At 47.7% G+C, this 144,179-nt stretch overlaps 1 long non-coding RNA gene across 1 annotated transcript; it reads right to left on the bottom strand.

Moving 5' to 3' along the window:
• Nucleotides 1-32,143: 32,143 nt before the first annotated feature.
• Nucleotides 32,144-84,777, bottom strand: LOC134808165 (uncharacterized). Its single transcript, XR_010150576.1, has 3 exons — nt 84,622-84,777; nt 37,461-39,292; nt 32,144-33,396 (listed from the first exon to the last, which is right to left on the bottom strand). It is a non-coding gene; the product is annotated as an uncharacterized LOC134808165 (long non-coding RNA).
• Between the last annotated feature and the right edge of the window lie 59,402 nt (nt 84,778-144,179).

The following is a 144,179-nucleotide window of genomic DNA, read 5'->3' as shown; positions in this document are numbered from 1 at the left end:
TCAGGTGGTTATGGTGACCGCGTGTGTTTACGCAGCACTTTAGAGCCCATAGGACACCCTCCGTGTGCTTTCCTGTCTGGTCCAGCCTCAGGGGCTGCAGCGCTTTTTTTTTTTCTTCTTGCAAATGAAGACATGAGGCCATTATTATTATTAGCATCTTCATATGCAGATGAAGGACATGGAGCATAAAGATGTTTAGGAGCTTATTCAAGGTCCACAGCCGGTGAGGACCACACCCCCAAGCAGGTCGACCCAGAATCTGTGCTGTTAACTGCAAAGCTATCGTTCCCTCTTCGAAGATTACCATAGGTAACACGTGCCCATCACTCGCAATGGTGCCTGCTCTTCAGGACTCAGTAGATGCCAGCTCTAAGTAGGGTGATCACATAAAAGCTCACTCTCATGTTTGGAAATGAACAATGGCACACGTATCAATTACATCACAACAACAGGTGAAAAAGCAGGGCCCTCTCAGGCAAACTGACTCACACAGTCTTCTCAGTGGTAATGATGGTCCCGGATTATCAGCTCCCAGGGAGAAGAGCACATCTTGCCACAGGCACTTTGTGTGGAGACTCATGAATATTTAGGACCAGGGCGTTTTCCTCTGGAGGGCGGATCTGGGGCAGCAGAGGGGAGAGTGAGGCTGCATCCAGGACTCTGAGGCAGGCAGGGTACCGGTCACACCGAGACCCTGGTATGAGCAAGGTTTTAAAATCCCCCAGTGGGAAACCTAATAAAGTAACTTGGATTATTTTGAATCCACCCACTTATCAGTATGCCCTTCCATGTGGGAGACCCAGATGAGCATCATTAAACCTCTGCTTCTATAAAATCCACACACTATTCATGTCATACACATGGTCAAAATACAAGTGAGATATGGGTACGTATGTTGCAAATTATGCTTATGGCTTTTAATAGTTATATGATTGCAATATGTTGGAATAAGCCTTAAATATGCAATATGTTGGAATAATCCGAAAATCTTAATTATGGTGGAAGCCACTGGGTGGGTGCGTCTGAGTGGGGTGGGAAGGACGCGCCTGAGAGTCAGAGAATCGCAAGGTCAAGGGGCAGCTGTGATGCCCACCCACTCGGGCAAATCACTTTTCACCCTCAGCATCCTCAGGTGTAAAACTGGGGCACACGCAGGCTCCCTGTTCAATATTTAAAAAAATAGAAAAGTAAAATGAAGATCCCGTTTGTCCTTTCTCACTTTTGCAGGATGATTGGGAAAATCAAATAAAATAATGCAAATATAGTTGCTCAATTATTCAACATTTATTGCACACCTCCTGTGTATCACACCTGCATGAAGCACTTGGCTTGCAGACAGGGAGAAGGACAAATAAACTGACAGCTATCCTGCAATGTGCCGAGTGTGCAGGTGAACCTGGCCCTTGGGCTAGCAGGGACAGGCACTCCCTAATTTACCCATCCTCATGGAAACTGTTCTAGAGCTCTGTGTTTTAGCCAGCAAGCCCAGGTCTGTGCTCAAAATGAACAATACTAATGTCAAAATTTATAGCAAGATATTAACATGATAAAGCCAATTTTTACACTGTCTTATAGGTGTTAAAATAGGTACTAGTGAACAACTGATTTTATCTTTGTCCCATTTGCAGAAATTTCTAACCTGGATAATCTTTAAAGTCTATAGAAATAGACCTGGTCATTTTTTTCCATTTGGAACCATCGATTTATTTCACTTAAGTTATCAAAGTGCAAATCATAGCTCCCGGTTTCTTCCAGTCTCAGCTCCTTTTGAGCTGATGTCGCACAGATGAAATTTCAGCTCCTGCCCCTTGTAATTATGCAAGCTGAGGCCTTGAAAGCTGTGACTGCATCAGAACACTTTTCTAACTGACTCTGTTTAGTCCACACCAGGCTGGGAGAGTAAACAAATGCAGTATGTGAAAGGGTAGCTTTGCCTAGGTGCTGCCCAGTTTGAAACTGCAAGAGATTGATTTTTCCATGAAAACCCCTGGATGTGTATCTGCCCTTGTCCTGACCTCTGAGCTGCCTGCCCCTCCCTTTTTGAAGCCCTCTCCTTGTCCACATTCTGTGACCTCACCTCACCCAGGAAAGCCCCGCACCTCCTATCCCCCAACTGCCCTTGGGTAATAGGGCCCACTCTTGGGTATGGCAAGGACAGGCAGGACATCCACCAAATCCATGCCTCTTCCCCACACAGGATACTACTGCACGCTAACCCCCTTGCAGCTGGGCTAGGATCTGTGACTGGGTTTTGACCCAAATGTTCCTGAACAATTCTCAAGACTTTGATGATGTTTGGCTGGAAGGCATCTAAGGAGGAGGGCAGAAGAAATGCAGCACCACGAGACAGAATATCCTGGCAGACCCTGGCCTGCGCCTGGTAAGGTTGCAGGAAGCCTGTGAGGTGCAGGCGCGGCCGGCTCGGGCCAGCATCAGCGAGGCTGCCATGGCTTCAGTACTAGCTGAGTGCCACTGGCCCAGCTCTGTGCTCTCAGCCCCCGCCTCTCTCCGGAGCTTCCACCTGCAGATCCACCACTGGACATCTCCACTTCTTAAGACAAACTCCCCTCCTCCTGCCAAACCCCATCTGCTCCTCTGCCTCTGGGGACGCTTCCATCCACAGCACTGAGGATGGGCGATGACTCCCCAACCTCCCTGTGCCTGCCATCACCTGCACCCCAAAGTCCTCCTCCCCACTCCTGGGGGTCTCTCTGCTCCAGGTCTACACCACCTGAACCCCTGGCCTGGCCATTGGAAGAGCCTCTGTGACCTGCCCTGGCCCTGGGCCTTCTTCCAGACCCACTTCCCCCTGGACGTAAAGGAACACACATTTGATTCGGATGCCATCGTGCTAACGCCACCACCCCCCTACCCCCGCCCCGCAACAGCACTTTTCCATGGGATTCCAGGACCAGTTGGGCTGAGGCCTCTGGACGTCCCTGCCAGCCTCGCCTCTCCCAGCCGCCCTCCTTCCCACTGCAGACCGCCACTGCCCTGCCTCTGCTGCCCCATCCCACAGGCAATCCTGCCTCCTGCCAGCTCTTGGCCTGGGCTCTGGGCTGCCTCATGCCCTGCCCTGCTGTCCTTTCACAGTCCGGCCTCGCCTATCAGCTTCCTGTCTCCCCTGCCCTGTGGGGATGGCTCCCGCGCTCCCCATCACATGTGCAGCCACGCGTGTAAGACGGAAGAGAGAGGGAGGGAGGAAGGAAAGATGGAAAGGAAGGAGGAAGGGAGGAGGGGACAGGGGACGGGCAGATGTAGTATTTCCAGTTCATCCCTCAAACCAACATCTTACCCCTTTTACATAATTGTACCCCTTGATCTGGCCTTGCCAGCATAGGCAGGACCCCCGCTGAATCCAGTCCAAGCTGTAGGAAGCTGGTACTGTGCAGAGCATCTGCGGGCCCCCGGGCCTGTCCCCAGCTTCGCCGCCACCCCCTCCACACAGACCCCAAGGGCAGAGCCTTGCTGCATGGAATGTGGGGACCCTGTGGGCCCCCGGGCCTGTCCCCAGCTTTGCGGCCGCCCCCTCCGCACTGACCCCTGCGGCAGAGCCTTGCTGTGTGGAGTGTCACACGCGCCACTGCATGGACGCCCTTTGAGAGTCCGCAGGGAATGCTGGCGGGAGTCATCCTGTGGTGAGCCGTGGTCCACATCTGGATCCATCTCATCTTGTAAAATGGATTTTTTAAAGGTATTAAACCTTCCTTCACCTCAAACACAGTCTTTCTGATGGGCCTACAATGGTGATAAGTTCTTATGGGCAGACGCAAAGGAGAGGAAGGCCTGGGCGGTGCAGCTGTGGGAAGCAGGCCGCTCTTCCTACAGCCTTGCCACACCATGACCTGCCAGCGAGCAGGGAGCGTCCAGACCGTGTCCCTCCCCTCCTCCCTTCCCTGCTGGGTGTCGCACCAGATAGACAAGGGCAGATGTGAACAGATACAAACTGCCTCAAGCCAGAGGCCGGCACCCAGCTGGCTCCCGATGGGTCCTCAGTTATTCATTGCTTGGTTGAAAGTGAGTTTAAGAAAGCAGCTGAGCCAGGCTCTCCTCATACAGCAAGGTCTGATGGTGATCACTAGAGGGCTGCGGCCTCCGGAGCTGGCAAGGAACCTTGGAGCTGCCTGCTGTCACCCAGGGGTCCCTGCTGTGTGCTTGCCTGTGTCTCTCTCCATCAGGGACATTGCTGGGGCCACACAGCAGGTGCTTTCAGAAAATGCTCCCCAGGCCTGTGGAAAGTCGCTGCCCATGCCACCCTGAAGTGCCTCGCACTAAAAGAACATTTGAAGACGCCCAGGTTCACCCACAATTCCACCATAGCCATGGCGGGGGGCGGGGGTGTGTGTCTCAAGCCCGTGGTGAGAGACTCAGACTGACCCTCTCCCCTGAAGCCCACGGTGTCACTGAAGGCATTTTTTAAAGACTCACATTTTACTTAAAAAGACTAATGTTTTTAAAGAACAACTAACCCTAACCCTAACTCTACCTCTAACCGTAACCCTAACTGGATGAGTATGATTCTAAGATGTGAGAAACAAACCAGAAAAAGCATTTCCTTGCTCCTTAGAAAGTATTTTCCGAGCGTTAAGCTTAAATTATTATAAACATCTTAGCGCCTGCGCCAGCACCCTTCAGCCTAGAGGAAAGTCCCGAGGGGGCAGGGGGCAGGGGGCCGGAGGAAACCAGGCGGTCCTTGTGAGCGCCTGGAAACCGCCCCACACACTGTGAGCCCACATCAGACCTTGTGAAGGTCACTGGGCCTTCTGGAGCCTCGCCAGGCCTCAGAGCAGCTCCGAAATGCTCAGGGAGGAACGGACTATTTCTTCTGAAGACATTGCGGGTGCCACTGTGACCCCGTTGGTAATCGGCTCCACCTCCAGCATTTTCCTGGAGCTGACGCGCCAGAGGAGGCTCAGTCCCACTCATCCCGCACGTCTCAGATCCCCATTCAATTTCTATCCTGCATGGGAGTTAAAAAAGAAAGACGCTGATTGGGCCTAGGAAAATAGAGGTAATTTTCTGTAATTTGGTTTTATGTAACCAAATGTATACACTTAAAATATGCTCACATTAATATCCACAGGTGGAAACAAACAGAAGTGATCTTGTTAACCACAGGGCGGCAACCAGCCCCGGAATGGTTACGTGGGAGCCTGTGCAGCGTCCAGGCAGGGCCACACGCAGACCTTTCCAGATGAGGGTGGGAAGCAGCTGCGTCTTATCTGTAGAGGAAATCCCAGGGTCCCTTCCCAGTTCTCCGGGGATGAGCGTCTTCACTGTGGGGACTTCCGCTGGCTCGTATTAGACGCTTCCCTCGACCCTCTATAGTTGGAGCCGGGGGTCCCATTCACAACCTCCCTGAGCCAATGGCCCCTTTGCATGAAAGAGGCTGTCAGTCCCCTCAAATTTGCCCAAATAGCCACAAGGTCACCGCGTTCGGTGTGCAGGGGAGGGCCTGGGCTGGAGCCCGCGGGTGTGGCCTGTGAGGCTGGGGGAGCCGCGGGCCCTGTGGGGGTCTCCGCGCCTGCACGGTGAGAGCTGAGGCACCCCCTCACAGGAAGCACAAAATCTGATGGGAAATAGCGTCCGCAGGCGCTTTACCCCTCAGCGGATGCTCGGTCAAGGGTCTGGGTGAATCTCATCAGCGAGGTGGCGTGGCCTTCCACGGAGAACCGGCCAGAGACGCCCGTCACCGAGGCCACCACCGCACCCCTCGGCCTTTGTCCTGCGCTCACGGTGCAGGCTGACCTTTGCCCTCAGCCCAGGTGGCCCAGTCCCCAGCTCCCAGGCTGATTTTCAGTTCCAGGTTAACGACAGGGGTTGTCTGCAATTCAGACTTTTAGACACCAAGGGACTTCCCAGCCCCTGTTCTCTCCCGCAAAGCTCAGCCGCTCAGAGGGAGCCTCTGAGTTCCCTGTAGATGCCACGAGTGATTGCAGCAGGGAGTGGACCTCGGCCAACGTGGAACCACCACTGCGGTCCCAAGACACGTGTGTTTTCGGTGGACTTTGTCATAAGATTATATCATCTTCATATTTTTTTGTAACGAGGAACGCACAGGATGTAATATGATGAGTGTCAGTCAAATACCAGAAAAGGAAGAGGCAGTACTGTCAAGATTTTTCAACATTTAGATTCGGGAAAACTTGTGGCACTCTTGGCTAATAAGGAAGCATCTGGTTATCAACCAATAGATCCAAAATGCCGCTGAGGGAGACAACAGCCGGCTCTGCATGGCCTCAGAGGCAGCGCATGCACTGGCAGCCAACTCACATTCGGGCCCTTTTACTTCTTATTGACAGTGAATCGAGATGTAGAAATGAACGTAAGATCCTATGAAAGAAAATATAAAAGATGTGGAAAATATAAAATAGAAATTATTTTAACCTGAGGTGGAACTAAGGCCTCAAATTCCAGCAAGACTCACAGGTGAGTGGTGAGGTCACAGCATCTCAACACGCGGCCGAGGCTCCTCGCAAGGGCGGCAAATCTTAGCAGATTTTATATTTATACTTTTCTTTCAAAAGTAAGATGAAGGTTTATTTTAAATGTATATCTTTTCAGAATTTGCTGGTAAAATGCTAACAGATTTTCCCATGAGGGAGAGGATAGCTTTTTCCATCTATAATATGCTAATATTCAGAGATTCAGAGGCAGCCCTTGCCACTGGCTTAGTGGTACATGCAGTTTTCATACATTGTTATATTATGAATGTTTATTGTTGTAGGAGATTTTCCATGTTTTCCATAAAATGAAATAAGCAACATTTAAAAAACTATATATGCATAGATACATATATATTTTTTGCTCCCCTGTGAACACCCAGGTGAGACAATATATTTTATAAATAGTAAAATTCTGAATATAAATTTTATGAAATAGCTATAATAGTGTGCTCACCAAGATTCCTTATTTAATTATTTTACAAGGTAGAGTGACAGAAAATGTCTCTTTTCTTCACTAATACAGGTAAACGATCCTTGGTTGCCAATGAGCAGTTTTTAAGTAGCAAGCTCTATTTCTCGGCAAGGCTAACGAAAAAGCGTGCTGATGTACACACGCTTTCTTTGTCACCCTGTAATAAAATTTTGAAGTTGCCCAAACTACCACTTTATGTTTATTCTAACATGCTAAAATTAGGAGACAGTGAAATGTCAGACTATGCAAATTAAGATGAGGACCAAGAAATGTCCTGTACAATTCCAAATCCCAGAATGAGAAAAGGTAGTGAGGTTTCCTGAAATGGTTCTTCTGTGGTTCTTCTCTTTGTTATAATCTCCAAGGACATCTTGATTAATAATAAAAATATTTTTATTCGCAACTATTTTTCCCTGCCAGGTCAGTTTTGTCCTGCAGCTCAGTTATTTACAACACACATGGACACACACGCACATGTACACACACACACGCACACGCACACACACGCACATGCACACGCACACACATGCACACGTACACACATGCACACACGGACATGTGCACACACATGTACACATGCACACACGTACACATGCACACACGCACATGCACACACGTACATGCACACAAACACATGCACACACGTACATGCACATGTACATATGCACACCCAATGCACACACATGCACATACACGCACATCCACACACGCACATGCACACACCTGCACACATGCACATGCACACACACACATGCAAACACACGCAGGCATATGCCTCTCCTCTCCTGCTGAACCATCACCTCCATACAGAATGCACGCTTGCATTTACTGGGAGTGAGGGGCCTCTGGGTGGGGAGACCTCGGGCACTGGCTCTGCAGCTGCTCCTGGGATGCTTTGGAGGCCAGAGCACATGGTCAGGTGGCAACCCTCGCTAACTGGCCCCTCCCAGCCATCATTCTTATTCCAGGAATGACTTTCTGATGCACATAAAGTGGATCAACGAGGATTTTCACCCTCTTAGAACAAATTCTATAAACCAAAATAGAGATGACACTTTAACATAATTTCCTTTTAATGGAAAAAGGAGGGTTTTGCTGGGACCCAGAACACTGTAGGCAGCAGCAAGTGCAGCCGCATCGCTGTTTTGTTTAAACCACCCTAAGCCCCAAGTTCAGGCTTTAGCCTGCTGTGCAGGACCCAGCTCTGCGAGCATCTGGGACCCCCTCCTCTACGAAGGACAAAGCGGGGCCACCACCTGGGTGTGCAGCAGCCGCCCTGTGCCTGTAAAGGTGTGCATGTCCCCCAGGAACTACTCAGACTCAGAATTAAAGGTCAACTATGGTGTCAGACGTGGGGGTGGGGGCCCCAGCTAGATCTGCATGAACTCTCAGGCCCGGCCGCCCCCGCCACCTGCCGGCTCACCTTTAGGCTGGGGCATCAGACACAGAAACCAGTGATCTCATGCGTGTGTGGGAAGAAGGAAAAGGCCTGTTTCACTTTTCAGATCCTGACAGGTTTGCTACCTTTCAGGTGAGCACTTGCATCAAGCAAAGTGACAACAGAAGGGTGGCCCAAGGCAGAGAGGGTGACACTCGGCATGGCCCAGCCCCTTCCCGCATGTCCGCAGAGGGGCCCAGCCCCTTCCCTCAGGTCCTCGGAGGGGCCCAGCCCCTTCGCCCAGGTCCGCAGAGGGGCCCAGCCCCTTCCCCAGCCCTGCAGAGGGGCCCAGCCCCTTCCCCAGCCCCGCAGAGGGGCCCAGCCGCTTCCCCAGACCTCAGAGAGGCCCAGCCCTGGCAGCACCAAGCTCGGCATTATGCAGGACGGCAGCCCTTCTAGGATGGCAGAGGGAAGCGTGCGGATTAATCAACTTGATATTACCCGTCCTGATTAAACAATGAGGCGTCCTGGGGTTCTGCTTCCGTCCCAGCGAGTGCTCATCATAACTAATGTGCAAACCCCAGCACAGCTCCCTCGGGAGCAAACTACCTTTTAATTTTTTCCTCTAAAGATTAATTCCATTGTTATGGAACCTGTATTATAAGAACTATAAACTAATCGTTAGTCATTTTCAAACAATCTGACCTTTTCTGCCACGAATCGTGGAGTGTTTTCTCAAGAAGTCTTTTTGGGTTCTGGGAATTTGCATCATGCAAGATCAGAAAGAGGGGTTGGAAAATAAACAGTAACGTGTGTGCTGTGAAACTTTGCAAAGAGAGGAAAATCCTGTGATGGCCTCTTTTTGTTGTGCATGACTTTTTGTGTTTTCACAGCTAAGGATGATGCTTCCACCCCAGCCCAGCACCACCTGGGCAGGAGAAGGAGCTGCTCCAGGCTAAGCGCACCCACGAGCCAGGTGCCCTACACATGGGCACACCACTGTGTGTGAAAATCCTGGCTGCTGTGGCAAAGCACCACACGCTGGGAGGTAAGCAACAGAAAGTTATTCTCTTCGTTTTGGAGCCTGGAGCCCAAACTCAAGGTGCCAGCTGGGCCATGCTATCCCCAGGGCTCTAGGGAAGCGTCTGCCCAGGCCTCTCTCCTGGCAGAGAGTGGCTCCTGGGTGTGGAGCCGCATGACTCCAGTCCTGACACTGTGCAGGCTCACAATCTCTTCTCTGTGTCCAAACTCCCTCTTTTTATAAGGACACCTGTCATATTGGGTTAGGGGCCACTGCACCCCAAGACAACATTGTCTCAACTAGGCACATATTTCCAGTTAAGGTCACACCTTGAAACACTGGGGGTAGGACTTCACTGTATGAGTTCAGGGTGCATTTTCAACCCACAGAAGTAGGATTAGCAGAGAAGGTGATTAAAGTCCAGAGAGGCCAGTCACATCCGCCAGGCCCTAGAGCCGCCAGTGCTGGAGTCCACCTCTGACACGGGCTGGGCTCAGCTGCAAGATTAGACCCTGTCCAAAACCCTCAACATCTCTAAATGCTAAACATTGTCTTGGAGATGGTCCAGAAAACATAAATGTCTGCAGCCTCCGTCTCCTCCACACTGTGGGCTCCGTCACGCAGCACTGGGGTGGGAGTGAGCTGGGTTCAGATGGAGTAGTGCTCAGCAGCAGGACAGGCACCCCCGCCATGGGCCGCAGTGCAAACAGGAGGAGGCTGAGTCCGTGAGTGCTGCCAAGGCCTTTCTGCTTTCAACCAAACATAGCTCTTCTTTTTCTGGAACCATCACATCTTACAGGACATCATACATCTGGAGGATTGAAACTGTGTGTGCACATGTGCTTTATTTAACACCCACGCTCCCTCCCCAGAAGATTATAGACGGCCCCAGAGCTTAAGATTCTCCTGCAGTCCCACATGTAGTGAAACCTAGACAACAAGACCAAGCAATGCCCTAACCCAGTGAAAATTCCCAGCAGTCAGGGTTAGGTCTTTAGTAACCAACGCTCCCGCTACTGAGAAAAGAAAAGCAAGAAATTCAGTCTCAAAGCTGATCGGTGTTTTTGAAAATTACTAAGCTAAAAAACGCCTTCCACTCCCGCAGATGAAAGAGATTAAAATTCTATTAAGAACAACAGTTTATAGGCCGCTGGCCAGTTAAACACACAGGCACACACACAGAGACACGGGCCTTTACCTCTGGCTCAGGGGAACTTTGCAATCGAGCCCTGAGCCTGGCGGGGGGCGCTCTGTGCTTCGGTCTCAACTCCCGCTCCACCCACATTTCTCTGGACCTCACACAGGGGTCTGTGTGCTCTGCCCCTGAGCACCCAGGCATCCTTCTCTTCTGCCTCTGTGCTGTTGCCTTTCTTCTGGTCGGCCCCAGTGACACCCATTAGCAAACATGTTTTCCGCATTGAGGACAAAGACTCATATTCTTTACTCATATACTAAAAACACTAGGAGACTGGGACCAAAAGTGTGAACAGACAATTCCAAGGAGAAGAGGAGGAGGAGGAGGAAGAAGGACGAGGGGAAGAGGAAGAAGACAAGGAGGAAGGAGGAGGGGAAGGGGAAGAGGAGGAGGAAGAAGCAAAGGAAGAAGAAGGAGAAGAGGAAGAAGGTGAGGAAGGAGGAGGAGGGGAAGGGGAACGGGAAGGGGAACAGGAAGAGGAAGAAGACAAGGAGGAAGGAGGAGGGGAAGGGGAACGGGAAGGGGAACAGGAAGAGGAAGAAGACAAGGAGGAAGGAGGAGGGGAAGGGGAACAGGAAGGGGAACAGGAAGAGGAAGAAGGTGAGGAAGGAGGAGGGGAAGGGGAACGGGAAGGGGAACAGGAAGAGGAAGAAGACAAGGAGGAAGGAGGAGGGGAAGGGGAACGGGAAGGGGAACAGGAAGAGGAAGAAGACAAGGAGGAAGGAGGAGGGGAAGGGGAACAGGAAGGGGAACAGGAAGAGGAAGAAGGTGAGGAAGGAGGAGGGGAAGGGGAACGGGAAGGGGAACAGGAAGAGGAAGAAGACAAGGAGGAAGGAGGAGGGGAAGGGGAACGGGAAGGGGAACAGGAAGAGGAAGAAGACAAGGAGGAAGGAGGAGGGGAAGGGGAACAGGAAGGGGAACAGGAAGAGGAAGAAGACAAGGAGGAAGGAGGAGGGGAAGGGGAACAGGAAGGGGAACAGGAAGAGGAAGAAGGTGAGGAAGGAGGAGGGGAAGGGGAACGGGAAGGGGAACAGGAAGAGGAAGAAGACAAGGAGGAAGGAGGAGGGGAAGGGGAACGGGAAGGGGAACAGGAAGAGGAAGAAGACAAGGAGGAAGGAGGAGGGGAAGGGGAAGAAGACAAGGAGGAAGGAGGAGGGGAAGGGGAACGGGAAGGGGAACAGGAAGAGGAAGAAGGCCAAACAGTGGGTAGCCCCAGACCCTGGCAGCACATCACGTAAGTACACAGGTGGTGAATTTTCTCCCATCACATTGGCAAAATATTCTTGGCAAGCACTTGGGAAGACAAACATGATAAGATCCTACTGAAGGGGCTAAGACAGTGCATTTGAGGAAGCCAACTTAATACTATGCTGGAAAAAAACCTTAAAGTACACAGTCTCACTGCTGTAATGACTCTGAGAGTTTATCCAACAGAGATAACTGAGAACGTGAAAAATGGTTAGTACCAGGGTATTCATCACAGTCCAATTATACCAGCAAAACGTGAAAACCCTGAAGACCCAAAAATAAGGAGATGTGTAAGTGTTATGTAGCTTCCTAAAAAGCAATTTTTATGCAAAAAAGTAAAAAATTGCTGTTATAAAAAAGATAGTTTTGGCATTTAGAATATTTTCAGTGTTGTGTAACTGCCACTTCTATCAAATTCCAAAACATATTCATCACCCTAAAAGAAAACCCTGCACCCATTAAGCAATCACTCCCCATACCCACACCCACCCCTGCCCCCGGCACGCACTCATCTGCCTTCTGTTTTCTGGCTTGCCTATTCTGGAGTATCCTATGAGGGGAATCATACAGCATTGGTCCTTCGGGGTCTGGCTTCCTCTGTGTAGCACAATGTCTTCAAGGCCCATCCATGTTGTGGCATGGATCAGAATGTCATTTATTTTTCATGGCTGAGTAATATTCTATTGCAGGGGCATAGCATACCTTGTCTATACCACATACCGCAAGGGCCCGTGGGCTGTTTCCCCTTCTGGCTCTTGTCAGTAATGCTGCTATGAACACAGGTTTGCGTGTATTCTGCATATGTGCTTGAGGCCTCAGTTTTGCTTATTTTGTGTATATCCCTAGGAGTGCAATTGCTGGGTCATGTAAGTCTATGTTTAGCTTTCTGAGAAACATAGTGTGTTTCTTATGTCACAGATCACTATTAAACAAAACCATCGAGTAAGATGCCCTTTTATCTGCTGGGACCATTCCTCTCAATTTCAAGCTGCTCTCCTGATGGAAAGGCAGCTTCCTTGCCTGTATCTCATTGCTTCCTATGAAGGTTTAGATAAAAGTGCTGACATCCTGTTGAAGTTTGCTCTTTAAGAATCTCCCTGACCCTGAGGCTCACTCATAGCAGATATGGAAATGGGACCCGGGTGGGGCAGGGGAGGCACGTCAGGCACCTGTCACTTCCCACTGGAGCTCCAGCTCCCCTCTGTCAACTCTCAACTCCAGGTGGATTCTTCCTCCTCCACTAAGGGGGCTTATCCCCAAGATGCACCTGTGGGAGGCAGGAGACAGGCAGTGGGCATGAGTGGGAGGTGTGGGGTGGGCATCTGCAGCATCCAGGCCCCAATGTTGTAGGAGCCGGGTGCCAGCTCCTGAAACCACTCGGGGAAACTCTAAGGGTGGCCTCACCCCCACCCCCGCGGGGTGCTTCCAGCCCAGAGCCATGTGGCCTACGAGTGCCCTGACATGGGGACACCCTGCCACCAGCTCTAGGCCACATAGAGTTACTCTTCAGACACTGCTAATTGCAGCAAATTGGCTTTGGAGAGGGTTAGTGCAGTAATTATCTCTGAGTCTAAACTGCACAAACCTCTGACCCACTCTTAGCAATTCCATCTTCCATGCACACGGGCACAAAGATAGTCATGGCAGCCTCCCATGGAGGCAGCGGTGCTATAGACAAGGGACACAGTGGAATCCACTCACAGCATAACTGTGTAATGGATGCAATAGAGACATGATAAACATGAGGTAGCCCCGAGCGGAGCCACCTCTGCGCGAGGTGGTGAGAGGATTCCACTGATGCCACCCTCAGCAGACGGCCCCCATTAGGGATGTGGGGAACTCAGGGTGGGCTGGCCTCCTCCGTATGCTGCCTCACACCAGCACTGACCTTTCCATATCTGCCCTGGCCAGGGGCACAGGCAAAAGGAGTCAGGCTGCAGGAATACAGTGCACTGGGTGCAAGTGCCGAGATGCGTGGGGATGCACCCTGCCCTCCGAGGCCAAGGCAGCAGGAGCAGGTGTCAGGGCTGCCCAGGAGTCTGGGGGCAGTGGCTACTCAGACATCGTAGGAAAACCCAGAAAGCACAGGCCAGTGCCAAGCAGGTGCGGTAGTGCCAGGTGCCCCAGACTCACCTCGGCCATGCATAAAGCAAGGTCATGTGCTCGCATGCCAGTGAGAAGCTATCTCCAAGAGATCTTATTCCACAAGGTGCAGAACAGCGTGTGAGATTTATCTTTAAAATTCCTGCATAGACACAGACATAGAGAACTGAATATATGCATCATATATGTCCAACATCACATGTATAACATAGGTACACACAAGTCTAGATTGGCAGATACACATGCTTGCAGATGTGCAGGTCATCATTGGAAAGAGATGGGGAGACAGTAGTCATAGCTTAGGGGACAAACCTACTCTTCATGCTATGCTGTTTTTGTACTGGTTTAATTTTTTTAACTACAAGCATGTACTTCTCTTTTCCAACTTTCTTTTAATTACCAAAAATAAAATAAAATAGAATGTACATTCACAAGGAAGATAAGATGTATTACTTGTTCTTTCCACCAAATGCCACATGCCTTATTAATTGATGTGGCATTTTAAAGCATGCCTGTCTTCTTCAAAGGCCTCTCTGCTCAAATCAGATGCATCAATAAGACATTATCTCATGGTAGAGGATTCACAACGCAAGAGTCCTCACCACTGGCAGCCAAAGAAATGGAAGCTTGGGGTGGTTCTGAGGCTCCACCAAAGTTGACAGGGAGTCCCAGCCTGCCCTGGCCGCATGCCCTGGGCCAGTTTCCTCTGACTGACTCTGATTATGGCAGGATATTTGTGGGCATCGCTAGTCAGGGGCATTGAACAGAGAGAGAGAGCTCTGCTATTTCCCTTTAAAAAAAAAACCCCCACTAATCGCTCCCTCATTTTCACCACAAATTGCTTCATAAATTCTTCTAATTGCTTTTTAGGGCAAAATGTTGCCCTAGATTATATGGACTGTCTCATCAGGGCCAGCTACTTGTACAAGCAGAAAAAATCAGACTGAACCTTAGTAAGAGCTCTCTGCAGATTTTTTTTTAAGAAATTAAATGCTGTTTTCTGCTCTATTAAAAATCCAACTTCCCTGCGTTGATCTCCACTTCAACTGGCTGCATGCCCCTGTCCTGCCGTGACCTCATCAGGAGGATTCTAGACAGCTCGATGATCAGATCCTTAACACAGAAAAACCAACAAGGTCATACGTTTGACATGGACTGGGTGGGACGTCAGAAGAGCCCTTTGCTGGCATGAAGACCGACTCCTTTCTGTGGAGCACACCCCTCCACTTGCATGGAGGAAATGAGAGATGGTATGCCAGGCAGAAGAGGAAAACTAGCTTCTCCACCGACATGGCACCTGCCTCAGACAGGCCAAGAGCTCTGCCCTTTATCCTAAAGTAAGCCACATCTCCTCTTAGGTAGGCTGTCTGCCAGCCAAGTTTCTTTCTTTGAGTCTGGATTCCCATTGAGCCCACTAGGCTTCCTTCTATCCCTCCTCTTCATTGGCCGCCAATCCCTGGAGTTACCAAGGCCAATCCTTGCAGCAGGTGGAAATCCCCATTGCCATTGAGTGTGATAGTTACGCATACAGATGACACCATCAGACAGGCCTGATTTCCACCTGCTTTCCAATCTGTGTGATGTTTAGCAAGACAGTGACCCTCTCTGAGACTCAGCTCCTTCATCGGTTCAGCGGAGATGCTCAGGACACTTCCCTCAGATCGTTAGGGAATGAGCTAAGAGGCGGATGCAAACGCCCACTCAGCACAGACTCCAGCCCTCAGCAAATGCCTAACAAACAGCAGCCCCAACCACCATCTGTGAGCCAGTCTCTGCTGACTTTGAATGTCACATACCTAGCATGTTTCTGCCGGTCATTGGTAGTGTTATCAATAAACGTCAGAATTAGAACCTAAGCTTCTTTTCCTTGAAATTAATTCACATTAATTGAAAGTGTGAGCTAGAAGTGAAACTCTCATGGGCAATGGACATTTCAGATGCTTTCAATTCTGGCTTTTCTGCTGGATGTACTTCTTCCTAACAGTGAGAAACGCAGAGGGAAGACATGAGAAGGAGTTGGAATCCGCATGCCCCAGTAGTATTTATTTTAGGTCACTGACGCCCCTCAGTAATGAAGGTCATGGAAGAGCCCAAATGTTAATAAGAAGGTCTTCAGGTGGCAGATTCCTGCTTCGGTTCCAGCCCCCTCCTTGCTGGAGTCAGACATCAGGAAAAGAGATACAGTCCCCAACTGGAGTGTTGACAAAGCCGGTTGGCATCCCAGTGGAGATTAGGTTGCTGATCTTGTAAGGATCAGCTACTTACTCCGGGATGTTTACACTGGCATTGATGTAGTGACATACTGATCTAATTACATGTCAATAAACCAAAGTCCTGATTCACTGAGGAGACCACAGAGGATTAGAGGGCTCCATTGGCAATTCTTAAAGAACAAGGACTCAACCTTCAGACTCAATTACAGCAAAGTTAGCCAACTGTAAAGCCGTGGCTTGGAGGGAGAGAGAGAGGGAGAGAGGTCAAGCTCCATTTCATAACCTCCCTTGGACCTGCCTTTCTTGTCGTTGTTGCTGTTAAGCTGTTTTTCTGAAGCTTGTTTTCACCCAGCTATTGGCTCTTGTTACATAATCTATATAACTGATAGATTCCAGAGACTTAGTGCAGAGCAGGAGAAAAACAATGCTCATCCGATTGCAAATCAGCACCGGCCTGCCCACACTTCCCCTGCCTGCCTCCTGCACCACGCACTGGAAACGCAGCTGCCTGCACAAAGGAAGCTGGATTCCCGGGAGACCTTAACAAAGAGGTATCAGAAGAGAGAGGCGGAATGCATTCAGCCTTCCCGGGCCTGCTGCCTGGGCCCTGTGGCCGCCGTGCCTGGAGCAAGCAGGGATCCTCAATCTTTGCTGAAATGCATCATGTTTAGGGAGAACGATTTGGAATGGGGACTGGTTTGGTTGGCCTGCTGTGCCTGTGTCTTTAATGTCAAACAGTCAACAATTGTGCAGTTTTATTTATTAATCAGAGTTTTGCTTTGTTGCATTTTGAAGTTCCCCACACTGTGGGTTGAGAGCAGATTGGAAATATTTCAGAAGTGCAGTTTCACGTCCCTAACAGAACTTAGCAGATCATATAGATGAGAGAAAGCAAGGGAAGTGCCAGGCATAACCTCTAGTGCAGGCGTCAGCAAACTTCTTCTCTGAAAAAAGAAATAATAAATAGTTTTGGCTTCTCAGGCCATACAGTCTCCATTGTGGCTACTCAGTGCTGCCAGTGCAGCTCGAAAGCAGCCCCAGATATGCAAATGCTTGGGTGTGGGGTTGTTCCAGTCAAACTTTATTTAGGAACATTGAAATTTGAATTTTATATAAATTTCATGTGTCATGAGATACCATGCTTCTTGTAATTTGTTTTCCAACCACTTAAAAATGGAGAGACCATTCTGAGATCACCGGCTGTACACAGCCAGGTGTGGGCTACCATGAATTGGCCCCTGCTCTGATGGTTAGCAGGGCTTTGACAAACTGGAGCTTCCTGGTTCTAAGGTAAGGATGCTATGCCGATGACCTGAAAGTGGTACCTGTGCTTAGAAAAAAGCTAGATGTGGGTTTTCTACTCCCCAAAACTCACCTAGCCTAATCTTTTCATGGTTGATGGAAATTGGAGCACACATCTTACAGGATGTCTGGCTTCCTGCTGGACATCATGAGACGATCTTTTCCAGTCCTCAAAGAGGCTGCTAACAAGTCCATGCAACTAGGGCAGACAGTAAAAGCAGAAATGAGAGTGAAGAGGTTGCTAGTCTTTTGTGAAGATCTGGTTGCTGGCATAAACTCTCAGTGTCTTTCGGCAATCAGCTTTCTGCTGCATGTTTGCATTCCAGGAGCCAGGAGACTCTCCAGGCGTTTTGGACAGACCACGCCTCATCTCTGATGATGCCCTCAGACTTCACAGGTGCGCTCTCATGGACATAGCAAGGCTGAGGTGTGACTGCTGGGCAGAGGTGAAACTATGAGGAAGGAGGAGGCTCAGAGGAGACACTTCAAGACAAAAAGAAGTCTTTCTTGGTGCTGCTGAGGGACAGAGGTGAGAGGAAGAGGTAAAGTGGTGATGGTGAAGTTTCTGGAGCATCCTTCCTGGGCAGGGAGTGAGGCTGCAGGTTCTACTCCTGGATGGCCGCAGTGGCTGCCAGTGGTGATGGTGACGTTTCTGGAGCCCTCTTCGTGGGCACAGGGTGAGGCTGCAGGTTCTACTCCTGGGTGGCCGCAGTGGCTACCAGTGGTGATGGTGAGATTTCTGGAGCGCCCTTCAAGGGCATGGGGTGAGGCTGCAAGTTCTACTGGGTGGCCGCGGCAGCCACGGTGGCCGCTGCACCCTTGAGTTGCTTCCTCATTGGATGAGAGGCATGGTCTTCCATATTTTTCTTCAAACTGTTGATGCAGGGCAGTGCTTTGCAACTGAAAGGTCAAGTTTGTGCTGATATACCACCTCCCTGTTTCATTTTCAAGGTGTTTTACTGTCAGCAAGAAGGAATTATAAAAGTACCTGTAGCAGAGTGCTTCAGACAAGCAGAAAGTGCACACACACACCAATCCCAAAATTTCATCAGGTCACTTTCACTGGCTGAAAAATCGTTCCTGCTCACATTTGATATTTGTATAGAAAACATAGAAGACTTAGAATAATTCTCTTGACTCCCAACCCTACAAAAGAGAGAGCGATCACAAGAGCTCCAAGCTGGGAATAAAACCTGCACAAGCTCAGCTCTGCATCGCCCCTCAGTTGGGGCTGAGCTCCCTCCTGGGAGCCTCCCGAGCACATCTCAGGAAGGTGCGGGACTGAACAGCTTCTGGGGAGAACACTGGGAATAGGAGAAGATACTGGGGACTGGGGCTTAGGACAGAAAATACTCAAATCAAGGACACTGAGTTAGTTAATTTATATTTTTTAAGTATAGGAAAAATGTTTAGAAGCACAAATGATTATGAAAGTTTTAAACTGCGATAAGAATCACCGTCATCATAACCTGCTGGTAGCCACAGCATCACCTTGTCTTGTCTCTAATAAACTTGCTCCTCGGTCTCCTACGCTATCCTCTTTCTGTTACCCTCAGGGGATATTGAGCCCCCTTCCTGCAGTGGAGCTGCTCACTTTTATGTAAACCAGACCACAGCAAATTAGGCTCTCAGGCCAACTCTGGCCCACTGCCTGTTTTGTAAATAAAGTTTTATTGGTGCACAGCTATGACCATTCATTTACATATGCCTGCAGCTCCCTTGGGGCTACATAAATAGGGTTAAGAAGCTGTTAAGAGAGATTATGAGACTAGCAAAGCTCAAAAGCATGACTACCTAGCTCTGTACAGAAAACATTTGCCACCTCTGATGCAGACCATATTCTGTGCAATGGCAAGGCCAGTGGGCAGGCGGGACAGATCCGGCTGTGAATTCTGCCGCTGTCCCTTAGCAGCTGTGCGAGGCTGGAAACTCCATTCTTTGAGACATGGTTTCCTCACTGTAAAGTCTGGACCATAATATCCACCTCATGGGCTTGTTGGGGAGGCCATGAGACTCCATATGTGAGGTACTCAGCATGGTGCCTGGTATTTAATATGTTCTCAATAAAGGGAAGCTGTGACAAAGCAGCTGTGATTTCAGCCCCGCTGCCTGTTCTGGCTCTAATGCCCTTCCTCCATCTTCACTCCCCATCTCTCCTCTCCAATCCACCTTTCCTACACCTTGCTGCTTTTCATGTCCTGGTCCTCTGAGGTTTTTGTTCTCCTTTTTTCCTCCTTTGTGTTACCCCTCTCCCCCTTTGCCTTAACCATGAGGCTCATTCACGTCTCTGAAGACCCTCATTATTGCCACCAGCATCTACACACTGGGGATCCAGTACCCTATTTTTCTGGGGAGCTGTTCCCTGCTTCTCATGCTTCCCAGTAACAGCCGCCATCATCGGAAAATGGTAAATCTAGAGGAACCGAAATCCAAACCTAGGGCTCTGTCCTGCCCCTTGAGAGGTCCTCTTCTTGCTCACAGCTGAGGGCAGCGGCCTGCACAACCCGCACCAGTCTCATCAGAAGCTGGCCCCATTGCATCAGCTCAGCACCTGGCTGCCACGCTCAGGTGCCACTGCTGACATCGCATCAGCAGCCTGCAAAGCATGGGGTCATTGGCTATCGACCCAATTCCACATATTGAGAAATGAGAGCCCTCCAGAGTTAAGTGACTCAAGGAAGCAAAGTGAAAGCATGATCACAAATATCCGGTCAAGTGGATTTGCAGGCACTCTGTCTTTTTTGGAAACTCTGGCAACCCTGCCACAGGTCTGTGTGTGGAAGAATGTAGGTGTCTCAGCATTAATACAGGGGCTGATGTACAACAGTAGATTAGAGGGAAGAGAGATGGAATGAACTAGGTGCTCCAAGGGCCCATGCCACCTGCTGCAAGTCCACACAAGAATTTTCATACAATTACCCAAGGGCAGGGATGGTGCTGCTAAGCTGCACCCACCTTTGATGAGCCCCCAGTTTACCTGAGAAGACACACACACAAGCAAAGAGAAGACACAGCTTCCTCATCCCATGCTGTCTTAGTCCAGAAGGGAGTGCAACTCCCTTTTGGGGCAAGATTATTGTTTCTGATTTAAATCCATCACCCGACTGGAGAGAAAGGGACTGAATTCATCTTCGAGTCTCTGAAGTCTTATAATTGCCTAATATTTGACTCCCTGATTGCAGTATTTATCTTCTAAAGACCTGGGTAAACAGACACAGGTGAAACTGAACCGCCGTGCACCACTTTCTTATCTCCGTCCTGTAAGAAACACTATGAAAGGGTTCCACTGAATTTAATGGAGGTGTTATGTAGCTGATAAATGTTTGTTGATCTCTTTACCCAGAGGTGGCCGTGTTCTAGGAGTGGATTAGTGGCCTCCGCGAATCAATGGTGGGTTATCTTCATTTGCTAGATTTCTAAACGCTTGGGGGTTCTGGAAGATGAAAGGTGCCTTGGAGGGGATGTGTACAGGATTTCAAAACCCAGAGTCAGAAATATGTTAATGGACAGGACGTTTAATAAACTACAAAATGCTTTTGCTTTTTCCCCATAGTCATAGGAACAGAGAAGGGTATAATTCTTAAACACCCATGCTGTGCTGAGGTCTGAAGTGCACGCTTTACATGTATTTATACACATGATTTCATTTAATCCTCATAATCCAGGTGAGGTGGCATTATCCCATTTCACAGATATGGAGCCTAAAGCTTTAAGAGATTAAATCACAGGTTACACCGTCTCAGGTTACACAGCCAGGAAGCAGTGAAGTCAGAGGGCTCCCACACAACTTATTTAATACTGTTTGCCATCGAACATGTGGCTTCTGAAGATATCAACATCTTTAGTAAAACTCATTTCACCTCCTGCCACATGTTGAACAATGCTTCCTAAAACCGAAGCCATTTCGCCAGATGAACTTTCTAACTGAGCAATTTGTAAATTAAAATAATAGATCTCCCGATATTTATGTCTTTAATTACTTTTAGTTGCAAGAGGCATTGAGCCCCTGAATTATTTTGAAATTCCTATGTTCTACTGGAATTCTCATCATCTCCTACACTATAATTGTTGCATGCTTGTAAAGGAGCTGAAGTTAATCAGGAAGGATTGGGGCCAACATTGCTCTCTGGAACATAGATATAGAGTCATGGTTTAATCTCATCCCTGTCATTTGGGACCCTGGGAGAGAACAGGGAGGGGAAACCCAGGCAGAGCTGGGAAGACGATAGACTTTGTGAGTGCTGTGCACACGGCTACAATGAGCACCTCCATCTTCCTGGATACACAGGGAACAGCAATGCCTGCAGCAGGTGCCGTTTCAGGGTCCCCGCCCAGCAGACCCAGTTCTACCCAGGCCATATCAACATCTGTCCCTCAATAGCTTCACCTGTCAGATGGGAAAATAAAATCATCATGGGATACCATAAAGGTGCCATTGCACAGTAAGGTCCTTCACCTGCCAGGCATGTGGCCACAGCTCCCAAGAGTTGACCAGCTCGTGACATGAAATACCTAGAATGTTCATTACAGCCCTCGAGGTAGGCATTTTTTACATCCATTTTGCAAATAAAGAATGTCAAGCGCAAAGACACCAAGTGAGCAGACCAAACCAAACAGTGGGTAAGTGCTGGCTCCAGACATGTTCAGAAAGCCATTGCCAATATTCAGTATGTTCTGTGGGAAATGGATGCCAATATTCAATATGTTCTGTGGGAAGTGGAATCTTTTATGTTGTTTGCGCCATGAATACACCTGCAAACAAATGGTCACCGTCACTTAATGAGCATGTACTATGTGCTGGGGTTGTCTGCATCCTCTCCAGTCCATGTGAAGTTGACACTGTTGTCCACATTTTAAAACCTAGGTAACAGACTCAAGGAGGTAAAATAGATCCCCCAGAGTACAACAGCTAGAAGCAGTAGAACTGGGGCCGAACCCTGAGGCCAGGTGGCTGAGAAGGCCATCATTTTAAACTACTAATTTTTTTTTGTTTCTTTTCTTTTGTTTTTGTTTTTTTGGGGATGGAATCTTGCTCTGTCACCCAGGCTGGAGTGCAGTGGCACGATCTCAGCTCACTGCAACCTCTGCTCCTGGGTTCAAGTGATTCTCCTGCTTCAGCCTCCCCAGTAGCTGGGATTACAGGTATGTGCCACCACCACGCCTGGCTAATTTTTGTGCATATATATATATTTTAGTAGAGACGGGGGTTTCACCATGTGGCCAGGCTGGTCTTGAACTCCTGATCTCAAGCAATGCACCTGCCTTGGCTTCCCACAGTAATGAGATTACAGGTGTGAGCCACCACACCCAGCCATTAAAACTATTAATGTTAACCCCGTAAAAAGAGAGTCTACAGTCAGCCAGCAGGTAGAACAAATGCTTAGAGCCGTGACACCACCAAAGATGGTGGTGGCCCCTTTTCCCATAGTCTTCAGTGTTGGATCTGTATTTCAGCCCCAGGTGTAACATGACCACAGGCTGCTCTGAGCTCCCAGCTCCAGCACATTCTTCCAGGTGAGGGGCTGTTAGGGCAGCATCCTGCAAGAGGCCTCAAGACCGGCCACTCAGGAAGTCATCTCCTTCCAGCTGCCCTAGAAAAGCTTGAGTATTAAGAAATTATATTAAAAAATCATCATTAATTATGCTAATGCTGCCTATGATGTTTAAGGGTGCTTATTGCTATGGAAAATCTCAAGTCATGTTTCCACTGAGGGGAGGAACTGGGCACCTGCTTTCTTCATCTCCAGAAAAATTGCAAAAGCAGATATTTCGCTTTGATAAGCTAATTTAAATAGAAAATAGCCGTGTGTGTACTAAAGCATGAGTTATTTTTGAATAGACCTTTAAATTGAAAACCACAAGTACAAAGCCATAAATCTAATTATTTCCTCCCTTCAGCCCCGTAGTTTAACACAGGAAGCGCTAACACGCAAACAATACAAAACATCAATGGAAATGACATCTAATGGGGATAGAGAATATATCAAATAAAGAAATGCCATTTAATAGGCTAATATCACACATTAAGCTTGAAAAACAGAAACCTGATCTGAAGTCTGGGCTGAACACATCCATTTGTCTAATTCTTTTGCTTTAAAAATTAAGTATTATTTAAATGTCTCTTAAGGCTGCAATTGCTCATCCCATAAGAAATAAAAAGATCACCAGCATTTCACAGATTCTGAAGGTAAAATAAATAGCAGTCCAAAGAGAAATCATCGATAAAATCTGAATTTGCTCTTACACAGAGGCTGCTTTCAGGGACACGTGATCTGCTTTAGGATGTGAGTGATTAACGCCATATCCTTCTCCCTTAACATTAAAAACACCGAGATGAGGGCATTTTATTTACTGACAATAATGCACTTCTAAATAATGGGAGGCTTTCTTGTCAGATTATTCCATATGGTGAAGCCAGCAGTGCCCGCTTTTGCCTTTGGCTCTGCAGGGTGGCTGAGGCACCCTATCAGGATCTGGACAGTCTCTTGCTCCTACAAACATCAAGCCAAGCCAGGCCACAAGTGTCCCCTGACTCTACGTTCTCCTGTGTGTGCACCCCACACCTCCACAATAACCACCCAACTTCACCGTCATGGCCAATCAAACGAGGTTCTGTGGGGTATCTGTTTCTCATGAAAAATGTAAAATACATTAGGAACATTTGCAAGGTATATTTGATAAAGAAAAATTATCTTACCATGGGTCTTGATGACATAATTTGTATCTCTCTCCGACCTAAATAAAAAAACATATTTTTGAAATAATGCACACAAAAGCCCTTTATAAACGTTACCTGGTGGCAAGTATGTTTCTAGATCCCAGAGGGAAAGGAATTGTCAAGTGCCACATACCAGTAGCCAGTGTACCAGGTACAGAGAGTATCCTCGTAGCCTTCTATTTCCCACAGATGTTTTTAAGCAGCCTTAGAAAGGAGACATTATGCTCCAGAAGCATTACACTTTCTAACTCGGGCTCCCTTGACTGACATTGCTATAGGTCATGGGGGATCTTGAGATTCATTTGCTGCCGTAACGTGGATGGTTTAAAACTTTACTTCACACAAACAGGGACGTTGCCGGGAATCGATTTTCAGCTTCCATTAGTTACTGGGGCAGATGCTTGCTTTGTGTAACAAACTCAAGCAAAGAAATCAACTTTGGAAACACTTCTAAATATAATAGAGGGAGGAAAAAAGAGAGAGAGTGGAAACTAGGTTAAAACCACAAGTATTTCTATCCTGTAAGGGTTCAAGATTTTTAAAAGAGTAAGAGAAATAAGAAATGATGGAGTTTATCCAAATAATATGAAAAATGTCTTAAGAATATAATATATAAGGAGAAAGGTGAACTTCTGCGTCAATGCTGCATTCAATAAATGGACCGTTTTGTAAGTGAGGAATGTCAGGATCATGGCAGCACTGGTCCACGTCATCTACATCTCTCATTCCTTCACCCCGCCACAAACCTGTGCTTCTTACTGAAGAAGCTCTCATAGAGTCTGCCTCTGGCATTTCAAAGATGAAAATATGTGTAGTATTATACCTTTTAAAGAACTGAATTTGTAATTTTAAAACTCTAGAAAAAGAAATGTCCATGCCCAGATGGTTTCACTGAAGGATCTTACAAAGATTTAAAGGAGAATTAAAACCAATTTTACACAATCTTCTCCAGAAAATAGAACAGGAAGGAACAACTCATTTTATGAGGCCAGTAGTACTGTGATACCCAAATCAGCCAAACATAAAACTACAAACCAATGTTTCTAATGAACTTGGATATCATATATATATATATACACACATATATATGTATTTATATATATGCCAACCAAATCCAGAATTGCACAAAAATAATAATACACCATGGCCAAGTGGGATTTATTTTAAGTATGCAAAGTATTTTTGGATATCAATATCCAAAAATAAATCAGTGTCATCCACCACATCAACAGGCTACAGAAAAATCACATGCTCATACTAATTGATGCAGAAAAAGAACTTGATAAAATTTAATACCTACTTATGATAAGAATTCTGAGCAAACAATGGATACAGAGGAACTTCATAAACTGTGTAGACAGTACCTACAAAAAAATCCACAGCTAATATTATACTTAATGGTAAAAGACTGAATGCTTTCTTTTTGAGTTTAGCAAAAGGTAAAAATGTCTGCTTTCACTGCTCTTATTCAGCCTAGTAGTAGAAGTTCTAGTCAGGACAATAAGGCAAGAAAGGAAAATGAAAGGCATATAGATTGAAAGGAAAAAAGAAAACGGTCTATATTTGCAGATGACTTTCCGTATAGAAAATTCCAGGAATCTGCAAAAACTCTTAGAACTAATAAATGAGTTCAACATGGTTTTAGGATATAATACAAAAATCAGTTGCATTTTTATAAACTAACAATAAACAAGTGGAAACCAAAAGCAGAAATTTAATACCATTTATAATTGCTCCAAAGGAAGAAAGATGTACAGAATACGTATGAAGAAATGAATTTTAAAAGACCTAAATAATTGGAGAGACATACTACGTTTACGGATTAGAAGACTTAACATAGTGAAAATGTCAAATATTTCCAAGTGGATGTATAGGTTTAATATAATTGCTATTTAAATCCTAGCACTTTTTTTTTGTAAACATAGATGAGCCTATTCTAATATATATATATATATATATATATAAAAATAGGAATGTCCTAGAATAGCCAAAAGAATTTTGAAAAAGAAGAATAAAGTAGAAGGAAAGAGTCTACCAGATTCGGAGACACACCATATCCATAGTAATCAAGCGTGGTGTTGGCAGAGGGGCAGACACATGGATCAGTGGAACAGGGCAGAGAATCCAGATATAGACACACACAAATACACCCAACAGATTTTTGATAAAAGTGTGGAAGCAACTTCATGAAGGAGGGACAGCCTTTTCAACAAATGGTGCTGGAACCATTGGACATTCATAGGCACAAAAAATGGACCTTGATCCAAACTTCACATCTTACACACAAATTAACTCAAAATAGATCACAGGCTTAAGGTAAAATATAAAACTCTAAAACTTTTAGGAAAAAATAATTACAAGAGAAAATCTTCAGGACTTAGGGCTGGTCAAAGAATGCTTAGACTTGATACCAAAAGCAAGGAAAAAATTGAAAAATTAGAACTCATCAACTTTTTTTTAAATGTCAAGAGGATGAGAAAAGACCAAGATAAAATATTTGCAAATGATATACCTGGCAAAGAGCTTGCATCTAAACTATAGAAAGAAATCTCAAAATTCCATATAATGAGCAAATGGGCAAAAGACATGAATAGATATTTCACCAGGAGGACATTCAAATAAGTACATGAATAGAAGTTCAACATTATCAGCTATTAAGAAAACGAAAATTAAAACCACAATGAGATATCACTGTATATTTATCACAGTACTGAAAACAAAAATAATAATACCAAATGTTGGTGAGGATGAGGTAAAACTGGGTCACTTATACATTAATGGCAGGAATGTAAAATGGTACAGCTACTCAGGAAAATAGTTGGATAGTTTCTTTAAAAACTGAAATCAACTTCCCATATAATCCAGCAACTGTGCTTCTAGGCGTGTATTCCAAAGAAACTTAGGTACATACAAAACCTAGACATGAATGGCCGTAGCAGCGTTAACAAGAGAAGCCCAAACTGAAAACAATCCAAGCACCTTCCAGTGGGTGAATGGTCACCAACATGTATCCACAGCATAGATTACTACTTAGCAATGCAAAGGAACAAATCATTCATACATACAAAAACTGGGTGAACCTCAAGAAGATTGTGTGACATGGTTCAACCTCAAAAAGCACATACTGCGTGATATGGGGTGATTCATCTGCCGGGGATGGTGCCATAAAATAGCTTGATTGAGGCTCACGTGAGGCAATGGCATAGAATTGTGTTCACACCAGAAATGTGTCATGCACAACTGGTGAAATTGAAATGAGGCCTTGAAGGGTGCCCTTGTCAGTGTCCTGGTTTCGATATTGTCCTACGGGCATGCAAAAGCCTCCACTGAGGAAGGCAGGGTTTGGGCATCTGCCGCCTCCCTGTACATGTCTTTGCAACTTCCTGTGAATTTATCCTTATTTCAGAATAGAATGAAAAATTACTTTAAGGCAACTTAATTACAGTACAGAACAAAGAGAAGGAAAAGGAAAAAGAGGAAGAGGAGGGGGAGGTGGACAGAGGTGGAAAGGGGTGGGGGAGGGGAGGAGAGGCAGGGGAAGATGAAGGAGAGGAGGAGTGTGCTTGAGTGTACAACTCAGAAGTGTAAAACTGAGAAAGACCCAAAGAACAGAGCCAACTGAGGCCGTTTTTTCCAAGGAGATACTGACAACTTGTCACTGGTGAGTGAATGCTCAAGTCTGAATTGGTCTTACATGTGTCATTTATAGGAGAGAGGAATCCATTCCATTTTACTTTACTACTTCCCCAAAGGCTACCAGCTTAGAACAGGGTGCGGAATAGGGCAGCGTCAGGGAAGAAGGGAAGGAGAGGCACCAGGAGGCCACCGCCCTAGGCAGGTCCTCTGGAAGGCCATGGCTGCCATGATGCATCTGTCCTGAGTCCTAACAATTGACCGCCTGGGATGCAGACTCTATCCCTCCCCGTCGCACAGTTCTCCTGCCTCAGTTTCCTCATCTGGGAGGTGCGGATGGTAAAGACTCCACATGCTGATGCGTGTTAACGGTGTGGGTTTCACAGAGCAGGGTGTAAGCCTTATCATTATAGTGAGGGACGTGTGCTGATGCAAGGGAACAAGAAATCAGAAAGTAGGGGGCCCTGGGTTCAAGTCCCAGCTCTGCCACGGCTGGGAGAAATGACACAGTGACCGTAACAGAGTGGGCCTCTGACAGAGACGCTGGCACAGTGGAAGGAACGCCCGCCGTCAGCCCCGTGGCCATCATCTCACTTAAGTCTCGGTCTTGTTCTGCGAGGGAGATTCTGATCCCGCCCCCGCTTGGCAGAAACCGGATCCTGAGCAGTGATGTGATGGGTCAGCTCAGCCTGGTGGAGTGAGAATGTGAACAGCCAGCTCACCTGGAGTCAAGGAGGTTCCAAAGGCCAGGCATTGGCGGGGTCCCACCAGCACACCCCAACCAGCCTTCTCTCACTGGACCACAACAGAGGCTCCACAGGCCTCTCTGTGGCCCCGCGCCCCGCCGGCCCCAGCCACAGGGCCAGCCTCTGCTGGGGGATTCAGGCTTTTTTCTCCCAGCTGCTGGGCAGCGTCCACCGTTTCTGTCCTCTTCAGCCCTTTCCACTTCACCTATTGCAGCCTCACCTATGGCTGTGAGCAGTCATGCTAACCGGAAGGGCCTGTGACCCGCGAAGGGGCTGGGTGGGGATCCCACGGGGCGTCCATGCCACAGGGATGACAGTGCTGCATGAAAGCACCACCAAAGGCAGTTGTTCCCACCTCTCCCCCACCCTGCCTCCTGGCCTCTCCCACTGCTCCTCCATCAATTAGGATGTGCATGGTCACCCATCAGCCCCCTGCTCAGCCTGCAGGACTCATCCCAACGTCAGAGAGTCACCACAAATGTGAGGGGAGCCCCCCAATCCCACTAGTCCTGTGCTCTTTCTAGAATATAAGCCACACCTCTCGTGTCCCAGGTTGGAGTGAAATCGCCTATACACATGGGACCCGCTGCCTGCTTTCCAGAGACCTCGATTTCATGTTCCTGGGGCTGGGCTGGAGCCACTGTGAGAACCACAAGCCTACTGAAGTGTCCCCGCCCTTCCATGCCCAGCCTGGTCCTGGAACCCTGGCAGCCCTGGCTCTGTACCTCTCTCCCAGGGTGAATGTCTGGTGAGGGCACCGTGTGCCTGAGGCCACCAGGCTCGCCCGGCTGAGAGCCAGGGCAGCCTCTATGCTGCAGGGCCCGACGCCACACCGGAGCGGCTGCCTCCCCACAAGGCCTGAGCCCACAGCCAGCCCTGTCACAGACACACGGGAGACGCTGCTGGCAGAAGGGAAAGAGCACGGCTTCCCACACTTACACTCATGTCCCGCAGGGCCCAGGAACCCACCTGCCACCACGTTCAGCTCCTCAACGTTTCTCCAGAGATCTGCGTGAGGCACACCTGAGTGGGGCATGAGAGAAGTAATTATCCTTGAAGTGAGGAGGATGGGAAGGGCAGCGAGAGAAGTGGGTGACACAGTGCTGGCCCCAGTAGGGGACGACGGCCAGCCCCTGCCAGGCGCACTCGAGGTGCTGCCTCCATGAGTGTCAAAGACACCCTGTGCTGGGCCCAGTTCCCTGGGGCGTGGATGGAGATGAGAAACAGGCCCAAAGAGGGAACCCGGCACATCAAGGATGCCAGCCAGCCTGGGGCCGCCCCTCCCGGTGCACACTTGGGAGCTAAGGGGCTCCTTTCCACCCGGCGCTGCCCCAGGCAGGAGAGAGAGGCACCTGCACAGAAAAGCAGTGCACACAGCGCTTTGAAGGCCAGCCCCGGCCATGGGGGGCTGAAACGCACAATGATGATGAGAAGAAACAGGTGGGGGACGCAAATGGATAAGCACCCACCCCCCATAGCCCAGCCCCTCCTCAGGCAGCCCAGGTTTTTTCACTACCAAAGTTTCATTGCAACATACAAAGGGAGAGGGTAGTCCAAGGCCCTGGCAGCGGGCTGGCTACAAAGTGAGGGTCAGAAAGTGTGAGCCCAGTTCATCCTCTCCCCCGATTCATCTCCGTGTGATCAGTTCTCTGGAGTGACGGAACGGAAGTGCATCTTTCCTCCCACGTCGAGGAATTCTGTTTACATGGTTTTTATCCTCAGTCGTCTGTGCTTACAATAGTATACCTTTCTTATGGTTCAATATTTACCAAAGAACTGCAAAATTAAAAGCAATCCTATGGCTGCAGAAGACAACATAATTATAAGGGTCAACTTGATAAGACATATAATCTTCAGAAACCTGCAGGTTTGCCTAATAAAATATTTATATCAGTCACGGTTGGACACCCAGAGAGAGCAACGTAAATGAGTCCTCAACCTCAACTTTCCAGCGCGTGCAGAAATGTCACATGCATGCCATATGCATGGGGAAATGCCTGCTTAACAAGAAGGGTCCTTGTTTTCTTGTAGTCTGTTGACACTAGATATTGCTAAGGAATAACGACTGCTCTATCAGGCAATTCAATTGACATTGAATTCAGTTTCTTTCATAAATTTGAAAGAAGCTAATATTTTTTAGTTATATTTCATTAAAAAGAAGCAAACTGAAGACACCTGCCTCCTCCCCTTTCCGGGGTTCCTTGGCCTGAGTTCCATTCAGGAGAATTAAACAAGGTTTATTTGGCACCATAGTTTTTATTCTCATATATTTTAATATTCTTTAATATGGCATCAATGTTTCCTTTTGAATGTAGTTATAATCAAACATTTGGAAATAATAAAATCATATTAACAAATAAAAAGGGATCATTTTATTGTTTCTCCCTGTTGAGTTTAAAATGTGAATTTCTGTCAGCCATTTATTGCAGGTCTTTCTGGCTCTGAGGTGTTTTTATGCGGATTGTCTCTGCCTGCACAGGACTTAGCACTCAGAGAGGGTGAGCTCCTTGGAAATCACCCACTGGACACTTGGCATTCCAGGATGGAGACAACCAGGGTGTTGGAAGTTGAGGAACTTGCTGGGGGGTACCCCACAAGCTTCAGAGCCCAAGGGGTCTCAAGTCCCAGCTCATCCTCCTGAGAGCCGGGGGGCCTGGAACCAACTCTTCCACCTCAGCACCTCGCTTCCTCTTCCTATCAAACGGGGCTCATCTAACAGCTTAGGAACCTATTGCAAGCGCTAGAAGTTCTTATTCTACAGTAGAGATGTAAAGAGATGGCTGCTCTCTGAGTAAAAAGTGTTCCTATGAGTAGTACTGTGTCTATAATGCTAATATCAGACAAGGGAGAAAACCGAGTGCTTTGTTCTCTCAAACCTAAAGATAAATTTGCAACAAGCAAGACAACTCTCTCCCCATCCAAAAATTAAATAAAATAGAGTCAACCACAAGAATTTTTAGAAACAAATACATTAGACGTTTTCTTCAGCTGATGATTTTATTTCATTTATGTTATTCGTCATCTTCTGGAGGCCACTTGGGCATTGGGGGGCTGGTTGTAAAGGTATCATTAACTTAGGTTTGTGAAAATATGGAAATGTTTCCATATGTGGAACTCATAAGAAGCTAACTAAAAATGAAGCTTTAAGAAAGAATTAACAATAAATATTTTTTCTCTAAAAATAAGGGATGAGAAAAATACACATGCTTTTTCAATTCCTGGACACAATCTGGCCTGTTCTGCCTCCTGGTGCCTCTTCTTCCCAGGCTGCCCCTGGTCTATGCAGTCAGCACAGTGAGGATGTAGGAGCCTGGCCCCCAGACCCCATGTGTCTCACCACCACCGTGCCGAATGCCCCACTTCACAGATCTGTAAAAGTGGAGGCAGAAAGGGAAAACACAGGGCTCACGCACATGTGCACACCTGGATTAGAAAAAGAAATATTACTTGGTCTGTTTAAATATTTTGCTTTGAGTTTAAATGAAACAATTGATTCAAAGGAAGGTAGGAATGGTGTGCCCCTGTGGCCTGGGCCCAGGGCTCTGTGTGCGGGCATCTCCCAGCTGGGCTTTGACAATTACTTGAGAAGTGGCCAAAATAGACATTAATGGTCATTCTTGGATGGGAGCAGGTTGTGAGCGATTTCCCACTCATGCATGGCGGTCCTGCCAGCGGAGATGCTGGGGACATGGTGTTCCAAGGCTGCCCTGGAAGGTCGTCTCCCAGAGCTGCGTCCTTGGCCTCTTTTCCCAGCTCCACCTGAGGAAAGGGCTGGCCCAGAGAAGACGGGAGAAATCTGGGCAAGGATCCAGAGCATTCCCTATGAGCAGAATTTACAGAGTAAAGCCCAAAGCAAAGCATTCACTTCTCCCCTCAGTTGCCATGGCCCCAGGGAGCGGGTCACAGTGCCACATGGCCTAGAGGGAGGGAGCCAGGCTCCTGGGCCAGCCAGCATCAGCGATGAAGTCAGGATGAAAACCAGCCCTGGAGGGCCTGCTGCAAACCACATCCAACCCTGCCTCAGAGTGGGCACCAAGACACGGGATGCTGGACAGCAGTGGGGTTCAGTGGAAGGCTAACCTTGCGCTTGGTTTTTAAAGGTTTATTTATTTATTTTTTAGAGACAAGGTCTTGCTCTGTCACCCAGGCTGGAGTGCAGTGGTACAATCATAGCTAGCTGCAGCGTCCAACTCCTGGGCCTCAAATGATCCTCCTGCCCCAGCCTCCCTAGTGTTTTCTTTTAAAAACAGTTCTTAACCCCCAGAATTGTTCACTATCTTCCCAAGAAGCTGCCCTGGAGGTGAGCAGCTGGCCAGGCTTTCTGATTGCTTCATCACGTCATCTGTTTAATGAGAGTCCAGGTAGCAGATACAGACACGGGTCCCAAATCTTCCCCCACACTGATGTTTTTTTCTCAGCCTGAGAAACTGCCAACAGAGAGAAAAGGGTTTTGCATTCTGTGCATGACCAGTCGTATTTATTAAGGGTTACTAGGAGGGGCTACAGCAATTAGCAGGATACGCGCTGAGGATTCTGTGCGACCCCTCTACTCATGAGAACAGGGCTTTGCCCTTCCCCAAAGCCAGAATTAGGCCCCCAAATCTGCCAGCAGCACCTCCAGCAGGCCCCATCCATGCGACATGGTGGTCCTCACAGCCGGGACACTCTTACTCACAGCAGGCACATTGCGGGCAACCTCCCTGACCTTCTTAAGTCCTGGTGGCAATGTCAAAAGGGAGAAGGACAGAGGCATTGAGGAGAGCCTTGGTACCCAAGACAGGAGGGGAGAAACAAATATTGGCAAACACTGTTAAGAGGAGAAAGCACCTGTGACAATTCGTGCTCTGAAAGCCTGAAGTCCACGAGGCGTTCACTCCATTTCTCTCTATGTGCAGAAGACATTCCCATTCTGTTCCCATCACTGAAGTGATACACATGACAGGGTAAAGTCACTTTTAAGCTGAAAACTTGGTAATGTGATCTCTAAAGTAATTCTGAACCATCTTAGAGTGAATGAATTTACAATTATAAAAATTACTTTTGTAATGCTGGCTGAGCTTGGAGATATGATCAGATGATCGTATTGCTAAAATAAAACATGTTAAATTTAACATTATGGCAATTCTGTCATTTCATTCAAGACATCATAAATTGCCACAGCATTCTGGGTGAGCCATTAGCTCACTCTTTTTACTTATGTTCCTTCTTTCTTCTCTTTTTAATCCCAAAGAAATGGCTGTAATGAGTTGCTAATAAAATGACAAATAGAAACAATCTGATTTCATTCAAAGATTGCACATTCAGACAAGACTGACTCTCATTCTGAGAAGGGCTAAAGAAGGCAGCCCTGAGCAGGCAGTACCCTCATCCATCCCTCTCGTCCAGCTGGGTCTGGTGGGGGTAGACAGACAAAAGGCAAAGGGCCGTCATGGCTGGTGAACACGCTGGGCTCAAGGCCACGGGGAATGTGGCCGTTATTTTCCAGGCTGGGCTCTGCAGCAAAGCCTCTAGTGCAACCCTGGGAGCCAATTTGATTGATCCATGCGGTTTCCATTCCTGATCACCGTCAAGGTCTCCGGAGGTGCTGAGAACTCCAAGCACCCTTGACTGCACTGAAAGGCACTGCTGCACATCATTTGAAACAAACAAGTGCCCACATACCTCACATTTAAACTGATTTTTACTTTAAAGCTTTGGAAGGACTTTATAATTGTTCTTTTGAGAGACAGCATGGGATGGTGCTGAAGTGCCGTGTGGAAAGCCCAGCTCCGCCTTTCCAAGCTGTAGGATCTGGAAAAAAGTTACTTAAAATCTCTCTGCCTCGTCTATAGGATGGAAATAGCAATAGCACTCATCCCATGGGTGATTATGACCAGGAAGTAAATTAACGTAATAGGGACTTGGAGGGAGCCGAGCGCCTCCCAGGCGCTGCTGCGTGCTCCTCTGCACTGCCATTTGGCAGCCGCGAACTCACGTGACTTGCAGCTGGCGAGGCTGCCTTGGCACTCTCTCTGCACACTCAGGGGTGCTTGATGAGTAAGGAAAGCTGACTTATAAGCCATTTCCAAAGGCGGTGCAATTGCGATGGAAACTCAGTGTAACCTTCGCAAACTTGACCTGATATTGTTTTAAAAACATTTAATTAGAAAGTTTAGGGGCCAGGCACAGTAGTTCATGCCTGAAATCCCAGCACTTTGGGTGGTTGAGGCAGGAGGATCACTTGAGCCCAGGAGTTCGAGACCACCCTGGGTAACATAACAAGACTCCATCTCTACGGAAAAATAAAAAATGAATTAGCCAGTGTGGTGGGCACGTGCTGGTGGTCCCAGCTACTTGGGGGACTGAGGCGGGAGGATCACTTAAGCTTAGGGGTTCAAGGCTGTGAGCGTGAATGCACCACTGCACTCCAGCCTGGGCAACAGAGCAAGACCCTGTCTCAGAAAAAAATAAATTTTAAATTAAAAAAAAGTATGAATTACAGTTTTGTAGTTTTCTCATCCTCAATTCTGAAAAAATCTCACATATCTTCATGGATTGATAAAGAGCCTATGGATCCCCCAAGTCCTTGGCCTAAGGCTTCTGCACTGATCACCTGCTGAGCCGAGCAATGCTAGCTACAATTCAGGCGTGTGGGAGGTGCGGGTTGGTGGGATGCCACAGGCCTGGGCTCTGAGGGCCGGGACATCACCTGTGACTGTCACCTCTGTCACTAAACGTCCCCTCTGCGCGTTGCACTCTTTCCATGTCCCTGCTTCCCAAGCCCTCCCTCGAGGCCGGCAGCTAGGTCAGTGGCCCCTCCGCCCAAACTACCACATGCAGGAGGGGTTTCTTCCTCTTTCATCGTGGGCAGGAGGGGCCCTATAGTTCATGCCACCCCCGTGGCTCAGTCTTTGTTGAACTGTCCAGGCTTTGGAATTCCATTGTTTTGAGCTCAGGGCTCTCCTGGGTGGCTGTGGCTTCTTGATGCTGACTGCATCTCTATCAGGTTTTCTTCTAAACATAATCGATCACTCCACATATATTATCTCTTCTAACCAGATATAAAACTCTTCAAAAAACTAAAAATTGGAGGCCGGGTGTGCTGGCTCATGCCTGTAATCCCAGCACTTTGGGAGGCTGAGATGGGTGGATCACATGAGGTCAGGAGTTCGAGACCAGCCTGGCCAACATAGTGAAACCATGTCTCTACTGAAAATACAAAAATTAGCCAGGCGTGGTGGCGCTTGCCAGTAGTCCCAGCTACTGAGGAGGCTGAGGCAGGAGAATCACTTGAACCTGGGAGGCAGAGGTTGCAGTGAGCCGAGATCATGCCACTGCACCCCAGCCTGGGTGACAGAGTGAGACTCTGTCTCAAATAAATAAATTAAATAAATAAATAAATAAATGTTATTTATATTTATGAAATAGCTTATCAAATATAGTCTACATCTAACACTTAATATATAATTTTTAATATATAACCCATACTTTATTAATACTTAATATACAATACTTAACATAAATCATAACATATATATAACATGAAATATAAATCCTTCTATAAAAAGTCCTCTCCTAAAAAAACCTCTGTCATAATCAATATTGCCTGCCAGTTTAATTATGAGACACTAAATGTCACTTTCCCTCCTGTTGGCCGTAAATGCTGTTTGCAGTGGTCAAAAAGGTATTTAGTACCATGTGGCTTGGGATGGTCCAGTGAGAAGCAATTGCTGGGAAGAAGTGGTGAGCCGAATTAATTGGTGGCTGACATTCTGACACTGATAGACACCCATTACCTTATAATGGACACTAATGCACAAAAAAGCACCAAAGCAAATTGGCCCTTCAGCTCCCACTGGCAGCGGAGTATATTAAATGCAAGTCAATGAGAGTCTAACAGAAATGCCAATGGCTTTGCTATTAGCCCTTTATATCAATGTCCATCCGACAGGTATCCAAACTCACCTTTGGTGGTACACCACAGGCTTGCTTTCCCCATGGTGGCTAATCACCATGTAGCCCCCTACCCACCCAAAACCCACCCTCCTGAGAAGTTGCACATCAGTATCAATGATTTCCCCTCCCCACCCAAAACCCACCCTCCTGAGAAGTTGCACGTCAGTATCAACGACTTCCCCTCCCCACCCAAAACCTGCCCTCCTGAGAAGTTGCACATCAGTATCAATGATTTCCCCTCCCCACCCAAAACCCTCCCTCCTGAGAAGTTGCACATCAGTATCAATGACTTCCCCCTCCCCACCCAAACCCCCTCCTCCTGAGAAGTTGCATGTCAGTATCAATGACTTCCTATCCAGTGTCGCCATCCTCACCCAAGTAGGGGACGATTTCAAGGTTCCCTAGAGCCAGGAAGCATTTACAGCACGAAGAGATTTCTCAGCTCACCCCTGAAGAGTGATTTCTCATGACTTGGTTCATTCACTGAATGGAACTCTCACGCATTAGCCTCCTTCCCCTGAGATATCTGAGTTCTCAAAGCACAACAGTATCCTTTATTCCTTCCGCGTTTTCAAAGGTGGAAACGTGTGTCTGCATGTGTGAGTGTGCACCCATCCCTGAACCCAAGACGCATGGTAGACTCCTGTGACCTCTTCCTGTGAACAGACCGAGAAGCTCTGATGCAGAAGCGGGTCAGAATCAACAAGGCCTTCCCTTGCAGAGAACGGCCCAACACGGAAATACAGCAGAACATCACTGAGCATCGTAGCGCTACCACGGGTGTTTTTATGAGATGGTTAAGGTAGGAGGCATATCACATACATGCATCTCTCTGCCTATCTGTCATCTATCTATCTATCTATCTATCTATCTATAATTATAAAATATTCAGAAGTTTGCCTCCTTTAATCTTTCAGGAGCCCTACTATTTATGGTCACTTTGCATTCTCAAAGGTGAGGTCATAGACCTGGGAGACAGAACAAAGAGAAGGAAAGCCCAGACTGTCGGCCATTAGTGGGAGGATGAGCGGGGAAGCTCAGCATATTTACCTCCAGGAATCCCAAGCATCCTCTGGACTGCAGGCAGCAGGAGCTTTCCTTCCTGGGGTGTTGATGCCATGGCATGGCGGTGGCAGCCAGGGGAGACAGCAGAGGTCGCCTCAGTTGTCCTCCAGAACAAGGTCAGTCCTGCATCTGACAATACTGTGTAAGGCGCCATAAATACTGCCGTCCACTAAAGCACAGTGTTGGCAGATGCTGTGTGGGGCAACACTGAGCAAATGGGCCATCACGGGAATCTTCAGCTGTCTGTGCGTGTGTGTGCACGTATGTATGTGTGCACGTACATATGTGTGCATGTGTGTGAGGGTGCACGTGTGTGTGCACAATGCAAAGAGAGATGAAGAGAGAAAGAAGCAGGGATGGGGCGGATGAGGGGAGGGGCATTGAGATGAGGACTCCATTGTGGAAAAGTTAAGGGAACTGTTGACGTCGATGCCATTCATTGGGATCAATAAAATAAAGACAGAAAGTGGGGGCAAGGCATTCAGCTTTGTAGTAGCATACCAGTTACTGCCGTTTACCAGAGCTGCTTACCGTTGATGGCTAATGACCATGTGCAGAATGACTGTTGTGCATGTCACTAATATGTGGTGGATTAAGTTTTCTTTGATTACAGCACACACTCGGATCCTGGATGCCCGGTCCTTGGTTGTCATGTAGCTGGTGTCGCCCTCCACTCAGCTCCAAGGCATTAAATAAGGTTTTTGCAAGACTCAGGGCTGGGAGTGGAGTCGCATCAATGACATGGCCTCCACCGCAGGAATCGCAAGACAAGTGACATGCAGGACTCAGAAAGAAGCTGCTCCTCAGGGACCTGTCTATGCAGGACTCAGGAAGAAGCCGCTCCTCTGGGACCTGGCTCTGCTGGACTCTCAATGGGGTGTCTGAGTTTAAATCGATGTTTAGAGGATGAAGCAGGTTAGGGAAGATGGACATGCTGTGACACTCTGCTGCCCAAACAGACTCTGGCAGACAAGAGTGTGGGCCCCACGCCTGCCACTGCTCATTCACTCAGTGGGGTAAAAAATTTAACCTCTGTGCATCTCACTTCCCCCATTTTTAAAAATATGAATATTATTTGTCTGGGACGGTTTTTCTGAGGATTTTATAAGATACTGACTTAGAGAAACTGACACAGTTTCCGGAATCTCCCAGGTGCCTATTAAAAATATGTATAATATCTTTACTTATCATATACTTTATATCACAGTATATTTTATATGTTACATATCACGTGTATTCAAAATTGTTCTCAAAACAGAGAAAGAAAATATGCTATGCTAGGACATTTTGAAGGGATTAGGGTGCTGATCAGGCAGAGTGGCTTATTTATGTGAATGGTTTCTTATGGAGAAGGTTTATCTCTCTACACAAATCTCAAATTAGAGGGGTCCCCATTCAGCCATGACCTCTCTTACAGCCGTCCTGAGCAAGGGGTGTCACCTCTTCAGGACACCAGTTACTCACAAAATGAAGGCATTGCACGTATTGTTCCTAAAGTTCTGGCCAGCCCTGCAATTCCAGAATGGCTGAAACGGGATCTTGGTTAACCAGGAGGAAGACCGTGTTGGCTGTGATGATGCTCCGCTTGAACGCACAGCCATGGCTGCTTGCAGGGTCTCTAGCCTTGTGCTGCCTGGGATCCTGGGTTCACATGCGGTCTCCACCTTCTGGGTGCAGCTGCTGTCGCTCAGCTCTTTTCCTAAGTGAGCTTGGGCGGCTCCTGCGATTGGTTCTCTTGCACCAAATCTGCTCGTACCAGTTGCTTCTTCATTTGTTTTTTGTTTTTGTTTTTGTTTTTTTCTTTTCTTTTTAATTCGCTAAGGAATGGAAAAAGAGAAGGACAAATCTGTAGGTTCTTTCAGTAGCTGAAAGGCGTCGCGGTGAATGTCTCATGGCTGAATTTCTCATAGCGGGGCATCTTTGACTAAATTCATCATCCTTCCAAGGATTTTAGGGCAGATTTGAACTTGAGTGTTTTACTTTTAACTCATCCAAGGGTAGATAGGAAATTGTGCTGGATTAAACAGAGGGTAGAAAACCAAATGAAATGAGTTAAACAGCTAGAGATGCGGGAGGTTTGTCCTGGACGGGCCATTTGTCTGAAAGCAGCTCTGACCGATCCCCAAGTCAGTGCCGCACACCTCCCACACTGAGAGACGCCGCCTCGTAGAAACTTTTCACTCCTGTGTCTTACCTCTCTTTTCAGGGACCACCCTTGACTTGCATAAAATAACACATGTTTTATGTGTGCTTAACAATTACACAGTTCACCTCAGCCTGTTTGTTCCATCTGTAGCCTGGATTTCAAAGCACATAAAGATCACAAATTGTTTTGTTTCAAGTACTTTATACGGTGCCCACAGAGGAACCACAGGCAATAAACGCTTTCGATAATAATGGAATTATCTTAGTGCTCAAGGTATTACCCCAGTTCTTCAGGCCCCTGAGTGCGTGTGACTTTTGCAGGCCCCCTGTAGTCAATCCATTCACGATACCATCGTACCCCGCATGGCCCAAAGTCATCTCTCTTTGTTATGCATATTATGGATTCTCAAAACTATACAGAGAGTTTAAATATTAATTTGCCTTTCTGTATATTCTAATTTCAGAACACCAAGGAAAAACTCGGCGATTGGTGATTGCTATCACATTATTTAAATATAGCATGTATTTACTTGATAATACACAGTCATTTTTCTGTTGTATATGAAATAAATACACTCCCAATCCATAATGCACTATGATATTTATCTGAGTGATATAAACATTCCTTTGAATAATAATGCTTTGTGTAACCTCCCATGACAGTTTGTCTATTAAAAAGGAAATTAAATATACAAAGGTATGGGAAAAATCACTATAAGGCAATAATGAACTAGTAAATTCAAGAAGAAAAATGAAATAAGACTGATTTGAAGCCTAAACTTCCGTTGCTGTTTCTCATGATTCATCACTTATCACCAGAAATTCGGCTGGAGGGCCCTCGCACCCATGAACGCACAGATCCCGGTGATTATGTGCCGGACGCTGGGCCGGAAGAAGCCACAGTAACCGCGGCTGGACTCACTGATCAGTGAAGAGCTGAGGTCTGTACTTCTGTGGGATGCATCTGCTCTAATTTCTCCAAGTTCCCGATTATTTACTTAGAAATGCTCCCAAATTAATTTTCAATTCACAACCCAGTTCCTGATTTGATATCATTCAGCCAAGGTCTGATGATTGTATTTTCTCAAACAGTAAAAATCCTCTGGATTCCAGAGTATCACCCAATCTCCACCAGCCTTTTTCTTATTTAAACTGCACAAATCTGTGTAAAAGGGAAGTATTTGGTGTGGATATTCAAATGTATGCTTAGTGATATACGCTTACTTTAAAACTAGCCAAGTGCAGATACTCCAACATTGGAAAACTTTTTAAGTATTTTTGGAGGACAATTGGGGAATGCCACCTTTACGTGTCAATGATAACTATGAGTATGAGCAACAGTTATACATGATACCTGTTGTTTTTCTTTTACTGCCCAATTATTTCTGGCAGCAAATCTGCCTAAAATTGTCACTTAATTGAAATCAAGCATGTATGGCCACAATGACTTATGATTTCTTTTAAAAGGAAAAAACATTTTAAGTTGGGGTGGAAATCTTGTCTCCTCAAACAAAGTATAATTTGGCTATCTTTCTACGAGCAATAACAAAAAGCTAGACCCAACTACAAAAAGTCATACCCTCCACAGAACTAGAATTGCCCCTCCCCGCAGTAAGCCAAGCTCTGTTCCTGAGGCTCGGCAGCTGTGGGTGCACTGGGCTCCTACTTGGGTCAGCGATGTGTTTAGCTGAAGGCATGAAAAGACAGTACAGTGCATATTGTGTTGCAGCTATAAAGTAAAAGTCATCCTTGTAAAAGCCTTCCTGGTAACACCTTTAAAATCAGCAGTGAGAAAACCATTAGAGTGATTACCAGTGCCCAGGAGGCCTGGAGCCACCCTGGGAGCAGCCCCGGCTGCTCCTGAGGTGGGGCTGCGCCGCCCTCCAGGGCCAGAGCAGCCGAGACAGGAGGGCAGGTTTGCTCAGCTTCGCTAGGTGCTTGCTGCGAGTGGGGAATCCTGTTTTCTGCGTAGAGGGAGGAGGTGCTCTTTCCTCAGTGCCCTTCAGATCGGGTTCCTCCCCACAGCCCAGGAGGGAGTGGCTTCCCTGTGACTTGGAGTTAGGAACTGGAAGCCCAGGGCATCAAAGCTCTGCAGAAAGCTCTGGAAGTTGAGAACTTGGAAGTCTGGCCTTTTGGCCCCCAAAGCCTGTATCCTCTCTATTCCCCCCTTCAGCCTCTCATGTTATTATTACCATTAACACTGGAAACCAAAAATGAAATATGAAGGCCCCCCAACCATCAGAATGGACTTCCTCCTCAACAACAGCTCTTTAAAAATTTAACCCGAGAGACTGGTTCAGGCCATGACGAGCAGTGAGGGTTAGACATGCCTCACTCTAGCTCTCCGCCATTAACATCAACGCAGACTTTCAGTCTGATAAGAAACATTATACAACCGATTCCCTCTGAAGTCTGCTACCTGAAGGCCTCCTTTGCAAATAAGAACTTGGCTCTCCACCGTCCCTTATCTTCACCCAGACATTCCTTTCTCTTGATGCCAGGTCTTTAAATAAACCCAGTCAATTGTCAATGAGAAAATGTTGAAATTTACCTATAAGCTGGAAGCCCCCGCTTGGAGTTATCCTGCCTTTCTGGACGAAATCAATGTATTTGATTTTCTTAAATGTGTTTGTTTGAAGTCTTATGTGTCCCTAAAATATATAAAACCAAGCCGCACCCCAACCACCTGGGACATATGTTCTCAGGATCCCCTGAGGGCTGGGTCATGGCCATGGTCATACATATTTGGCTCAGAATAAATCTCCTTAAACATTTTAGAGTTTGGCTCTTTTCATCAATAACAACCACTATTGATAAACTTACCCAGGATCTGACTCTTGTGGTACACATTTTACATTCTAGAAGCAGTGTTTTCAATAAAGCCAGGAAAATGAGAATTTTACTCCAAATAAAGTAAAGAGTTCTGCATATTTGCTTGTTTGCTTATTGTTGTTTTTTTCTATAGCGATAGACATTGGATAACAGAAATTAAATTCACAACTCTTGATCATACTGTATAAAAGGACTAAAGAAAAAAGACAAATTACACCACATGTGAAAGTTGACCCCATATGACAATAGAGAGGGGAAACATTTGAAGTTTGCCTCCTGATAAGTTCTTGTCCTTCCTGCCTTTTTTCCCTTTACCTCCTCTTTTGAAGCCTGAGACTTCACTGGGCCTGCAGGGGCCCCATGCTTATGCTGTCCCAGGCTAGACAGCCCATGTCCCAGGTCTCTGCAGCTGTCCCAGGCTAGACCAGTCCATGCCCCAGGTCTCTGCAGCTGTCCCAGGCTAGACCAGCCCATGTCCCAGGTCTCTGCAGCTGTCCCAGGCTAGACCAGCCCATGTCCCAGGTCTCTGCAGCTGTCCTAGGCTAGACCAGCCCATGTCCCAGGTCTCTGCAGCTGTCCCAGGCTAGACCAGCCCATGTCCCAGGTCTCTGCAGTTGTCCCAGGCTAGACCAGCCCATGTCCCAGGTCTCTGCAGCTGTCCCAGGCTAGACCAGCCCATGTCCCAGGTTTCTGCAGCTGTCCCAGGCTAGACCAGCCCACGCCTGAGGTCTCTGCATCCTCCTGTCCCTTGGGGTGTGGGCCTGCCCCGGGCTCTTGCCTCACAGCCTGTGACTGACTTCCCAGTTTGGCAAATAAATATCTGCCAAGGCATTAATGGGCAAAAAATGGCTTCATTTACCTCATTCCTGAATGTCTAGAATTAAAGAAAAAGGGAATGTCATGGAAGGTGGCTGGAGACCAGCTCTCATGCTTGACTCAGTGCTTGCCAACTCACTTCCAGGTGACACTGGCCAGGCTAACCCAATTTCCACAGCTGGTGATGGTTTTAAAATGGGACCATGCAAATATATGCTTGCATTCCTCCCTCCAACCTCCCAAGTGTAAGTGTTTAACCTTGTAATCTAACCCATGGGCCCAAATAGGACCTTCATCAGAAGCAGAGTGTCACAAAAAACTTGGGCTTCCATTTCTTTATTTAGATGGATGAGAAAGCTCTAGTTTCATGTCCTTAACTCCTAGGATTTTCATCTTGGTGGGAAAATCAACTAGGATTCCAAGTTCATAATTTGTTCCTGTAGGGGAGCCCTGGGAAGCAGAGGAACTGGCAAGGCAGGGGTGATGGCACACGATACCCTTACGAGGTAGGTGCTGGAGCATGTCCTGATCCCGTGCTTCAGAGGGCAAGGAGAGCCAGGCGGCCCACAGGCCCACACGCTCAGCACCACCTCCGTGATGTTTGGGTAAATGCAGGCAGGTCACCGAAGGCTGCTGCCCTCGTTAACCAAGCACGAGCATGTGACAGAGCTTTGGAGGTGCTCCGATTCAGAGCCGTGATGAAGAAGGCAGACATAAGTGAAGTTTTAAAATAAAACATTACATTGCCAGTGTTTCCAGCCTGTCAGAAGGGAAGTTGCTTCCCCATAACTGCAAGTCAACACGGAGCGGCACAACATAAGTGTCTCTGCACTTTCCCCATTTCACGCGAGGTCAGCCTGATGGCTGAGTGTGCTTAAGTCAACACCGCAGGCCGTTTTATAGGACAGGTGCTCTGAACGTATAGGCAAGGCCATCCCTATTATTTCAATTAACAACATAAGCTACAAAAACACAGGCGGGTGAATTAATTTAGAGCTTCCATTTAGTGCTGCTTGTGAGGACATCGTTGGGCCCTTGGTTGTCGTGGCAACTTAAGCAACCCCAGCAGGCAGAAGCAGGCGGCTGCTGCTCGCGTCCCCCGCACACACACGGTTCAGATAGTACATTAGCAAAGAATACGATGTCCATGTAAATGTTGAGATATTTTCGTTGCCATAGAGATAAGAAGAATGGCAAAAATACAGGAGTGCTTGACATACTCCAAGGCAGACTTTTAATTAAAAAAAAATCTCCCCTGACAATGCCAAGATGGCTGAAGGCACCAGGAGCTTCTGGGCTCATGGAGGACTGGCAAGGCCCCCACCCAAATGCCATGGACAGGGCCCGAGAATTCTGCTGAGTGGCCCAGGAGGAAGCACAGGGGCACCGGGAGGTGTGGGGCCACGATGATCTTCTTTCCACGGAGCACAGAAAAAGAAAGGAGCAGAGACAGTGGAGCCCACGTGCCAAGTTAGCGCATCCTTCTTCAGAGGGGGGAGGCCTCGGCATGGACAGGTCTCATCTGTCCCAGCCCAGAGCTCGGAGCCTGCACGAGGACGACCTCGCACGTGCCCCCAGGCAATGTGCTTCCTCCTCGGCCTCCCTGTCCTTGGAGCAGGCTGCATGGCTTCGTTGTGGGGGTAGCGTGTGGGTCGATGTGAAGCGTGTGCTCCATCAAAGCAGGGGGCAGTGGGCAAGGAAGGAGCGTTTGCACGTCTTGTTGTCAAAGTTGGGGTTGGCTCTTCTCAAAACTTGCCATTCCAAAGCATTATGGGAGGGAGGGACTTTACTTTTCTCTAAAATTAAGATTTCACTTTTTTAAAAAATGGTAGAAATTTCCATGAGCTTCCACCAAAGGAACCTGCTATAAGTATTTCCCACAGAGGCTACAGCCAAGGCCCAAGGACTGACAGTGGCCACGTCCAGGAAGGTCCCTGAACAGGCTGTGCATAAGGAGAGGCCAGAGTGGTGAGGGTACCTGGCAGAGGCTGGCCTGTGGGCTCAGCAGCGGCACCAGCGACCTCCCCTGCCTCCTGGGCACCCTCCAGCCTTGACTGCCAGCTGTTTGTCCTCATCCGAGCGATCGCTGAGAGTCAGAGTTCCCCACGCCGTCCTATCCCACCCTGCCCACTTTCCTGTGTGCCCTTAGCCGTTTTCTCATCGGCAGCTCCCATCTCCTGCAATTCCCGCACGTCTCTCCCAGCCCTGAGCCCACTCTGTGCTCTCCGCTGATGGCTAACTGGCTTCTCCACCCTGACGACCCATCCCAAACCTCACATGTCAGAGGGCACTTCATTATCTTCCCTTCCTCTCTTTCATCTCCCTAAATGCAGCAACCTGAGACTGGAACCTCAGGTTTTCCAAGCTCCTCCATCTTCCACACCATGGGCTCTGGACTCACTGAGTCCCCAAAAACCAGGGCCCAGTGACCAAAGGGATGCCTCTCCCCAAGCCAGGGTGGACACTTTTCAAAGCCACATCAGTCAGACACCCCTTTCCATGGCTTTGAGCTTTGAGCGGGGCATGCAAGATGGAAACACCAGCAGTGAGGAAGGGGTGGGAGCCTCTCCATTCCCCAGCAGCACACGGAGTGTTCACCTTTCCTTCTGAGTCGCTGCAGAGCTGCCCTGACTGCTGCCTTTTTCAGAACCCGCTTCTTGATTCTCCCATTTAATTCAGTCCAAATAAAAATCCTTTTCTGCTTAAATAGCTGGATTCGTCTTCTGTTATCCGCAATATCAGAACCCTAACTGCTGAAATGAGCCGGACTTGGTTTCTGTTATTTGTGATGTTAGAACCCTACCCAATACAGACCACTGATGGCAGAAATGTTTCAGGAGAAATTTGATGGGATGGAAAAAAGGATGAGACAGAATCTTCCTAAACTATGTCAGACAATCATTCTGAGCTTGAGCTCGCCAGTATCCTTCAAGGTGGAGTTTCCCTGCAGAAGACATTTGTGGATGACCCCTCTGGACTGGAAGGTCGGATTGAGACTTATTCACTGGGTGCCCCACATTCACAGAGTGAGGTCAATCACAAACAACTCTGGCCGCTGCAGACACACCTGGGCCCCTCTGCTTCTCGTCCTGTCCTAAGAGCACACTCTGTTCCAAGCTACCTGCTGAGAGAGTGACTTCCAGGGAAGGAATTCCTTGCGGTCAGTGCCCACTCACAGCTTCCAATCTATTCCTTTTGAAAATAGGAATTTCTCATGCGAAACCCAACCTCTTTCCCAAAGTATGCAGCTGTGTGGAGGGGAGCCACTCCTAAAGTGTGTCAGGGGAGCTACTGATCACAGGGGAGAAGCCCAGGGGTCCGGGGTCTTCATGCCGTCACAGGGGCTGGCCCTGCCTCAGTCCTGCCATCACAGGGGCTGGCCACCCATGCATATCCCTCTATTGCCCGCCATTGCAGTGTCCGTCGGGACCTTTCTATGAGCAGCCGTGCCAGTGCCCAGCACTGCAAAGACATAAGATCCAGTCATAAACCTCAGCGATCACACAGGCGGGGGGTGGTGACCCGAGAGACACTGTCAACCGTCCTGGGACAGGAGCACAGCGACAGCATCCTGCCACGGGAACGGGAGAAGATAAGCTGCTTGCAGCTCAAGTGGCAGAGAAGGCTTGAGGAAGCATCTCAAAGTGTAGGTTTCAAAAGATGAAGAGAACATTCCTGGGATAGGGCTGGGGCGGGATGCAAGGGGGTGCAAGGGGTCCTGTGATCCAAGCTGTGAACCGGGGCGCGCCAATGCCCCACTCGGCAAAGCAGACCAATTTGGAGCAAAAGTTTTTGGGAGAAGTCAGAGACAGGGCTGTTGCCGTGGGCTGCAGGCAGATGGTGAAGGATGAAAGCTGGACCACTGTTAGCACCTCTCCAGTTTTCATGACACTTTTTCTCTGGTGACCAAAGAGAAGCATGTCGGAAGGTCGTTGTCGGCATCGAGCAAGGCGTCATAGCAAAGACACACCCCCAGGCCTGGTGCCCACAGAGACCTGACATTCCCAACAACTGCCAGTTCCCTGGGTGGCATCTCTCCACTCCACCCCATGTCCCCTGCTTTTATGCTCCTGGCCTCTCCCCTGAAGGGGCCACACAGCCATCTCCTACAGATCTTGGCATTCGGGGACAACTTGAGTGTGAGCTGCTCATCTTTGAAAATCTAAGCCTCATGGTGTTGCTCACACATGTCCCTCCTCTGACAAGATAAAGTACGCAGCCCTGCAAAGCCACCCAGGAATGCCAAATCCAGAGCTGAGGACAGTCCTGAAGCCAACTGCAGCTGCCAACCCTGCTCTCACTGTCCCAGGGTTTCTGAGATGATGGCTGAGAATAACGGGGAGGGAGCCTGGCCCTGCACGTCTGGGAGGGGTGGCCGCCCGCCAGAAAGCTGCGAGGTCAGGGATGGGAGTCCCCTCTTCCCCTCCTGCCTTTGCAGTGGCTCCATTCCTCCCCACGCTGTTCCAGGCATAATTGGATGATGACAGGAGTGCCAGGCTCAAGTGTGTGGTCAATGTGGGTGAGGAGTGCTGGAGCTGTCTGCTTGAGAGAAGAGGAGAGCGAGGTGCCCTCACCTCCCCATGAGGTTTGGGCTCTGCCAAGTCCTTTGGCCGGGAAAGAGAACTCAGTGTCCCGGTGGGAATAATTGCACGGCTGAGCTTATGCCAAGTCAAATCTGAGCCTTTCACCAGCCTGAGCTGCCATGCACTGTGTCCAGCAAAGCCCGGTGGGGTCGCGAGGCTCTCCTGGAAGCGCTCCCTCCTGCCAGGGCCCAGGTGGGAGGGAATCTGAGCAGCCTCCCAAAGCGGGGGCAGACATGAGTCACCCAGGAGATGGGGTCCTGGAGGCTCCCCGAGTTAGATCAAGCTCGCTCGTCTTCACTTTTGGAAGGGGCTGCGTAGACAAGAAAGCTTGAACTGGAGCTAGGGAAGGGCTAAGAAGGGAGTGCATGCTGCCACAGTGTGGGAGCAGTGGATGCAGTGATGCTTCCAAAGGGCCAAATTCTACCCTAACGAAGACAACCAGCACTGCACAGAAGTTCAGGCAAGTGGTCCACTCCCTAACACGCTAGCGATCACAAGGAAAGAAGACACAGGCTCAAACTCACCCCGTCCTCTTCCTTCCCCAGAATCCACCAGAGGCTCTTGGCACAGCAGGTGTTTCCAATTCTCTTCCCCGCCACCACTTCCTGCTGGATACCTCTTGGGCCATGGCCCACCTCATACTGTTATTCTGAGAATTAAATAGTGTAACATAATTAGAGCTTAGTAATAGCTAAATAAACATTAATAAGAAAAACGAGACCATGTATTAGAGTTCTCCCAAGAAACACAACCAATAGACCTGTATCTGCTCTCTATAGAGCTACATCTTTGTTTGTCTACCTCAAGGTTTATGTTAAGGAATTGGCTCACCGTGACTATGAGTGCTGGCAAGTCCACAGTCTGCAGGGCAGGGGGCAGGCTGGGGACCCAGGGAAGAGCCGATGCTGCAGCTCAGCGTCTGTCTGCAGGCTGAGCTCCTTCTCGGGGAGTTCTCAGTCTTTTGCTCTTAAGGCCTTTAACAGATTGGATGAGACCCCCCCACATTCCGGAAAGCCATCTGCTTTACCCAAAGTCCACTGATTTGAGGTTAATCTCCTCTAAAAACACCTTCACAGCAACATCCAGACTGATATCTGATCCAATATCTGGGCACTGGGGCTTGGCTAAGTTGACACACAGAATTAACAACACAGATCAGCCCAGGTGTCTCCTCCTTTCTGACCACCACCTCTCCTGTCTCTAGAGTGCTTTGCCCTAGACCTCGGGATCCCAGGTTTGGAGCCACGTGGACTCATGGAACACCTTCCATGTGGGCCTGCTCTGTATTCATCTCAGAGAGGACTTGGACCACCAAAGCATGTTCTGAACATTTGGGGGTCTGAGAAGCTCCTTGAGGAATCAGGTACTAGCTTTGGATTTTTGCCCCAGAAAATTTACATATGCATAAAATTGCATGACATTTCAGGGTTCCCACGGCCTGACCTCCTAAGTTTGTCTACATGTTGAATTTCAGAAGCCTACATCTAAAAGTATTGCAATTGCCTCAGCTTCAGCGGAAACTGTTCAGAAGGGAATGGGCTTTGTTAGGATCTGGAGATGTTTCCACCCCCAGAAATGACGAGGGACAGGGAAGGAGTGCTGTTTGCAGGGCTGTGGAGATCGAGAGGCACCATTGGAGGTGTAGACCATGTTCTGTCTCAGCTCGACCTGCCAGAGCCTCGCCAGGTAGGCCACCAATAGAAAGGAGGCCACTGGCCCAGGTAAGAACAACCAGATGCCACAGATGCCGCCCAGCTGGGACCTGTGCGCCTCAGGGCCCACGTCCTCCCTGCCCCTTCCTGCATCCAGGCTGAGGGCTGAGACGGTGGCCCTGGTTCTATGGGGCAACCTTGTTCCCACACTCAGAAAGTATCCCCTGCCTGTGGGTCTGTGAGCAGGCAGTAAATACTGTTAGGAAAACAACAGAATATTCCATGAAAACTGCTTTGATTTATTATTAACACAAGTGTTTCAATGGTGAACTCCACTTCAGAGAGTGTCTGTCTCACCCCTTCTTACTCACTTCACGTCTCAGTGTTCTGTCTTTGCAATGACAATTATTCATCGTGGTTGGTTTTCCTGAGCTCTTCACTATTGAAACCAGACTTTTGCAAGCCGTCTCTCAGCTCTTGGGAGTCAAATTTTAGAGCCCCCGGAGTGAACTTCTGGGCCAATGGCATTTCTCTCATGGACGCGTGTGTGCCGTAAGCCTCACGGGACCAGAGCACCACTAAGAGAGGAGGCTGCAGACCAACGCTGGTCTGAAGCCTTCAAAGCAATGAGGGACCCGGTGGGGAGAGCAGGGGCGCAGAGCAGACGGGGACTTACCGAGGAGGGGCTTTGCAGGGAAACAGGAGGGGTCTGCAGAGAGGATGGTGCAGACGATGCTCTCAGGGAGGCCAAGCTAGGATGAACTAAGGCGTTTCCAAAGCAGCACAAACATAGAGACTTCTTAGTATAACAGAGTCCACCTGACTTCAACCAGGAAAGGGATTGCAACACTGTTTGGGGATAACAGCGCACTCGGATCCGGACCCCGTGGACTGGATTTGAGGATAACAGCGCACTCGGATCTGGACCCTGTGGACTGGATTTGAGGATAACAGCGCACTTGGATCCGGACCCCGTGGACTGGTGTCCCTGAGAACGTTTACTGAAATTCCTCACAGGGGAAAGCTGGAGTGGCCTCCTGTCCTTGCACGTGGAGAGAAATGGTGGTAGGGAGAAGCAGCAGTGCAGGGCACGGATTGGATCAGGACATACTCAGTGGACACCTGCTATGGGTCAAGTCAAGGATCACCCCCGCCTCCATCAGACTACACAACCTGTGACAGCCTCGCTCCCATTCATACTCCCTGGGCTTCTTAGGACAAGCTCGTGAAGGAGGTGGACGTTATCACCCCTCTACTAAAAACAGGGAAACTGGGAATGAGAAAGATTATCCCGGGCCACATGGCTGTAAAGTGTCAGAGCCAGAACAGACCCTGGCTCTGCCTAGGGTGGGCCGGTGCTCCTGCTGCTGCTGCTCAGAGGCAAGCCTTGGGGTCGTGCTGATATAAAATATCTCCCTGCTGCCCTCGGAGCTGGCCACAGGGCAGAGCCAGGAAAGGGTGCAAGAGTCACAGCCTCTCAGGGTTGCTGACTCATTCCTCCAACAAATGTAACAGGAGTCGTTTCAAATACCGCAGGGGAATGCGCTAGCGTGGCGCCTTCTAACGTGCGCTCAACAGTCAGAGCTGTTCAGGGCAACGTTCCCTGCTGGAAAGCGTTGCTGGGCGGTTGTACCTTGACTCAGCTGTGCCGGTGGCTGGGGGCAGCAGAGGTGGCACTGCGGAGGCGAGGCGGCTTCTGCGGGCAGGAACAAACTCATCGTAACTTAGGGAACACGGAGTCTCTGCAACCGTTTTCTGAGCATTGTATTAAATGAATGGCTTAATTAGACCCCAGTGGCGTTTTCTTCACCATGAATTGAAATGGCCTTGGCGTTAATACACATCAACATGTTGTCTCAATGATGCCCAAAAAGTCAAGACAGCAACAAATGTTTCGCAGGGAAGAAAAGGAACTTGTGTGGCTCCCGAGGCCCTGCGAGCTCAGCTGTAGTGCAGGGCCAGGAGCTGCGTTGGTTTCTTTTTTTTTTTTTTTTTTTTTTTTTTTTTTTTTTTGAGACGGAGTCTCGCTCTGTCGCCCAGGCTGGAGTGCAGCGGCGCAATCTCGGTTCACTGCAAGCTCCACCTCCCAGGTTCACGCCATTCTCCTGCCTCAGCCTCCCAAGTAGCTGGGACTACAGGCGCCCGCCACCGCGCCTGGCTAATTTTTTGTATTTTTAGTAGAGACGGGGTTTCACCGTGTTAGCCAGGATGGTCTCGGTCTCCTGACCTCGTGATCCGCCCGTCTTGGCCTCCCAAAGTGCTGGGATTACAGGCTTGAGCCACCGCGCCCGGCCTGTGTTGGTTTCTTGTAAGACACGTTGCATGAGGTGTGAATTTAAGGAGGATAGAGGTCAAGAGTTTAAAATTTCAATCCCAGGTGGAAGCAAGCAAAACATGCCGGAATTCAGCAGCTTGGCTGTGGCCTGAGAACAGGTGAAGGCTGGGCCGCAGAACCGGGAGAACCTGGGAGGCACAGCGGCCTCCTCTCGCGGGTGCTCCTCACTGAGCCAAACTGGTGCGAGGCCCACACTGGTGAGGGGTGGATGGCAGCGCCCGGGCAGCACCCAGGAGGCCGGGCCCCAAGGGACCGTTTCTGTCTGATTGACAGGGACCTTCTGGGCAGCAGCACCTGATGCCTGGGCCACCGAGTGGGGATCGAGGCCCATGTGGCTTGGGGCAGAGGCTCTCAGTCCGCATTGGCCCCGCAGGTCCCAGAGGCTGGGACCACCTCAGGAGCCATATGAGACATGTCAGGGGCTTCTGCCTGAGCTTCCAGCAAGGGCCATGGCCGCGAATGAGGAAGAATGGAAGGCGCCCTGGCCGGGAGGGAGGCCACCCTGGGAGCCCCCAGAGCCGCCTGCACACGCGGGCTGGGTGCTGTCCCCTGTGCGGCCCCAAGACCCAGTTTCCTGATGGATGAGGCGCCGGACCTCAGAGGGCAACGTGGACAGTCGGATGCGGCCTAGGGACGAGGGGGACACGTGGGGCTGATGGAGACACGGGCAGAGGGCACCAGAGGGAGAGCTGGGACTGTGTGCTCCACACACCACAGAGAGATGCACACACACCACACGCACACCACGGACACACACACACCACAGACATACACCACACACACCACATAGACGCGCACACACCACACACACACCACACAGACACACACCCCCCCCACACACACACCACGAATAAACACACACCACACACACACCACGGACACTACGGACACACACACCACACACCACACATACACCACACACACACCACACAGATACACGCAACACACACACACACACCACAGACACCAAAGACACACCACACATACCACACAGACACACACACACCACACACACCACAGACACACACCACACACACCCACACCACACACACATACCACAGACACACACCACACACACCACAGACACACACCACACACATACCACAGAAACACACCACACACACACCACACAGACACACGCACCACACACACACCACAGACACACCACACAGACACACACACAACACACAACACACAGACACACACACCAAACACACCACACACACGTACCATGCATACACTTACCACACACACACACCACACACACCACAGACACCACAGACACACCCACACAACACACACACCACATACATCAGACACACACACCACAGACACACCCACACCACACACACCACACACACACCAGACACATACCACACACACACCACACAGACACATACCACACACACACCAGACACACCCACACAACACACACACCACATACACCAGACACACCCACACACACCACACACACCACACAGACACACACGCACCAGACACCACACACACCAAACACACCATACACACACCATACACATGCACCACACATACACTTACCACACACATATCACACACACCACACAAACCACAGACAGACACACACTCCACACAAACCACAGACACACACCACACACACCAGACACACACACCACACACCACAGAAACACGCCACACACACACCACACACATGCACCACACATACACTTACCACACAGACACATACCACACACATACCACAGACACACCCACACACCACACACACCACAGACACACACACCACACACACACACCACACACAACACACACACATACCACAGACACACACCACACACATATACCACACATACACATACCATACAGACACATACCACACACACCACAGATGCACACACCACAGACACACCACATACACCACACACACCACAGACACACAACACAGGCACACACACACACCACAGACACACAACACAGGCACATACCCACACACACACCACACCAATACACACACCACAGACACACCACACACACATCCGCCCACACCCCACGTACATATACCACACACACACACCACAGAGACACACACCACACACACACACACACCACACATTCCACAGACACCCACCACACACACAAGCCCCACACACACGCCCCACACCCCACATACATATACCAGACACACACACCACACAGACACACACCAGACACACATACTACAGGCACCCACCACACACACCACAGACACACACCCACACACCACAGACACACGCACCACATGCATACCACACACACAGCACACACACAGACACACACATACCACAGACACCCACCACAAACACACACCACAGACATACCACACAAACCACAGACAGACACCATACACATCACAAACCATATGCACACACGCACACCACAGACACACACACACAACACACACTACACACAGCAGACACAAAAACACCACAGATACACATACCACAGACACACGCACACACCACACACACCACACACCACACACACAGACACGCCCACACACATCACACACACATCAGATACACATATCACAGACAGATGCACACACACACCACACACACACAGCCTCCCCTAGACACACCTCACACCTCCCACAAGAGACACATATGCCCCACAAACATGTAAACACACACTCACCATACACCTACAGACACACACGCCTCAGACACACACACACATCCTGGTTCCCCACTGGCACGCACAGATGTCCTCTCACACATTCACACAGGTATGGGTGTCCCCATGAGCTCACACTGGGCCAGTGTCAAAGCTCCTCCGTGGGCTGACCCGCAGCCAGGCATTCCCACAGCCCCCCAGGAGAGGGCGCTGCTGCCGGGGCCCTTCACAGCCCTGCGGAGGACAGGGATGCAGGCAGAAGCCAGCCTGGCCATTCCAGACGTTGGTCTCACCATGTTCTACCCCACTACATTATTAGACGCCATGACACGTGATATGCCACCTCCACAGACACACACCACATCACTCTGCCACTTCATGGAAGTTAGAGCTCTCACCTTTCTGAGCCGTCTGCCTCCTCCCGTGATAAGTCAGTTTTCTGTGATCGGAGAGTGTGCACATTCTTGCCTCTATGTGAAATCCCACAGCCAGTGAAAAAACCACTATATCTCCCATTAAGTGTGGGGCTAACATTTCCTTTCTGCTGCATTCAAAATACACCCACGGCTTCCATCATGATGTCCTTTCTGTTTGTTCATCCTGGTGTAAAGAATTGCTTCTCCAGGCCTGGTGCTTGTCAGTACCCATCAGCATCAGTAGTCCATCAGCAGCATCCCCCTGCAGGAGAACCTCCCTTCAGATTGGAATCCTGCAGTTGGTTCAACGTGCACCACGCTAAGCCCACAACCAGCTCCGAGAGGGCTCTCATTTAATATGTCTCTGCAGGGACACCTTGCAACACAGGAGAAAGGGAATAATCATCTAAGATTCAGTGGAAAACCGTACCCTTGGAAATTATCTACTAAAGGAGGTGAAAAGCACTTTTAGAGAGTTTTACTTGACACTTCTCAACAGGAAAGAGCATCATAGGGAAAGCAACAGGAGCAGGGTTAAAATATGCACTGAAGGCAGCAAAAAGCAGAGTGGACCGGGTAGAAAATGGAATCAATGCTGCTGGGGAGAGACAGAAGACTTTCTCCCCGAGAGCCAAGGGAAGGTCGAAGCAAGTGCAGTTGAAAATGATAACACGGAAAATGAAAACCAAACCGAAAAACATTATCATCAGAATGTTAGTTCTCCAAATTAATCCAATCCAATCCACATCCAAATCCCAAAGGAAATTTTACAGACTTTGACTAGCTAATTTCAAGATTCATCTAGGAAAGAAAATCTACAGGAAAAACCAATAATTAGCAGTGTAAAATATCAAAGAATATTTGATAACTGTAGTGCTCAAAACATTGTGGTGTTGTCTCAGAAACATAAAAATTCAATAAATGGAACAAGAGGAAGAGCCTAGAAGTAGGAAATGCATGTATGCATCTTGGTGTATACTGTAGAGGTGATATTTTTATATCAAGGAAAAATTTGTCAGTTCAACAAGTGGTTTTGAACTACTCCTTTCAAAAATATTAAATATTCTACACAAAAATAAATTTCAGATGTGATAAACACAAAATACTATAAAAGTCCTAAAAGATAACACAGAACACTTTTTAAAAAATTAACCCTTTGCCCATTTAGAAAAATAAAGTGCAGCTCACTGCTGGCGCTCATTTACTTTTACATAAACACGCTCTTTGAGGCTGAAGCAAATCTGACTGATTTTCAAGGTAAAAGTAAAATATAAAAACTGTTCTTGGAGTTATTTCTAAACAGAGCTAACATCAGCATCGTCTGAATCATCAGAATTGTCAGTTTCGGAAAAATCAGATTCATCAAATGAATCTTTGGCCAACAACTGTTTGAGAATGATGTTCGTATCACGTGTGAGAATGCCACGTTTTCTAGGATTTGACATTTTCAGCGATTTTGTAAATGGAAAGTATCGTTACTAAAAACAGAATGCTATAAATAGAATGTCTTTTGTTTCCAAAGTTGATATATTACAGTGATGCAAAAATAACAAAAGCGAGGTATTTCATGACAAAGTTATCTCGGGGTAAACACTGCAGCCGCAAGTGCCACCGCTGTGTCCTCTCCAAGCAAACGGAAAAGGGGTAATCATGGAATGGGGATAAAAAAGGCCTTCTGTGTCTCTAGACAAAAAGGCAGAGCGGGTTGAGGACAAGCAGCCCAGGACACAGCCCCTTGGCCTTTGAGGAAACAGCAGAAGCAGGAAAGCTCCTCTCACCTCTCTCCACCCTGCTCCACTGAAGCTGGTCCTGAGACCCTCATGGGAGAGGTGCTCTCCCTATGCCCAGAGGAAAGGAACATTTTTATCTCTAAAGACAAGGACACAGAGAAGAATCAGAACACACAGGCCCTGCTAAGCCTCCCTGTTCCCTGGTTTATTACTGCTAGGCCACCCACCTCATTGTCCAATCATACGTCCCCATGACTGTTCATCAAACCTAAGCATAAAACACACAGGTTTCTCTGTTTCTTCATTTCTAAAGGTTCCTGTGGCATGTTAAACTGACATTAAATAGATATGTCTGCTCTTCTCCTGTTAATCTGCCTTTTGTTACAGGGGCCTCAGCCATGAACCTAGCAATGGGTAAGGAAAATTAAATTTTTCCTCCCCTACGACTGTCATCAATGTCTATGTAATGATGTCAAAGGCAAAATGAGAGACAAATGGAAGACTAGGAAAAAATAACTTCTACATAACAGAAATAACTTCAAAATAACAGAGAACGGTTCACTCTCGAGACATAAAGATCATGTTATTATATACACTCTATAATCCAGTAGAAAAATGGGAAAAATTTGTAAGTAGAGAATTAAAAGAAAAAGGAAGACTAATATGTCATCAATGTGAACGTTTGTCCAATCTCACTAATAATCCATGAAATACATTATTTTCCCCATAAGTTCAGTAAGACATTTTTCAATGACAACACTCAGTGTTTCTGTGCATATGGTGAAGGGCTATGTTCTGTGGGGATGAAGTGAATGGCAAACAGACATTGTGAGGGTCCCACGTATCCATACGTACACACTCTACAATAGTCTCTCTACCTCAGGAATGATGCAGCCTATCAGGGCCTTCCAATAATTACACGCACAAATTAGCAGTTAACATTGGTTACCCCTCTAGTCAGAGGTCTCACAATTTCATGGTTTTTTTAATGCTATATATTCATGAAGCACCAGAGGGAAAAAAGCCAAATCTCAAATCAAAATTTTCCTCTTCCAGGAAGACTTTCCTGGTTCACTCTTTGTGCTGTACCTTCTCTCTCCAACTGCTACTCCTGCTGGATTTTCTCAATTTCTATGGCATGAGATGAACCTTGGTTGTTCTTTTTATCTGTGTAAGATTTTTCAGTCCCTTGACCCTTGTCTAGATTCTCTGAGAGCAGGGCTAGTGCTGACTGGCTTGTAATGCTGTGCTGACCACATGCACATTTTGTATATGCCTTGCAGATAAAAACAGAAATGACTTTAACGTATCCTTAGACTTTGATCAGCTTTCAGATAAACTTAGGAGGGCACTTTCTTTCTCTACCAGTTAGATTAAAGACATCACTCTAGGGAGTAAACACGGGAACGCCAAGTGGAAGAATCTTGTGAAGCTGGAAGAAAGAAGGATGTTTAAGTCCTAGAAACCAGACTCCTCCGCTTAGCAGCAGGTGCCCTCCAGCAAATTACACCCCCTGAACCTCACTTTTGTTATCCATAAAATGGAAACAGGACGACCTTTCTCCCTGAGCTAGGACTGGATAACGTGACAGCCACACAATGCCTGAAACAGTACCTGGCCCATAGTATACGCTCAATTAATATGAATTCCCTCCTAGTATACACTCAATTAATGTGAATTCCCTCCTAGTATACATTCAACGTGAATGCCTTCCTAGAACATGCTCAGTTAACATGAATTCCTTCCTAGTATACATTCAATTAACACAAATTCCCTCCTAGTATACACTCAATTAATATGAATTCCCTTCTAGTATATGCTCAATTAACACGAATTCCCCCTTAGTATATGCTCGATTAACATGAATTCCCGGCTACTATACACTCAGCTAACATGAATTCCCTCTTAGTATATGCTTGATTAACCTGGATTCCCTCCTACTACACACTCAGTTAACCTGCATTCTCTCCTCTCCCTCAGTCCCTTGTCCATTCCAACCCTGTCACGTTCAGCTCTCCTGGGACCTCTGCAGCTGTTACTGCTGGAAGATAGTTTATACTGTGAAGAGGTAAACGGCTGCTCAGCATGACATCTAAGCAACCTGTCCCTGCTCCAGAGCCTGTGAGCAGCAGGAGGAGCACCAGGAAGGATAGGTGAAGGGCAGAGGGTCAGACAGGCTTCCCAGGGGGCGTTGGCACTTTCACTTGGGGCCCCCTCACCCTCTGACCAGCCTCGCCTCTCACGAACTGCACCCACGGAAAGCTTGCTGCCTGCTCTTCTTCCCTTCACCCCAAGTTCCCACACACGTTTGCTCTTGAGTCTCATATAAGCCTTATTAACCTCTCTGGCTCCTCTATAAAGGGTCTCCCCATTTCTAGAGCTCTAGAAGGTAAAGCAGCATCATAACCACTTAATCCTTCCAAAAATACTTTCTGCAAGATGTTTACGAATATGGCACCCACTCAAAAATAAAACAAGAGTGAATCTAAACTACAAACTTCATCTGGATGCCTGCTTTTCCTTCTCAGAGATTGTCTGTGATATCTGACAGCAAAATCAGAAAAGAATCAAAGCTGGTTAACATGACAAGACCAAGTCACAATAGCTCTTTTGGCTGTCCGTGATTTGTAGGCAAATATCATTAAAAATCTTAGCGTGAAATTCGCAAGCTGAATATGCTCCTGTTTTGGTGTTGGGAACACGTGTAGCTTTCAGGCACCGGCCTGGAACCCGGCGAACCCTGGTCTGTTCTGGGAAGGGGCTGGGTAGGAAAGAACACAGCCCCAGCCGTCTGCACTGTGTGCCTCCATCCTTATGCCTGGGCTGATGCAGAGACAGAGTGGCGTATTGTGCCCCCCATTCCTGAAGACCTGTCTGATGAGGTGGGTGATATTAATGAATGTGACTTTTCAATATTGTATGATGAAATCTGTGAGCATTTGGAAGATCTGCATAACTGAGCGAATCACTGTTTTCCAAGTGACCAATGCATGATTTTGCAAAATCATGCTTGGGTAAAAAAGACCCCTTCAAAGGGTAATGGATTTTAGTATGACAGGGCATGCAAAGCTCATTGGTGTGGTTTCAGAATCCACACGGCCACTAACTTTTAACAGACTACTACTTGTTGAGTTTGGTGTTGTAACAAGGAAGAACACTAAAAATTATTCTGCAAAGGCTATTAACTACTCCTTTTTTGATTACATATTTATGCAAGACTGAATTTTCTTCATTTACTTCAACCAAAATGACACATTGCAACAGAGTGAAGGCAGAAGAAGGATGGCAGTCCAACTGTCTTTATTAAGCCAGACACAGAATAAATTTGCAAAACTGTAAAGCAATGCCACTCTCCACACTCCTCACTCTTTGTTTGAGGAAATACAGTTATCTTTTAGAAAAAAAGTTTAATTATATTACCATAAAATGGGCTTATTATTATAATTTGTAAATGAATTAATACTTTAATATTCAAATATTTTGTTTTAATTTCTAACATGGTCAGTATCAATGGAAGTAACCCACAGAAACAAAATCTCTTTGGGGTGCTCAATAATTTTTAAGAGTATAAAGGACTCCTGAAATGAAATCAATGGAGAACTGCTAACATAAGTTATTTCACTCTTTGGACCAGATTCATTCTGAAAATGAACTCTGTTATAATCCAGCAAAATCTTTCAGAAAAGCTCAACTTGCCTGACTTAAGCCTCTGCTGAAAGCATTGAGCCCTGAATTCCTAATGGAGTCTTGTATATCCAACGTTGCTGACAATTATATCCACAATGAAGGACACGTACACAAGGTAGATGCTTGATAAATACTTCATGTATGTATTAAGGATGCTGGAACACACTGCCTTGGTGTGAATCCCAGATCTGCTACTTACTAGCTGTGTGACCTTAGCAAGTTACTAACCCTCTCTGAGTCCCAGGGTGCTCACCTATAACATAAAAGTGTATCTCCCTCATAGGGCTGCTGTGAGCACCAATGAGTTAGTATGCATTGTTAAGGGAAAAAGAAAACTCTGTACAATACTTTAAAGAGGTTTATTCTGAGCCACTGTGAATTACCACAGCCAGGGAAAACACAAACCCAAGAAGCCTTGAGTAAGTTGCCCCAAGGTGGTCTGGTTAGTTTGATTTTATACGTTTCAGGGAGGCAGAAGTTACAGGCAAAGACATAAATCCATATGTGGAGGTATACATTGGCTTGGCCCAAAAAGGCAGGATATCTTGAGGCAGTGGCTTATAAGCCACAGTTAGATTCTGAGATTCTCTAATTTGCAGTTGGTTAAAGGAATAAGACTTTGTCCAAAAACTTGGAGTTAGCAGAAAGGAATGTTTAAGTTAAGAAAGTCTAGCTTGGTGATGTGGCTCATGCCCGTAATCTCAGCACTTTGGGAGGCTGAGGTGAGTGAATCTGATGGGCCCAGGAGTTTGAGATCAGCTTGGGCGACACAGCTAAACCCGATCTCTACAAAAAATACAAAAAATTAGCCCAGCAGCGTGGCTCATGCCTGCAGTTCCAGAGACTCAGAAAAGTGAGATGGGAGGATAATCTGAGCTTGGGAGGTTAAGTCTGCAGTGACCCATGATCTTGCCACTGCACTCCAACCTGGGTGACACAGTGAGACCCTGTCTCAAAAAAGAAAAAGATAAGGAGGTCTGCGAATCATAGAGCCAGCCACAGCACACTGGGTGAAAGTGATCTCTCGGGTAGAACTGATGGCCTGCGGGTGCAACTTCACCCTTGTCTTGCATGGCCTTGGGTCCTGATTATAATTTGGCATCTTAGTGCCATAAACAGTGTGTTCTGTCAGCCTTATGGTCTCTGTGTTAGCATTAATGCTGGTCAGTCGTGCCTAAATTCCAAAACAGAGGGGGCAAAATGAGGTGCATCCAACCTCCCTTCCCGTCATGGCTGAGAACTCAGGTTTTAAAGTTTCCCTGGGGTCCCCTTGGCCAAGATAGAGTCTGTTCAGTTGGGAGTTGGGGGCTAGGGCATTATAGTTCTAGTGCACAGTGTAAAGACTCTGGCATGCCTCCTAAGTACTAGGAAGGCGTTTGCTGAGGCTGTTCTGACACAAAGGAGCACAGGGCTGCTTGTTGCGGTGTCTCAAGCCCTGAAATCCTATTAGCCTCACATTGACTACTATGCCTCCTGGTCATTTACTCCCCTCCAGGCCATGTGCTAAGATGCTTCATTTGAAGCATCTCATTTGATTATTGTAATAATAAACACGAGCTGGGACTGGAGCTCGGTCTGGCTGCTCTCACCTGTCCTCTGCCCAGGATTCAGAGAAGGATCCAGGGTTGAATTTGCTGATGGACAGAGCAGCTTTGGAATGAATGCATAGCTCTGAGAACATAGAACCAGTTCTCCTTCATTCTCTTTAAGCCTCCCTCCTAGTTAAATGACATTAGTAATCATTACTTAGTTACTTGTCTCATTCCTGTATTTATTCATTGAACAAATATTTGTAGCACCCATAACCAGGTGCTGGGTTCAAAGGATGAGTAAGACAGAGCTCCTGCCCTCAAAATAGTTACCATGGGCCAGTGTGCAGGTGGATTAACTTGGGATGTTAAATACTATCATAGAAATAGGAATACAGTACTCTAAGAGCAGAGAGGACAGGGAAACTCACCCAACCTCATAGAAATCCAGGAAGGGCTCACCAAAGAAGGGCAATATGAAATGGGTCTTGAGGGATGAGTAGGAGTTTGGTGGTTTAGAAAGGGAGCTGCCATATTGGCTGCCAGGAAATAGGCGACCAACATGGAAAGGAACAGGGGGTAGGTTGCAGGATGAATGGAGCTGAGTCATTGACTTGTGACATTTCTGGCAGCCTCCCTCTTCCCAAAGCAGTGACTATATCTTAGCTATAGACAACACCTTATGTTATTACAACAGGCAATAAATTAATACCACTGACTTCATTTACATCAAGTTCTCTATGGAGACACCAGCAATTTGCAAATTCACAATCACAGGTTGTTCAATTTTTGTTTACAATTGTTCTTTTTTAGCTTTTACTCAACCACAAACTAAATACAAGGGTTTTAATATTAGGTTTCTCTAGGTCTAATACCACAATGTTCTCAAGAACTTCCTCTCATTCTACCTACGTCCCAACTGTACACATCTAGGAGACCTTCGGCTTCAGGAGGGGTCTTTCCCCTCCATAAAGGCAAGCTTGTCTTCCTTCACAGGGCCAACGGTGTCCTAGGATTACCAGCCAAAGGCCAGGGACAAAAGGGCCTCATTGTCTTTTCAAACTCCTGTCACTTTTTGTTCACCATAAATTTGTATGTACATTAATACAGAGGCAGGGGCCAGGGGCAGAAAATGGAGATCGGGGGAAGAAAAACAAAAAACCTTTGCAAAATGATTTGAATTTTATTCCTACAGTTTTTGCTTTGACCACAAATGTTTCCACATAAAGATATATAACAAATTCTCTTGTGAAACAAAAGATTTAGAAAAATAGAACATAAAACCTGGAAATGTAAACAACTTTTACATGCTCGGAAACTTCCTCAGGGTACAACTTCTCACTTTTCTTGAAAAGATGTATAAATAGAAACATCATTCCTGAATTAATTATTCTTTCCAGGGAAGAAATTGGCTGGTTTTCAAGTTTGGTCTTTCCCAGTGATTCACCAGATGATGTGTAATTGTACTATACGATTTGATGGCTTTTTTTTTTAACGTATCAAAACATGTAACATTGTAATGTTAACTATCTTTGTTTCCTGTGATTAAGCCAAGAGGTAGTGATTGCAGATGAAGCTCAGGATAGGAAGGAGGTCGGTTCGGGAGAGATCGGCCACCGACTGCGTTCCCTGCGTTAAGTTATGGACATCGAGATGATAAGTGCTTCTCGGCTGTTGTTTTAGTGCCTTCCTTTGGTAAACCCCGTTTGATTGGCATGAACAGTATTAGGTAAAACAGACTGAAGCTGCAGTGCCAATATTTTCGTGACTATTTTGCAATCGGCGTTAATCAATGAGATGGGACTGTAATTGCTGCAATTTCCCGTGTCTCTTCCTGGCTCCAGAATCACAGATATAATAGCGCTCCTAAGAGTTTCTGACAATCTGCTATTCACAAATGCTATATTAAATATACCACATTAAACTGTATCCCAGCACTCCATCTTTTTTTCAAACTCCTCCTGGAATGCTGAAGTCCTGGGGTGGCAGGGCCCCAGGAGGGAGCCGTCTCTCCACGTCTCTCCCCAAGCTCCCGGGTGGAACGCCTCTTTGAAAGCCATGTTGGGATTTTGGCCTCATGGCCTCATCACATTTCATGAATTCAACTTCATTTTGGAAATTTTTCAATCACTTTGGTGACATTGACAATTTTCCATTTCATTATAATGCTACAAAATTCAAGCACCTGCTTTGCTTTTCAAAATGTAAATCTACTGAAAAATCAGAGAAAAAGCAGGTGTTCTACTTTAATTGACAGAATTGAATCTCCTATCAGAAAACAAGCCTCCAAATCAAAACAGAGACTCCAAAGTACCCGCCGAGGCTGGGGGAATGAGGCTCAAGCCCGTCGCTGAAGTCAATTTGGGGCACCATAGAGATGCCTTCCCGGATGGGTTTTAAGCCTAAGGAACAACAGGGTGTTAGATCAGAAATGAAACAGAAGCGACTCCTCCACACCTAAAAGAAGAATTCAGTGAAACATGGACACCAGTGACTCACAGGCTGCCCCTTCAGGGTATTTGCATCTGAGATGCGGGGCTGTCAGTGGCCTTCAAGCACACTGAGCTTGGAATCAGGTGCAGAAATTCTATTCCACGGAGAAAAATGCTTCCTGGAAAATTTAATTGTGCTTTTAAGTTTTTTCACCCCTTAAATTCACAGAAGACTCTGTACGACTTTAAGAACATTTCTCCCATCCTAATTCCCTGGCAATCTCCTCTTGCAAATGTCAGTGTTATTCAGCCTGATTAACTCCAGCAATTTCATCTTTCAGTGATGTTCTGCTCTCAAACTGCCAAACAAAGATTCTTCTATTTCATTATTCAAAATATTAAGTGAAGCTCAAAAGCCACAATGATAGACTTTGGGGTACAGAAATATTGCTCTGTCTGTCAAAAAAGCTGCAAGTTATTTCATTACATAAAATAGTACTTAGGGCATCTAAACCATCAATTCTCGAAGAACAGAAAGGGTATGGCTAAATCAAATCCCAATCATCCATTTTCATCAAATGCATGCTTCATCACCCATCAACCATTTTACCAGAACTTAAAAAAATAATGTAATTAACTACTCTAATTTTATTTCTCCAGCTGCTGTTCTTATTTGGGTAAAGTTGCTAACGAATAAACTTGGTGAAAATACTGACAAGTCAGAAAGGAATGGAAGTCGATGTGCAATTCACAACTGTATAATTTCTACCTGAATAATTTAAAGTGTAACTTTTTCCCACACAAAGCATTTGTATTCCTAGCCTTGTCAGAGCAGAGTATTTTCATGTTTGTTAAGGACAAGAAAGGAGTCAGAAAATGCTGCAACATGGCTAGTACCACGCAGGAGCTGAACTCAGAGTTTATTCACCCTGAGCTGGTAAATATTTAACTTCTGTGTTTCAGTTTCAACTGGGAGAAAAAGGTGATATCATACTCACCTTGACAGTTTATGGTAAATATCAGGACATCGCCCAAGGGATGTACATTATGTGTTGGGGACTCAGGAAGGACACATCCCCGCTTCCAACCCAAACCATAGCTGTGACAAATGTATATGTATTGAAAATTGTCCCTACCAAAAATGGGCTTTGCAAGTGTCAATTTAAAACTAAGGTCAGTAAACCTAAACCTATATATGCCAACATCCCAAATTCCATAATAACAGCTGATGACGCCCTGTCTACAAGAAGCAGTGGCAGGGCACCTCCAGGGTGTCACCATGCCCTGGGCTTACCCCCTTTAGAAATAGGAAATCACCACCCCTCATCTGACAAGCAGAACTACCAAGAGACTTTGAGGCTGGACCCCTAATAAAGAAATCATTTGTCAATGCTTATGTAATTTGCACCAAGCAGATTGTGTAATTTCCAGTCCTACAGTATCTCATCCCGGTGCCGTTGACAACACCTGATCGACGGTCCTTGCAAAGCTGGCACATGCCCTAGGGGGCATTTAAAAATGAGCTGGTCTGCTTTGGACTGTCCCAACAGCTGGGCTCACTTTGGCACTTGGCCATAGGGACCCAGGATATTAAAAGTCCCTCAGTGTCCGCAGAGTCACATGAGCAAGACCTGCCCTTATTCTTGAGTGACTTCCAAATAGTCTATGAGACGTTCATGTAAGTGCAGATCTAGGCAGAATTCTTAATTTCAATGTGCACCAAATTTTTCATAAAATCAAACTACCAGGATAGGTAAGGGGAAATTGCATTTGGCTTTGATCGAAACCGACAGTGGGTTGCTTACCGTCTCAGGAAAATCAGCAGCAATTCTGTGTGGTGTTTGGGTCCACAGGGAGGTGCACCTCCATGGGTCCCCTAGATCCTCACAGGGAACTGACTCAAAGCCTGGTGTTGCACTGACCTCTCATTCCAACCACACCTTCTGCAGAGCCACGCCAAGCATTTATATGGGAAAATACATATTATTCTGTGCTAAATTACCTTCCTTTTATTTCTCTTTTATAATAGAGTTAGGGCATTATGTTGCTGCTGTTGTTGTTTTGAAATTCTATGTGCAGGTTTATTATTTAAATTTATTTTTAATTGAAAAATAAAAATTGTATGTATTTATCATGTACAACATGCAGTTTTGAAGTACATATAGATTGTGGAATGGCTAAATTGAGCTAATTAGCATATGCATGCCCTCACATACTCATCTTTTTTATGATAAAAACGGCATAGATAAAATCTATTCTCTTAGCAATTTTCAAGAAAACAATATGTTGTTATTTACTATGCAATAGACCTCTTAAGCTTGTTCTTTCTTTTTAACTGAAATTTTGCATTCTTTGATCAACCTCTCCCCATGCCTCCCCTCACAATAACCCATATAATAACACACATAGGTCAATGCTATGATCATCCCCGTTTTACAAATGTGAAAAGGGAGACGCAGTTAAGCTTTGGTTCCCAGAAATGCAGCTTCATCTGGGACTGGGGAAGGTTCAGTTTTGGCCATGCAGGAAAAGCAGGGCTTAGCACAGTGACGGCCCCCACGTGGGCTAAGGCAGTAGTGCCACAGAGCCACGCGTTGCTCACTGTGTGTCCTGTGGCTGGTGGTACAGCCACTCTCTGGCTTTAGTTTTCCCACCTATAAATAGGAATGGAGACAGCTACGCAGCAAACGTAAACTGAGTAGAGCATGCCGCACACAGGCGCCGCCACCCTGTGCTTTTCTCTATTGACTGAGCTAAGCCTCACAAGTGCCCTGGGAGGTAGGCAGTACGAAGTTCCTGATTTTACAAATATGGAAACTGAGAGGGAGAGAGTAAATGAGTCCATGGGGTAGCTGTGCAGATGACCTTGTAAAACGCATGAAGCAGTGCTTACTGCAGGGCTGGCTCGCCCATAACAATGCATCTTATCCTAGCTTTGACGGCATCACTGCCTCCCGTTCTGAGCCCTGGCTTACCCTGTTCCACACAGGCCGGACGTATCACTTCATTTTCAAGCCTGAATTTTTCACCTGGGATTTTGGAATTGCCTTGTTTACCTCTCAGGGCAGGGCAAGGATCCACTCACTGAAAGCCCACAGCAATGTGCCTGGCACCCGCCAGAAACTCGATGAGCTGGAATCACAGTGACTGTTGTAGCTTCCATGGCCGTGCTCGTCTTGGAGCAGGTGCTAACCCCCAGCATTGGCCAAGCAGAAATATGCAAACCCCACGGCTTGCTTTCCAGCCTTCAAGACAGCCCGGGGAGGAAAGAGGCCAGCACTCTGCATTCTGATGTTGGCTAAAACAAGCCTCGATTTTCAATGATACCCATTGTTTACTAAGTGCCTCCTATGTGCAGTGTCAGGAGAGGCTTGGAAAACAAATGACATTATTATTTGTCTTTATGCAAAGAAATCACTTTTAGAAAAAACAGCAGCATAGACTGAACATGTTTTGACTTGAGAATGTGAAGGCACACCGGGCAAGTTCATCACGTTTCTTTTCTTGCTATGATTTACTATGAGCCCTAATTTACGTCATCGTTCAGAGAGAATCCCTATTTTACACAATCATATGAGTGCCCCTGCTCCCACGGCCCTGCTAAAAAACCCATCCAGACACACCCAGGCAAGGATGAACAACTGCACGTTAACTCTGCTGTGGAAGGACTGTTGCTGTTTTCTATTGGCACTAAAAAGAGGAAGGTGCAGAAACAGTGTCCTGTGAATTCCGTCCATAATTCACTTTGCTTCCTTGAGGGCGATGATGGTTCAATCCATGGATTAAAGACCGCTAGGCTGCTTTTGAGAATCATTTTTAACTCATTCTGTATATCATTGTATTTCCCAATCTGGCACCGTGAACCATAAATAATCCTATCATTTATTAATTACATTTTCTAACCTAGTCAAGAAGAACCCTGCAGTGTGGAGCAGCGAATCATGAATGAATGGTTCATTGAAAAGCAACTCTTATTGCCAAGTAGTTGTAAATTAGGGTGTGATAATTACCCACTTTAACCTTTTTAAACAGGTTCCTCTAAAAAGCTCCAAGATGGATGTTTTATTATAGCAACTTTGACCTCCAACACACAACAATACAATTAGTTTTGCACCCTGACAAAGGGATGCTTTGATTAAAATCTGGTATACCACATTATTATAAGGTATTATCTGCGTAGGTATTGAATGTGGGTGGATACACACGCACACATTATACATACACAATATTCACATATTATGTCCCACATCTATTTGAAGTATAGATCTAGCTAAGTCAAAAATAATGAATAAGTGAGGACTGTAATTACATAAAAAGCAGCCAGCTCCATCATCATAAACCATTATGAGCGGTGCTCCTGTGGAGTGTGCTATCCCCTGCATCCTAACCCCACTGAACACCTCAGCTAATGTCACACAAAATGCAGAGACACCGCAAGGCAATGGGATCTGCTCAGCCCACGCATCACAACCAGGACCCAACACTGCCTTCCAGAGGCCCAGAGTCCCATGGTCCAGTGTAGACAGGACCACAGACACAGCCCTCCGGAAGCCCAAAGTCCCATCATCCAGTGTAGACAGGATTGAAGTCACAGCCTTCCAGAGGCCCAGAGTCCCATCATCCAGTGTAGACAGGACTGCAGTCACCGCCTTCTGGAGGCCCAGAGTCCCATCGTCCAGTGTAGACAGGACCACAGTCCTGAGACCCCATGGCACTCAATCTCGATGCTTTTGTGAATCCTCCCTCTGCCTTCGCCGGGTTGCCTGGTCCTTGACAAAGTGTTATGCTCACTTCCAAGCCCAGGGCAGGAGAGCTAGAGCCTCCATTCCTTCAGCAGCCTTGGTTCCCCAACCATACTCCCCACACCACACTCTGCCCCAGCATCTACTTACAGCTTGCTTAAAAAACCCTCCCCCAAGGCCTACTATTTATTTTATGAAACAATGAAACCAAAGCAGAACATGCTAAAGCCCTGTGGAATAGGAGTGAGAGGAAATCAGAGTCTATGGAGGGCCCCAGGAGGAGAGGCTTCCAGGGAAGCAGGACTGAGATGAGAACGTGTGGGAGCTGAGGGCCACCCTGAGCTCTCCCAGGAGCAGTACCTGGCTTCAGGGTAGGTCCCGCTCAGCCAGCCCCAGAGCCACTTGAGACCTCCGGTCTGGTCTGCTCTTACTAAGAGGGGATGACTGGGTGTGTTTTGTTTTGTTTGTTTGTTTTTAGGAAGTCAAAGGGGGGCTTGAGTTTCATAGCTGGGTCAATTTGCGATGGAATAAAGGCTGAATGATAGGTGTATTCACCCGTTTTCACATTGCTATGAAGAACTACCTGAGACTGGGCAATTTATAATGAAAAGAGGTTTAATTGACTCACAGTTCCACAGCCTGTACAGGAAGCATGGCTGAGAGGCCTCAGGAAATTTACAATCATGGTAGAAGGTGAAGGGGAAGCAGCTGCATCTTACATGGCCAGAGCAGGAGGAAGAGAGCAAAGGGGGAGGTGCCACACACTTGTAAACAAGCAGATCTCCGGAGAACTCACTCACTAGTACAGGAGAACCTGCACTAGTCCCTCACAGGAGAACCTGCACTAGTCCCGCACAGGAGAATCTGCACTAGTCCCGTACAGGAGAAGCTGCACTAGTCCCGTACAGGAGAACCTGCACTAGTCCCGTACAGGAGAACCTGCACTAGTCCCGTACAGGAGAACCTGCACTAGTCCCGTACAGGAGAACCTGCACTAGTCTCGTACGGGAGAAGCTGCACTAGTCCCGTACGGGAGAAGCTGCACTAGTCCCGTACGGGAGAACCTGCACTAGTCCCTTACAGGAGAACCTGCACTAGTCCCTTACAGGAGAACCTGCACTAGTCCCGTACAGGAGAAGCTGCACTAGTCCTGTACAGGAGAAGCTGCACTAGTCCCTTACAGGAGAACCTGCACTAGTCCCGTACAGGAGAACCTGCACTAGTCCCGTACAGGAGAACCTGCACTAGTCCTGTACAGGCTGATACGGTCTACTATCACAAGAATAGCAAGGAGGAAATCTGCCCTCATGAGCCAGTCAGCTCCCACCAAGCCCCTCCTCCAACATTGGGGATTACAATTCCAGTTGAGATTTGGGTGAGGACGCTGAGCCAAACCATATCAATAGGGAAAAAAGTCCAAAAACTGAACAAATATAGTAGGAGCATGAGTTGAAAACCAGACATGACACAAGAAAGTAAGCACCCAGGGGAGCCCCAGCTTTCGCTGGGCACAGAGGGCAGCAGGCTGAGAAAAATCGCACCTAGCTCTCTGGGGGCTTGAAAGAGGTACTATCACCCTAACATAGGAAAGTGCCCTCCTGACACCTCACCCACAAACAAACCTGGGTCAGGAGAAATCGAGGCCGGCCCTTGCATGCGAACGCTGGGGCTGAGGCAGCTGGAGTCCCACAAGTGCAGGAAGAGCACACGCACACAGGGCCAACCGAGGCACCCCCCAGACTTCGCTGTTCAGGAAAGCAACTTGGTAAAGTATTAGGAGTCTTGAACGTGCTCATATCTCCTGTCACAGCAGCTTCACTTCTGAAGATCCACTCTTAGAAAATAATCCTTGATTCAAAGAGGTTCGCTGTAAGATGATTATAGTACCACAAACCACGTTAAGCGAGTGCCCAGTCATAAAGCTGGGATAAGGGAATTCCACTGCAATGACATCCAGAAAGTTCTCCAGTCACTGAAACATGGTTGACCGAGAGCTTTAGTGACATGGGAAGACATCTCCTGGAATGCGCTCACTCCATAACGCTCTAAGAAGAAACCAGGACACCAAAGTGAGGATCTCAGCACTGCAGAGTGACAATCACAGAAAGAGAAACAGACCTTTACTCTAGCTGGATGCTGCAGCTGTGTCCACCATCACCGAGGAGTGCTCCTGACAAGCTATACTTCATTTGTAACATAACCAGAATTACATTTAATATAAGAAAATAAGTTTTATTTTAAAAAGGGATCATGTACGTTTACAAGTGAAAGACCCAGAATCAGCCGTTGTATACATTTTTACCCTTCATCTTTTGAAGTTAACAAAGGGCACAGTTGTTAGGCATATTTATTAACAGGACCATTCACAAGAATTCTAGCAGCAACATCTATGCAGATAATACCTTATAATAATATGATATGCCAGATTTTAATCAAAGCATTGCCTTGTGAGGGTGCAAAACTAATTGTGTTGTTGTGTGTTGGAGGCCAAAGTTGCTGTAACAAAACATGTGTGGTGGCACAGCTACGAGGCGCACCGAGTTGACTGCTCTGCAGTCTCTATATGACTGTGGGTGTGCTTCTATGCATGTTTGTGTATATGCATACTTCCGTATGTTTATCTCTGCTAATGTTTATCTCTGTATATATACATTGTATATATATGTTAATATATGTATGTGTATATGTTTATGTGCATGCATTCCAGATTCTTCCCTCAGCTTCCAGCTACATAATTTCAGAAACTAAGCTTTCCATCTAAATTTGGGATTTCATTGCCTGGGTAATTGATATGGTTTGGATTTGTGTCAACACTCAAATCTCATCTCGAATTATAATCCCCAATGTTAGAGGAGGGACCTGGTGAGAGGTGATTGGATCATGGAGGTAGGTTTCCCCTTCCTGTTCTGGTGATAGTGAGTTCTCACGAGATCTGGTTGTTTCACAGTGTGTAGCACTTCCCCCTTCACTCTCTTCCTCCTGCTCTGGCCATGTGGAATATGCACCTGCTTCCCCTTTGCCTTCTGCCATGATTGTAAGTTTTCTGAGGCCTCCCCAGCCATGCTTCCTGTTCATCTATGGAACTATGAGTCAATTAAACCTCTTTTCTTTAAAAATTACCCAGTTTCAGGTAGTTCTTTACAACAATGTGAGAACAGACTAGTATAGTAATGGTATTTACTACTGAATGAATGGGAATTTAAAAAAACACAAAAAGTTAAAACCTAAATAGTTGTGCTAGTCCTGTACAGGTTGATACAGCCTACTCAATTTTTTCAATTTTGAAATAATTTTTATACCTACCGCTTAAAAATGCATTACTGAGGATTTGGAAGTTTATTCTGTTGATATTTTGATATGATAGTCAAATTAACTAACATGTAAGGAATTCTTTGTCTCCATGTCTAGAAGCAGGGCACTGAAGGGAATGCCTTCTGGTGTAAAAATCCACTGGAACTTCGATTAAACTTTTTTCAATATTATTACTTTTGACCTAATTGAAGCATAGAATCTCCAGTCTAAAGGAACATTTTGAGAAAGTTTAAAAACAACAAAATAGAAGAATTTGCAATGGAATAAATATATTTTTAGCCTAAACAGCAGTCGACATTTCAGACAACACTATTATATCATCAGTAGCTTTCTTCTTTACCCATCGGGGGGTCTATAATTATGTCATAATTCATATTTAATTGTTTCATCTGAAGACTATTATCTCATTTCTTCATGATTGTCTTATTCTGGCTGTTTATATTTTTTCCTATTCACAATGTCATAATTCTCAGACTAAAATATTGAGCGTAGAAAATATAGTTTTGTTATAGTTGATATATGTATATGATTTAATTTTTAACTTTTTAAGAAAATCAAAATATAATAAAAAAAGTCTTGTGTCTTAACTATAGATTCCATCTGAATGCTTTAAAATGTCATCTTGCAGTGGGTATATATAGCTATAGTTCCTTGTATAACAAATATTAAACACTTTTTTACAGGGTATGCTGTCAACTACTATTATAAATATTTCCAAATAAAACAATAGAAGAAATTAAAAGACAGTCTACAGAAACTATAGTTTCTTGTGCACACCGAAGAACTAAAACCCAACATTTCCCCTGAGAAGTCAAAGCTCAATTGAAATAGCCTTCTTCTTTGATAAGTAGTCATTTCAAAATTGTAACATGAATAGTTTTATACAATCATTTTGTGAAATGCAGAAGGACCATTAGCCCACAGTTTGGCCTTTGTTTAGACCTAACACTGGAGGAAAGTGAGTTTCAGTGAGGGAGAGAATTGCTGCCTTCTTGGTGAGAAAGTTTGATGAAGAGGGAGTGTCTCTTTTCGGGTTCTGGAACAGCGGCTGAGGCTGAGGTCATGGGATTGATCCATGCAAATCCATTTCTACATTCAGAAAACAACTTGAAATGATTCTTATTGATAAGTGAGTGCCAGTTCTCATTGAAAGAAGAGGGTTACCGAGGCTTCATTCTAGTAAATGTTTCTGCAATGGGGGACAGAGGATCAAGAGAGCCCTATGGGACAGTGTGTGACAATTTCCAGGGTGCAAATACTCCCAGAGTGGTTGATTTCAAGCCAGCATTGTGACATTCTTAAATGCCAAGGAGAGGAAAGGAGAGGGAAGGGGAGGGCAGGGGAGGGGAGGGGAGGGGAAGAGTGCAAGAGCATGCCGTTATGCATGCAGCAGAGGTGCCACATAACACATCTAATCACCCCAGGAGCACGAACAGTGGTAAGGTGTAGCACACACACTAGCATAAGTTTTAAGAATGTGTTGCCTTTGTGTTTCATATCAGTTAAGTGTGCATTTAGAAAATTTTAATAATAACTGTGTACAACGAGGGGCTCATAAAAGTCCTGGAAACCCAGCAGTCAGTTCTCATGAGCTTTTGGAGCCCCCCAGCACTGCCATTTGGTGCCTCTCACCCTTAAACATGCCTGGCAGTCAAAAGGCACCAGGAATTTAAGGGAACATTGCTAGTAAGAAAGAGGCCAAAACAAACAAACAAACAAAAAGAATAAACAGCAGAAAGAAACCTAGGCAGAGATCAGAAAAAATGTAAGCAAATTTTAAAATAATGAAACATTAATAACGTCAGAGAGAGAAAAGAGAAGATGCTGCACCTTGGTAACAAGAATACCCAAAAGTTACATTAAAAAAAAAATGGGCAAGGACTTCATGACTAAAACACCAAAAGCAATGGCAACAAAAGTCAAAATAGACAAATGAGATCTAATTAAACTAAAGAGCTTCTGCACAGCAAAAGAAACTACCATCAGAGTGAACAGGCAACCTACAGAATGGGAAAAAATGTTTGGAATCTACTCATCCGACAAAGGGCTAATATCCAGAATCTACAAAGAAGTCAAACAAATTTACAAGAAAAAAACAACCTCATCAAAAAGTGGGCAAAGGATATGAACAGACAATTCTCAAAAGAGGACATTTATGCAGCCAACAGACACATGAAAAAATGCTCATCATCACTGGCCATCAGAGAAATGCAAATCAAAACCACAATGAGATACCATCTCACACCAGTTAGAATGGCGATCATTAAAAAGTCAGGAAACAATAGGTGCTGGAGAGGATGTGGAGAAATAGGAATACTTTTACACTGTTGGTGGGACTGTAAACTAGTTCAACCATTGTGGAAGACAGTGTGGCAATTCCTCAAGGATCTAGAACTAGAAATACCATTTGACCCAGCAATCCCATTACTGGGTATATACCCAAAGGATTATAAATCATGCTGCTATAAAGACACATGCACACGTATGTTCACTGCGGCACTATTCACAATAGCAAAGACTTGGAACCAACTCAAATGTCCAACAATGGTAGACTGGATTAAGAAAATGTGGCACATATACACCATGGAATACTATGCAGCCATAAAAAAGGATGAGTTCATGTCCTTTGTAGGGACGTGGATGAAGCTGGAAACCGCCATTCTCAGCAAACTATCACAAGGACAGAAAACAAAACACCGCATGTTCTCACTCATAGGTGGGAATTGAACAATGAGAACACTTGGACACAGGATGGGAACATCACACTCTGGGGATGGGGTGGGGGGCGTGGGGAGGGAAAGCATTAGGAGATATACCTAATGTAAATGACGAGTTAACGGGTGCAGCACACCAACATGGCACATGTATACATATGTAACAAACCTGCACGTTGTGCACATGTACCCTAGAACTTAAAGTATAATTTTTAAAAAAGGAAAAAAATGAGTTCTTAGAAATAAATAACTGAAATTAAAAATATATGACTGAAATTAAAATTTTAATAGAAAAATTATTATCCTATTATACAGAAATTAGAGCAGAAGTCAACAAGATGCAAAACAGAGACAAAATTTTAAAAATTAAATGATCTATACAAGAGAGATACTATTTGATTAGTACAAGTTTCGGAGAGAAGGAATAAAGAAAATGTCGATGAGGAATTTATAGAAGAATTCAGGAAGATTTTCCAGACTGAAGAATGTGAGTGCCTAGGCTGCAAAGGTTCACCCACATATAAATAATAGAAATAAGAAAGACCAGAGTTTTACAGCTTCTAGGTACTGAGAGCAAAAGAAAACCCTTTTCAAAAGCTTCCAAGGGAAGTGGGGAGAGGAAGAGTCCATCACAAAGGACCAGGAGTCACAATGGCATGACATCGCCCCACCCTGGAGCCTCAACAATGAGGACCACACCTTCAAAACCTGAGGGGAACTATTCCTGATTTAACTGTCTATCCCCAGCCAAACCCCCCAATTCAGCATGAAAGTAGGAAGTAAGATCATGATTTAAATTGCCATTTTCCACACACGCCTTCTTCAGAAAGTTAGTGAAGTCTCTAATTCACCAAAAGGCAGGCAAAACTATGAGTGGGCGAGACGGGGTCTGCTTGGTTTTATCTAAAAGTTACCAGACACGCTTCCAGTGACAACTACAGCCTCAGTCCCATCGCCCGAACAAAGGTAGATCAAGGAAATGAGGTCGAGGGCATCGAGTGGCTCAGCCATCCCGGGATGCTCCGGGAAGGGGTGTCCACAGTGACAGGGCCGGTCCAGAAGAGGCAGCATCAGCCCAGGAGGACGCGGTGGCATCGCCGAGAAGGGATGAGAGGGCGAGTTGATCTAATATTTTGTATTTAAATTCCAAGAATTTAAGGATGAATTTGTAAAAAATATGCAGGAACTTAAGCAAATTGAATGAAACAATTATTAACTCCAGGGAAAACAAAAAGTTGTATAAGGAAAAACCTCAATCATTGGCTGTTACATGACCTGGCATAAATGGTAGGTAGAAGTAAAGACTATACATAATATAAAGACAGTGTTATCAATGTGACAAGTCACCAACAATCCACACGGTGTGGCCCAGGGTCATAGCTTCATCTAAAAGTTATCAGAGACACCTCAATGACACCTGCAGCCTCGGACCAGTCACCCTAACAAAGGTCTTTACCGTCAGGCGCTGCTGCCCTCTTTAAAGGATCTGTTATTAGCCTTTTTGCCCAAATCACACAGAGTTATGAACCTCAATCTAAGGATCTGTTATTAGCCTTTTTGCCCAAATCACACAGAGTTATGAACCTCAATCTAAAGGAGTTAGTTTGTTTTGGTGACACACAAGCTACGGTGACAGTCCTTTGAGGGGATTTTTGAAAAGGGCAGAGGAATTTGAGAGCTCCTCAGATGCCACCAGGAATTCTTCTCTGTGAAACCCATGTTCCTGATGTTCAAATTAGCACCCATCTGGAATGTCACATCCGCCTCTGCTTAGATGAGGAATAGTGAAACCTATAGTCATGATAAAGATCATTCTTGCTTTTCCTCGTGTAGAAAAGAAGGAATGCTACCAGCTGAACTCCCACGCAAAGCCATGTGCCAGGGCCAACAGGTGATACTTCAACAGCATCCAAAGAAGGTTGTAAAATTAGCAACCCTACAAATGAAATGTTGACTCCAGGGACTTAATGTTTTAGCTGGGGAAATAAATCCCCATGAAGCTAGCTTTCCAAAACAAGATTTTAAAAGGCCCACAAAATTACCACACCCCTCTCTGAACAGATTCCCAGGGAGCCCCAGCCCCTCAACAACCTCCCCTCCATTGTGACATTTCCGCTGTGAGGCTGTGTCGCCGCTGCGCGTCATCACGTGTCGATGGAGGCATCGCAATGCAACAGCCAAGTATCGGATCCGGCCTTCTTCAGCTCTCTGTTGTCTCCATCACCTCCCCTGTGGGTGCATGGGATGGGCTGTGAAGGGCTGTCTCAGTGTGCGGCAGGGAGTCAGGGCATCCAAAGGTCCAAGGGGACTTACTGAGTGACCTTGACCAAGGCCATGGAGCCCACTGCCTTGGGTTTTTCACTGTGTGCCTGGGCAGGTAGACACACTCGGGAGGAGGTAGCAAAAATGATTGCTGAGCTTAAGTCAGCCATTACAAGGCTGTGTGTGGTTCTCCAGCTCTAGAGATGCCCAGTGCACAAGACTCCTGATTGAAAGAGAATGCCGATGGAGTTGGGCTGCCAGGCCTTTTCTCCTAGGTTGCAGCACTGGTGGAGAGGAGAGGCGTCTAGAGGAGGGGAGCCGATGTCAAGCGCGTATGAGCACACACCTTCTCTCTCGGGTCCTGGGTTCCTTTTTGAGTCGTGGATGAGAAAATGACAGGCGTAAACAGGACTGATTTCAAACGTTCTGCCTAACTATCATGGCAAAGAGAAGGAAGTCGTCTCCTAGAGTGATGACCTAGCTTCTTCAGAACTTTCTTGGAATGAGAAGAAAATTTAATTAATCCATGGTTATTAAATGGATTATTACTAATTATATTATTAAAATAGAAGAGTCAGTCTTTATTGCAATTTTTTCCTGGGAGACAGGTACAGCGTCTTCCGGTGAAGAAGATGTGGCAGCCGCGGGGGCACAGGCGTCTCTGTACCTGCAGGACTTGGCTCTGTAGCCAGCAGTCACAGCCCTGGCAGAGCAAATGGGGTGTCCGAGGCCACAGAGGTCCCAGTCAACATTTGTCATGGTTGGTGAGACTCACAAAAGAAGAAATCTGAGTAGACGATGTGTGGTTACAGGAACGATTCGGGGAGCCACCGTTAATGATTGAGACCACTGACTTTTAAATTACATTCAACTCTAGTTTAAATTTATGTGACCCCAGCACAACAAGATTTTGCTCTGGAGACAGTGTTGAGGCCAGAAATTAATTCTCCCTAGTGGACTGTCAAAGTGAGTATATAAAAGATAGAGTAAGTCAGTCAGCCCAACAGTGAATGCTGCTTTACTCAACCTGTTGCATTATTTTTCATTACCGTTATATATTATCTGATCTCTGCAAGTACCCAACATAGATGTAACTTCAAAAATAATTCATTTATCAAATATATTCAAAATAATAGAACAGTCATTGTTTTAGAATAGTATACTAATAGTAGTTCATTGAAATGATCAACATTTGAACCACCTTCAAATTAAAAGAGCCTTTGCAGACATCTCCAAGAGTGTCTGTAATAAAAGAGAGGCAGGGCTTTTCCCAGGGAGGAAGATGAAAGCTCAGACTAATGAGGAATCTTTGTTTGTCTCCCCATGATGAGTTTCATTTTTATGGTGACAAAAGGGAAAGCCTGCCTGTGATACCAGGATAAACAACCTGTAAATACGACAGTCTATTTGCTTTCACGGTTTCCAGATTTCTTTCCCAAAACGCGTGTGGCTGAGATGATGTGACTTAATGCTGTTGGCAATTTCAGAGCAAAAAGAAAGGTTTCCACGTAAGGCAGGTGTTGCCGCAGTCTTGTGGGCAGGACGAGAGCATGTCTCTCCCCAGCATCTCAGCACCTGCTGTACGCAGAGATTGTGACTTTCCGATGAGACGTGCACTCACCTGCACTGGTACATCTAGACTTATTGCACTGAAAAGTCTAGAGTTTCTTTTAAACTATCGGCAAAGAGTTAAACATGGAAATCCAGGAGGAGCCCTTTACAGAAAGACATCAGCCTGAATGCCATGGCCTGATAACTTATAAATCATTAACTTCATGCTAAGGGTGTTAAGTTATTAATGCCTTATTAAAAGATGACTCCATTTTCACTGGCCATGAACTCTTTTTTACTTTTATTTTTTTGAGATTGTCTCACTCTATCACCCCCAGGCTGGAGTGCAGTGGTGCGATCTCGGCTCACTGCAACCTCTGTCCCCAGGGTTCAAGTGGTTCTCCTGCCTCAGCCTCTTGAGTAGCTGAGATTACAGGTGTGTGTCACCTCGCCCGGCTAATTTCTGTATTTTTAGTAGGGATGGGGTTTCACCATGTTGCCCAGGCTAGTCTCAAACCCCTGCCTCGGCCTCCAAAAGTGCTGGGATTACAGGCGTGAGCCACCACTCCTGGCCTGCCATGAATAGTTAAGGCTATCCCCAAACATATTAATCACACTGCCACAAATCTAGAATGTTCCAGGCGTGGTTTCTGCCAAATGAACTTCCTCTTTTTGAATGCATCAGGTCATCAGTCATTCAAGCCCCCCTGTACTTTGTGTAAGCAGAGTGCGTTTCCGGGGGCCATGCCACCCATAATTTCTTATGCCAGTGTCCTCATCCTCTATTCGCATTTCTAAGGTGTTTCCCACACAAGGAAGGGTCCTTTCCTGATCCTCCCAGGCTTCCTCCGGGCGACTTTCAAATGCGTCCCACCTAAGGAGGATCAGCAGCACCCCACCTGCTGACTGGGGCCACGGAAGCGCAAGATGTGGGAGACATGAGGGAGGCAGGGCCTCCTCGCCACTGCTGTTATCCTCTCTCTTCCTCACTCTCTCTGCCTCTCTCTCTCTCCCCCTCCTCTTCCTCCCTCTCCCCCAGCCCCTTATCTTTACCTCCTGCATCCAGCCGCATGAAGCCCTGCTCCTGCGTCTTGGTCAGTTGCTGCGATGGCTTCCAGGCCTGTGTTCTCGGCTCTGGACACTTCCCCTGAGCCCCTCCCCATGTGTCACCATCACTGGAGCAATTTTCCTGGAAATAGGATTCGGATGCCTGAAAGTTGACTGCAGGTCCTCCTGGCTCTTCCAGCCGACTCCTGCTGGGCTTCCTCCCACCCACTCCACTTTGCCACAGAGTCACCCTCCACCCCACTGGCCCTGCCCATCACTCACACAGCTCCCTGTTTCTTCCCCACCACAGAACTTACTTGTGTTCCTGGACACACCACGTTCACTCCCGACCCCCGGGAGGTTGTCTCTCCACTAGGAAGTCCATTCCACACCCGCCAGGAACAGACCCAGCCTGCCACCCCCGAGCCCTCCCAAGGCCGCGCCTGCCCCTTCTCCCTCACACCCCTGTAGTCGTGCTGTGACCTCAGCGCCCCTTCTGACCTCTAAGCTTGTCCTTTCTGTCACTGGCTGCACACCATGCCATGTCCCCGATGGATGTACAGAGTCATGGGACACCGCCCCCGCTGGGTGGCCAAGTCCGCGCCAGGGACGCAGATGGGCTCTGCTAATGTGGGCAGCAAGAAGGGACCAGCAGAGGCTGATACTGAGCCTGGATCTGTTCTGGGGGTGTCCATCTGAGCGTGCACAGAAGGAAAGCATTCATGCTAGGAATGGATTCCCAAAGGGACCATTTTCTCACCTTTCTGGCTGGTTTGAAATGTTCTGAATATTTTGAAAGATGCTTGTAGGCCACACCTTGCTGATTGGCAACAAATGTGTGGTGTCCTCGGCGAAGATCGATGATTCAAAAGCAGCTGTCGTGACATGGCACTGCTCCCCACCAACACACCGATTAAATAAACATAATTCCCTACCATCTATTACATTATGTTATTAGGAGGGACTTGGATGGAGCCCTGAGTGTTTGGCTGTCTTTTAACTTGGATGGAGGCCTCACAGCCTGAATTTTGACCAAGCCATGGGCACATTTTCCTTGCAAAATAAGTAATACTGAAGTCCAGTTAACATGCGACACACTAAATACGCGGTGTGATATCGGGGCCCTGTGTGTTCTACATAAGAAGGGCCAGCCCTGGATTGCTTTTGGAGCTGTGCCCATGCCTTCACATTCATTATTCATTTGATATCACAACATTCGTTTTCCACATAAAGAACGGAGGTCCAGAGAAGGTAGTGCCCCTGCAGGCTCACACAGCTGTGGAGAGCAAAGCTGGAGGTCCCCCGCCTTCTGCTCACAGACTCACGCCCTCTCCACCATCCCATAGCCCCTACACAATATCAAGCCCCACTGCAGGAAATGCAGCTTTTTCTAGTCCGTGGTTGACCGAGCCACTCCTGTTTCCAAGCCCTTCTGCCCACCCTGTTCTAGGAAGCGCCTCCTACACGATGCCCAGACAGGAAATTGCCAGGCAGAGATGCTTCAGCTTCAGAGCTCCAGGTTGGAGGGAGGGAAACTCAGCCACAGGCAGCCATGAGCATGTGAATGACAAAGTCACCAGCTCACCCACCTGGGCCGTCTGAGTGTCAACTGAGCTGGGCAGGTAAGCATTTAGAAAATGCACCCTTAGGCAAAAATCCACAGGTGTACTTATTAAGAGGATGTCCTCAGACCAAGAAAACAGCATCAACCTCACCCAGTCTGCATGTCCTTTGCCACCAGGGACAAGAAGGAATGAAATACCTGACCTTAGGGGCTTCATGATCCCATGCCAAAAGCACTCAAGTGGGGAGAAAACCCATCAGCACTGGTTGTGACAAGATGTGAATGTCCGGGCCCTCCTGCCAAGGGAAGCGGGTCAACTGGGACCCGGGGTGGGTCCAGGTCCATGCTGTGCTCAGCCTGCTGCTGACCCATCACAGCCTCTTTGATGGGGTGAGCCCCCCAGGTGCACGGTTAACGTGGAATATCGATCCCATCCATTTGCATGTATCTGGCAGCAGTGAATGGGTAAATTGACAACTCTGTTATTTGACTCCGGGAAGAATGTAACAGGAGCATCTTCAGGAGCACATCAGAAATATTTGAAGCCAACATGCCTGCCCCTGAGAACAGGGCCATATATCAGGATATTTTCAGGGTATATGAAGTTTGGAGCTGCTGCTTGTAAGTGCATTGACCCCTTCTCACCATTAAACACTAACGGGGACCAGGCTTTTGTCAACAATAACTCTAGGAGGGACTGGAGAGCAAGAGCAGGAGAGAAAGGAAAAAGAATGGAGAGCACACGTGTGGAAGAAAGAGCGAAGAGGAAAACAGAAGGGAGAGGAGGGCGGGAGCTCAGGGTTGTTGGTGACAAGAAAGGAAACGCACCACCCTCCCTGCAGGAAGCCACCCTGGTGCCTGGAGGAATCTGGAGAGCCAGCCCAGAATGTGGAGGGTGCAGGGCCTCAGGGGCACACAGCTGACGCCTCCCGCAGGGTCACGTCAGGGGCCACTCGGAGGACAGCGTTTGGGGTGATGGCAGCATCACTAGCTCCTGCACCAGGAACTGTTCCCAGTGGCCTCATGTTACCAGACAACTGCTCGAGGCCCAGCTTCCCGCCATGGGGGCATCACTGACACCTGCTCCGTCAGCCTACATACACAGTCGCTGGTGACTGCAATCAAAATTAATCATAAAACCCTTAAAATGGCTGAATCTCGTTCCTCCCAGGCTGGATGAGAGTGAACAGGGGACTGGGGCCAGCACCAGGGCCAGTCCACCTCCTGGAAATCACTAATTGATAAGGAGCCGAGTGCCCCTTGACAGACCTCTGTGAAGCAAAAACTTCTATTCCCAGATTCAATGCAAACCAAGCCTGAGGCCAGGGATTCTGGACAGGCAGTGGAGCATGTGGCCAGGGTGGTTTATTCTGGGGGCCGGCGGAGGGCCAGCCTGCTCCGCCTTCATTCTGGGTTCATGCGGCCATTCCCCTTCGGTTCCGGGAGCATCCACAGATTGCATATCTGTGACATCGCCACAAATGTAATGAGCAGAGGAAATTGACGGCAGCTCCAAGTAAATTACAGTTTAAAAGACAAGGGAGGTCCCCAGAGACGGCCAACAAAGGGGAACTCAGCTGACCAGGCCCAGGTAAAATTGAATTGGAAATGTTCCCTGCCTGATTAGCATGACAACAGTTCCAGTGTTTAAAGAAAAAAAAAAAAAGTCATTCTCTTTGAATGAAAAGGAGGGGGCAGAAGCCCATCTTCCCACAAACACAGTTATCTTTAAAAATGTCCAGTCTAAGGTAGGTCAGAACTGCGCTATAAACAACATTCTGCAGAGAATGGGCTCTTAAATAATCCCCTCTCAATCCATATATTTTCCCTTTTTATTTGGACAGGAACTGACCTGTTTACATATGTGTGCAGACACAAACAGATACACACACAGGCACATATAAAATTTTCGCTTTAGGGAGGACTGAAGGTGAGCTTGGCCTGTAGCTACTAAGAATTGAATTCTCTTTCCATTTCTTGCTTCCACAGGGAGCCTGGGGTCTCCCTCCCATCAGTGTGGGTCACGCTTTCCCTTCACAGACATATTTCTTCCAGTTTGGTGTGATGGGAACAGCTCTGGTTGTAAATATTAGCTGGGAGTAGGTTTAGCTGGAAGTAACAGCAGCAAAACCCTGAGGGACAAGTGACTTCAACCCAACAAGAGTTTATTTCTCCTCCCAGGAAGGAGTGCAGAGCAGGAGGGCCAGGGAGGTCCTGGGGCATCAGAGACCAGGCTGCTCCCTCAAGGGATGCCTCACGACCTGTAATGGCATCTGTCACGCTGGTGCTCCCAATGGCTGGTAGGCACAGCTGAGGGATGAAGAAGAGCACATTTCATGCCTTTCCAGAGCTGTTCAGGTTTGATCTTATGAGCTAGAAAGTAGGCACGTGGTCGACAGCCACTGCTGCAGAGGCTGGGAAATGCAACCTTTATCGTGGACAGCTCAGCTTGAATTTGGGGTTCTGTGACCCAGGGAGACAGGGAAGCGGACATGGTGGCCCTGCCAGCACACTCTCCTGCAGTGTGAGAACTAGAGAACATTCTCTCATGCTCGCCGAGTGACACGTTCCACCAAAGCATCTTCATACGAAAAGGGGAAGACCGTCTGCATGGTCCTGAAGCGTTCCCCAGAACCCCTTTCTCAACCGGTGTCCACCCAACCACAGCCACATCCACGGCACTCATCCACAGATTCTCCCCCACGACGGAGCTCCACGCCCTCTCCCGCCCTACATCCCTGGGCAAGCCCCGTTTCTTCCACCTTAGAGATGGCCCCTCGCTGCCATCATCCTCCACACGCTGCCACCACAGCCTGGCTCCTGCTTCCTAAAGGTTCATCACCACTGCTCCCCACAGGCAGGCCAGAGGGTGGCCCTGACCTGGGTTTCTATGACACTTCGTCTCCCGCTTGTTTAGTCAATAGTTATGGTCCTGTGACATGCACTCAGCTCCACCTGGGTGCTAATAAATAAACCTGTGTGATGCCAGTGCAGAGAGCAGGTCATGCGGCAGGCCTGGAGCCGAAACCCGCAGGAAGGCCCGCAAGGGTGGCCCTGCGCTGGCATCTGGGGACCTGGGTTTTGGAAGGGTTTCCACCATTCTCTGCTAAGAGGGGCTCTTTGTGCAAACAGTGTGGTTGACGCGGAATACCTGCTTTCCTTCTGGGAGTCTGGAATCTTGGGGTGTGCTGAGCAGACGGTGCCTGTGTGACAAGCCCCCAATAAAAACCCTGGACATGCAGCCTCTAAGGAGCTCCCCTGGTGGAAGACACTTCATATCACACTCACTTCAATGCTGTCATGCCCCCTCCAGTGCTGTCACAGTGCAGTACTGTCACAGTCCAGTGCTGTCACTCACTGCAGGAAAACCCTTCACATGCTGTCAACCCCCTCCAGTGCTGTCACACCCCCTCCAGTGCTGTCACTCATTCCAGTGCTGTCACACTCCCTCCAGTGCTGTCACACCCCCTCCAGTGCTGTCATTCACTCCACTGCTGTCACACCCCCTCCAGTGCTGTCACACCCCCTCCAGTGCTGTCACACTCACTCCAGTGCTGTCACACCCCCTCCAGTGTTGTCACACTCCCTCCAGTGCTGTCACTCACTCCAGTGCTGTCACACTCACTCCAGTGCTGTCACTCACTCCAGTGTTGTCACACTCCCTCCAGTGCTGTCACCCACTCCAGTGCTGTCACACTCACTCCAGGGCTGTCACACCCCCTCCAGTGTTGTCACACTCCCTCCAGTGTTGTCACACTCACTCCAGTGCTATCACTCACTCCAGTGCTGTCACACCCCCTCCAGTGTTGTCACACTCACTCCAGTGCTGTCACTCACTCCAGTGCTGTCACACCCCCTCCAGTGTTGTCACACTCACTCCAGTGCTGTCACTCACTCCAGTGCTGTCACACCCCCTCCAGTGTTGTCACACTCACTCCAGTGCTGTCACTCACTCCAGTGCTGTCACACCCCCTCCAGTGTTGTCACACTCACTCCAGTGCTGTCACTCACTCCAGTGCTGTCACACCCCCTCCAGTGCTGTCACACTCACTCCAGGGCTGTCACACCCCCTCCAGTGTTGTCACACTCCCTCCAGTGCTGTCACTCACTCCAGTGCTGTCACACTCACTCCAGTGTTGTCACACTCCCTCCAGTGCTGTCACTCCAGTGCTGTCACACCCCCTCCAGTCCTGTCACACCCCCTCCAGTGCTGTCACATCCCCTCCAGTCCTGTCACATCCCCTCCAGTCCTGTCACACCTCCTCCAGTGCTGTCACACCCCCTCCAGTCCTGTCACACCCCCTCCAGTGCTGTCACAGCCCCTCTAGTGCTGTCACACTCCCTCCAGTGCTGTCACACTCACTCCAGTGCTGTCACACCCCCTCCAGTGCTGTCACACTCACTGCAGGGGAAACAAAGCACATCCATGTGACTACACTAGGAGGGGGACCTGGAAGCCTGTGCCTGTCTCCCCCACGCACCTTCCCTCTTTGCTGAGTGTGCCCTGCATCCTTTTGCTGTAAAAAGCCACAGTCGTGAGTGCGATGGAACCCTGGGTTCTCTGAGTCCTCCTGGAGAATCATAGAACCTGGGGTGGCCTGAGGGACTCCTGACAGTCCCTATCCTCAGAGAATTCACAGGGGAGAGTGTAGGGTGACAGATGCCACAACACAGTGACCTAAGTGTGAGTCGTGAGCTCAGTGTTGTTGGAAGGTGAAATGGAGACTCGCTGGGGATAGTGAGTTTGCAGGTTGGGAGGGCGTGGTCTGGAGGGTGGATGGGATGGAGGGGAGACTTAGGCCAGAGGAGCAGCAGGCCCAAATGTACCGTGTTCAAACACAGGGTGCATGGGAGCCAAGCCTGATGGAGGCCTGCAAACATTTAGAGTATCTAGAGGGTAGGGCACATGAGAGCCGTGGCAGGATGAAGGAGATGGCAAGCGGGGCAGTCCTGCCGCCCGTCCCTCACCAAGCTGAGGCACCCAGGTTGCACACAGGGTTCAGATGGCGGCACCAAGCATTGTACTCCAACGTGGGTGGGCAGGGGGGCGCACGTGGTGGGAAGGACCACCAGCCCCTGGCCTGTCCCCAAGTTCCTCCCATCTCTAGCTCCTCCTCACCCATCTTAACCCCTTCTAGGAGATGGCTCTGCTTTACGGCTGTAGCCTTCCTCACTGAATATAAAGGTAAAAAGTGGATTCTGTTCTTTCTGTTGAGTGTCATCAATGTGAGTGGTCCAGGACACCCAGTCAGAGACCACGGACTGGCTCTCAGATTTCAAATGTAAGCTCAGGTCCCTCGTTAGTAGTCAAATAAAACTACTCTCAACAGAAACTTAAAGAGCTTTTACTTCTCTAATTATTTATATCAATTCTTTGTTTCAAAGGATAGTGAATTTTGGCTTGCCTTCAAATGCCTCACTAATAGTAAAAGAAAGTTGTATGAAAAAATGCTCATGATCACTGGTCACCAGAGAAATGCAAATCAAAACCACAATGAGATACCATCTCACACCAGGTAGAATGGCTATCATTAAAAAGCCAGGAAACAACAGGTGCTGGAGAGGATGTAGAGAAATAGGAACACTTTTACACTGTTGGTGGGAGTATAAACTAGTTCAACCATTGTGGAAGACAGTGTGGTGATTCCTCAAGGATCTAGAACTAGAAATATCATTTGACCCAGCGATCCCTTTACTGGGTATTACCCAAAGGATTATAAATCATGCTACTATAAAGACACATGCACATGTATGTTTATTGTGGCACTATTCACAATAGCAGAAACTTGGAACCAACCCAAATGTCCATCAATGATATACTAGATTAAGAAAATGTGGCACATATACACCATGGAATACTATGCAGCCATGAAAAAGGATGAGTTCATGTCCTTTGCAGGGATATGGATGCAGCTGGAAACCATCATTCTGAGCAAACTATCACAAGGACAAAAAACCAAACACCACATGTTCTCACTCATAGGTGGAAGTTGAAAAATGAGAACACTTGGACACAGGAAGGGGAACATCACACACTGGGGCCTGTCATGGGGTGGGGGGAGGGGGGAGGGATAGCACTAGGAGAAATACCTAACGTAAATGACGAGTTAATGGGTGCAGCACACCAACATGGCATATGTATACCTATGTAACAACCTGCACATTGTGCACATGTACCCTAGAACTTAAAGTATAATAAAAAAAATTTTTAAAAACAGAAAGTTGCTTTGAGGCACACTCAATTCTGAGCCTGCCTCAGTAGCCCCCATGATCTGATCTTGAACACAGATGTTTAAAAATGTGTCCTTGTGTCAGACACCAGTTCCCAGCACACAGCAACCAACGACTCTGAGAGCAAATCCTTGCTTCTGCCTTAGGGCGCACTGGTCCTGGGCTTAGCCATCCCCACATGTTAACCATCTAATCTGCACAGGAGCCCGATCTGACGGATGACTCATCGGCTCCTTATTGAAAACACTGAGGATCAGAGATGCTAAGTCGGCTCCTTGAGGTCACACATCTTAAAAGTCACAGGGCTAAAATGGTAGCCCACATTATTTTAGCTCCTGAGCCTGTAGCCACTGTAGCATTACAAATTTTTAATAAATATTCAAAGACTCCAAAAATGAATGAGTCCCCAAATATCTTTAAACACGTATTTTACTCTAAAAGTAATTAAGATTATTTTTGTTTTCAGTTATATTTAAAACTTACTTTTGATTACAATATATAACTTGCTGCAATGAGGTAACAGAACCAACAACTTGAAACTCTATTTTTGCTGTCTCTATTTTGCTATTTTTGCTGTCTTCACACATTCTACAGTTTGCCAGTTGTAACTTTATTCCTGTTTAACAGTTCAAAGTTCCAGTTTGACCTTTTTGTATCTAAAGAGTCAAAATAGACTCTTTAAAAATCTAATCTGAAGTTTTTCCATCTAAAATAGATAAAAAATTGATTTTTTCTATCTAGAGTCAAAACAGAGAAAAAAGAAAGGAACTATAGCTGAAGGCCAGTTGGTTTCATTTCATGACACAATCAATTAACGAGAACCCATGATCTGGAACAGTGTTTCTGGATCACTGGCACACACAGGTCACCCTCTGGAGCGGCACTGTCCGCTAAAACTTTGTGGTGGTGACAATGTCCATAACCGCTCTATCCAATATGGCAGCTCGCAGTCCCCACTCTGGATCACTGCTACACACAGGTCACCCTCTAGAGCAGCACTGTCCACTAAAAGCTTCTGTGATGGTGACAATGTCCATACCCGCTCTATCCAATATGGCGGCTCCCAGTCCCCACCGTGGATCACTGGCACACACATGTCACCCTCTAGAGCAGCACTGTCCACTAAAAGCTTCTGTGATGGTGATAATGTCCATACACGCTCTATCCAATGTGGTGGCTCCCAGTCCCCACGTGGAATTTTGAGCACTTAAAATGTGGCTAACAAGAATTAGGAACTAAAATTTTAATTAATTTAAATTAACAGCCACAGGCAATGAGGTGCTAGCATATTGGATACTACAGCTCTGCAGGAATAATCCAGATTAAAAGATTTGTATGAGTAAATACTGATTTGCAATAACATCTTTACCCAACCACATGGCTGCAATTGTCTATGTCCTTAAAACTGAATCTCAAATGATAGATATAACCAATGTTTGTGAACATTGATTTATCCTTCTGCTTAACAATGGGCCCTTGTTCCCGTCATGAGGCAGTCCCAACCCATCAGCAGGGCAAGTGTGGAGTTGGAGACGATGAAAGGGTGGGAAATGAAGAAAAATCGAGAACTGAGAAGTCAGCAAAAAAGCAAAAATAGAAAAATAACGAAGAAATAAAAGAACAAGAGGGAAAGAGAAACAAAAGGAAACAGGAGATGGTCGGTGGTGTTGCCAGCTGCCCCAGCAGTTGCCAGGCTGAACCGTGCGGCACGGGCGGAGCAGCCAGGTGCTGATCCTGGGCAGGCTCTTCGTCAGCAGCTGGGGAGGGAGGACGAACAAGAGACCGCCAGCCCAAGGGCACACAGCCTCGGAACTGCAGATGTGCAAGCCATTATCAAAATGCCATGCAGTAAGGGTCCTGTCTTTGGAGCAGAGAGACAGGGCAAGGAGCTGAGCACACAGACAGAGGTCAATGGAAGGCCTCAGAAGTGTAGTCAGAGATATGGAGGGAACACTCGCCTTTCAGCCTGAATCTCTCACAGAGCACAAATGTGATTTTCTCAGTCGGCTGTCCTCACTGTCCTTTCAAAGGTCACACACCCAAACATCACCTCCCTGGAACTGCACCTGGAACTTGCTTCCACCACCTACCCATCCACTCCACCACCTACCCGTCCACTCCACCACCTGTCCGTCCACTCCACCACCTGTCCATCTACTCCACCACCTGTCCATCCACTCCACCACCTGTCTGTCCACTCCACCTGTCTGTCCACTCCACCACCTGTCCTCTCCAACATCTATCCGTCCTCTCCAACAGTTGTCTGTCTACTCCACCACCTGTCCATCCACTCCACCACCTGTCCGTCCACTCCACCACCTGTCCGTCCACTCCACCACCTGTCCATCCACTCCACCACCTGTCCATCCACTCCACCACCTGTCTGTCCACTCCACCTGTCTGTCCACTCCACCACCTGTCCTCTCCAACATCTATCTGTCCTCTCCAACAGTTGTCTGTCCACTCCACCACCTGTCCATCTACTCCACCACCTGTCCATCCACTCCACCACCTGTCTGTCCACTCCACCTGTCTGTCCACTCCACAACCTGTCCGTCCACTCCACCACCTGTCCTCTCCAACATCTATCCGTCCTCTCCAACAGTTGTCTGTCCACTCCACCACCTGTCCGTCTACTCCACCACCTGTCCATCCACTCCACCACCTGTCTGTCCACTCCACCTGTCTGTCCACTCCACCACCTGTCCGTCCACTCCACCACCTGTCCTCTCCAACATCTATCCGTCCTCTCCAACAGTTGTCTGTCCACTCCACCACCTGTCCATCTACTCCACCACCTGTCCATCCACTCCACCACCTGTCTGTCCACTCCACCTGTCTGTCCACTCCACCACCTGTCCGTCCACTCCACCACCTGTCCTCTCCAACATCTATCCGTCCTCTCCAACAGTTGTCTGTCCACTCCACCACCTGTCCGTCTACTCCACCACCTGTCCATCCACTCCACCACCTGTCTGTCCACTCCACCACCTGTCCATCCACTCCACCGCCTATCCATTCACTCCACTGTCTATTCATCCACTCCACTACCTATCTGTCCCTCCATCGCCTATCTATCCCTCTATTACTGTTCATCCGTCCACTCCACTGCCTGATCGTCTCTCCATAACCTATTTGTCTGCTTTGTAGCCCATTCTTCTGCTCTGTCACCTATCCATTCATCCACTCCATCAACTGTCCATCCATCCACTCCATTGCCTATCCATCCACTCCATCACCTATCCATCCACTCCATCACATATCCATCCCTCCATCGCCTATCCATCCATCCAGTCCATCATCTATCATTCCACATCATTCGTTCCATTGCTTACCCAACCTTTCCGTTGCCTATCCATCCCTCCATCGCCATTCATCTGCTCTGTCATCTTTCCATCCATCCCTTTTGTCGCCTATCCATCCATCTATTCCATTGCTTATTCATTGGCTCTTAACCCTTTACAGCTATCCAAATTGTACATTTAACATTTTCTACAAGGAATCCTTTACATATGCATTTAATGGTGACTAAAAATATCATTCAACTTGGCACATTAATAAATTCACAGACCTAAAGAGTTGTCAGACCATGTGTCCTGTGAGATGTTTCAGGGGAATCTTTGAGCTGTGTTTGCTACCTCCTCTGTTTCAGGCTTAGTCTCACCAATTGCCCCAGAACCAGCTCCCCTCCTGACAGTCACATTCTCCATACATGAGGTACAGTGATGTGCCTGCCCTGCGCTCAGGGACAGGTGTACCTGCCAGCCTCTGCAGTGTATTGGCTAGAGTCAGCATCTGGGTGTCCAGTGCTGCCCAAAGTTGTCATGTCCAGCTGAATGCACAAGACCTTCTGACCTCACTCAGGGTCCAGGCAGCCCACTTGCTGCTGGTTTCCAGCTGCTCCCATTTCTCAGGCACTGGGCTTCACTTCACTGGAGCTGTGCTCCCAGCTGACCTGATCCTGAAGGTCAGCTTTGGTCACTCTGCACCTGCTGGTGCTGGGTGTCTACCATAGGCTGTGCTCCTAGGCCTGGCGGGGTCTTCCCAGGTCAGTCTGTCCCCACACTCGCTCACTGTGGCGGGGGTGTGACTGTCCTTCAAGGCTCAAAGCTTCTCTGGTCTGCATTCTCCAGTACTTAGGTTAACTGATCTACACTAAACCAAAATAGATGGCAGAATACAAGATCTGGCAACTTTTTTTCAGGTTTGTGAATTTATCCACATGCAAAGTTGCACGATGTTTTCTCTATCTTAAATGCATATGCAATGGATTCTTTACAGAAAATACTAAATGGTGTAAATTAAGATAGCTGTAAATAAACTAGGATGCACCAATGACCATCCTTTACAGCCAATCTGTTTCTGATTTAATGTCTTCTATTGAACACTGTTCTTTCCTCTTCGTCTGTCCTGCGAAGCTCATCACTTTGCACCTGTATTATTGCCACTGCCCTTTTGCTTCACCCTCGCCAGGCCCACCCCAGACATCCAGTCCCCTCTCTGCCATTGTTAACTCATCCTTCTGAAATTTTTATTGTGGTTTTGGTGGGGAGAGTTTATAGCACTGTGGCTGACAGTAGCTCTCAGGGCCCCAGACTGATGGTCAACACCTGGTACTTGGCTAAGATGCTTGGAGTAAATTACTCAAACTGCTTTAGGCCTTGGTGTCCTTATCCAGCAATGAGATCAGGAGTTCTCCATAAGAGGACTAAACTCCACGAAGAACACAGCACCTGGTGCAAGGTGAGAATATGAGGACACCTCCCTCCCTACAGAGTTGTATGGTCAAACTCTCACCTCTCAGGCTCACTCACTTCCACTAGGCCCAGAACAAAACATGGTGCGTGGAAAGCACAGGCATCGGCTGTGAGCGTTTGTATTTGAGCTGGAGTACCACCTGCAGCGTGGCAGAAGTCAAGCCTTCCTCAGCCAACAGGTTCTACTCTGATTCAGCAGATGTCACAGACTTAACCACCCAAAGGCACATTCCCTCCCAGATACGCTGAGATGTCCGGAACTCCTTATCCACGCCACAGACCTGCGTCTCCTCCCGGCTGTGAGGTGTGGCTTATTCCATAGAGTGGCGACGGGGCCAGTCCACATACCTTCTCTTCTCTTGCACTCACAAAAGTTCAGGAACATGACATCAACCAGGTGATCACAGGGTACAGCCAGACACACAAATAGAACTAGCACCAGTCAGTGCTCTGGGCTGAATGGTGTCCCGCAAATTCACAGGTTGAAGCCGTAACCCCCAGTACCTCAGATTGCCCTTATCTGGAAATAAGGTCATTGTGATGTAATTAAGGTACGATGCGGTCATTCTCACATAGCGTGTGGGTCCTAGTCCAATATGGCTGGACACGGAGAAGAGGCCCTGGGAAGTGACTGTGTGAGGACTGCAGTGGTGCTGCCCAGCCAGGGAACCCCAGAAGCCTTAGAGACATGGGGATAGATCCTCCCTGGTGCCCTCGGAGAGACCATGACCCTGCCAGCACCTTGATCTCAGGCTTCTGGCTTCCAGAACTGTAAGAGGACACGTTTCTGTTGTTCTAACCAACCCAGTATGCAGCACTTTGTTATGGCAGCAGTAGGACATGAAAGCAGCCAAGAGCCTTAAAGCTATCTATGGTCTGCCATCTACATAGGATCTGTCCTGTGGAATAAAGTACGGAGCTTTACCTCTGATCATTTTATTCCCATCTGGTTTTTGTCTGAATCACAGCCTGACCTACCTTTGCATCTTCCAGGGTGATTAGCCCAGGAATGGTCAAGTGAGAGTTGTTCATAAATATTTGTAGTTTTTTTTTAAGCAGGATGCTTTATCCAAATAATTTATCATAAATCTCTTTTAAGAGCAAGTTCCCTGGGACATTTGGAAACGTGATTTGATGTCCAAGCATCCGTGAATAGCAATTCTCCATGAAGCTGTGTTCGCTGCACCCACTCTGCGGGAGGAGGAAGCAGCTGGGTGCCGCCCCGTCCCACGGGCTTTTAGGAGGGGTGCATGCGGACGCCAGCGGCAGTGGTGCGTTCAGCCAGCTGTTGTTGCCGCCGGCAGATTGTGGCATATCACTGCCGTAATTAATCCCGTATTTTTGTAGCTGAAGCCACAATACTCATTTCAGGATAGAGTGAGAGCAAGGCGAGCCTATCTGTACCTGTAAATGAATGATATCATTATTTTGGGAAATGAAAGTTTAAGCTCTGTGAAACACACAATCCCATGGCGATCTCAGCAGAGGAACTTGTGCGCACAGGTGTTCAACGTGATAAGGTGCGTTGCCATTTATCTGTGTACTTGCAGACAAATATTAACATAGTCATGAATTAAGCTTTTAATCCCTTTTATTATAAATTGAATATCTTTATTTTAACAAACATCAACAATGCACGATTGTCCTCCGCGCTATTCATTGCTATTCCCCGCAGCATGCCAGTACACGATACGCCGAAATACACGTGTTTCCAGAATGGCCGGCACCTGCCTGAGTGTTCCGTAGCATGATTCATTCTTTCTTTCCATTCTGAACAAAGACGCTCTCTCACAAAGACACTGTTCATACAGGGAAAGAGGACCGCGGCTCTGTGTTGTGTCCTGGAAGTCTGGGAACATGTTTCATGTTAGAGACATTTGTCACAGACCGAGTTTTTACTTCTTTGAAACTTGAAAGGAATTTGATTCAGGTGCTGGGATCAGAATGGCAAACCTAGGCTTGGTGAGCGGGTGCCCAGCCAGGGCTTCTGTTTGGGGGCAAACTCTGGTTCTCGTCCCCATTTGCTGGAGCTTCCTGGGCCAAGTTCTACAGCGGCATGGCAGGGTCATACGGAGATCAGAGGCAGAAGGAGGGACAGACAGGCCTCCCCAAGGCCCCTTAGTCACAGGGACCAGGTCACTACAACCGGCATCCCCAGGGCATCGGCGTGTGCAAGGGACCCGGCTGGAGCCTGCAAAGTGCAAACGTGCACGAGAGAAACTCCGACTTCAAGGAGGGACGCGAGCGCGGAGGGAGAGGACGGGATCCGAATGGTTCCGGCGGAGCGCAGGGCTCGAGGAAGAACGTAATGCAGGCGTGAGGGATCAGGATGGGAGAAGCCAACCCTGGTATCAGGGATGCAGGCAGGTCTTAGGTCTAGAAAACAGTGTCTTGAGGCCAGTGAACATGCCAACACGTCAACAGGAAAGGAGGCGCCCACAGCATGTTTGTCCCAGAAGGGACTTTGTGGAACTGATCTTTACATTTCAATTAATTTATTTATTTATTTATTTATTTATTTATTGAGACAGAGTCTTGCTCTTGTCGCCCAGGCTGGAGTGCAATGGCACGATCTCAGTTCACAGCAACCTCCACCTCCCAGGTTCAAGTGATTCTCCTTCCTCAGCCTCCCAGGTAGCTGGGATTACAGGTGTGCACCACCACACCTGGCTAATTTTTGTATTTTTAGTAGATATGTAGTTTCCCCATGTTGGCCAGGCTGGTATTGAACTCCTGATCTCAGGTGATCTGCCTGCCTCGGCTTCCTAACGTGCTGGGATTACAGGCATGAGCCACCGCATGCGGCCTACATTTGAATTTTTAACCTGATGTTTCAGAGAGGACAGGCGGATATACTCTTCCCTCTCCCCCACACACAGCCCCTGAGGTGACGAGGAAGGGAAGTCCCTGGGCACAGCACCTGTCAGCCTCTCACCTCGCTTTACAGTTGCTTTACTGCCATGTCCATGATGACACAGGGCGAGGAAGTGGATGGCTCCTGACGGAGCCAACCTTCCCAGAAAACAGCACAGCACCTGCAAGCACCAGCCGACTGTGTAAAGAAGGTGTAGGTGGGCGCAACAGCTCATGCCTGTGATCCCAGCACTTTGGGAGGCTGAGGCAGGAGGATCGCTGGAGCCCAGGAGTTCAAGACCAGGTTGGGCAACATAACCAGACCCCTTCTCTATAAAAAGTACAAAAATTAGCCAGCTGTGGTGGTTCCAGCTACTCGGAGGTGGTCCCAGCTACTTGGAGTCTGAGGTGGGAGGATCACTTACATCCAGGAGATAGAGGCTGAGGTGAGCCATAATCACGCCACTGGACTCCAGCCTGGGTGACAGAGCAAGACCCTGTCTCAATAAACAGATGGTGTTTGCCAGCAAAGCCTCGAGCACTTTCAGATGATGTTGCTTTTGAAGGGCAGTGGCTGCTCAGAAGGCACACTAGCTGTTCAAGTGGTTCTATTCCTCATGGCCCTGGTGAGGCTTGGATTTATAAATGATATGTCGGGCTTTGCCCTTTTAAAGGGCCTTTATTAAAACGTGTGAGATGTGTACGTGCTGTACACGGTGAGTATGGAGAGGAAGATAGATTTCCTGTCATTATTCCAGCCACGGGCCTGAGGCACAGCGCTGTGAAATGATGCTCCAGAATGGGAGACATTGGAAAGGAGAACAAGAAGAGCGACCACCCGATGTAGCAGCTCCAGCCTGAAGTTCCCTTCTTCTATTTTAAACACTTTTTCCTTCTCTGCGCTCGAAAGAATGTTATTCCTCCAGTTAATATGATTCATCAGAAGCTTCATGTTTGCCATATGAAACGGAAAGGATGTTTCTCCAACAATGTTACCTAGAGATCTAGTTTAATCTATAAAAAGACAAATGCTGAAAATAAATTCTGATGGCATGAATAAGGTGTAGCTAAAGAGGGACGTGGAGGATGCCATGAGCATGCAGTTTGTTTAAAAGCTTATATCTTGTTTAAACAATTCAGAGTAATTTTCATTATCCCCAAAAGCCTTCTGATTGTTTTATTCCTTCAAATGCTACCTATTTAAATAATTTTTCTTGCTTTACATATGGCGCGACATTATTAGCTCCAAAAAGTGTTTGCGTGACGTCTCGCATGCAATCCTCCAGGCTCAGCAATCTGCTGAGAGGCTAACATTGTCATAACAACGTCTTTCTCCTACAACACATCAGCGATCCAGGCAGCGTGCTAGGGAAAACAAATCCCACCAAGGCAAACACAGCCCCAGGCTCCAGGAGAGGAGCGCGCAGCCCGCCAGTGTCTGGCTCTATCGCGGGACTGGGGCGGTGGAAGCGGGGTGGAATCACGGGCTGACGTCTCCCATAAACGTCCCACCCACAGGCCCTGGACAGTGACAAATGGCCCTCAGGGTGGGGCGGGTGCTGGAGAAAGCCGTGGGGTGTTGTCACGGGGTTCACATTACTCACTGCAGGAAAGGGCGGTGGTTCTAAACAGGACTACCAAGAAATAAAAGAATGTCGATCTTGCTCAGAGTAGTGATTTTATTGTCACTTCATGTGTGGGGTTTGAAAAGCTCAGCACTGGGAAGGCCCTTATTTTGAGCGCTCTGCTGAACTGGGAGGGGACGGAGCAGCGGGGCCTTGAACGTGCTCTCCACCTGAGCCACGTGGCCTTGGGCCCAAGCAGCTTCTCTGTGCAAAGGTCACCCCTGCTCCATTGTATAAAAAACAAAATTCTGTGTTAAATGCACGCCTCACACTTTACTAATAGATTCTATCTTGAAACTAACCCACAAACAGAGCAAGCCTTTACATTATAAATCTTAATGTACAACCTGGTGCTTTTTCATTAATTACTTATGATGGAGCACACATTTGCTCTTGCCTCGATTTTGTCCTTGGGTTCATGACAACAAAATCACGCTTAGTTCTTCCCCTACACTCAGATCTGCATTGGTGCGAAAAATTCAGGCATCAAGACTGTTTCCTGCGTTTCTGCCTCAACTCTCTAACAGTGTGGAATGCAAACGTTATTTTATTTATTTACTTGGGTTGACTCTGGTACTTCAAGTTAAAAAAAAAATCATATCTTCTTTCTATTTTCTCTCCTGCTCTGCTACTAAAGTAATTTCTCAAAGTTGTCAGATGCTTCTTCTTAGAAAATTCCTGTTTGTCCCAGTTCTATGGACCAAACACTGAAGGAAAACAGAAGAGTCTGAGGCCAGTGGCCCGTGTAACTCCTCGATAGTTCCGTAACTCTACGCTTCCCCTCTTCCAGTGATAAAGAATTTATCACAATTGTTCTCTTTGCGTAATAACTCACCTCTCATACAAATCTTAAAGCTACAAAAATCTCACCATGTACCTAAAACTGTTTATCCTGAGATCTGTCTCTCCTGCAGAACCCACCCTCCTGGGACACCCAGAACACTTCCAGGAAGGACAGAGGTGTGGTATAAGGCGTGGAATCTCCTGCTTCTCTTCACAGAACCGAGTAAACATTTTACAAAGAAACAAAAGCCACAAAGAAAACATCATCAACATGACGGCACCAAGAACGCATCTCACGTATTGAGAAATGTTGGTCAAACAATGAAACTGGTGAATCTGAGTGAAAATTCAGAAATCAGGCTCACCTGCCGACCTTTCCAGGAGAGCCATTTGCTGAAGCAGATGGTGAAGAAATCTTGGGCAACCCCCTGATCCCTGACTCTGTAGGCGCTAAGATCCCAGATGCAGAAGAACAGAGGAAGGTGTGTCAGTCCCCACCCCAGGGAAAGCACAGCAGCTGGGGGGCCTGGGCTACACCAGGGGTCTCTTGAGTTGTGCACAGTGAGAGAAGTGACATTGTCACGGTGACGCAGGACAAACGGCAGATATCAGGGTATCTTGCTAAAGGAGATGTGCCCCCAACTTTGAGAACTCACCCCAGCACTGATGGTTGAGCAACTAGGGAAGCACCCCAGATGCCAGGCTTCTGTCCCCTCTACACTCCTGGGACACAGGACGTGCGTCAGGGACTGGAACTCCATGGAGGGGCTGCAGAAAGGATGAGATGGGGCCTCCGAGGACAGGAATGGGGCCACGGAGAATCACCCACTTCAACACTGGGGCCAACAGCAATCTTGGACCTCTCCAATTCAAAGGTAAGAGAAGGACAAAAAGATTATTGTGAACATATGCAAAAATTTTACTGCCCAAAAAAACAAAGATTATAGCATGCGAAAGAGACGATGCGCGTACCACGAAATACCATTCACTCCACAAACCAAATTTCATAAAACAGCTTTATACTCAAGGGAACTAGGAAAATAATGAATTTTTAAGACAAGAGATATCATGTGAGATGATATGCAGAGAAAATGAGAAAAGCAAGCTGAAATGCTAAAGCAAGCTTGTCCAACCCATGGCCCACTGGCCACATGCAGCCCAGGATGGCTTTAAATGTGGCCCAACACAGATGCATAGACTTTCTTAAAACAAGATGGGATTGTTTTGTGATTTTTTTCTTTTTCTTTTTTCTTTTTTTTTGCTCATCAGCTATTGTTAGTGTATTTTACGTGTGGCCCTAGGCAATTCTTCTTCCAATGTGGCTCAGAGAAGCCAAAAGATTGGACACCACTGTGCTGAAGGAAGAAATTAGAGAGCTAGATATGCTCAGTAGCCTACGATAGGAACCACAGAGAGCAGAACAGGGGTTGCCGAAAGCCGCGTCTCTGGTGGTGATGCCAGCCCAAGGCAGACGCACGGCAAATACAAAGGAAAGGCGAAGAGAAAAACCAGTTCGAGGAAAGGTGAGGCATACGGGGAAAGATAGAGGAATGCCACAACCACATAGTTTTCACAAAAAAGGATCCAAAAATGAAAGGAAAACTGGCCAGGTGCAGTGGCTCACGCCTGTAATCCCTACACTTTGGGAGGCCAAAGCAGGTGGATCACCTGAGGTCAGGAGTTTGAGACCAGCCCAGCCAACATGGTGAAACCCCGTCTCTACTAAAAACCTACCAAAAATTAGCTGGGTATGGTGGTGCATGCCTGTAATCCCAGCTACTTGGGATGCTGAGGCAGGAGAATTGCTTAAACCTGGGAGGAAGAGGTGGCAGTGAGCCAAGATTGTATCACTGCGCTCCAGCCTGGGTGACAGAGCGAGACTCTCAAAAAAAAAAAAAAGAAAGAAAGAAAAAGGAAAAGAAAAGAAAAGAAAACTACTCAGTTATTTGTAGAAACTAATGAACTAAGTAAGACCTGCAATTTCCAATAATGTTCCCTGCACCAGAGAAAAATATGTTTTTAATCAACACAATTTGTATCAAGTGGATCTACAGGCAGAATTAGACACCTTACAAAAGAAAACAAATGCACCTCGTGCATGTTAAAGAGAAGAGGCTGACACACAGGAGTATTTCTCATCCCCACGTCTTGCCAAAACGAGGACAACACAAGCAAGCAAACCAATCACGACCACCACAAACCCCACATGGGCAGGAGCGGTGGGTGAAGCATGACTGCTTGCAGAGTCCGGAAGCCCCAGGCCAGACGCACACAAATGGTAGGTACGCAAGGCAGCTCGTGTTCTGTGTGGCGCTGTGCTGGCCATGGTAGGGGCCATTAACCATATATGCCCATTGAAAGTGAAGTTTCGATTAATTAACATTAAATAAAACTTAAAATATAGTTCCTAAGCTGCATCAGCCCCAGACTGTGGAGTGGCCCCCACGTTGGGGGTGCAGACAGGCCAGCTGTCCCCTGCAAATTGTTCTATGGACAGATCAGCCAGGGGGTGGGCAGATGCCCCTCACTGCCCCACTCCCTCCCTGCAAGTCTGCACACTCCCCTTTTCCACCACCCGCACCTCTGGGCTTTATCCTCCAAATGGGAGCAGAATGGAATTTCAGACATTATTTCCAGGGACAACTTCCAAAAAGAAAGGTAAAGGAGGGAAGTGTCCTGATTGCACCCTGTTTAGAAACGTAGACTCTTTCTCTGGCAAATCCTGCTTGTGTTCTTGGGCCTGAATTTGGTCCCATAAATATTCCTAAAGCAATCAGTGGCAAGAAAATAGGATTATTACTAATGGCTTGGATGCTAGAAGGTAATGGGTCAGTACCTTCAAAATCATGATAAAAATTTATCTCTATTCTATACCTTATTAATAAATGATTAATCAAAGTAGAGACAGACAAAGATATTTAAGACTCATGAGCATTCAGGAAATTTACTTCCCATGCCTTCTTTCTGAGGAAGCCACTGCAGGATGCGCTCCCACAAAACAAGAGAGCAAAGCTCCAAAGGAAATAACATGGGGTCGCAGAAGCTTCATTATCTCAAGCAAAATGTAAGATCCAAAAGTGGTTTAATTCTCAAACTCTTAATGCCTGAGTAAAATTGTAACTTTTCTCTGCCTGGGTGTACAGCATAGTTCCTTAAACAGCCAATATCCTGAATAGTCTGAGGCCATCCATGTGCCCTTCCACCAGGGCAGTTCTAGGGCTGCTCAGGCCACAGCTCCTTTCAGCAACTCCCCCTCCATCCTTCAGGGTCACTGCAATGGGGACATTTTTTCATTCAAAAGGGCTAGCAGAGCACTTTGCACATTGTTGGTCTTAACTTTTTTTTAATTCAAGTAACAAGAATAGGTGTTACTTTTCTGATGAAAAAAATAACTTTCAAGTCAAAGCAGTGTCGAGTTATATATCCCCAAAAATGGAAAGCAGGGACCCCAACAGATACTTGTCTGCCCACGTTCACAGCAGCATTATTCTCAACAGCCAAGAGACAGAAACAATCCATGTTCATCACAGATGAATGGATGGACAAAACGTGGCGTGTACATACCTTAGAATAAACACTCAGTCTTAAAAAGGGAATGAAATTCTGATTCACGCTACAGTGTGGATGAACTTTGAGGGCATTATGCTATGTGAAGTAAGCCAGTCACAAAAGGACAGATACAGTACGATCCCACTCATATGAGGTCCCTCGAGTTGCCCCATTCATGGAGACAGAAGGTAGAATGGGGGCTGCCAGGGGCTGGGGGCCAGGGAAGGGAATGAATGTTTAATGGGTGCAGAGATTCAGTCTGAGATAGTGAAAAGTTCTGGAGATCAATGGAAGTGATGGTTGGACAATGTAAATATACTTAATGCCACTGAACTGTATGCTTAAAAATGGTTAAAGTGGTTAATTTTATTTTGTGTATATTTACCACAGTAAAAATCACTAAAAAAAAAAAAAAATCAAAGCAATGAGTCTGCTCTGACAGTAGTTTCAAATGTAGCCTTAAGAAGTCACTTAACTTCTTTGGGCCCCAGATAGCAAAAAGCTAGTTTGAGACAAGCCTATTTGTACTATATATGTTAAAGCAGCAGAACCAATTTTGTGTGTGGGTGTGTGTGTGTGTGTGTGGGTGCATGAAATCTGATGCACAAACCCTAAAACACTAGGCTGCTGTTGCTGTGGCCGGCTGCGGCAGTTCCGTGTGGACCACGAGGCCAGGTCAGAGCTTCTCTGATCACATCAGCCCCCGTGACACACCCAGGAGATTTACTGAATACAGTTTAAAAGCCACGGAAAAGTGTTATCAGTCCAGACTCCTTCACTTCCAAATATTTATGACTTCATCATTTATTCCATGCTAAGAATGAAAAACATCTAATAAAGAACCTACTCATGGCTGGGCGTGGTGGCTCATGCCTGTAATGCCAACACTTTGGAAGGCCGAGGTGGGCAGATCACCTGAGGTCAGGATTTCAAGACCAGACTGGCCAACAGGATGAAACCCTGTCTCTACTAAAAATACAAAATATTAGCTGGGCGTGGTGGTGGACACCTGTAATCCCAACTACTCGGGAGGCTGAGGCAGGAGAATCGCTTGAACCCGGGAGGCGGAGGTTGCAGTGAGCCGAGATCTCATCATTTCACTCATACCTGGACGACAAGAGCGAAACTCCATCTCGAAACGAAACCAAACCAAACCAAAAACAAACCGAAAAAAAAGAAACTACTCATGAATAGACAGCAACACCCAAGGACAGCACCCTGGCACCTCATGCTACCCACAGCACCTACCAGGAAGATAATTAAGCAACCCTGTCCTCGCCTGTTTAATGTCTGGCTGCCCAGGGAAAATGCATGCACCACAGTATCGGATCTCGCCTGCACCTGTCTTTCCAGCACAGCATAGCCCTTAGCTCTGCCCCCAGGCACATGGTGGAACCACACTTCCTGACTCCCTTGTGTGCGGGGGACACATGTATAATTCAAGCCAACGGACTGCGAGTGAAAATAACCCCCGTCAATTCCAGCCCACAGCACTGAACTGCTGCTGGAGGGAGGTCTTCCAGAACTCCCATTCTCTCATTCCACAACCAGCAATTTCCAGACAGTATGTTGTGGGGTACGGGTGGAGGACAGGGCCCAGCCGAAACTCGGGGTCTGCACTGTGTGTGTGAGCGATGACTGCTGTGTCAGGACGCTGAGACCGGGGCTGCGGTGGCCTCACCTAGCTGAGCTTTCCCTGACCACTCTGTCCCCAGTGCCTGGGACACAGCGTGCACCCTGATGTGTGCCCAGTGAATGAATGGATATATATGAGTATGTTGTAATAACATGAAGTCTAGAATGGGGCTATCCTATCCAAACATACCTGATGAGCTAATTATTACCATCTGGATGATGTGCAGAACCCATTAGCAATTCAAGAGTCTATACTCCTGAGAGTCCAGCTATTGTGATCTCACCCATCCCTAGGACCGACCACCACGGGTGAGAGCCACCTGACTGACATCCTTGCCTTTGTCAAAAGCCTAGGTAGGGAGAGATCTGAAACCAGGGGCCCTCAGAGAGAAGCAGTAGGGTAGGTGATAGCAGGAGTGAGGGCCCGATTCGCATGAGACTGGGAGCCTCCCTACACACATGCTCTTATTAAACTGGGTCTTCCCTAAGTCAGGTCTGTTACTATTTAGTTTCAGCGTCCACACCAGTGGAGGGGGATGGGGAGCAGCTGCCATGAGCAGAGTCCACAGTGTAAGGACACAGCCCAGCAGCTTCCAGAGATCATTTTCCTCTCTATTTAAAGTGTCTGTTCCACTCCACTCTGCTGACTCCAGAGGTCGGCAGCCAAATATGGTCGAGACTACATGAAAGTATTTTATGCCACGTGTGTGCCGGGGCAGCATCTACTAAAATGAAGATAACAGCCCTGAGATCATGGGCGCAGGCTGATCCCTGAAGCATTCCCTGATGGAGCAGAATTAATTAAAAATCACAGGCTAAATAAACCACCCCGGGAAGATTATCTCCCTTCATAATTGAATTGTGAACTCTGACGCTGGCAAGTTCAACTGTCTTAAATTAATGAACCCTGTCTGGTGGGATCACGGGCCCTTTTTAAAAGGGAAATAAGTCCCCTCCTCAATGGTGAGCTTCATGCTCCTACTCATATTATTTGCTGTGTTTCACCATTTGCTTTTTTACGATTAAAAGTCTGTACCTCCCAGGATAATATTCTCCATGAAAAGTGTGCAAGAGCGTAGGTACAACTCTAGATGGCTGTTATATTCCTGATCAGTCTGAGAACTCAGACTGGAATAAAACATAGATATGTGGGCCTGATGCAGTGGCTCACATCTGTAATCACAACACTTTGGGAGACTGAGGCAGGCGGATCGCTTGAGCCCAGAAGTTTGAGACCAACCCAGGCAACATGGCAAGACCCATCTCTACAAAAAAAAATACAAAAAAAAAAAAAGCCGGGCATGGTGGCATGGACCTGTAGTCTCAGCTATTCAGGAGGCCAAGGTGGGAGGATTGCTTGAGCCTGGGAGGTCGAGGCTGCAGTGAGCCATGATCGTGCCACTGCATTCCAGCCTGGGTGACAGTGTGAGCCCCCAACTCAAAAAAAACAAAAACAGAAAAACAACTCAAAACATATTTACAGTCTTTATTGGTTTATCCACAATTTTTGCATATGTGGCAATAATTAAATGTGGGCTAAGTTATATGTATTCAATGTTAAAACACTAGTCGTGATTGCATTCAAAATCTGCTCCTGGATACACATTGAGCGGCAACATGGCAGCGCCATTCTTTTGCTGAATCACATGATAATTTCTACGGGGTGAACACGGGAACATTTTTAACGTCGTACACTTTCGGATGCCCAGCCCATGTGTGTTATCCTCATTCTGTCTGCTAGAGACTGGTAGGGCAAGTATTTCCTATTGCAGATAATTTGGTTACCTTGTCACAAACAAGGACTTGATTTATTCAAAAATTGAGTACGACATTATTGATAGCTCATCAGCATGATGCAGTTGGCTTAGAATTAATGATCTCCTACAGCAAGTTAACTCCTTCTGTCGTCATTTGTCTCAGAAGCTCCACAAGACATAGCATTTTTCAAAGCTGCTATACAAGAAATTTACCTTCCTTTTTCTCCTAATGGCTGAGGTGAGCACTTGTTTTAAAAGTTGCTGGGTTTTTATTTTCCCCTCAAGCTCCAATAATTGCAGCCATGCTGAACTGCACTAGAATTTCAAAGCCTTCATCAATGGCTGGTCAGCAATAGAACCCAGTGCAAACAGAGACATGCCCCACAGCCTCCATTAGGACCTGAGTGTGCCTCCCTAACGCTCAGCCGAAGCCCTAATCTCCAGTGTGATTTGAAGATGGGGCCTTTGGGAGGTAATTATGGTTGGATGAGGTCATGCTGCTGGAGCCCTCATGACAGGATTAGTGCTTCTACAAGCAGAGACATCAAAGAGCTCTCTCTCTCCTCCCCCTACCCCCATATGAGGACACAGTGAAAAGGTGGCCATCTGCAGTCCTGAGGCAGGGTCGTCACCAGAACCTGGCATGCTGGGACTCAGGCTTCCAGAACGGTGAGAAGTCAGTTTCCAGTGTTCAAGCCCCATCTCCAGTGTTCTTCAATGGCAGCTCAAGCTAAGGCCACGTTTACAGGAAGCTTCCACTGCCCCACTATCCCAGGTCCCCGTTTTGATCTGGGGACCAGAGAGAAGATGGGAACTGGAGTAGAAGAGGTATTGCAGCAGTAACAGGGTGCCAACCACATGGTGTTGCTGAGGAATGGGGCCTCACGGTTGGCAGAGCTTCCCAGCAGCTCTGGGCTCTTTCGCCAAGTAGTCCATGCGGTAGCCAGCAGTGAGCCTGGGGTGGGAGCCTGTCCCACCCCTTCTTGGGGGTCCTGTTTGAAGCGCTTCTTGACTTGAGCCTCTGTGGTCATGATGGGGGACCATGATGGCTAGAAACTCAGACCCCAGACCCCAGGCCTTGGACTCTGCCTATGGTTGGGGTCCTGTAATTCTGGTCTACAGGGGCTGAGCCACACTCGTCTCTATATTCTGGGCTCCTTCCTTATGGATGATTGTTAACTCACATTAGAAAGTAATTTTTCTATCTCATCCACCATCTGCTGTGCATTTTTAGGTAATACCATCTCAGATAGCATCTTTGCTAGTGCACAGGTGGGTTTGTATTTATATTTACATATTTATCACATACTGATGCTCATATCATGCCTATGTATGTGTGTATATAAAGATACATGTATGTCTACATCCACATGCATATAACTTATCAGTGTAATGGGCTATGGAGCCAGGTTCAACTCACCTATTCCAGATCTTCATCACTTCCCAAGGATGATCGTAAACCATGTCTAGTTGTGACATTCTATATTGATATAATCCAATTATAATCAGTTATCTCCTCAGTTTACTTCTAAAGATGCTTTTATCCTTTCTTGGAGAAGCAGTTATTGAGTCCCTACGTGTAGGAAATACTGTGTTACACTATGGGGGATTAAAGGAAGACCCAGATATGGAGTGGGACGCACATCATGGAGAAACGGGTCAACAAACAGGCACTCACTGTCACATGCAGTCAAATCCCATCATCCAAAAGTAAAAGCAGACTGGAAGTTCAATTTATTCCTCGTATGAAGACTGAAGAGCAAATTCTCCTGTGGGTCCTCATAAAAAGAGGGTGGCCAGGATGCCAAGAGTCATCCTCACAGTGGTGATGAGAACAGCTTTCAAGAGCTGTTCCTCGTGGTGCCCTGTAACACGGGGGCACTGCTAAACCTACAACACTGCAATGAAGGCTACACGAAAGGGTTTCCAAAATAATTTTCCACGTTTCTGGTCTGGCTGAGGACCAGATGTACACGTCCTTCAACAAGCTTTGTGATTTGTTTCAGCAACATGTTGGTAAGCATCAGGCAGCAGCATTTTCGGGCAGTGGGTTGAGAGTTCCCACTGCCCGAACAGAGCCTGCCAGGAAGCAACATCAGGTTGCTATGAGGGGAGAGCCAGTCTTAAAACTTGAGAAAGTTACATTTGTCTTATCTGAGTTCCTTTTTCAGGCAACCAAGCATCAGACCTCCCAGGTAGTATCAAGGAGCTGAAACTCCCCAGACCATCTCATCTGGACAATGAGATGCCAGACCCCTCACCATCATGATCGCCTAAGGAAACACCTACTTCCTGTCGACCACTCCTCTTCCTTACCCCTCCCTAATTCCTCTTTGGTTACATTTCTTTCCTGCTATATAAACCCCTAGTCAGTCAGGGAGATGGATTTGAGACTGAGCTCCCGTCTCCTCAGCTGCAGCACCCGATGAAAGCCTTCTTCCCTGGCAGGGCTCATTGTCTCCGTCATCGGCTTTCTGTGCAATGAGCAGCAGGGCCTAGACCGAACCCCTGGTGTTCCCATATCATTTCCTTAACAAGAATGTCTTCCCAGCATGCAGGGCAGAGTGAGGCCCACCAGCCCAGGAGACCACCCAGATCAGGGCACTTTGCTCCTTTACCACTCCAAGCACCTAACAAGGGCTGCCAGATTCAAAAGATAATTTTCAGGATGCCTGGCTCTGTGTGAATGTCAGATTTAAGTACGTCCTGTGGGGACACGACTGCTAAAATGTCCTTTGTTGTTTATCCAATCTCAAGTTTATCAGTGTTTCCTGTACATTTGCGGGCAGCCCCACATCTAATGTCTGACTGTACACCACAAGCACCACTTTTAAGAGACCGGTTACTGCCTGTGTCTGTCACATGAGCCTCCTGCTGAGGCCACTTTCCCCAGCAATGACAGGGCCAAGAAATAAGCCACCCACAAGGCTTACTTCAAAAGGAAAAAAAAAATAGGGGCTTCAGGCTATGTTCACATTAAACCTACAACTGTGCCATCAGCAAATTAAAATCAATTGAAATCAATTTAGCCGGGATACAGTCTCCCTCCCCGGCTGGGGCTCATCTGCGGCACTAACAGCTCGCAGCGATGAAACAGGTGCTTGTAAATTAATTAGCCTACTGAAACACACCTTAAAATGAATTTCCCAGAACTCCCTGGCAGGGAGCCATCCCGGCCCCACGAGCTGATCAGCGTCTGTAAATATTGAGATTTGATAAAGTACGGCTGCTCTGGCAGCAGATGGCTGGGGACGGTCTGTTGACACGGCTGCGATTACTTGCGTATGAAGACTTCACTCCGCAGGCCTCCTCTGGGAGCTGGGGAGGACCCGAGCCCCTCTGCAGCCATTTGCCTCCTAATTGAAAATCCTTATTCCCAGATGGAGCCTAACGCGCTTCTGCCGGCACTGCGCGCCGAGCGGCTTGACTGTTGATACACGGGTAATTGCTTTCAGTAATGCAGGTTAAATGTGACATTTAGTGCTTAATAAAAATTATCAAGGCCAAAGCCGTTTATCATTCTTACACTTTGGGCTGTCACTTCTAAGGGGATTCTCAATTCATTTGAATTATTGAGAAGGAGTCGGGTGACTTCACTGCAAAGCCACTGCAGCCACAACTTAACTTGAAGATTTCTTCCTTTTTTTTTTCTTTTTTTTGTACTTTTAGAAGATTTGTTGTTAACAAAAAAGGATTCCAAATTAACCTATGGAGTGCTGCAACCCTCTTCCTTTGTGTTCAGTGGGCTGGTAAGACAGAATCAGTGCCACCAGGTCCACAGAGTGTTCAAAGCAGATGTGAGGCTCTGCTCCTTCTGTGCGGGGTGTGGAGTCACCCCTACAAACAGCGTGAAGAAGTGAACCCAGGGAGAAAGAGACGGTGGGTTGGTGTCAGTTGATATCAACCACACACATTTTAAATAGAGAAGAAATTGTCATTTAGATTAAGGGCTTGAGGTTCCTCACTGTAATTCTTTTGTGCCAACAATGAAAGCAACTTGATAACTGGCCTTTAAGAGAAGCCGCTTTCGGCTGGGCACGGTGGCTCACGCCTGTAATCCCAGCACTTTGGGAGGCCGAGGCGGGCGAATCACGAGGTCAGGAGATCGAGACCATCCTGGCTAACACGGTGAAACCCCGTCTCTACTAAGAATACAAAAAATTAGCCAGGCGCGGTGGCGGGCGCCTGTAGTCCCATCTACTTGGGAGGCTGAGGCAGGAGAATGGCGTGAACCCGGGAGGCGGAGCTTGCAGTGAGCCGAGATTGAGCCACTGCACTCCAGCCTGGGCGACAGAGCGAGACTCCGTCTCAAAAAAAAAAAAAGAGAAGCCGCTTTCTAGATAAAAAGGGGCCCCAGAAAAGAGCACCTGAGCCCTTATGAGCTTTCCCGGCAGAGCTTCCAGAACATACCAGTGATCCCGATGGGCCACAAAAGTGGCAGAGCTCTGGGCTGCTTTGGAGGAGCAGGAATCCTGGGGGAAGCAGCTACACTGGGACTCGTGGCTGCCAGGCCAACTTGAGCGTCCAGACCCCGTCCAGCTCCTTCCTGATATACGCCACAACGTTGAAGTCGAGTAGACCTAGTTTGGCCCTAATACATTTGTTCTACCCCTTGAGGCCCCAGGAAGGGATGTGGCAGAAGGCAAAGGCCAGGAGTCTCTGAGACAGGTTTGAAAATCAGGGCTAAGCCACACAGGGCATTCAGCAATGCATAACTACAATTGTCTAGTTTTTCAAGCAGCACTTTTCAGCTTAGATGTTTTTAGGTGGTGCATGTTTACTAGGGAAAACTTGAAACATTTCAAAAAGTACAAAGAAAATGAACTTACTGAGAATCTCGTCATCTGTGTAGACTTTGCTGTGCCTGCCTTCTGCATCCCCTCTGGGCAGGTAGCTAGTTGGAGGGTTGAGGTGGATGTCCATTTGGAACGTAGCGTAACTCATTTAGTCACCGCCAGTTTCACAGTTGTTGTTTTTGTTTTTGCTTGAATTTGTTGTACACGTCTTTTCATGCCTTGCTATAGTCTAAACAATAATTTTTAATGGCTAAACAATATATGGTACTTTGTGCATTTGTTCTAATTTACATGTTTTAAAGTGAACAGTTAGGCTGTATTTATTTATTTATTTATTTTAGATGGAGCCTCCCTCTGTCGCCCAGGCTAGAGTGCAGTGGCACAATATCGATCTCCTGACCTCGTAATCCACCCGCCTCAGCCTCCCAAAGTGCTGGGATTACAGGTGTGAGCCACCACGCACTGCCAGCTGTTTTTAATTTTTAACCATTATAAATAACGCTGACTGTATCGCTTTATAAATTTGTGCATATTCTTGCTTCTCTTTTTACAGTGTATTTTCTTCTTACAATATAAGACAAGAAATTGCTACATCCAAAGGGAACAAATATTTACATTTTGTAAGACACTTAAAGCCAAATTTCACTCCAAAATATTCAAACCAGGCATGATTCCTGTTGCTAATGTGGCATTGTACCCATTTCCTCTGCCTCCCCAGCACTGGCAATGGTCAGATTTTTTTCCTTGACAATTTAGTGGATAATAAATGGCATCTCATTTTAGTCAGTGATTAACTACTAGAGAGGCTGAGTGTCCTGGATTTACTAGCAATCTCTATTTCTGCTTTTCTGCATTGTTTCTGTATTGGGTCATACATGCCGTAGCTGACATCTCTGTTGCAAATGTTTTCACCTAGTTTGTCATTTTAGGTTAATTTGTATCCACCTTGAGAAGACACAGAAATATTTCTTTGTTGTTGTTGTTGTCGAATCTGCCAAACCTACTTTATGTTTACTCCTTTTTTATTAATAAAAGCCTCCACACCCCAATATTATATAAATATATTATATAAATAGCCATCTGTATTTTTTCTCACTGTATAATTTTTTTAACATTTATTCTTTCAATCTGTCTCTCTCTCTCTCTCTCTCTATATATATATATATAATGAAAGTTCATGACCTAACTTTCATATATATATATATATATATATATATATGGAGTTAGGTCATGAACTTTCATTTACCTTATATTTAACCAACTATACCTGCATTCTATATTGAATAATTCTCTTCCTCAATGATTGAAATATTGCATTTGTCATATGGTAACTATAAATTTGGGTCCACTTGGGGATTTTCTTTTATGGCCTGTTGCTATGTCCATCTGCTGTCTTAGTTATTATAGCTTATAGTATGTTTGCATATCTGCTGTTGTAAATATTTAATGGGTTTTTATATGTTTCTTTTTTATTATCAATGTATTACATATAAAATTTAGAATAATTTTATCATGTTCCAAGAAAAGCCCCGTTGCTACTTTGATAGGAATTGGCTTACACCTCCTATAAATTGCTTGAGAGAGGTGGGATCTTTACAGTATTGAACTTTCCCCACAGAGGCAGGGCGTGTCCCTCCAACCATTCACATCTTTTTTCTTTCTCCTTACAGTAGAGTTTCATTATTTTCTTTAGTTGGATCCTATGCAGCTCTTGTCACATTAATTTTTAGGTAAACGTTTGCAGCTGTAGCTCTGAGAGGAAGACTTTCCCGATTATGATTTCTAACTACCATTGCTGTATAATAAAATGACCCATCTTTGAACATTCATTTTGTGACTAGCCACCTCTACTCTGTGATTATTCTAACAGCTTTTCAGTTGACTCTCTTGGGTTTTCTAGGTAGGCAATCTCAATCTGAAAATAACGATGTTTTCTCCTCTCTTCTCAAATGTTTGCTGCTTTCCTTTTTCTGTCCTGTTTCCTCAGCTGGAACCTCCAGGACAAAACCCCCAGGATCGTGGTGTAGCAGGCTCCCAGGCACGTTACCCACAGAAAGGGGGCATTTCTAGGATTTCAACCATAAAATGTTGCTGGCTGGGCTTTAAAATGACATAACTTTTCATGTTGATGGATTATTCTTCTATTCCAAGTGTATTAGGAGGTGTTTGTCTTGCCTTGTCAAACATTCCATTTTCTTTACTTGGCTACATTTTATTTATTTTTAAAAATCTGCTCTAGTTTCATGATCTTCCAGAAACGTTCCCTGTCCCAATCCTGAGCCTCTCTTTTCCCAGCACAGCCTATGCACCTTCCAAAGATTCTGCTCATCACACTGGGCAGCAGCTTGTTTCCAAAGAGGGCCCCAAGGTACATGCCTCCTGCTGTGACCCCTCCCACATTGAATCTGGGCTGGACCTGTGAGTCCTGGGAACCAGAGGAACCTGGCAGTATGACAGGGGACCAAGTTCAGGCCTCGCCACTGAGAGGTCTTGTGCCTTCTCCCACCTTCTTAAGATGCTACTTTCAGAAGTTCTGAACCACCACATACACAGTCGGATCTTTTACTGGAAGGACCACAAAGAGTGACCACTGAGGCTCCCTCATGCCAGCATCCAAGTCCAGCCTGCAGATAAATCCAGCACCAGTCACCTTATGATTGCAGCCACATGAGATACTCTGAGCAAGACCTGCAGAAGAACCGCCCACTGAGCCCAGTCAACCTGCAGAACCCTGAGAGGTTCACCGCACAGCAAGAGATAACCAAAACCCTTTGTAATTTGTAGATTAATTCCTCTGTCCCTTCAAGTAAGCTGAAAAGTCCTTGGGGGCCTGAGCCAATTTTATGTGGGACTAGCACAGGCAATGTGCTGACCAAGGTTTTGCAGGAAATCATGAGAGTGCCAATCCTACAGCAGACACTGTGCTATCTGCCTGTCATGTGACAGAGAAGGCAGAACCTGGGCCCACCTGCATCTCATGGGTGCATGTCGAACACACCTGTGGGAAACTGATGACACAGCTGAGACGGAGATGTAATAGAAGGGGCTCTGAAAACATGGGTGGGGGTTAACTCTCCTTTACGAGTCAGGGAGAACCCTGGAGGAGCTGACATTAGGACTGGAACTTTCGAGGTGGACAGAAGAGGACAGTGTCAGAGACTGTCCCTGTGCCTGCACCAGGAGGAACAGGCAGGCTCTGTCTCAGAAAGGGTGTGGTTCTGGGTCAGGGTGGGGCTGGGGCTGGGGCTGTGGTGGCTGAAAAGACTCCTGGATGATTCTAATTTATCCACAGGGTTGAAAAGCACCCCGTGGAGAAAGGGCCCAGAAACGTTGACTGTGGTCAGATATTAAAGGGCCTTTTTGCCAACCTGCGAGTGTCATTTTTCACACTGGCCTCCGGGAACCAGGGGAAAAGTTGAAACAAGCTGGCGACAAGGTTCAATGTATCAAAAGATACTCCAAGGGCAGCGTGGGGGTGACAAAGTCCAGTGTGTTGAAAGATACTCTGAGGGCAGCGTGCGGGTGACAAGGTCCAGTGTGTTGAAAGATACTCTGAGGACAGCATGGGGGGTGACAAGGTCCAATGTGTTGAAAGATACTCCGAGGACAGCGTGGGGGTGACAAGGTCCAGTGTGTTGAAAGATACTGCGAGGACAGCGTGGGGGGTGACAAGGTCCAGTGTGTGTTGAAAGATACTCCGAGGGCAGCGTGGGGGCGACAAGGTCCAGTGTGTTGAAAGATACTCTGAGGACAGCATGGGGGGTGACAAGGTCCAGTGTGTATTGAAAGATACTCCGAGGGCAGCGTGGGGGTGACAAGGTCCAGTGTGTTGAAAGATACTCCGAGGGCAGCGTGGGGGGTGACAAGGTCCAGTGTGTATTGAAAGATACACCGAGGACAGTGTTGGGGGGTGACAAGGTCCAGTGTGTATTGAAAGATACTCCGAGGACAGTGTTGGGGGGCGACAAGGTCCAGTGTGTATTGAAAGATACTCCGAGGGCAGCATGGGGGTGACAAGGTCCAGTGTGTTGAAAGATACTCCAAGGACAGCGTGGGGGTGACAAGGTCCAGTGTGTGTTGAAAGATACTCCAAGGACAGCATGGGGGTGACAAGGTCCAGTGTGTATTGAAAGATACTCCGAGGGCAGCGTGGGGGGCGACAAGGTCCAGTGTGTATTGAAAGATACTCTGAGGGCAGCATTGGGGGTGACAAGGTCCAGTGTATTGAAAGATACTCCAAGGGCAGCGTGGGGGGGCGACAAGGTCCAGTGTGTGTTGAAAGATACTCTGAGGGCAGCGTGGGGGGCGACAAGGTCCAGTGTGTGTTGAAAGATACTCCGAGGGCAGCATTAGGGGTGACAAGGTCCAGTGTATTGAAAGATACTCCAAGGGCAGCGTGGGGGTGACAAGGTCCAATGTGTGTTGAAAGATACTCCAAGGACAGCGTGGGGGGCGACAAGGTTCAGTGTGTATTGAAAGATACTCCGAGGGCAGCATTGGGGGTGACAAGATCCAGTGTATTGAAAGATACTCCAAGGGCAGCGTGGGGGTGACAAGGTCCAATGTGTGTTGAAAGATACTCCAAGGACAGCGTGGGGGGCGACAAGGTCCAGTGTGTATTGAAAGATACTCCAAGGACAGCGTGGGGGTGACAAGGTCCAGTGTATTGAAAGATACTCCAAGGGCAGCATTGGGGGTGACAAGGTCCAATGTGTGTTGAAAGATACTCCAAGAACAGCGTGGGGGGCGACAAGGTCCAGTGTGTTGAAAGATACTCCGAGGACAGCGTGGGGGTGACTAGGTCCAGTGTGTGTTGAAAGATACTCTGAGGGCAGCGTGGGGGCGACAAGGTCCAGTGTGTGTTGAAAGACACTCCGAGGGCAGCGTGGGGGGCAACAGAGCGTCTTGGAGGTATGCCGAAGCGCGTTTGGTTGTGACAATGATTCAAGCAGAAGCCAGGGAAGCCCCAAGCCGGAGTTGCTGAATGGAAGAGCAGGGGCAGGTGCGACTCATACATCCAGTGGGGACCCAGGAGGCGTGGTGAGCCTTGTGTGAGACAGAGAGGGGAGGAGGTGTGTGGGGTCTGCTTTCTGCCCTCTTCCTCCACTAACTTCCTCTCTCTCCTTCCTCTCTCAGTCTTTTCTTCACCATTTTGTTCCTTTCTCTCACCAAGGCTGAGGGAATGGGCCCAGAAAAGTTGAATATGGATAGAACTGAGACCAAATTTGATAAAAGCAGATGACGGTTCTATGGCACAGCTGTGGGGACACCAGAGCTCCTTGTGGAGAGACACAGACACAAACCGAGCTCAGCCCATGTGGAGCTATTTACCTAGGACCACACTGAAGTATGAGTTCATCTCACAATTTATCTAAGTAAAGCCAAGGCCAGAGCTGACATGAGTCTTCAGACTCATCAGGGATCCAGTGAGCCATCGACAACCACTCCTTCCATCCAAGGCTGTGACGTCTTCCTCCAGGCTACACAGTTTATGCAATTTACCCAATATATAAACCAGGGAATCAGCTGCTGTACTTGGCTCCCAAGATGGTCGTAAGGGTCAAGTGAACTCATGAATGATTTTCCAAATGTGGGGAAATCCTCCACCACCTACAAATGGAGGAGTGATCGCCGGCTGGCGCCGCCCCTGGTTGATGATGGTATGAGACATCTTTCCGTTATCAGAGGCACCCAGGAATACTGTGATCTGTGCAAAGGTGTTTGGCTCAGAGAACACACAGTACAGTCGTAGAGGATAGGTTGTGCAGAGACGTAGCCGTCACCCATCGTGGGGAGTTGGCCAGCCCATGGGAGAGAAGTCAGTGAGGACAAGAGGTGAAGCGGGCAGAGGTGAGAAAGGGGACATTTAAACCGGCCTGAAAGCAGCAGTAGCACCAGAATACGGGGAGATGGTAGAGCAGCATTCTATGTGGAGGGAACGCCGGTGCGCCCTGGACACGGACAAGCGACTGCAGCTGCTGAGCGGCCACCCGGTCCTCAGAGGCATCTCCCCCTCCAACGACAGCCTTTGGGGTCCCAGGGGGAATGCCCACTCCCGAAGACCCAGGGCCCCAGGACTTTGCAGGCCCTGTGTCTGGGGCTTGCATGGTGACCCAGTGGCTCTGTCTCCTTGAACCTGTGGGGAGAGTTGTCAGATTCAGAATTTTGAGTAGTAAGTGATATTTATCAGAAGGTGATATGAAGCTGGGAAGTGTGTGGAGAAAAGGAAGTTGAACAGTGGCAGATGACCTTTCAGCCATGATCTTCCTGGAACCTGTTGCAGGAGTGTCCCAGGCCCTTTCTGCTCTCCAGGCCCGGATGAGAGAAGAGGTGGTCATGGAATTCTATAATGTCAGAGTGGGGGGCCCATGAACGACCAGCATCGTGAGCTGATGTTAGTAAGCTGTGGGTACAGCCGCTGAAATACTGAAATACTCCCCTGTGCTTTGGTCAATAGCTACAGCTTGATCCCTGGGCACCCTCCATTCCAACAAGCCCTGCAGGAAAGTTGAGCACAGGCCGGCAAGAGGCCTTGTGGACGTGCCCTGTGTAATGGCTGCCATTTATTTGGCCTGGTTGGTGTTTGTGTTGTACCAGCTGTTAAATATTTTGAATCTCACCCCTGAAAACAGCCCTATGTTCGAGGGGTCCGCGGGAGCGGCCTACAAAACACTTAAACTTTTAGAGATCCACCACAGGGTCTGCGATGATCAGCATCCAGGGAATTTTCCCGGCCCGGCTGTAAGGAGGTACCTGGACCCTGCTGGTGGGTGTTTTGGCAGACGTGGGGCTGGAGGAAGAAGCAAAGGACAAACAATTCTAATTGACTTTGAGAATCCACCTGGACGTTTGATCTCACTGAAAGGAATTCAAAGTATTCTTTCTACCTCGTTGCAATGCCTCCTCCAAACCACATACATCCACTACAATCCACAGCAGAGTAAGGGGACCGCAGAGGCACACATGCAGGTGACAGGACCCTTCCCTGTCCTAGGACTCCATCCAACCCTGACCAGGGCATCCTAGGACACACCGGCCTCTTCTCTTCCACACGGGACACTTGGCCTTCCAGGGCAGACCACTAACAGACAGTTGACGACAGGCGACAGGTGAATATTCTGAATGCTGCTGAGACTCAGTTTCCAGCTTGGGCTGGGAGGGAGTTTGCTGGTGAGGGCTTCTCTGCTGGCAATGAACCAAGTGCTGCCCAGCATCTGCCCCTGTCAGCCATGTTTCCTTTCTGCCCAGCCTGGCGGGCCAGTCGCTTGATTAAAGGTCTGTTGGGGCCAGGCACGGTGGCTCACACCTGTAATCCCAGCACTGTGGGAGGCCGAGGTGGGTGGATCACTTGAGGTCAGGAGTTCGAGACCAGTCTGGCCAACATGGTGAAACCTCATCTCTACCAAAAATTACAAAAATTAGCTGGGTGTGGTGGTCCACACCTGTAATCCCAGCGACTTGGGAGGCTGAAGCATGAGAATCGCTTGAATCCAGGAGGCAGAGGTTGCAGTGAGCTGAGGTCGCACCACTGCACTCCAGACTGGGCAACAGAGTAAGACTCCATCTCAAAAAAAAAAAAAAAATCTGTTGGGGTGACTCACAGCTTTTCCTGTAAACCTTACCAGACGCTGCTGGGGACTTTGAATGCTCTGGGGCCATCCCGCCCCCATTTATGGTGGCCGTTAACCTTTTTGAGAATCTGATAAAGGTTAGATCCTTGCCTCACCAAAATAAAAAGTCTATAAGGACACGGCTATTTTGCATGTAGCTTTTAGGCTGTTTGGAGAATTTCTGGAAATGATGCTTCCCAAGAGCCTCTGCTATTGGAGCATTTGACGTGACTGATGACAAGGTCTCCAGGCCCCAGTGGCAAGGGGCCTGCCTGCCGTTGGGGGCTCTGAGCCACTTTCCCTGTGCCCATTGTCTCCTCGGCCAGACAGTGGCTCCCACCAGGGAAGAGGCTGCCTCTTCTTTCTGACCTGCGTTTGTGCCCAATACAGCATTACTCTGCCCTGTTCAGCATGGGATATCATTGTAATTTGTGACTGCTTTTGCCATAGATAGAAACAACTATGGCAGCAAAGCAAAGCATTCTCACTGAGCGGCACCAAACACAGCTCCGAGCTGACAATGGCTTCTAAAGACTTCCTTTTTGACTTCTTGTCTCAGATTTGATGTCTGCATTGCCCCTAAATGATAAAGCAAATACAATGAGAGACTGCTTGCAGGATACTCTCTTTTCAACAATGTTTCCCCTCTCTTCCTGCCACCCTTTCTGCAAGAATACTGTATATCAGCAACCCTCTGGGGAAAGTAACTTTGAAAAATTGTATAGTGGATGCTAAATGACTTAATGGATAATAAAATGGCTTGTGCTTCTGAGACTGCTATTTAAAGACCAACTTGACATTTATGTAAAATGAACACTAGTTTTTATATAATCATGGGACCTCGCCCAGCTTTCTGCCAAATTTGCTATTTATGGAGGGTGCACGTCTTCAAAGCAAGTTAGATGCCACTTCTGAAACTCGTTAAGAAGACTCAGGAGGACAAGGGATCTCTTTCGACACCCCAACTCGTAGGTTAAGAAAGAGAAAATTTCAAACCTCAAAAGGTAACAAAACTTTAAGATGAAATTGTAGAAGAGAATCCCTGTGTGTTTTCATGCGTTGCAAAGCGAGGCTGGAACTTTAAGTTGAGGGAACACGTGGGAATTCACCTGCATCCCCCGGCACAGTCCTGGGTGCCAGCCTGAGCTCCACTGTGGACACCTCCCAGACAGGCACCATCATGTCTCCAGCACCACCTCCTACCCAGCTCACGTATCTGTCCTTTTCTTGCTGTGGTCCCCAATTCCAGAAGCCTGACCCTGGTAGCCTTGACCACAGGTGAAGTCAGGGTTTCTCAATCTCAGCACTACTGTCATTTGCAACCAGATAGTTCTTTATTGTTGGGGGCTGTGGGTGCACATCAGGGTGCTTCGTGACATCCCTGGACTCCACCAACCAGATGCCACTAGCACTTCCAACCTGACAACAATGTCTCCAGGAGTTGTAAATCTCTCCTGAGGATCAAATATCGCACCCCGAGTGAGATCCACTAGATTAAGTAATTGGTAGAGCCAGATTCAACATAGGCAGTCTGTCTCAGGCCCATTTTCTTAACCACATATATTAAGTGCTAAAGAAATTCGAAGTTAGTGAAATAAGGGAGGGAGGATGGGAGGGAAGGAAACAAGAGGTGAGGGGAGGGAAGGAAACAGGAGGTGAGGGGAGAGAGGGAAACAGGAGGTGAGGGGAGGGAGGGAAAGAGGAGGTGAGGGGAGGGAGGGAAAGAGGAGGTGAGGGGAGAGAGGGAAAGAGGAGGGGAAGGGAGGGAAGGAAAGAGGAGGTGAGGGGAGGGAAGGAAAGAGGAGGTGAGAGGAGGGACGGAAAGAGGAGGGGAGGGGAGGGAAGGAAAGAGGAGGTGAGGGGAGGGAAGGAAAGAGGAGGTGAGAGGAGGGATGGAAAGAGGAGGTGAGGGGAGGGAAGGAAAGACGAGGTGAGAGGAGGGAGGGGAAAAGGAGAGAATGCACAAGATCAGATCACACAGAGATATGCAAGCCGTGTTGAGCCACCTCTAGCTTTTTCTGGGGTCAACAGAGAACCTCTAGAGAGGTTTCCAGGAAGAAAGGAATGTGATGGGACGGTCTGCAAGCTCATCCATCCACCAGCATGTGAACAGTAAGAGACAGCCAGGCTGTTGGAGCCTGAGTGAAGACTGGCGCCTGCACCCTCCTCCCCCAGGGCTGCAGCCACGGCCCCTGCAGCTGCTTTCGCCCCCTTCTCCTAACTTCTCCACAGCAACTGGGCATCTTTCCAAACAGCAGATGGGATGATCTGTGTCCTCCTATATAAAACTTCACAATTATATATTCACTATTGTTTTAAAAAAAAATGCCATACACTGCGTGGCTTAAAACAACGGAGGCCTACTCGCCCACAGTCCTGGAGATCCAAAGTTCAAAGTCAAGGACTCGGCAGAGCCACTCTCCTTCTGAAGACTCTAGCGAGGGTCCTTCCTGCCTCTTCCAGATTCTGGTGTCCCCCACGATCTTTGGGTGCCCTTGGCTTGTAGACATGTCGCTGCAATCACTGCCTCTGACGTCACTTGGCTGTCTTCCTTGTGTGTCTGCATATGAACTTCCCTCTTTTTTCTTGAGGACCATGGGCAGAGGGGACGAGGACCTGGGCTACTCCAGGATGACTCTATGTTCATTTGTCGATGTCCACAAAGTTTTGTAAAACTGTGATTGCGTGTGTGCAGGTGTGCATGTGTGTGCTGAGTGCAAATTTAAAACTCACTTCTGGCTGGGCGTGGTAGCTCATGCCTGTAATCCCAGCACTTTGGGAGGCCAAGGCAGGTGGATCGCCTGAGGTCAGAGTTTGAGACCAGTCTGGCCAACATGGCAAAACCCCATCTTTACTAAAAATACAAAAATTAGCCGGGCGTGGTGGTGGGAGACTGTAATCTCAGCTACTTGGGAGGCTGAGGCAGGAGAATCGCTTGAACCCGGGAGGCGGAGGTTGCAGTGAGCTGAGATCAAGCCACTTCACAGCAGCCTGGGTGACAGAGTGAGACTCCATCTCAAAAAAAAAAAAAAAAAAAAAACTCACTTCTCCCTGGGGTTCGGTCACAAAGCGTTCTAGTTGGATGGGCATTGAGGTATGTTTATCACATGACAAGGAAGTCTTCAGCCTCTCCTACCAGCTGATAGGAACCTGAGATAGGATTTAGAGCTCCAGCATTCTTGTACCCTGGGAGCTAGTCCTGGGTGACTACACGCTGCTCTGTGAAGGCTGAGCTAGGGGAGTCAACAATTATCCACGGAGCACGTGCCCAGCATTGTGGGAAATGCCAAGGTAAGAACTTGGTTCCCAACGTGATCACATGGTTAGGAAAACTAAGTCAATTCCATTAAAGCAATCAGAGAAGAAGTAAGAGCTCTGTCGACAGCAGAAGCTCCAGGGGCAGGGAGAGAAGTGCTTAGACAGTCACGGGATCACCCTGCAGGAGAGACTGGGCTGGAGCAGGCTGGGGAGGTGAGTGAGGCTTGGGTGAGCCCTTCCCACCCCCGGTGCTGCTGGACTGGGAGGGGCGTGCATGCAAGGCTGTGGTCCTCAGTATTGCTTGGTCTTTTGTTCCCAGCTTTGGGCCACACAGCGGTGGCCATAAAAGTATAATGAGTGAATAAATGAAAACACACACAAAGGAGATAAACCTCAGGAAAAGGATCTAGGTTTGCAGAAGCCAGATAGAAGGGGCAGAGAGAAACAGCAGAGGCACTGAACCATGCCAACAGCAGCGTGTGGAGCCTTGGTGCAGGTGGAGGACAGGCCAGTGATGATGCAGAGGAGACAAAGGCCAGGCTGAAGCTGAGGATCTGCAAACCACCCCGCGTGTGGGTGATGGCCTCGTAGGGCATCAGGAAGCAGGCCTGAATGACACTCAGCCAACTCAGTGCTCCCGCCTCCTCCAGCCTTCTTAAAAACCAACAGTCTGAAGGCATTCTGCATTTCTAAATATGGACATCTGTAAACTGCTCCCTGAGCCATCTCATGGTGGGAAGCTCAGAAGGAACACTCCCAGGAGAAGATGGAGCTGGGAACTCATGTTCAGAATTGGCCAAGCCAAGAGTTATTGCCAACATGACGCTAAAAATAAATAAAGGGGTGTTGCCCAATGTGGATGTTAATACATATTACATGAGAAAGGGGGTTCTGTGGACCGTGAATTTGAAAGTCACTAGGCTTCACAGAGCCAGTAGATCCTCACGACGGAACTTCCTGGAATCATGTGACTGGGCAGGAGAAACGCCGGCTGTGCACCACTGAACAGATCCACTTGTCCTTGAAACCCTTTTCTATAGAACTCTAATTAACTGAACAAGTATGTTCCTCAGAATGAAGTCTTGAAAATGCTGATATCAAGAAACCACAAAAAACCTTTGAAATTGAATTAGGTTCATCAGGAATGAGAATGACCGGGAACAAGTATTTTTGCCTTATTGTCCAGATTTTCCCAAGATGAGGTTAAATCTACAAATTATTTTACTACTAAAACATAAAAACAAAAGTCAACCAGAAAAACATCCCCCATGCCCCTTTCTTCCAGATTTTCTAATTCTTCTGAACAAATAATTTTTGCATTTCACGCAGAGGAGATGTTTCTCTCTGGTCACAGAACCATGGCAAAGTTGGTAACAGCATCCGAGGCACTTCTCTTTCAGGAGAAAGGAGAAAAGAGAGGAAGATTGGCTTCTAGGGCCCTGACAGTGTGGACCCCACAATAAACTAGTGACAGGGGTGGAATACGAAATTTGTGACTATTTGGGCCAGACTCTGTCACGTAGGTGCTGAGGGCAGGACTGTGTCCTTGACAGAGAGGTGGCACTTTTCTTCTTGCCACACGGCTCCCCACAGCTACAGCTGCTCCCTGCAAGCACTGCTGTTGACATTCACGTTTAGGGGATGCTTTCAAAGGGAGACTGCCAAAAATATCCCATTGCAGCTGCCCTCTGCAGGAAGGAGGGACAGGAATCCCGTGGGAGAGTGTGGGGAGCAGTGGACAAGCCTCCAGGACCTCCTCCAGGGGCCTGGTGCTGTCTCAGATCAGCTGTGTCTGCCTCAGCAAAGTCAAGTCGCCAGCCCTCAAATTTTCCTCCCAGAGGAAACAGAAGTGCTAAATCTGCCCCACACCCCTGTGCGGGTTGGGTTAGAGGAGGTGGTGAGGCCGCATGTGTAAGAGCCGTCTGAACACTGCTTAGCACTCTAGGAGTGAAAGTCAGCCGCCCACATTAACCCACCGTGGTGATGGGGCAGTGCAGGAACACGGGGCCCAACCGCCCGGGGACCCCCACAGTGCAGGAACGCAGGGCCCGACCGCCCGGGGACCCCCACGGTGCAGGAACGCAGGGCCCGACCGCCCAGGGACCCCCACAGTGAAGGAACATGGGGCCTGACTGCCCTGGGAACCCCAAGGTGGAGGAAGAAGGCTGGGAACCAGACGGCCTGGGTTCAAACTCTGGCTCTCCCATCCTTTGTCTCGTGGGGCCTCTGTTTTCTCATCTGTAAAATGGGATTATGATGATGAAACGACTGGATATGTATAAAGTACTTAGAAAACTGCAGGGACACAGCGAACGCCTGAGAGATACGAAGTCGGATGTTTTACACAGTTGTACCTCACATGCACTTGGCAGTTTCGTTTTGAGATTAAATGACTTATTTAAATCTTTAAACTTATATTTAAATTTTAAGAAAATCTAAATTATTTGGGTTAAATCTTTACTTTGATGTAACTTCAAACTTACAGAAAAAAAAATTCAAGAATTACATGAAAAAGTCTTGTATCCCCTCAGACCCAGATTTGCAAATTCTCCTCACTGTGGCCACGTGTGCTTATGCCCTCCCTCCTTTCCCCTCTCTACATTTCCATCCTCTTTGCAGCCCCTGGAGTCTGGGCCACATACACTCATGCCTTGTGCGCTTCTGACTTCTAAGTAGTACCTATTTCCTAAGGGCAAGAATATTCTCTTACAAATCCGTCACATCCACAGACAAGTTTCCATATTAAAGCCCTCCACATGCACTTTTAAACCTAATAGTCCGGAATAAAGTGTGTGAGGGAACAAAAAGCAGCGTGGGAGACTGAGAAGAACCTAAAACTTAGGGTGGGACAACGTGTGCCCGCTCTTGTTCCGGGTCCCTAACTGGCTGGGCAACCTTCACCGAGTCCCTCGGGCCTCTATCTGCCTATCCACACAGTGAGCAAATCAGATCGCTCCGCAGGTGCCGCCGTCGCTGAACACAGCTGCTGGCCTCTGCAGCGATCGTGGCGGTACTTTTTTGACAATCTAGTATTTTTTAAAGCCCATGGGATTGCTTTTGCCCTGCGGAGAGTTAATTTGCTGACACCGTCTGCTCCTAATGTCCCGTGCTCCCAGTGTTCCAGATCCAGTATTAGCAGACCCCACGGAGAGCCTACCCTCCTGTGATCTGAGCAAGGGAGTCGCCGCTGATCGATAATCCATTTGCTACTAAGTCACACATGTGGGGCTTTAGAAACCAAACTCAACCAGGACCCGGACATGGTTAAAAGGCCCCACACGCCTGCTGATGTCTGGGAGCAAATTCACCCCACCGCTCGCACCATGCTGGGGCCTCACACCTCACCTTGGCCAGCGGGGCAGAAATCTGGAAAATACGCACACGTTCTCCCTGCCCTGTCTCGCTTTCCTTCTCCCTCGAGCCTCTGGTTTTTACCCTGTGGATTCCTCGCACACTGTATCGCCAAATCCCTCTCCCTCTCCCCGCTCTCCCACCATTCTGGAAAACTCCAGCATCCTCACAATGTTCCCACGGCAGCCCCCACTCACCCTCCCAGGAGAAAAGGATAGGTCTGAACAGGCTCCTGCTGGAAGGGGCCTCCACTGCCACCAGCTGCCCCAAGACATCTACACTGAGGAAGGCTGATGTGCCAGCCTTCCTCCAACAGGGTCAACCCACCTCTGGATCTGCTCCCATCACTCCCAGCACACTGAGGCCTCACACCTCCCTCAGACAGCACTTGCCCCTGGGGACCCCAGGCCTGGGCACAGCCTGACCCTCTTCAGCCTCACTTTCCCCACACCCTCAGCTCTGCCTGAAGAGCCTGGCTGAGCCCTCAAAATCTAGAACCCAGGAGCCTGCATGCACAGGCAGTTCCTGACTTCCCCACAGACCGATCCTTTCTCCTGGGCTTCTGAACACTTTTTTGGTGCCTCTCCTGAAGCTCTCACCTGCTGGCCATACTGTGCAACCTAGGCTGGCAGCTTGCAGGGAAGAATGACTGGATTCCCTTCTGTGTGCTGGGTGCTGCGGGTGGGTGCAGGGACACAGAGGCCCTCTGTATCATTTGCTGCTCCTGAGGAGTGGCCCAGAGAGAAACCACCCAGCACCTCAGGCATGGACAGATGCCACCCTTAAACCAATGTGCCCAGATCTCCCATCTTCTGTTCCTCATCTGTAATCACCTCTGTCCTAGGAAAAGGAGGGGAATGAGCCAGAGTTTCTTCTCTGTTGGGATGATAGAAGGAAGTGATAGGAATTGAATTATCCAGCGGCAGAGCGGCAGGCCGCACATTCTCCTCTCTCCCCTGGCTTCATGCTCCTACGCGCGAGTTTCCATTCCATTTTCCTGTTTTATTTACAGTGCCATTTTCTCTCCATCACCACTCAAACATGAAAATGCAGACTTTGGAGGCTAAAGCGAGCACGATTTACTGACAACTGGAATTCACAGAACCAAAACAGCCCACTGTCTCGGTAATTACAGGAGATATATTATAAAGACCTTATACGCTTTGAAAAAAAAGTGAATCAAAAGAAGCATTTTTAAGTTAAAAATATCCACCGCTACATATAAGAGTAAAATCAAAAGCAATTTTATAATGAATCAGACAGCATACATTTTTGCTACTTTATTGTGAAGTGGCACTTAAAATACTGATTTAGGCCATAAACTAAATACTTGCTTATGTATTGCTTAGAACAGACAAAATTTGAATGATAGGGTCAATGAGAACAGATACTTCAAACTATAAATAAAACCAAGAGGAAAATGATAGACGCACATTATATAATAGCGTATGCAACTACAGTTGTGTGTTGTTTAACAACAAGGAAATGATCTGAGAAACGCATCTTTAGGTGATACCGTCATAATGCGAGCATCACAGAATGACTTACAGAAGCCTCAATAGCACAGCCTACGACTCCTGAGCGTGAACCTCTGCATCGCACGACTGTATTGAATTCTGTAGGCAACTGTGACACAAGGGTGTTTGTGTATCCGAACAGAGAAAAGCTAACGCATTGCATGATGGTCCTATGGTGGCTCTGGCATCACTAGGCAATAGGAATTTTTCAGCTCAATTTTCATCTTATGGGACCACCGTGGCACAGACGTTCCATCGTTGACTGCAACGGCGTTCCGCAGCCCATGACTACCACGCAGACATAAGGGGAAGGTGGTACAACTGTTATGTGATGCAACAATATACAACATAATATTAAATTTAGTTCGGGCCAGGCACTGTGACTCACACCTGTAATCCCAGCACTATGGGAGGCCGAGGGGGTGGATCACTTGAGGTCAGGAGTTCAAGACCAGCCTGGCCAACATGGTGAAATCCCATGTCCATTAAAAATACAAAAACTAGCTGGGTGTGGTGGCGTGCAGCCGTAGTCTCAGCTATTTGGGAGGCTGAGGCAGGAGAATTGCTTGAACCCAGGAGGCAGGAGTTGCAGTGAGCCAAGACTGTGCCACTGCACTCCAGCCTGGGTGACAGAGTGAGACTCTGTCTCAGAAAAAAAAAAAAAGAAAGAAAAAAAATTAGTTCATGCGGATATTGGAATGAGACAGTGAAGGTAAAAGGTGCATGGAAGCATTGAGCACCGTGATGAGGAAGCCCTAAAAATGAGTCAAGGCCCAGGAGTGCTGTCCTGCCAGCCCAGAGTGCTGGAGACTGTGGGCTCTGGACAGAGGTGGGCAAAGCGTGCGCTGTCAGGACAGGGATGGGAACCGCCCAGTACATACTCCATGGCACATCCCGTCAGTGGATCTCAGCCCCGTCAGATCGAATGCTCCTTCTTATAGCATAATTTTTATCATCTCCTCTGCTATCTTGAAAAAAATAATAAAATCTACCCATAGACATAATCTTAAAAATTCAACATAATGCCCTAACAGAATTTAAAGGAAGATAATTGTAATAGAAATAATATGGATTTCAATGCATTTCCACATGTAAATTCCTGGAAGTAGCCGCACCCGAAGGCACAACATGGTCGCTGAATGCTGCACTGATGCTTCAATTGCCATGAGGACGACAGTCCTGAGGGTGGGGGCCAGACGTGCCCTGCAGCAGCTTAGTGAGGCGGCTTTCTGAAACAAACGGTGACCAGCTCTAGGTAAAGTGCCAACGAAGAACAACTTTCCCTCATTTTAAGCACGTGTGCACTTCTGGGAATTTGAATGTATGTTAAAGCTATGCAAAAATGCTCTGGAAAACGCTATGGAAAAGGCAGTTAGTCCTAGGCTGAGGCTCCTGGCAACAGGGTTTTCACCTCTGTGAAGGAGCAGGGAAACTGCAGGTGCCAGACACACCGCCTCGTTGTAGGGGACAGCCCAGGTAGGATGTCTAGGACCTCCAGGAACTCTGCCAACAGTGCCCCCAAAGGCCTAAAGTGCTCCCCAGGGGCAGTGCCCTCTGCTGAGACAGGGTGCTGTGGGGTTACTGCCCTTTGGTCCTGGTGGGAAAGCTGGAGTTGAAAAAGGCAAACTGGAGGGATGATTCTCAAATGAAGAGAGCGGAGACACAGGAGGCAACCATCAGAAGGGGGCTGAGCCCAGGCAGGAGAGGTGCTCCCTCGCGGCTCACAGCCTGGCAGCCGCCCCACCCCTGAAAATGGTAAGTCCCTCTGCCCTGACAGGCACTCAGGCCACCTCCACTAGAGCCCTGGCTGCATCTGCAACGCGTCATCAAGAGCCTGCCACCTGCACATGCCCCCCGCAAAGCCCCCCGACACAGTGTGGCTGCCAGGGAGGACCCCACGGGCCACCACCCGCCACCTCCTCCTCCCACCCAGCCTCCCTGGGCACTAGGCCTGGTCCATCCTGGCTTCACAGGCACTGGTGCCATCTACACTGCTGAGTCCCAGCTTGAGTGATATTTTAATGTGATTCAGATGATTCGTGTTACCTATTTGTTCCTCAAATACTTGAGTATCCACCCAAGGGGGCTGAGTTAGCTGGGTCATTCCAGCTCTACTATAACCTGGGCCTATTTTCTGAAAATAAAAAGTGTCGGGTTCCTTCCTGCAGTGATTTGCATAGTGTAGGGACCAAGGGAAAACCTCCCCTCTGCCCTCTGGAGGTTTGCAGAAAAATCAACTCACGAAGGCGTATTAATGGGAGAAAAAGGCACATGAGGGTGTGAACGTGTGTGGGGAGGACCGCAGCGCCACTGCCTCAAGCCCCCAGTGATGTGCAGAAGCTTAGGGGCCATCTTTGGTTATGACAGAATGGGGGCCCAGAACACAGCCGAACACAGAGATGGCAGGAAATCAGGTTACGGAGGCCAGACAGGAGGGAGGAGAGGAGGCCAGACAGGAGGGAGGAGAGGAGGCCAGATGGGAGGGAGGAGAGGAGGCCTGGCTGGCCATGGTGCCTGTCTATGTAGGAGAAGCCTCAGAGGCACAGTGCTGGGCGACAGTGGACGGCAAATGTCTCAGATCCTTAAAGGTGTCAGATTCCATTTACCTTCCCTCTACCAGACACAGGAGGCCTGGACGCATCCACCAGGATTCTCTGCAGAAGCAAATCTTCCCACAAAACACAGCTTTGCAGGGCTGGCTCTCTAAATAGCTGCCTCAGAATATGTCAAAGAAGGCTGGGCACAGTGGCTCATGCCTGTAATCCCAGCACTTTGGAAGGTCGAGGTGGGCAGATCACTGAAAGTTGGGAATTCAAGACCAGCCTGGCCAATGTGGTGAAACCCTGTTTGTACTAAAAATACAAAAAAAAATTAGCCAGACTTGGTGGTGCATGTCTGTAATCCCAGCTATATGGGAGGCTGAGGCAGGAGAATTGTTTGAACCCGGGAGGTGGAAGTTGCAGTGAGCCGACATCATGCCAGTGCCCTCTAGCCTGGGCAACAGAGCAAGGCTCTGTCTCAAAAAATATATATATATATGTCAAAGAAATACATTTTACAGTAAAATATTTCTATTTCCTTCCATTGCAAATGTGGGCAGTGTATTCACCCAGCCCAGAGAGCACACATTTCATCGTGGAGGGTCAGAGAAGAATGAGCAGGCATCTCTTCCTCGGGGTATTTAAGGACAAAAGTGACAGCTCACACCGTGGGCTCCAAAACATGCAAACAATTTCTCAGAGATCGCTAATGAAGACAGTCAAAACGTGTAGAAAAATACATATTTCTGCAAACCATCAAAGTGCGTTGTCCTTCAAGGTGAAATATTGACCGCCTTGGTCAGCACTTACTTTTCAGATCAATACGTCTGATGGGTGTTCTCAACAGAAGTCAATAATGCTTTATTACTCAAGATCTCATTCCGCTGGCTGAGAGCTTGGCTGCAGCAAATCACTGACAAGCACCTTGGCCGACAGCAGAAGAACACAGCCTGGCCGCATGGGGGCCATCAGCGAGCGCTTCAGGAGGTTAGAGGCCCAGCCAGTCGGCCGGGCAGCTCATCAGGACACAACTTAGGAATCATTAGTGCTGCTCCAGAAAGGGGAGTGGGTGCTGGAGAGCAGGAGAGCAGGTGAGCAGGTGAAAGGGGAATGGAGTTGGAAACAACAGAAAATGTATCAGAGCTGGTAATGGAGAAAACTGTGGCTGCAAAGCCTCAAAGGCCATCCACTCCCTCCCTCTCACATTCATCCAGTAAACATTGCTGAGGTCCGGTCATGTGGAGATGCAGAGCCCAGTGCTGAGGATATAGAGATGGGTTTGCTGTGGGGTACAGTGTGATGAGGGCCTCTGTGTTACAGGGCAAGGCAGAGGCACTCCCACAGCCCAGGCAAGCCTCAGGGATCGGGGCATCCTCTTGGCAGGCAGAGGTGTGGGCAGCTCAGGGCTGTGTTCCAGGGCCACACCAGGATGGTGGTCCAGACAGAAGAGGTGCAATGGACCAGCTATGAGAAAGCACCAGTGCATCTAGGAATCCAGAGTAATTTGGCCCACCTGGAGCAGAGGGGACATGGCCAAGAGTTTTAAGACATGAAGCAGAAAACAGAGAAAGAGACTAGATCAATAATGTCTTTATGCAACAGTAAGATATGTGGCCATTGTCCTGAAGAGGAAGAAAGAGATATGACTTTAAGGGAGAGTGGTGAGTGATAATTACATTTTTGAAAGCCCACTGGGATAGCACTGCCAAGGCTGGACTTGGAAGGGACAGGAATACAGGGAGGTAGGGCAGGAGGCTGGACGCAGCCACAAACCCATCAGGAAAGAAGGAGTCAGGAGGCAGAGAGGAGAAACAGCTGAATGACATTTCTCTTACAGAAACAGATGAATGGAAAAGAGTTCCTCATAGTGAAAAAAAGACTGGAAGGAAACAGGATGTGGACAATAAGCAGTGGGATGTTCACCTGCTTCGTTATGTTACATTATGTAACTGCTCAACAATAAACATGCTACATTTATAATGTGGGAAACTAGTGCAGATCAATGGAAAAGAGTTCCTCATAGTGAAAAAAAGACTGGAAGGAAACAGGGTGCAGACAATAAGCACGGTATGTTCACCAGCTTCGTTATAATGTTACATTATGTAACTGCTCAACAATAAACATGCTACATTTATAATGGGGGAAACTAGTGCATGATAACATAATTTTTTTTAATTTCCATATATATGTAGATAGTATAATTGACAAGAGTTGGCAATGAATGTTTTGGTAGGTTAGTGCAAGGGAAGAGACATTGTTTAAGATCCCTTCTAGAGCCTGGCTGCAATAGAAATGCCACCTAGTGCAACTGGGAATAGAAGAGGCAGAGTTTTTCAGTAGAAAGTTATGAACTTGCCTCGAATTGATTTGGGGGTCATGGTAAGTCACTAACTCACTATGTACAACATCACGTAAACAGAAACGTGAGTCTGAAATCCAGGAATAAGATCTGGAATGAAGATTCAAATAAAGTGTGTTCAGTGAAAAGAGAAGTTCAATTTGCTGGGTTTTTAGTTGGTGATTTTGGTTTTTTTTTTACTTAATAAATTGATTTACTTATTGGTAAAAATAAAATGTCACTACATTAACATCTTCACATCAAAAATTGCCTCTCCTCATTTCCTGTACCTCTTCTGGAAACACAGGTGAGCCAAAGGCCAGGCAAATCTCAGTAGATGAAGAGATGAATGGGGGCAGGGTGATGGGAAAAGCAACCTGCCCCAGCTGGCACAGGTGTGCCCTGGGTTCTGAGAAGGTGAGGGGGGGTCACTACCCCTGGTGTGCACATTTGGCAGCATGGCCAAATGAACCCAGGACAGGAACATTCAGTGGATGAGTTTCAACATCACGCTACAGAAAGGATGCCAAGTAACATGCCCTGTCACATACCACTGCTCAGCAAAGCCCCACTGCCCTCTAATTAAATTGGCTTCTGTATGAAGCCTGCAGAGGCCCAAGCAGAGGTAGCTGAGAACACTGCAGCCCAAAGCAAGGGCTGGTTTGCAGGAATGATGTCACAGATCAGCAGAGCCTGCAGAACATGCCTCAAGGGCTCCTTAGAAACCAGCATCACAGCCTGGAGGCATGGGGGCTGAGAAGGCTTCACCCTGAGATGCGTGGAGACATGATCGCCAAAGAGCAACGTGTCTCTTTCCTTCGGGATATCTTCCTTGTTGAGATTAAGGCAGGAGATGCCATTTGCTTATGTATTATTCACACCACTTTTCATCAGAACTGAGCTCCAGGTCTGCTTATAAAATGTTGCTGCTGCTTTTTAATGTTTAAGTCCAGATTGCTAAATAGAATATACTACAGAAGCTCCTTAGCTTTCTGGTATTACATAATGCATTAAGAAAGACACTGGGGAAGTATTGAGAGCTCATTCAATAACTTTGAAGACAAAACAGGGTTCTCATATCAGAATTCTACAAGCACTGTGTTTAATAGGTACAGCTGGAAGTGAGAGGAAGTATGCATCATAGAGTGTAAAGCAGGCTTCAGCTGTAACGTGCAAGCGAACCCCAAGGAGCTTGTGAAAATGCAGATTCTGATGCAGGAGGCGCTGGGTGCAACCTGAGTGTCCGCATTTCTAACAACCTCCCAGGTGAGGTTGATGCTGCTGGATCAAGGAACAGCTTTGCAAGGATAAAAATACATTCTCTTTGCCCAAATTAACACCCATGTTATCCTTTAAGATGCAGAAGACCTTTCCTAACCTACCTCCTACTCCACACAGGCTGCATAAGTAGCCCCCCGCCACCCAACCCCACCTTTCACTGGGATTCTGTGTACCTGTATCAGTGTAATTCCCACATGACGTTACATTGCCAATTTATATGCTCCCATCCCACTAAGCGAAGAGAATCCTGAACATAGGAACTGAGTTTTTTTAATCTATGAATCATCAGTGACAATGGCTGGTACCTAGTGAATGTTTAATAAATGTTTGTTGGAAAGATAAATAGATAGATGGATAAATGGATGAGTAGGTGGGTGAGTGGGTTGATGAATAGATGAATGGATGGATGAAAATATGAGTGGATGGATGGATGGATGGACAGATGGATGGAAATATGGATGAATGGATAGATGAATGGAAAAATGGATGGATGGGTGGAAATGATGGATGGATAGATGGATGGATTGATGGATGGACAGATGAGTAGAAGGATGGATGGATGGATGGACAGATGGATGGAAATATGGATAAATGGACGAATGGATGGAAATGATGGATGGATGGATGGATGGATGAATAGAAAGATGGATGGATGGATGGATAGATGGATGGATAGAAATATGAATGGATGGGTGGGTGGGTAGATGGATGGATGGAAATATGGATGGATGGATGAGTGGATGGACAGATAAGTAGATAGATAAATGGGTGAAGTTCAAACATGGTCTTAGCTTTGCTACTAATTACTTATAAACTGTGAGCCAGTTTCTTAATCTTAATTTCTTTTATAAAATTAAGGGACATGACGGTTTCAAAAGGCTTTTCCAATTTGAAAATTGTAGCATTAACAACTAAAATTGATTGAAGGCATACTTGGTGGCACTCTGCTGGGTACTTGGGTGGATTATCTCAGTTCATCTTTACAAAAACGTATGAGACAGGTGCTATTATTGACTACATTTCACAGAGGAAGGAACTGAGCCTGAGAGAGATTAGGTGACTTGCTTGTGTTCACTTAGTGAATGATTAAGCCAGGACTCACCCCAGCTCACGGTAGCCTGGCACTGAGCCTTATCACCAGAACAGTGGGCAGCCCCTTAAAACAAACAGACCAAAGCAACCAAGAGAAAGTCTAGCCACACTGATAAAGCCTGGCTTTTCCAGGATGAATTGCAGCAGATTGTGAGCTGCTAAGGTAAATGGTTTCCCTGCTGAAATGGTGAGCCATCTCTTTAGCTACATTGAATGCTCTCCAGGGCCATGTGTGCAATTCTGTGCATAATTCTCAGTGACTCTCTCCACAGGGTGATCCTGGCTCCCCAGCCTTGCTGCCCCACTAGGAGTAGGCTGTGATAGGAGAGCAAGGAGGGGAAGGGGTCTCAGAGGAGGGGTTTCTATGGAGCAATCAAGAGCTTTCCAGGTACGGGGCAAAGGAGAAGAAGGGAAGAAGTGGGAAGTTACTCAGAGTGTAGAAGCTCTCAGAAAAGTCTGGAAAGTGATGGGCAGTTGCTCCTTGATATTTAGGGAGTAAACGAGGAAAATGCCAGCTTCTTAGAGAAACCTGCACATCCAGCAACCTGCGTAGCTAGGATAGTCCTGGAAGAGCCGAAACAGAGCACCCAGGCGCCTGCATCCCAGAGAATATCCAGGGCTCACGGGGGGCCCTCTGAAGGCGCCAAGGGGGCCCATGATCCCTGCCATGGGGCACAGAAGTGTGGGAGAGCTCTGGGCTGGGAAAGGATGGAGTCGCGGGGAGGGGGCGTGAAGAACCCGGAGACCAGAGACCCAGGCCAGGGCCACAGTGACTTTCATGGGCTCTAGGCACTCTCTGCCTTTATGGGGCTCTGCCTCAGTTAGTAACTATTGAAAGTCCTATTTCATGACTATGTTGGTATGAAGATAAATATATTAATATTAAATATTAAAATAGTTTCTTTGACCTAAAGTTTTTTTTTTTCCTGGTTTTAAAAGAAAGGCATCTCCAAGGGCTCCTGAAAGTACTGTGGTCATTAGTCGAGCCTGTCTGCCTGCCGGGAAGTCAGCCCCAGCTGCAGCTTCAGGAGCCAACCCAGAAGCCAGCCAGGAACAGGGGCCCAGCGCCCGCAGCAAACGCCAAGGCTGGGTGCTCCATGGCCGAGGGCCCACTCAGGAGACATCAGGACCCACAGGAGCAAGCGCAGCCAGCGATGGCGTGGGAAATACGCGCCTCCCGTGGGCTCAGCCACAACCCGGGAGGGCGGCAGGGAGCAGCGGCCCGCCAGCGATGCACGCCGAATTCCCGCAGTGTTGCCTGGACAGACTGTGAAGCAGAAGAGACCGCCTTGCTGCGAACAGATGAAGAAACTGCTGTCCCACCTCTCTCACTGCTGGCCTTCAGCAGGAGTGGGGGTCCCAGGGCAAGCCCCCTGGCCGGCAGCGAGTTTGATGTCCACACCCACTGCGTGCCCCATTACATTTCGGCTTTAACAAATTGTTTCATCCATTTTCTTCTCAAAATACATCTCTCCAGGAACAATATATGAGGACATTTTCCGTTGTATCCATCCCTGACCTCACCTCACCCTCGGGCCCAGCAACCTGGGCTCCACGAGCCGGGCAGGGGTCTCTCCGGCACACTCACGTTTGAGAATCGACTCCAGACCACACTCCCCCTGGCCTCCCGTCTATAGGAGTCGCCCTGGGTCCCGCGCAGTCGCGTGCTGTCTGGTTTAATAGACCAGGGGGGCCTGACAGTCCCACAGGCGCCCAGGCGATTCCGGTGCCGCCGGTCCCCGAACCCCGGTCTGAGGAGCGAGGCTCCGTGGAGTCCTCCCCTGACGTGTGCAAGGAAGCCGGAGTCTCCAACGCATTGCGGAGCTAAGGAGCCTTGGAAGCTCGCTCAGAACATAAGGCGCAGGGTTCCTTCTTCATCCCCAGCACCTCCGCCCACTCCCCGAGGACAGGGCCCTGTCTCCTTCTCCTGCGCCGAAGAAAACCACAGGTCCCAGGAGGCGGTCATTCCTCTATCACGGCCTCAAGAAAAAGTTCGCTTTTGTTCACACTTGGAGCTTTGCGTTGCTGCCGCTCAAGGACTGAAGTCCCCAGCATGGCTCTCTCCAAACCTCCGCCGCTCATTGCCAACGATATTATAAGATTTTACTGTGTCAGAGATAGGTTGGGCTTTAGAAAAATGGGAGCTGGAGAGCCCTGGATCCTGGGTACTAAGAGGGGTGTCTGTGGGGAGCCGTGTGGGTCCACACCCCACCACCTGGGGAGGGGTCTGGCCAATCATGGGATGGCCAACTCCCCACCTTCAGCCGGTTCCTGTGGGTGAACTCCTATCCATCTGGCCACCCACAAGACAAGCTCCTAGAGTGAGACACCTTCTCCACCTCTAGATAGGGAAGTAGAGGTGTGTGAAATGATCGATAGGGAATTTGTACACATGCTGTAAAGGGCTGCTGTGTGATAAACCACCCTACAATTTGGTGGCTTAAAACAACAGCAATGTCCTTTGCTGATGACCTTATCGTTTGGGCAGGAGTGGCGGAAATGACGTATCTGGACTGTGTGTGGTGTTAGCTGCGACGACTCAGGTGGAGGCTGGAGGGGTCCCCCAAAGTCTCTTAACAACTGCATGGCTGGCAAGGTGGAACAGGCTGCAGGCCACGGGCCTCAGGGGTTCCCCACGTGGCCCCCACATCCACACTTCCTGTGGGCTTCCTCCAAGCATCCCAAAAAAGCAACATGAAAACATAGACCATGCTACGGCGAATTCTAGGAAATCCAGAGCATTACAGTAGCCCCCTTGTCCACAATTGCACTTTCCACGGTTTCAGTGACCTGCGGTCAATCTTGGTCCAAAAATATTAAGTGGAAAGTTCTAGAAACAAATCAATTTTAAGTTTTAAGTTGTGGTCAGTTCTGAGCAGTGTTATGAAATCTGGGCTGTGCCTCTGTATCCTGAGACACAAATCATCCCTTCGTCCAGTGTAACCAGACTCTGCGCTGTCTCGCCTGTCACTCTATAGGAAAAACACAGCATACATAGGGGTCAGGTACTATGTGATTTCAGGCATCTGCTGGGGGTCTTGGGATGTATCCCCATGGATAAGGTGGGGGCTACTCTAGGTCCACCACGCTCAGTGGTCCTAGGAAGTTGCAAAGGCCCACCCTGGATGGAGGGAGGGGCCATGGACCTCACCACCTGCTCTGCGTGCAGCATCCGTGGAAGCAAACGCTTAACGGCTTCATCCAAAAGGTCAATGTCAGACTGGAAACCACAGATATCACCTCTCCTTCCCCTATATGCAATCATTCTCATTTACAACCTTCCAAAACAGGCCCTCCACTCCAGGCTAGCCAGTTTCCCAGCCCTGCCTCAGCTTCCCCATCCATCCCCCATGGCACTGGGTTCTTTCCTCCTCCCAGGAAGCCTGCGGCACTCGGTGGACACAGCTCAGACAGCAAAGCCCTGGCAGCTCAGCTCCCTCCAGTCCCTGCCTTTCTGTTCCCTGGGGACAAATGGCCTCTGGACAACATTAGCAAATAGTCCTTTAAATCCTCTAAGGGTCTTTCTCCTCTCCCAACTGGAGCTGAGGGCCCTTCACGGTGTTTACCACAGCTTCACCCAAAGGAAGCCAGGCCTACAGAAAGTGCTCAGTTAACAGTCACAGAAAGGAAGCCAGGCCTACAGAAAGTGCTCAGTTAACACTCACGGAAAGGAAGCCAGACATACAGAAAGTGCTCAGTTAACACTCACGGAAAGGAAGCCAGGCATACAGAAAGTGCTCAGTTAACACTCACGGAAAGGAAGCCAGGCATACAGAAAGTGCTCAGTTAACACTCACGGAAAGGAAGCCAGGCATACAGAAAGTGCTCAGTTAACACTCACGGAAAGGAAGCCAGGCATACAGAAAGTGCTCAGTTAACACTCACGGAAAGGAAGCCAGGCATACAGAAAGTGCTCAGTTAACACTCACGGAAAGGAAGCCAGGCATACAGAAAGTGCTCAGTTAACACTCACGGAAAGGAAGCCAGGCATACAGAAAGCGCTCAGTTAACACTCACGGAAAGGAAGCCAGGCATACAGAAAGCGCTCAGTTAACACTCACGGAAAGGAAGCCAGGCATACAGAAAGTGCTCAGTTAACACTCACGGAAAGGAAGCCAGGCATACAGAAAGCGCCCAGTTAACAGTCACGGAAAGGAAGCCAGGCCTACAGAAAGTGCTCAGTTAACACTCACGGAAAGGAAGCCAGGCATACAGAAAGCGCTCAGTTAACACTCACAGAAAGGAAGCCAGACATACAGAAAGCGCTCAGTTAACACTCACGGAAAGGAAGCCAGGCATACAGAAAGTGCTCAGTTAACACTCACGGAAAGGAAGCCAGGCATACAGAAAGTGCTCAGTTAACACTCACGGAAAGGAAGGCAGACATACAGAAAGTGCTCAGTTAACATTCACGGGTATCACTTGGATTCTGCATGGAAAGCTTTATAAAAAAGTGGTTTGTTAATTTGAGGGATGAGACTTGAGGATGGGAGACGATTGTAAAAAGCAACCTGAAAATCTAACCCCAACGTCAGCCCTATTTTATGGCTCTTTTTAAATCCTCTCCCTGTTTATGAATCTTTTAGTCGATGCTGCTTGTAAAACTGTGTTTTTAAGATTATCTCCTGATGCTACATTATCAGAGAGGCACTTTTATGTGGCTAGAATATTGATCTTACTATACAGCATTTGACCACTCAATACTTTTTGTATTTATAGAAAAATGTTATCAACGAGGGGATGGTGCTGGTATGGAACCCCTTTTAGCAGGATTAATGTCAACGTCCCCAGAGAGAATGTGACTGTGTTTAGAAATATTTATAATGGAGATAGTTATTTTTTACTAGGATGTTTCTATAGACGATTATAAGTTTGAAGTGATTATAGTCCTAATTTTCTTATTGTACTCCATTTCTTCCCTTTTGAACCATTTTGGAACAGAGAATAAAGTGGCAATATGGCCCAGGATCTTGTATTGTATTGAAAATTATGTTTGTTATCAAGTTGGGATTTTCTTACATGAGCCATGCATCCATCGGTGCTGATCAGGAATGTGGTGATTGGTGTCTACAGTTGAGCCATGCGTCCATTGCTGCTGATTGGAAATGTGGTGTGTGGTGTCTACAGATGAGCCATGAGTCCATCAGTGCTGATTGGGAAATGTGGTGTGTGGTGTCTACAGTTGAGCCATGCGTCTGTTGGTGCTGATAGGGAATGTAGTGCTTGGTGTCTACAGTTGAGCCATGCGTCCGTTGGTGCTGATCAGGAATGTGGTGTGTGTTGTCTACAGATGAGCCATGCATCCGTCGGTGCTGATTGGGAATGTGGCGTTTGGTGTCTACTCCTGCCTATGGCCAGCACTTCTACTATTTCATTTGATGATAAAAAGTGTAGAAAGCTGTGGCAAGGATGTAAAATAAGTTCTACAGTAAGAGCTGAAGTTCATTTGATGATTTAAAGAGCAACTAACAACAGTGGAAGAATTAAACAAGCATATTCTAAGACCTTACAATTTTTCTTGTACTTTTTGATACCCAGAGAAACGCATTTGTGCATGTGCCCACAGAAACACACACAAAGCTATTCACTGTAGCACTGTTGAATGGAGCAATTCAGTGTAAGATACCTATATATTCATCAGGAAGACCAGGGGTATGTAAGTTGTTGCACATTCATAAGCTAGAATACTATGCAACAGTGAAAAATGAATGAGCGATGAAACATCGTGAATAAGTCTTTAAAACATAAAGTTGAGACACCCCCACCAAGAAACACAAAAATATGTAGACAACAGGCTGGTATTTACATAACATTTCCCAGCTCTGACTGATATGTAGTGTGTAGTATGAATTTGTATATATGTACATGCATGTATGTGTGTGCCTGTCTTTGTGTATGCAAATGCATGTCTGTGCACATGTGTTGTGTGTGTATATACTAATATTTACTAATATGTAGCAAATTTATGCTACATATTAGTCTTCAAAACAACCAACGCAGCACAGCACTCACCTCTGGGAGGGAGGGTGGGCGTGGCGAGAGGGGTCTGTTGTGGCTTCCCTGTTAAGCTCTGTGATGGGGACAGGGGTATTTGTAACACGATGTCTTCTTTTTTGTATATCTGCCCAAAATATTTCATCATGAAATTCTACATGTGTTATTTACCAGAAGAAGACTTAATTCTGATCCACGTTCCAGAGAAAAAAGAGCAGTTGTTTTTCATGAATCTAGCACTTTCTGTTGCTCAAACTCACATCTCTCCCCTGACTGAAGCCCTCCCCAGCCCCACGCTTTCGGAGGAACTTCCCTGATGTTCCAAGCACGTGACTTCCGCCACCCCTCCCCAGAAGGCCTGCGTCTGCCCTGAGCCTGCCCCTTGTGTATCCCACTGCTTGGAGGCAGGAGCAGTTCACATGGCACCTATGTGGGCACCGTATCTCAACAAGCTCCATTTGGCCACTGGTGAGCAGGCAGCAGTTAGCTACCTTTAGACTAGCAAGTCTGCAGACACTGTTCTTCCAAATGGGCAATGTCACAGAGCAGAGGTCACACCGCTGGCCGGGCAGAAGGCCTCTGCAGACAGGCCTGGAGCAGACGGGGCTGGCTATCCCCATGCTGAGCTGGCCTTGCACCTTGCCCCCATGCAGGCCACTCGGCCTTGCCAGGACATTCTACCTGCCAAGATGATGACAGCACTTGGCAACAAACTGTCTCAGCATGTAAGAGTACATCGCCAGGGCAGGGGGCTTCCCTGCATGGTGGACTCCAAACAATGATTCACATGCCAATGTAACCCAGACATGAATTCCTGTTATTCCTTCATCCATACACACACACACACACACACACGTGTACCCATACATGCACGTGCATATAAACATACACATACACAGAAACGAATGCACACATACACACATGCATACATGTAGATTCCACTCTCAAATCAAATCTACCCTCTCAATATATCACTAAAAATCTCATAAACATAACAGGATGAGTTCATTTTTGAACAGTGAGTACTAATTCTCCAGATTATGTCACACTTCATTTAATCTTGCTCATTTCTTATCATTAATACTGGTTTGCTCCTTTAAAAAAACTTAGTCAACAGGGAACTAGGAAAGAGGACTGACCTTCCTAAATGTCTTACAGAAGCAGAGCAGAGAAAAAGACCATTTTCTGAGGTTAGGGTCTTTCTAATTCAAGAGAACGATGCAGTGTCATGAGCCAGAAACGGCGGCCAGCAGATGTCACGTCCTGTTTTCCACCAGGACAGATGACACAGGCCTTGTCAGATGAAGCAACAGTCAGACAGAGAATCCTGAAGCTTCTGCCAGGAACCTTGAAGGAAACTGAGTAAACGTCTTTTACCAACACTCCACAGCATGGAGAAACCACGCACGAGAAAACATTTGATTACAGAGCAACTCCATTTCCACGGGGTTTATAATCAAACTCTGAGACTAAGGGCTGACGAGTTAGGGAAGAAACAACCAGCACCCTGACGAAGCGCTCCATCTTCATGTTAGAACCCCCTGGGAGTTTGCAAAGTGCAGACTGCCTGGCCCCCTGTGGTTTTGCTTCGGCCCTAAGTTCCCTTCGTGGTTCCAACGAACTCTGCTAGAAACAGCTCGGGCTCCGGGGCACTGTGGCGAGAGCTAGAACAAGCCCTGTTCATCCTTAGTGAGGACAGCCAGCATCAGTGTCACGTGGGAGCTCGTTAGAAATGCAGGGTCCCAGGCCCCACCCCAACCCCTAGATCAGTATCTGCATTTCAACAAGATGTGCAGGGAACTGCAATGTGCATTAAAGCTTAGAAGCAGACTGGCTTTTGCAGAGACCTATCCTGCGGATGCAGGTGTCAGCAATGTGAGTCTCGACTTTGAGCCACAAGTCAGAGTTCACGGCCAGAGAAACACTTAGTGCGTAGCCAGCAGAGGATGGCTTTTGCCTGAAGAGATTCGAGGAAGCTGCTTCACAGCCGAAGAAGCCTGGGCTGGGGCGAGTCTGTGCCACCACTCAGCTGCCTTGGGTTCAGGCAAGAAGCTGAATCCCGCAGGGTGTTCCAGGATGCCACTGCAGCCTGACCAGAAGGGGCTTTGATGGGGTAGCCCTGTTTCCTCTGAATATCTTTTTCTTTTCCTTTCCAGTTTAGCCAGCTCTTCACTGAGTGTTGATCACACGCCCGCAGGGTCTGTGCAGTCCTTCGGTTTAATAATCTTTGAGTACATTATTTTACATCTGTTCTTGCTCTATAAAAGAAACAGACTTTTCATTCCACTGTCCACTTCGTGCCTGTTAAAAATTCAGGGACACAATTCCATTTCGGTGGAATGCACCAGGACACCCAATCTTTTATTAATGCAAATTGTGTTCATTTTTGGCTAGTGAGGCAATTAAATTTTCCACGGCAATTAAGAAGTCACCAGCACTGAACCTCCTTCCACGTCCAGGTGTGGACTGGCCAGCAGGTGAAGACACTGAGAAAAGAGAGGATTCCACACAAACCCTCTGGCCTCAGAGCTCTCCCACCTGGGGTTCTTGCCAGGGACAGACTGGCCAAAAAACTTGATGCAAGTGTTCAAAATGTTCGTCTTTCAGTATTCCATTCATTTTAATTAAATAGTCATCAAAATTATAATTACAGTTTCTAAAGGAGTTAAGCCTGTAGCCCCCTCCCTGTCCAGTAGGGTTTAGCCAAATGTCTGTTTTTCACGGCACCAATCTCTGTTGCTCTTCCTTACATTGCTTTCCCTCCAGTTTCTAAATTACCTTTTCTTCATCCCAATAACGACCAAGAAAGGGTTGCTTCTCCAGCTCCTTTCCCCACCCCTCCCCAAGGGCAGCCCCGGCCTGGTCCCACTGCCCATCATTTGGAGCATCTGCCCTGCCTCGCCCCTGACTCCATCGGACGAAGTCCTGCGCCCTCCGTGCCCCCGCCACTCCCCACCCAGCTCAAAGGTCCTGCAGTGGATGCATTTCATCCCCGGCCCCATGCCCCCCAACTCCATTTGTGTTGGTTAGCATTTTTACTTTAAAGATTATATGTAATTAATAAACAACTGTGAGTCTCTCCACTGTCACAAAGAATGGTGTACCTTGAATACAGACGCTCCTTCAGGGGCTCAAGTCAATGCATACCCAGGGAAGGAAGGTGGCTGGGCCCCGTTGCCACGACTGCCTGCTGCCGCCCTGTACAGAAGACTCCCGCAAAGGCAGCTGGGCAGGTGGACAGAGCCAGAGAGGGAGGGAACCTCTCCTGGGCACGAGCATCGGAGGAGAGGAAGGAGAGCCTCCAGGCACCATGCTCAGGCCCAGGACCCAGTGCCCATAGAGGAGCACCGTCCAGAGCCCTGGGAAAAAGGAGCCCGGACCTTGGGGAGGGGGGACGGGGCAAAAGAAGCAGAGAGAGGAGCAAATGGGAGGCTTGCAGCAGCTCCGACCCTGAACAAAGCCATAGAGCATGGGCCCTGGGAGACAAGACGCAGTGAGGGAGAGTGCTCCCCCTGCAGCTGTGAGGGCAGCGGTGCCCTGGGGGTGCTGGGGACAGGAGTGGTGCCCATGAATGGCCACTGGGATAGTAAGGGTGGAGGGGACAGAGAGGAGCATCCAGGGAGCCGGGGTCCCAAATCTAGCAGTTTGGGTGGGACACTATTGGTGAGAGTCGCGGGTACCAAGGACGGGGGCCCCTGCCAGGCCTGACTTCACTCAATCCTCCTCTTCTCTCCATCTCCAGCCTTGTTTGTGGAATGGGAATGATAGCAGCAGCCCCAAGGACACATCCATGCTCAGCAAACCCCAGCAGGGCCCCTGAATCCCGGAGGCAGGAATCGCAGCCGCCCACCGGGGAGAGAAACTACAGGTGCGTGCCCGGCACTGCAGATGCCAACAGGAATCATCTTTCCTCAACACCTTGCCAGTCTGACCAACTGAAAGAAGGGAAAGAACTGAAGAATCACATAAGGAGGTTAAACATTTCCCACAAAGGGGAAGAGCAGTGGGCCTGGTAGACTCTATGACTGAACTGGGGCTTGTCCTACTCAGGTGCCATGGGCCTCCTGGGTAGATCATTGCGGGGCGGTGCATCCCGCACGAGGGGGTATGAGCAGCGTCCCGGCCTCCAGCCTCTGATACCAGGCACACCCCCTCCGGTGACAACTGGAAATGTCACCGTAGGACATTTCCCAAGGCCGCAGGGGGTGGCCCGAGTTGTGCACCCCTGAATAAGGCACGTTTGTATGGTTCCTGGTGCCTCAAGCACAACTGCGGGGCCCCACGCCTGCTTTACTGGTGGAAATGGTGTGGCCGCTTGGGAAAATGGTTAGGTATTTTCATATTTTCTTATAAAGTTAAATGTGCAATCCTACTCCTAGAGAAATGAAAACTTATGTTCATCAAAAAGCTACATACCAATGTTTAGAACAGCTTGATCTGTGAAAGCAAAAGTTGGAAATAATCCAGATGTCCTACAACGGGTAAATGAGTAAACAATTTACTTGGCATGACATTTCCACACCGAGAAACCCTCCCCAGCATCAGAAGGAATCACCTGTCCATAGACACAGCTACCTGGTGGCCCTCACAGACACTGTGCTGAGCTGGAGAAGCCTCTCAAAGGTGGCCGGAGGTTTCAAGTCATCTGACATCTCAAAGACTCTAATGACGGAAAACAGACCAGGTTCCGGGAGAGGGCTGATGTGGTAGGGTGACAACCTGTCTTGGTTTCCCTCAGACACCCCACGTTTCAGCACTGAAAGTCCCCCATCCACACGAAACCCCTCAGTCCCAGGAAACCCAGGCCGGTGGGTGGCCACAGGTGTGACAACAGGGAGCTTGAAGGTGATGGCATATTCTATATTCTGATTACGGCAGTGGTTATACAAATCTACACGTGTAGAAATTCGTAAAGCTGCAGACCAAAAGGAAAAAATAGCTAACTTTACCACATGATAATTTTCAAGACAAAAGAAAGCAAATGCGCCTATAGAATCGCTTCCAGGGGCGGGAATGCAGCGCAGGGCTCCAGACCTTCCCAGTCTCCCAAGGGGCTGGGGTAGCATGGGAAGAGAGGGTAGAAAAGGTTCACTCTGTAAGCAGCAGCCTGCATTTGAGTCCGAGTTGCTCTTCTCAGGTGTAATCCCCACAAACAGACCCTCACTCCTCCTTCATTCCTACCAACCTGTGGAAGAGCGAGTAAGTCCCTGGATTAACACAAGCCCTGAATCAAAATCATTCCAGCTAATCCCCATTCTGACACCCGACTCTCCACCTGCAACCTTGCCCGTCCTGTTGGCGCTGTTTTTGCTGTAGTCCTCATGAACACCCCCGGAGGCGGGTACCGTCAATCTCCAAGTCTTTTTTAAATTAGAGAACAGAGGCAGAGAGGCCACACCTGAGGCTGAGGCTCAGGCCTTTCTTGGCAGCTCACCTGAGCGCAGGTTTGTGGGCCCTGGGAGCTTCTGAGGCTTGGGACCTCCAGCCTCAGGCCATCAATCTTGCTGCTCTTCAGCTACTGATTTTGGAGTGGGACCGGGCTTCCTGGCCCCCAGACACTTTCCTCTCCAGCCTGGAAGAGGAGCCTCTGCTCACACGACCAGGTGTCAGAGATGCTGTGCCAGGCAGTGAACACTCGCCAAGGAAGACCCAGGCATGAGACTCAGCACCAAGAAGAGTGGGAAGGGCCGCGGGAATCTCCCACACCCTTTGGAATCCAGCCTGGAACCAGGTCTTGGTGTG

Source organism: Pan troglodytes, chromosome 14 (assembly GCF_028858775.2).
Source record: "Pan troglodytes isolate AG18354 chromosome 14, NHGRI_mPanTro3-v2.0_pri, whole genome shotgun sequence".
Taxonomy (NCBI): domain Eukaryota; kingdom Metazoa; phylum Chordata; class Mammalia; order Primates; family Hominidae; genus Pan; species Pan troglodytes.
Note: the sequence above shows the minus strand (reverse complement) of the source record. Positions and strands in the feature narration are given on the sequence as shown.